The 144179-nt window shown below is 43.4% G+C and overlaps 1 protein-coding gene across 1 annotated transcript; it reads right to left on the reverse strand.

Moving 5' to 3' along the window:
* Nucleotides 1-6185: 6185 nt before the first annotated feature.
* On the reverse strand, nt 6186-85412 carry PTH1R (parathyroid hormone 1 receptor). Its single transcript, XM_087947295.1, has 14 exons — nt 84943-85412; nt 48392-48497; nt 33945-34055; nt 29923-30041; nt 28041-28135; nt 26417-26603; nt 25785-25962; nt 18718-18778; nt 16958-17024; nt 14854-14948; nt 12671-12852; nt 12491-12504; nt 11746-11787; nt 6186-9781 (listed from the first exon to the last, which is right to left on the reverse strand). The coding sequence occupies exons 1-14, from the start codon at nt 85015-85017 to the stop codon at nt 9419-9421; spliced, it is 1695 nt and encodes a 564-aa protein (XP_087803421.1). The 5' UTR covers nt 85018-85412; the 3' UTR covers nt 6186-9418.
* Nucleotides 85413-144179: the final 58767 nt, after the last annotated feature.

The raw sequence follows: 144179 nt of genomic DNA on the forward strand, positions 1-144179 counted from the left end.
TTTGGAGCCCAGAAAAGCATCTTTCGAACCAGGGACAGCACCAGGAATTTAGAAGTTTGAATTCTCTCTGCAATGAGGAGTTGTTGTTGTTTTTTTTTAAATCAGAAATGAAGAATGTCCTCAGGGATTGTAGGAATATTTTATTTAGTAATAAAGAAGGTTAGCCGAATGATTAATTTTTATTCTCTTTGATTGGATTAAGCTTTAACCCATCACCAAGGATGCGTAATAGCTTAGGAAATAATTGGGTTTCCTAGGGGAACATTGATTAAATTAGGAAACATTTATTTGGTTTACACACACGCATATATAATATCATATATCATGATATATCATATATACATACATATATATTTCCTCAAACTGTAAACTAGAAAGGTTTAGTTAGATTTAATGGCTTTGAGGTTAGCAGAAGTTGCTCTCAAAGGAGCTGAGAGCTCAACCCTAGCTTTGCAGAGATTCAATTCAATATAAAATTCATTGTTAATTGAATAAAAACTCCTGAACTCTATTCATACATATGAACCAATCTTTCTCCGTCTCTATCTCTCTGTATGTGTGTGTGTTTTTATCATCTATCTCTCTATCATGTCTATCAATCATCTATCATCTCTCTGCCACTTATCTAGATGTATCTATCTATGCATTCATCTCCCTTTCTCCCTCCATCATCATCCATCCATCCATCCATCCCTCCATCCCTTAGAGCAGTGATCCCCAACCTTTTTGACGCCGCGGCCCGGTACCGGCATCAGCTGGGCGCCGTGGCCCGGTATCGGCATCAACTGGGCGCCACCATCTTTTGGCGAAAAAGTGCTTCGGTGACCTCACGGAAGCACTTTTCATCAAAAGATGGCGCGCCAGCGCCAGTGAGCTTTTTGGGTAGAAATGGCTTTCTGCCGGAAGCTCACGAGCGCTAAGCGCCGCCATCTTTTTGATGAAAAGTGCTTCGGTGAGCTCTACCCGGAAAAGCTCACCGGAAGCACTTTTACCAAAAAGATGGCGGCGCCCAGCAACTCAGCGACCCGGTAAGACTTGTTCCGCGGACCGGTGCCGGTCCATGGACCGCGGTTGGGGACCCCTGCCTTAGAGAATTACTGTTCTCTCTCTCTCTCTCTCTCCATCCATCCCCTCTCTCTTTATCTATCTATCTATCTATCTATCTATCTATCTATCTATCTATCTATCTATCATCTATCAATAATCTATCTCTCTATATGCAATCTATCTTTCTATCTGTCTGTCTATTATTAAGGTGACCAACTTTTTGAGAAGGAGAACACAAATAAATTGAAGAGAAAAAAAACAAAGCCACTTGCGCGTGGCGCACTCTCTCAAAACAATTCTCCTGTGTGGACCGCGTGCGAATCATCATCGCGTCTCGCCGCACTGTGCCGAGCCTTGACGAATTGCCATGTCAAATGCAAATACGTCACATCACACGCAACGGATCGGATCGGCATCGATCAAATACGAAGATTTACAGATTAGTCTTCAAATATCGAAAAGGAGGACACTTTTCGAGAGAGGACAGAACTTACAAAAGGAGGACTGTCCTCCCTAAAGGAGGATGGTTGGTCACCTTATTATCCCCCTCCTCTCTCCATCCATTCAACTATCCATCTATCTATAATCTATGTATCTATCTGAAGTAACATTCCATTCACCAGTTTGTAATTAGCATCCATACCTTGCAAACCTGATTCCTTAAACTACAAAAATTCCTGCAATTCCTGGGGCCTAGGACGCACCATGCTAATTTAGGCCTTATTTACAGTTTGGCTAAGCCACTATAGATTGGGGTTATGGATGACTAATTGGATGATGGCACTGATCAGGGGGTTAGACTAGATGATCTCAGGTGTTTCTTCAGTTCAGATGTCCTGTGATTCTTCCATAGACTAGATTAACAATAACAATCTTCTAAACTTTAGCCTTTTTATTCAAATTGTGGCCACTTTAGGATATGTAGACTTCAGATCCCAGAATTCCCTAGCCAACCCCTGTACAGACTGGGGAATTCTGGGAATTGAAGTCCATATATCTTAAAGGGGCAGGCCCACGTTTGAGAAACCCTGCTTTAAATGTTATGGGAAGTTTTGACAAACAGGCTGACAATAAATAAAAAAAAGATAAAATAAAAAGGCTCTGCAATTGTCAAGCGAAGTGTCTGATTGTTAAATTAACGATTCAATGAGCCAGGATTCCATTTCAAGGAATTACTGGAAAGTAATTAAGTACAAGTTGTTAATGGGGGTGCTCCAGAATCCAGATGGCAGGGGGACCCTGATTTTTGCAACCACTTGAAATTTGCCCAATCAGCAAATTTTTTCCACTGCCGCAATTTCTTGCTCAGAATTTGCAGTTGTCCATCCTTCCACTGGGTTAAAGTAAACATAAAAAATGAAATAAACCTTCACTTCCATCTAGAAATTATATCCTGCCATCTTTGTGAGCTTTGCAGTACAGTTGGTTGGTCCTCAACGAATGACAATTGAAATTGTCATAAATACAAATTGCAATTACTCCTCCCTCCCTCCCTCCCTTCCTTCCTCCCAACCTTTATTTTCTTCTTCCTTCCCTCCTCGCCCCTTCCTTTCCTTTCTTCCTTTTTCCTCCCTCTCTTCTGCCCTCACACCCTCCCTCCCTCCCTCCCTTCCTACCTTCTGCCTCCCCCTTCTCTTTTCTTCTTTCCTCTCTCCTTTCTCTCCCTCACACTCTTCCTTCCTCCCACTCTCCCTCTCTCCCTTCTTCCCTTCCTTCCATCCCCTTAACTTCCTTCAATTCATCCTTCCATCCATCCATCCTTCTCCCTCCCTCCTTCCCGCCTCCCTCATTTTCTATTTTTCCCTCCTCCTCATTTCCTTCCTTCCTTTTTCGCTTTCAATACCTTTTTCGTTTCCTTCCTTCCTTCCCACCTTCTGGCCTCCCTCCCTTTCTCTTTTCTTCTTCCTCTCTCCCTCCCTCCCTCCCTCCCTCTCTCACACTCTTCCTTCCTTCCCTTCTATCCACCCTAACTTCCTTCCATCCATCTTTCCATCCATCTATCCTTCTCCCTCCCTCCCTCCCTCCTTCCTTCCTTCTTTCCTCCCTCCCTCTCTTCCTTTCTTCCTCCCTCCCTTCTCTTTTTTCCAAATGATCTTTCATTTCATCATTCACATTATACCCTTCCGGTTCTCCCATTATTAACCAATTCTAATCTTTTAATGTTCACTGGAAAATGTCTGGATGCCGCCTCTCGAGGGGACACCTGGTGGTCTCTCTTCCATTCCTTTCCTCCTTCACTCCTTGAGACCAAGTTCAATTAGCTGCTACTGGGTTCCTAACTCGTCTATCCTTTTTGGACCCTGATCCATACCTATGGCAGCTGCAACCATGAACGAAGAGCAAACTTAGAGAGGACTCCTGAGAATTAAGCTGAGGGAACCAGCTGCCAGAATCAAAAGTTTATTAATAAGAATAACCGTGTTGAGAGACACTACAGAAACAATTTTGTTCATTCTTGGATCTCTTCATATTGCAAACAATTCTTGTGCATTCGCTCAGCCCTTCCCAGCTCTGGTTTTCATTGCAAATCATGAACCGTAAAATTGAAAAAAAAATGTTCTTTTCTTTCAGTCTCTTGTTTTGGATTTACAGCTGTCCACGCAAGTTTTACAATAGTAATAATAATAAAAATTATTATTAAAAAACATCCTTTTCCTCGATGGAATGTCATGCTGGCTCTACCATCATGTGTTTTTCATTTTCCTGGGTAACATGGAATGCATAGAATGACTACAAGTTACTAAAAATGTGATTTATTTTCCTAGATTATTGTTTCCTGCAAGAAAGAAAGAAAGAAAGAAAGAAAGAAAGAAAGAAAGAAAGAAAGAAAGAAAGAAAGAAAGAAAGAAAGAAAGAAAGAAAGAAAGAAAATCCTTGATCTGTATAGAAAATATCATCATTGCAGATTCCACCATGAAATACCTGTTGGACATTTGAGGAAAATATAGAGGTGGAAAAGGCCATACCAACAGGTTCTGGCCCAGAAACTAGGAGACGGTGAGTTCTAGTTGTACCTTGGTCATGAAATCAGCTGGGTGATTTTGTCCCAATCATTGTCCCTCAGTTCTCACATTGGTTGTTGTTGTCAGGGAGAATAGGAGGAGAAAGGGTGTATTACCCGTGTCCACTGCCTCGAGCGAGTTATAAAGCAATAAACTAGTTTATTACTTTATGTAAAAAAATAAAAATCTAATGCAAATAAACAAACAAATAAAACGGGAAACTTTTTTGGGGGGCAATCCATAAACAAATGTCACCTGGAAAAGTGCTGGAATGCGCAGGGATTGAGCAATGACATAATTGCAATCAGAGCGTCTCATCCCACATTCCGTGTTTCGAACGTCACTTTACAACTTGGGGAAGAAATTTTGGGCATCTGGCTTTTCAAAACGACAATTGGATTAAAAGTTGGTGGGGCGCTGGCAGCTGCCTGCCAAGCGTTGCTTGCTGTGTATGCGCATGCGCATTTGTGTGTGTGTGTGTGTGTGTGTGTCTATGTGTGTACACAATGTGGGTGCAAGCTGAAGCCAAAGTTTTCTTGCTTGGAAAAATCTGGAACAAAATCTCAGATGAGGCTTCTCACCCTTGGCCAACCTGGATTTCTGTGACACATAGCTGGAGATTTTATCCGTTCCTTTCCGTGTTTGGGAGACCCAAGTTATCAAAAATCAAGCTTATGCAGCTAGTCCTCAACTTATGACCGCTTCCTTCAAGAAAACAACCGGGCTCAGCACCAAGGAGCCCACAGTCATCCTCCTCCTCCTCTCCACAAACTCTACTCCCTTCTAGCACTGATGATGTTCCCTAGTTGGGTAATGAAACGGCTGCAAGAAAACCACCCAGCACAGAGAGCACCAACCAGGACCCTAATCCTCCTCCTCCTCTTTTCCTCAATCTGCACTCCCTTCTAGCACTGATGATGTTCCCTAGTTGGGTCATGAGATGTCTGCAAGAAAAGAACCAAATTCAGAGAGCACCAAGGACCCCACCGTCGTCCTCTTCCTCCTCCTCCTCCTCCTCCTCCAATTCCTCCTCCTCCTCCTTCTCTTTCCCCCTCCTTTCCTCCCTCCCTCTGTCCCTCCCTCCCTCTCCTCCTCATGTTTCTCATCTTCCTCCCTCCCTCTCTCCTCCTCCGCCTCCTTCTCTTCCTCCTCCTCCCTGTATCCCTCTCCTCCTCCTCCTCCTCTACTCTTTCTCCTCTTCCTTCTCTTTCTCCTTCTCCCTCCCCATAACTCTCCCTCCCTTCTAGCACTGATGATGTTACCAACATGGGTAAAGAAATGTCTGCAAGAAAACCACCAAGCTTAGAGAGCACCCAGGACCCCGCAGTCCTCCTCCTCCTCCTCCTCCTTCTGGCTGGAAACATTTAGAAACAGAAATGTGGGGTCCCTGGTGGTCTCTGGGATTGGTGGCTCTCCTGCAGACGTTTCATGACCCAACTAGGGAGCATCATCAGGGCTAGAAGAAGAAGGAGGTTCTAGGTTCTAGCATTGATGGTGATGATGTTGGGTGAGAAAATGTCTGTAGGAAAACCACCAAGTTTTCCAATAGCACCGTGGACCTCAGAGTCCCCCCCCCCCCACTCCCTGCAACCACCTCCCCTTCTATCCCTGATGCTGGACCACACAATAATTGTCTCCCTCCTTTTCCTGTCCCAATTTTTACCATCTAACCATGTTAGAAGGAGAGAGAATGTTACGGGCACTCCTTTGTTTTACAACAGCTCGTTCAGTGACCATTCAAAATTGCAATGCCCCCCCTCTCCCCCCCCAAAAGGGGATGTATGACCATTTTCCACATGTCTGTTGCATCATCTCCATGGTCAAATTTTGGACCACCGGCTCGCATTTATGACCGTTGTCGTAGCCTCAGGGCCCTGTGATTTCCCTCTTGCGACGTTCCAACAAGCAAGAACCAACGGAGAAAACCAGATTCATTCAGCAATCGCGCTGCAAACTTAATTGCATCGTTTCACTTAACAACACGTGGGAAAAAGGTCATAAAATAGGGCAAAAACTCGCTTAACAACCTTCTTGCTTAGCCATGGATGTTTTGGGCTCAATTGTGGTCATAAGTCGACCTGTCCTTGCGACCCATGGAAACACAGAAGCAATAAAAACCAGAGGGATGCTGGCATTAGTTAGAGAGTTCAGCTTTTATTTGGTTTTAAACGGGCAAGTTCCCAGTCCTTATGGCTGCGACCATATAGGGTACAGATTTTGGAAGGCAGGGTTGGTAAAATTTTACGATTTAAGTTCATTCTGGGTGGTCGAGAGTGTAAGCACCCAGTCACCCTCTTCACAAAATTCACCGAAGCAGCATAAATTACACGAAACACGGTGGAATAAATTATTAGACAATATAACATCCATTGTGCAAATTCGAAGGGCAGGATCCAGCTTGTTATGTTTATTATTTTTTAATCCCCCCCTTCAATCTTCTTAATTTCCAGAACAATTTAAAAAAAAAAATTCTGCCAATGTCCACTTATTATTGCAAAGGGTGGATTTGATCAGAGTTCCTTCTCTAGGGCGAGAAGGGAGTCGAAATGATTTATGCAACTGGTGCCATGAAGACCTTGGGTTCATTTTTCTGGGTACCCCACCCTTTGCAGGTGCCGGAAGATGGGAAGGGGGTTGGACTGGATGACCTGCAAGGTCCCTTCCAACTTTGTTAATCTGTAACAATGGGTTCCGATCCAAGCCAGCCAGTCCTTGATCGAAGCAGCAACGATAGGTCAATCTGGCTTCCTGCAAGGAATTCTGGGTGTTGTAGTTTTTAACAAGGGGGCATTTATTTAGAAAAAAAGGGAATTTTGCAGCCAGACAGGTGCTCATGCAATTAACTCAGTATTTGCAGAGGATAAATTTTCTAAATCGTTTGTGCAATGGCCTTAATGATAATAATTAAAAACTGGGGAACAGGAAACAAAATGACATTATCAGTCCTAGCTCAATTGGGATGAAATGCTTTGTAGACCTTGACTTAACAACCGTTCAGGCTGAAGTTACACCAGCGCTCAAAAAAGTGACTTACAAACGTTCCTCACACTTACAACGGCGGCAGCTTTCCTGCGGCCACCCGATCAGAATTCAGCTACGCTCAGAGCAACCGGCGTATAAAGGGGGTCCTCGACTTAAAACCAGAACGGAGCCCAACATTTCTATTGTTAAGCGAGGCGTTTGTTCAGGGAGGGGTTTTTTTTTTAGCCTGATTTTTATGACTTCCTTGCCACTGTTGTTAAGTGAATCACTGCACTAGTTAAGCAAGGAACCTGGTTGTTAAGTGAATCTCTGGCTTTCCTGTAGACTTCCCTGATCAGAAGGTCGCAAAAGGGGATCACATGACTCCACACACACCCCCGGGCACATCGTCATAAATACGAGTCAGTTGCCAAACACCTGAATTTTGATCATGTAACCACAGGGGATGCTGCAGTGGCTCTGTGTGGTCACTAAACGAACCGTTGTAAGTCGAGGACTACCTGTGTTTACAGCGGTTACAGCGCCACGAGAGTCACGTGATTTCCCCTTGCAATTTTCCCAACGGGCTTCGGACAGTCGATCGGGGAAGCCAGATTTGCTTAACGTCAGTGTCATCCATTTAACGACTGTGTGGTTCACTTAACAACCGTGAGTGGTTCGCTTAACAACCACAGCAAAGAGTTGTAAAATTGGATGCACCTCTCTTAACGGCTGCTTTTGCTGAGCAATGGAAATTCTGGCCCCCACAACTGTGGTCGTAAGGCAAGGATTCCCTGTCTTATAGTTCCTTCTTCCTAAATTGTGGGATTTGGGTAAAGGGGTTGGGGGAAATAAACCCTGATTCTCAGTCTGTTAATTGAACGGCAGTTCCTGGTGGGATTAAGATCCGTTGGCAAGAGAGAGAGGTTTCCACTAGGATTAGCTTGACATTTGTCATCTTAATACAACATTGCCTCCGTGTGCAGCCTTAAAAGCAAAACTGTCCACTTATTTTTGGCTCCGTCGTGGCCGGGATCTTTGGAAAACAGAGCAACCTCCTGTTTCTGGGCTCCGTGTGATCCAGCCCCACTGTCACAGAGGCCGGGGAAGACATCTCTTCGGCGTTGCTCGCTCATGTGCAAATCCACATATATGCCACCACGTTTAGCGTCCAAGCCTCTGTCCCTCTGGGGGGGGACCCAAGGTCTCACACACATACACACACCCGGAAAGGATCTGGTGTTTTGGCCGCAAACGGCACTGAATGGGAGAGGTAGAAAAACACCATGTTTGGGAGGTGAGGAAAACAGCCCTCGTTGGACAGGGGTCAATCCCCGTTTCTCTATCCAAATCCCTCTTGTCCCTTCTTTCCATGGGGTCACAACTCTTCAAAAATCTGCTTGTCTGATCCTCAGCGGGTTGCTCTCGGTCCTGAGTAGTGTTCCGGAGCTCGTCATCCTGATGCTGGCATGAAGGACCCTAACTCAGAGCTCCGTTGCCTGCATTCTGGCCCTCCTCTCCTCCCCACCTCATTCTATATCCAGCCTTTGTTTCCCCTCTTATTGTTAATCAATGGTCTGTCTCCGGAGACAGAGACAATATTATCTCCTTGTTTTCGCTTTTTGACTGACTCACTGCTTAATTCGGTATTGATCTAATCGCAATTTCTCCTTCCACAAAGAGTGCTGGACAATCTCCTGGTGCCTTCGTTTGAGAGGGTGGGAGAGAGGATGAGTGACCAGGAATAAGACCCCCTCCCCCGGGACAATATGATTTTCTCGTGCGGCGAGACATAAAGCAGAAAGGTAACAGGACGAGTAGGAAAATAATTTCAATTTTCTTTCGATTGAAAGACCTTTTCTTGGGTTCGTTTTCCCTTGGTCACTTAAAACATGAATTTAAGTACATCTTTGGAAGGAGGGGGTGGTAAAAGTTCTGTCTGGGTACAAAAAAACATGCATTCAGTTTGGTTGGGGTATTTCCTCACCCCCTCCCACTAAACCAAATTTTAAAAAGCAAATCAACCCCGTGAGAAAGCTTTGTTCTGAACCGATCCTGTCTGGATCAATCAACGGGCACGATCCCTTTGGTTCCCCTAAGGGAGAAAAGCTCTGAATGCCCTAGGACCTCTGGCCCCCTTTCCCCTGTGCTCCCCAAAGATAACGGGGTTCACTCTTGCCTTCTAGGGAAGGAGAACGCGGAGTCTCTGCTGGGTCGCCAAAAAGTGTTGCCGTCTTTCACTCCGGCCAGATGCCGTTTCTCGTAGCAAAGAATTCAGGTGGAGAGTCAACCTCCCCCTCCCCAAATTGATTCCCTGTGATGGGGAATCAATTGACTGGAAGTTGCTTGCCACCCTCAGTGCCTTCAGGGACCCCTAAGCGGGGCTTTCTAACCATCATCTCCTTTTGTTACATCACAGTTTCTTCTTCTTTTTCCAACAAGGCAGCTGGCCTGAAGCCGTTGTAGAGTCCGGAGCTGTTGAGGTATTCCTCCTCTTTGCTGTAGTGCTCGGGCCCCGAAGACGCCAACGAGTTCTCCGAAATGGACCCATTCCGGATGTAGCCTGGCAAATTCCGGTGTCCATTGAGGGCGCCCGAGGCCGGTTTCCCGTTGAGAGGGAGTGGTGTGCCCCCTTTGGCGGTGACATTTGTGACACTGGTGTGGGATACCATAGGTCCATAGCTGTAGGTGGTGCTCCCACTCCGGGCCTTTCTACGGAAGTCCAGTGCTAAAGTCCATCGGCTCCATGACTTCTTGATCTCGGATTGGACCTACGGAGGGGGACAAAGGGTGGGGGTGGGACAGGACAAAAGGGCGGTTATTATGGGATGGGACGGGTGGAAAGTTCCCTTCCCTTCCTTTCCTTCCCTTTCCTTCCCTCATGTCTTTCCTTCCCTTTATTTCCTTCCCTTTCCTTCCCTCCTGTGTTTCCTTCCCCTTTCCTTCCCTTCCCTCCTGTCTTCCCTTCCCCTCCTTCCCTCCTGTCTTCCCTTCCCCTCCTTCCCTTCATTTCCTTCCCTTCCCTCCTCTTCCCTTCCCCTTTTCTTCCCTTCCTTCCCTTCCCTTCCCTCCTGTCTTTCCTTCCCCTTTTCTTCACTTCCTTCCCTTCCCTTCCTCCTGTCTTTCCTTCCCCTTTCCTTCCTTCCTTCCCTTCCCTTCCCTCCTGTCTTTCCTTTCCTTTCTTCCCTTCCCTTCCTTTCCCTTCCCTTCCCTCCTCTTTCCTTTCCCTTCCCTCCTCTTTCCTTTCCTTTCTTCCCTTCCCTTCCTTTCCCTTCCCTCCTCTTTCCTTTCCCTTCCCTCCTCTTTCCTTTTCTTTCTTCCTTCCCTTCCTTTCCCTTCCCTCCTCTTTCCTTTCCCTTCCCTCCTCTTTCCTTTCCTTTCTTCCCTTCCCTTCCTTTCCCTTCCTTTCCCTCATGTCTTTCCTTTCCTTTCTTCCCTTCCTTCCTTTCCCTTCCCTCCTCTTTCCTTTCCTTCCCTCCTCTTTCCTTTCCTTTCTTCCTTCCCTTCCTTTCCCTTCCTTCCCTCATGTCTTTCCTTTCCTTTCTTCCCTTCCCTTCCTTTCCCTTCCCTTCCCTCCTCTTTCCTTTCCTTCCCTCCTCTTTCCTTTCCTTTCTTCCCTTCCCTTCCTTTCCCTTCCCTCCTCTTTCCTTTCCTTTCTTCCTTCCCTTCCTTTCCCTTCCCTTCCCTCCTCTTTCCTTTCCCTTCCCTCCTCTTTCCTTTCCTTTCTTCCCTTCCCCTTCCTTTCCCTTCCCTCCTCTTTCCTTTCCCTTCCCTCCTCTTTCCTTTCCTTTCTTCCCTTCCCTTCCTTTCCCTTCCCTCCTCTTTCCTTTCCCTTCCTCCTCTTTCCTTTCCTTTCTTCCCTTCCCTTCCTTTCCCTTCCTTTCCCTCATGTCTTTCCTTTCCTTTCTTCCCTTCCCTTCCTTTCCTTCCCTCCTCTTTCCTTTCCCTTCCTCCTCTTTCCTTTCCTTTCTTCCTTCCCTTCCTTTCCCTTCCCTTCCCTCATGTCTTTCCTTTCCTTTCTTCCCTTCCCTTCCTTTCCCTTCCTTCCCTCCTCTTTCCTTTCCCTTCCCTCCTCTTTCCTTTCCTTTCTTCCCTTCCTTCCTTTCCTTCCCTTCCCTCCTCTTTCCTTTCCCTTCCCTCCTCTTTCCTTTCCTTTCTTCCCTTCCCTTCCTTTCCCTTCCTCCTCTTTCCTTTCCTTTCTTCCCTTCCTTCCCTCCTCTTTCCTTTCCCTTCCCTCCTCTTTCCTTTCCTTTCTTCCCTTCCCTTCCTTTCCCTTCCCTCCTCTTTCCTTTCCTTTCTTCCCTTCCCTTCCCTTCCCTTCCCTCCTCTTTCCTTTCCCTTCCCTCCTCTTTCCTTTCCTTTCTTCCCTTCCCTTCCTTCCCTTCCCTCCTCTTTCCTTTCCTTTCTTCCCTTCCTTCCTTTCCTTCCCTCCTCTTTCCTTTCCTTCCCTCCTCTTTCCTTTCCTTTCTTCCTTCCCTTCCTTTCCCTTCCTTTCCCTCATGTCTTTCCTTTCCTTTCTTCCCTTCCTTTCCCTTCCCTCATGTCTTTCCTTTCCTTTCTTCCCTTCCTTTCCCTTCCCTCATGTCTTTCCTTTCCTTTCTTCCCTTCCTTTCCCTTCCCTCATGTCTTTCCTTTCCTTTCTTCCCTTCCTTTCCTTTCCCTTCCCTTTCTTTTCCTCCCTCCCCTCTCCTCCTGCCACTCTGAACCAAGAATTTGTGCAGATGGGGACACTCACCTCCCCATTACAAAAGCAGTAGATAATTGCAATGAAAAATCCCTAAGAAGAAGGAAAAAAAAGGAGTAAAATTGATTTCTTTGATTGATTTCATGAATAGTTTTCAGGCTACAGTTTGGAGGCCTCTTATGGCTGACCCAATCCACAACGGGCTGGGTGACTTAATATAGAGATAGTCCTTGACTTACAACGGTTCATTTATTGACTCCTCAGTTACAACATCACTCAAAAAAGGGACATATGACTGTGTTTCACACATTGCAGCATCCTCATGGTCAAATGATCATGAATTCAGATGTTTGGCAACTGACTCGTACTTATGACAGTCGCACTGTCTCCTGGGTTATGTGATCCCCTTTTGCGACCTTCTGACGAGCAAAGCCTAATTGGAGAAGCCAGATTCGCTTAACAACTGTATGGCTAACTTGATGACTGCAGTGATTCACTTAACAACTGTGGCCAGAAAGGTCATAAAATGGGGCAAAACCTTTTCCAGGGGAATTATGGGATGCTGCTAAGATTGAGCAGATGGTCCACAACAGTGAAAGTGCATAAAATCTGATTTGACTTCAGAGAGGGATAATAGTTAATAATGGACATTAAAATTTAAGAATTAATTTAATATTAAATTCAATAAAAGCTATGATAATTAGGTTTAAATTTTTAACTTTCTATTTGATATTGTTAATAATTGAATTCTCCATAACTCTTGTGAAGCGTCTATTCTAGCTTGCAAAGGTCCAACCCGAAGCCTCTCAGCTGGGTGGGGATTATGGGAGTTGAAGTCCAAGCCATGGACAGACCCCATGGCTGGAAAAATCACTTCGTTGCATTTTCACCCCTTTCCTAAACCCTAAACTGAAGAACTAAATCCTAAACTGAAGAACTAAATCCCTTCTGAAGAACTAAATCCCTTCTGAAGAACTAAATCCCTTCTGAAGACGGGACAGAGATTGGGCGAACCTGGAACGAGAGTTAAACAGCATTTCATAGTGCATCTGAATTTGCCAGGGGATTCCGGAAATCTCCGTGTACGGCATAGCCATAAAGACGATATAATGGACCCCGAATAATGGCATGAGGACCAGGGTGGATTTCAACAGTTTCCTGCAGAGAAGGAGACGAAGAGGAAAGATGATAAATAATAATAGATAGAGGAGAATCTTTGTAGCTCAGGGTTGAATTGAGGGGGTCCTTGGTGTTCTCTGAGCTGGGTGGTTTCCTTGCAGACGTCTCATGACCGAACTAGGTAACATCATCCATGCTAGAAGGGAGTGGGGTTTGCAGAGAAGAGGAAGGGGAGGACGAGGAGAGGAAAAAGAAAAGGAGGAGAAGGAGTTCCGGTTTGCTTGGCAACATCATGTTTCACTTAATGACTACAGAAACCCAGGTGTTTCACTGGTGTCAAATCAGCTGGTTTAACAAGGGAAATTCCATCTCCAACGGCAGTCATAACTCAAGGACCGCTCGTAAAGTCCCTTGTTCGCTCGCTCGCCCTCCTCTGCAAGAGAAGACCTGGAAACCCCAAACGGTGCAGGACGTGGCACATCGTCCCCACCAGGGTGAGGCTGGCAGAGGAAAAAAAAGAAAGAAAGAAAAGGATGAGTTTTTCAAACTGGCACAGCTTATTTTCGAAGTTCAGGGAGGTGGGGAGGAGAAGAAAGCGGGGGGGGAGAATGTGAATTTGGAAAGCAAGTATTTTAATTCAAAGCAGGCGAGGAGACCAGCGGGGATGCTTGGCCCGGCTTTGCAAAACCTCAAAGTTTCGTTCTCAGCCTATCATTTCCTCCGAGATTTATTTCACCCTCTTGGAGGGTTGCTACGAATGTCGGTTTGGAAGCGGCTGGGAGGTTGCAGGGGTGTTTTTCCAGCCGGGACATCAAGACAGCCGATGCCAGAGGAGGGGAGGGCCCCCCCACAGCCCCCACGGGCCCTGGTGCCCCCTTTGCTAATTGCCTCCAGATTCGGCGAGACTTGGCTGAATGTGTCTCTTCCGCCCCCTTCTCCGCCTTGTTTGCAGCCAGAAGGAGGCTTCCTCTGGGGCACAGCTGGCGAAGGGGGCCAGATGTGGTTGTCTGCATGCAGGGTTTCACTTCTTTGGGTCATGGGGCTGATAGGCAGCTGTTGCACGGGTCTCCTTCATCTTTTCCTTCCCCTTCTTTCCTTCCTCCTCTCTCCTTCCCCTTTCTTTCTCTTCCTTCCTTTCACCTTCGTCTCTTCCTTTTCACTTTCCTTCTTTCTAACCCTTCCTTCCTTCTCCATCTTTCTCCTTCCCATTCCCCTTCCCTCCCTTCCTTTCCCTTATTCCCATGTTCCTTTACCTTCCCCTTCCTCCCTATCTCACTTCCTCTCCCCTATTCCCATCCCTTTTCCTTTCCTTTCATCACCTTTTACGTTCTGTTTCTTTCACCCACCCTCTTTCTTTTCCTTTCCTTTCCTTTCCTCCTTTTCTGTTCCTTTCCTCCCCACTCTTTCCTTTCCTCTCTTTTTCCTTTCCTTTTCCTTTCCTTTCATCTCCTTTTACATTCCATTCCTTTCCACCCTCCCTCTTTCTTTTCCTTCCCTTTCCTTCTTTCCTTTCCTTTCCTTTCCTTTCATCTCCTTTTCCTTTCCTTTCATCTCCTTTTACGTTCTGTTTCTTTTCCTTTCCTTTCCTCTCCTTTCCTCCTTTTCTGTTCCTTTCCTCCCCCTCTTTCCTTTCCTCTCTTTTTCCTTTCCTTTTCCTTTCCTTTCATCTCCTTTTACATTCCATTCCTTTCCACCCTCCCTCTTTCTTTTCCTTCCCTTTCCTTCTTTCCTTTCCTCTCCTCTCCTCCTTTTCTGTTCCTTTCCTCCCTCCCTCTTTCCTTTCCTCTCCTTTTCCTTCTTTCTTTTCCTTCCCTTTCCTTCTTTCCTTTCCTTTCCTTTCATCTCCTTTCCTCCTTTTCTGTTCCTTTCCTCCCTCCCTCTTTCCTTTCCTTTCCTTCTCCTGGCATTGGATAACGGGACCCTCAGTTTTCTATGGGCTCTTCCTGAAACTAAATTCTCCTCTCTTTTCCCTGTTTCGTTACTCCACTCTGGCTGGGAGGAATTCCCCCCATGGAGAGAGAGGAATAATTCTCCCCTTACCGATATTGTTGTCTGGTATCACATCTCCCAGCGTTTGTTTCTCGGAGTTTGGTTGCAAGGACCCTGATGATTTTGATAAACAGGATAAAATTTGCCTGAAAGACAAAAGGAAGGAAGGGAAAGAGAAGGGGACAAAGGGAAGGGAGAAGAAATGGAAGGGAAAACAGAAGGAAAGGGAGGAGGAAGAGAAGGAGGAGGAAAGAAAGGAGAAAGAGAAGAAGATGAACAAGAAAGAGGAGGGGAAGTGGATGTAGGGGAGAAAGAGATGGAGAAAGAAAGGAAGGAGAAGGAAGAGAAAGAAGAAGGAGAAGGAGAAGAAGGAGGGGAAAGGATGAAGGAGCAAGGAGAAGAAAGAGAAGGAGAAAGAAAAAGGAAGAAGAGGAAAAAGGAGGAAAGGAGAAAAGGAAGGGGAAGAAGGAGAAGAGAAGGAGGAGAAAAGGAAAAAGAATGGAGAAAGACAAAGAGAAGGAGAAGAAGGACAAGAAAGAGGAGGAGGAGGAGGAGAGAGAAGGAAGAAAAAGGGGAGTAAGTAAGAAAAAAGAGAGGGAAGGAAAGGGAGGGAGGAACAAGAAGGGAAGGAGCGATAATTTAATACCAATAAAAGTGCCCCTTTGGGCAATTAGCATCTCTAAAACCTACACCACATTTTTAAATATATATATTTAAAATTACACACCTACTTCCTTTCCATGATTCCCCCTCTCCCATTGCAGCGGGGGAGGGGGATAGAAACTGCACTCAAATCAAACCCACCCAGGAGGGGTTAATTTTGTGTGTGTGTGTGTGGGGGCATCGGACACAAAAGCCTTCAGGGCGCTGCAGGGTGTTGCAAAAACCAAGGGCATCGCTCCGCTCGCTCCCTAACCTGGTTTGAGGTCTAACCGCAGGCTATTCCAGTTATCCTGCCCCCATCCCCCAGCCCTGTTTGCTGGACCACCCAGACATCCTGGAGGGATGAGAATGGAAGAAGCTGGCCGGAGACTACTGGTCAAGCGCCAGCCCTGAAAAAAAATCTTTCCATTTACGGTCCACTGACCACAAAACAATGGTTTGCCCAGCGTGGACGTTGGGTTTGTTTTGCTGGAAAATAAATTCTCCAGGCCGGGAAGCCCGGCTCAGTTTTCCACCAATGTTGTCTTCCCCACGTCCGAAGGAAGCCGAGAATGGCTTTGATTTGACGTCTGCAGACCCCCCCCCCCAGGGATTGGGGTGGCTTCATTCATGCCACGGGGTTGTGTGTCTGTGTGTCTCTCTGTGTGTGTGTGTCAGTTAATTGTGCCTTGCAGTCTGGGGATGATAGATCTCTCTCAATAGCTGCGATTTCTCACCCATTGTACGAATTTTGCTGGAGGTTTCCGAAATAAAGTGGATAATTCTACTTGAACGGGATGGTATAGAGGGAGTCCTCGACATACAACCATTTGTTTAGCGACTGAAGCGGCCGTTTTTCACACTTACGGCCGTTACAATATCCCCAGAGTCACGTGATCAAAATTTGGGATGCTTGGCAACTGACTCATATTTATGACCGTCTTTCTGATGATCAACATCAAGGGGAACGGCCAGATTCATTTAACGACCATGATACTCACTTTTAAACTCAGCAGTGATTCGCTTTATGACTGCGGCAAGCAAGGTGGCAAAATGGGGCTAAAAACTCACTGAACAAGAGCTTGGCTTAGCAACAGAAATGTTTGGATCAAATGCGGGCGTAAGTTGAAGACTACCTGTAAAAGGCCTCCTGCCTTGAGGGTTGGAGTAGATGACCTCTCGGATCCCTTCCAGCCCTAGGATTTTCTGTTCTGCCTGAGGTATTCTAGGAATTGGAATCTCCCCCTCTCAAAGCATGGCTGGTTGGGGGATTCTGGGAGTTGGAGTCCTCCCCTCTTAAAGCATGTAGGCTGGGGGATTCTGGGAGTTGGAGTCCACCCATCTTAAAACATTCTGAGGTTGAGAAATTCTGATTTAAATGACAGGCAAGGTCTGTAAAAACTAGACGCGGCTTTCCCTGTACAACCCTGTCTGCCATCTTGACTTTTTTGAACCCCGCCTGTTGATTTCTCCCCTTTTCCCCTTCCCAGACTCCTCCTTGGCTCCAACTCACCAACACGGCCGTGAGGATAGGCACCTGGACAAACCACTTGTAATACTTGGCGCTTAAATCCCAGCATCTGTCAAGAAAAGAGGACAGACATCCTGACAAAACCGCTTCATGCATCTGATTTTGTTGTAAAGTAGGTAGCTTTCGGCTCTAGGAACTGTTTTCAAGAACTTCTATAATCTTCCTATATCAAAAGACTTGTGGAAATCATCCCCACACATGGCCAGGAAAGCAAATTTGTGAGAGGTTGAGCCTCCAAGGTAAAGGAGTAGTCTACCTTTAAAAATAACCAGGGAGTGGGGATAAATAAAGAGTCAGGTTTGTCTATTTCAGGAAGTACAGATCTAAACAGGTTGGCTTTTAAGAATGTTTTACAAATCTGGCAACTTTAAGATGTGTGGATTTCAACTCCCAGAATTCTTGGAGTTGAAGTCTGGCTGGGAATTCTGGAAGTTGAAGTCCACACATCTTAAAGTTGCCAGGTTTGAAAAAAAAACAAAACACTAGCTTTTGTTCATTCCACTGGTATTAAAACATTCTCTTGGCTGTATTTTTTTTTTTTAGCATGGGTTGCTAAATTTGATATATATATATATATATGAATTTATATAAAGGAGGTAATAAATGGCCCAGCTGGGTTCATGAGGAATAAAAATGTTGTGGTTATTGTGGCTATTAGCAAAACAAATCATATGGCACTCTGGGATTAAAAATATCCTTCAGCGCCAATTATTATTTTTTCCAATCAGACAGGCAGTGTGTGCCTGTCACACACACACACACTTATTTCAGCAAAGGAGAAAAACATATTTAAAATAGGATCAGAGGGGAACCAAGTTTACAACTCTTTAGAGATGCAAGTCTATTAGTTTGATATATATACATATAGATATACATATAGATGTATAGATATCTATACACGGAGTATGTATGTGTGTGTGTGTGTGTGTGTGTGTGTGTGTGTGTGTATAATATATGAATAAAATAATTTGGCAAATATCTAACCATCTATCAAAAGGGTCACAACCATCTATCACAAGGGTCTTCAAACTTGGCAAGTTTAAGACTTGTGGACTTCAACTCCCAGAATTCCTGAGCTAACACGACTGGAGGAGGAATTCTGGGAGCTGAAGTCTACAAGTCTTAAAGCGGTCAAGTTTGAAGACCCCTGAATATTTTCTATCCTTCATCCTTCCATTCATCCATCCAGTCATCTCTATTACCGGTTTGTCTGCATCTATTATCTCTCTATCTCTTATCTTCTATCTTTATTGTATCTATATATTTATCTAGCAATCATTTGTCTATCTATCTATCATCTATCTATCTATCTATCTATCTATCTATCTATCTATCTATCATCTATCTATCTATCTATCTATCTATCTATCTATCTATCTATCTATCATCTATCTACCCATCCATTCATCTTACCTACCTATCATTTCTATCACATCCATCCATCCATGTCTGTCTATCTGTCTGTCTGTCCATCCGTCCATCCTTCCATCCATCGATCTATCAATCATCCATCTATCTTTTACCTCCATCTATCTTTGTCAAATTATTTCTGTTCCATGTTTATAGTGTCTCATGTTTTTTTTTATTGACTTCTGATTTTGTGCAGAAATAAAAAATAAAACGTTTACCACAGGATTCAAAGTCAGATAAGCTTTGAAAGAAAGAAAGAAAGAAAGAAAGAAAGAAAGAAAGAAAGAAAGAAAGAAAGAAAGAAATTCACATGGAACAAACTCGGGACTCACTCGGTGTCTGCTAATGTCGCTCGAAGCATTACCCAGATTGCGACAAACACAGCCGGAAGGCCTGAAAGATGGAAAGTGAAATGCATGGATAAGTTTCAGAATCAGATCGATATTTCATATTTGTCTACAGCAACCTCCCTGGTGTGTGTGTGTGTGTGCGTGTGTGTGTGTGTGAAGTGGGGTGGGGTCGTGTTGTTGTATGGTTAGCATTTTACTTGAGGTACAATTGACTGGGTTCAAATTACAGGTACTCCTGGACTTACGACCACAATTGAACGCAAAATGTCCATTGCTCAGTGTGACGACTGTTGAGTTTTGCCCCATTTTACAACCTTTCTCCCCACAGTTGTTAAGTGAATCACTACAGTTGTTAAATTAGCCACACGGTTGTTAAGTGAATGTGGCTCCCCCATTGGGGGGGGGAGTTTGCAAAAGGGGACGTGGCCACGGCCATAAATATATGAGGATCAGCGGCCGAGGCGTCTGAATTTTGATCACGTGACTTGTGGGGGTGTGGCAACGGTCGTAAGTGTGAAAAATGGTCACGACTCCTCTTGTTCAGCGCCGTCATCACTTAAAACAGTCACTAAATGAACTGTTGTAAGCCAAGGACTACTATTTCAGACACCTGATGTGAAGGCCCAGCTCTTTGCCAGGGGTCCATGATGGTAGAACGGTGGCAGGAAAGAGGAGGAGGCGGAAGGGGTGATGCCGGCGTTTTTTAGGATAGCTGAAGGGTCAGGATGAGGGCAGCCCCTCCAGGAGAAGGTGGACATGGCTATCTATGTGGTCACTCAGCGATAGGTCATCAGTCAATCAATCAGGGTGAACCGTTAACTCTCTTGAGATGTCCGAAACACAAGCGGAGCTTCCTCCCTCCCTTTCCCTTTTTTCCTTCTTTCTTTTCTTCCTTCCTTCTCCTCATTCCCATCTCTTTCCTTCCTTCCTCCCTCCCTCCTCCTTTTCCTCTGCTCTTCTCTCCTTTTTCTGTCCTTCCTTCCTTCCTTCCCCTTTTTACTTCTTCTTCCCCCTTTCCTCTGCCCTTCTTTCCTTTTTTTCTTTCCGTCTCCCTTCCTTCCCTCCCCTTTTTCCTTCTCTCCTTCCCCTTTTATCTGTACTTCTCTCCTTTTTCTTCTTCCTTCCTCTTTCCCTTCCTCCCCTCCCCCTTTTCCTTCTTTCCTTCCTTCCCCTTTTCCTGTGTCCTTCTCTCCTTTTTCTTTCCTTCTTCCCTTCCTTCCCCTTTTCTTCCCTTCCTTCCTTCCTCTCTTCCTCTCCTTCCTTTCTCCCTCCCTCCGCCCACCCATCTCTTTCTTTCCCGCCTTTCTCATAGGAAAATTCCCCTGGGTTATTTCCAGTTTAGGCTGCTGCTGTTGTCCACAGCATCTCGGCCACCTCCCCTGCCTCCGTCCATCCCTCAATTCAGATTAGAGCAAGTACAGCCTCTTTTATTTATGTTTAATAAATAAACATCGGCAAACAACAACCAGCCAAAATTGGCCAAAATGGATTTTTTTTTAAAGCAGGGAGAAAGACTGCACTAGAGGCAAAAGATTAAATAAGCAAAAAGCTTATTACTAAGAGCCTCGGTGGCGCAGTGGTCAGAGTGCAGTACTGCAGGCTATTTCTGTTGGCTGCCCGCTGCCTGCAATTTGGCAGTTCGAATCTCATCAGGTTAAAGGTTGACTCGGCCTCCCATCCTCCCGAGGTGGGTAAAAGGAAGACCCAGATTGTTGGGGACAAGAGGCTGGCTCTGTAAACCGCTTAGAAAGAGCTGGAAAGCACTATAAAGCGGTGTATAAGTTTAAACGCTATTGCTGTTGCTAGTGCGATTTTTTTTTTTTTTAAAAAAGGATTTTCTAAGTATTTGCAGCTCCATAAGAAAAAGGTAGAATTTTACAGACTCCATTTGGAAATTATTTGCGGGTTATTAGCAATAGACAATCCCAAAATAAGCGGCCTTCTGTTTAACCCTTTTTGGTGCATAGCGATAGAACAATAAATGTGGAAAGTACGTCACCAGGTGATGACCATTGGGTGAATAGAGACCATATAGCCAAACATTCTTCTGGAAGACTAGATAGCAAAACATTTAATTTGCAAATCTATTCTCTGGCTGGATTTAATCCAGTTTAAGAAGCCAAATCTTCTTTTTTCTCACATTTTTTTCCAGCCTTTTTTACCTTCTGATTTGGCTGCCGAAGCTAGACAATATGGCACCTATCTCTGTGATAAACCTTTATCTGCATGGACAGAGGGATTTTTTTTAGCTCCTGCGGGCCAACTTCCCAAGCCTTTGGCAGAGAGAAATAAATAAAATAAAAACCTCCACAGACTCATTTATTTTATTATCACATAAAGTAATGTAATTTACAGCCTGTGTCTACTTTTTGAAAGTCATGTTGCAAGCTGGACTGTAACAAGCAGCAGCTTATGAGATAATAAAAGAAAATTGGTTAATTTTTTGAGGGAGAGAATGTCTTTTCCCTTTTTTCTTTATGGTAGATGAGTCTGTTAACGCAGATCAGACCTTCCAGGTCCAGAGCCAATGTTTCAAGGAATATTTCCCCCTTCCAAAGTAAAAAAAAAATCTGCTTTTTCTTCGCAAAAGTTTCTCTTTTTGTTTGGCCCTGCATTTTTTTTTTAAAAAGAACTCCTTTGGCAAGCTGTGGCATAATCTGAATTTTGGTTTTATGAGCTCCTATGGGATGGATTTGGGGGGGGGACATTTTTGGAGGAACAACAAGCCGTCAATCAAAGAAAATGACAGAAAGGTGACACCTGACACCTGATCTGTTGCATTGCATGAAATTTCTGAACTTCGATGCTGGAATCGTTGCAGGTGTTTCTTAAACCTGCTGGATTCATATTGCAACATGCCTGCGACTCTAAAAACCAAAATGCCACAAGCGACAACTGCAATAACACCGCACAACCTCGAATTATTGCCAGGAAATTAACAGCTTTGATTTACGGGCAGTCCTCAACTTACGACCGCGATCGAGGTATTTGGGGTTCCCTTTGTAAATTATTTTGGTTGTTGAGTTGAGTCGAGGATCAACACTCAACCGATAAAGACTGAGATATTATTCATTCGGGGGAAATAACAATACAGATAGCCCTCGACTTACAACGGTTCATTTAGTGACCGAAGTTACAGCGGCACTGAAAAAAGGGACCCAGGACCGCTTTTCACACTTAACGACCGTTCCATCATCCCCATGGTCATGTGATCAAAATTCAGATGCTTGGCAATTGACTCGTATTTATGACGGTCGCCGTGTCCCGGGGGGTCACATGTGATCCCCTTTTGCGAACAAAGCCAATGGGGGAAGCAGGGTTTGCTTAACGACTGGGTTACTTACTTAACAACTGCAGGGGTTCACTTAACAATGGTGGCAAGTAAGGTCGTTCATTGGGGGGGGGGAAATTCACTTAACAACTGTTCTCACTTGGCAAAGGAAATTTTGGGTCAAATATGGTCGTAGGTTGAGGACTGCCTGCAATGATGATTATTTCCTGCGATGATATTTTTAAAAAAAATCTTGGTGGTGGATACGACAGTACAGGTAGTCCTTGACTTACAGCTGTTCATTTAGTGACCGTTCAAAGTTATAACGGCCCTGAAAAAGGGGACTTAGGTCTATTTTTTGCACTGATGAGTGGTGCAATATCTCCATGATCACATGACCAAATTCAGACAATTGGCAACTGACTCATATTTATGACGGGTGCAGCTTCCCAGAGTTACATGATCCCCTTTTGCGACCGTCTGATCAGCAAAGCCATCGTGGAAGCCAGATTCACTTAACAACCGTGTGAGTAGCTGCAGTGATTCTCTTAACAATTGTGGCAAGAAAAGTCATAAAACGGGGCAAAACTCGCTTAACAAAGGTCTCGCTTAACAACGGAAATGTTGGCTCAGTTGGAGTCATAAGTTGAAGTCTACCTGTATCTACAGACAGCAGAAGAGAAGAGAAAGAACCGGAGAAAGTCACAAAAGGAAGCAAAGGTAGGATCAATGGTGATAGCGCCTTGGATGCCGTCCCAAAATATTGGGAGCATCCCTTGAACACTATCTGCATTGACAAATTTCCCCGTCGGTCAGTTGCAAAAGGCAGTTTGACTCGGAACAGCTGACACCCTGTGGCAATCCATCAAACAGTCATATCTGCTTATCATCACGTCCTTGGCCAGGGCTCGAGAGGTGGACTGAAAGGCCAAATCCAGTCTGAACACCTGGCTGGCTGTGCAACCAGCCTTAATAACAACATCTGGATGGATGGAGCACTGTTGGCATTGACAATTTCATCACCAGCCAATTGCAAAAGGCAGCTTGACTAGGAACAGCTTAAATCCTGCGGCGAGACCTTTAACGCCATCACACAACCCCATCTGGATCTCCCGGGTCCATGGGAAGGACTCCAGAGGTGGACCTAAAGGCCAAATCCAGTCTCAACATCTGGCTGGTCCTGTGACCAACCCTATAATAATATTACGTACTAAGATGTTTCTAAGAGAATGGTGGAGGGTCAGCCTGAACTCGGGGCCTCCTAGAATTGCAAGGTCAACCTGGTGGCCCACTCAGGAAGGCCCTAATTCCAAAGGCTCAGCCAATGAGAATGGCCCTCACGGATTAGGTCAGGGGTCTCCAACCTTGGCCACTTTAAGACTTGTTGACTTCAACTCCCAGAGGTCTGGAACTCTGGGAGTTGAAGTCCACAAGTCTTAAAGTGGCCAAGGTTGGAGACCCCTGGATAAGGTAGTTCCATGGTTCTCTTGTTAAACTTTTCATGGATTTGAGAGTGACGGTATCACAAACTCTCTAAAATGTCCCTCTCTCACACACCCCTCCATGCTTCTACAAAATGTCCACCTTCCCCTTGGTCAGCTCAAGCTATTTTGGAGATCTTAAATGTTTCTTTCCTTGACGCCTGCAAGCAAAAAAACAGACCTTGGTTAATGATCTGCCCACCACTGCATCCCACATCCTGTTTTCAGCTAAAATTGCAGCTTTCCGTTCTCGTGTCCAGACAAATGTGCTCAGGGTAAACTCGAAGACCTGACCTTGATGTCAGGGCAGAAGAAGAGAGAGAAGAAGAAGAAGAAGAAGAAGAAGAAGAAGAAGAAGAAGAAGAAGAAGAAGAAGAAGAAGAAGAAGAAGAAGAAGAAGAAGAAGAAGAAGAAGAAGAAGAAGAAGAAGAAGAAGAAGAAGAAGAAGAAGAAGAAGAAGAAGAAGAAGAAGAAGAAGAAGAAGAAGAAGAAGAAGAAGAAGAAGAAGAAGAGGAGGAGGAGGAGGAGGAGGAGGAGGAGGAGGAGGAGGGAGGAGGAGGAGGAGGAGGAGGAGGAGAAGGAGAAGGAGAAGAAGAAGAAGAAGAAGAAGAAGAAGAAGAAGAAGAAGAAGAAGAAGAAGAAGAAGAAGAAGAAGAAGAAGAAGAAGAAGAAGAAGAAGAAGAAGAAGAAGAAGAAGAAGAAAGTTTGATGGAAACATTTCTCCTGTCTAGGGAGTTGAGGAGGTTCCACAGACATGTTCTGAGGGACTTGGGAGTCCTTTGTGGGACCTTCAAAATGTCCTCCTGACCTTCTCCTGTAGAATACCTTGTTGAAAGATTTAAGATAGAGGAACTCAAGGTCAGGTCTGGGAGCTCCAAAGCCACGTAAACCATGAAGTCAGATCTTTCCAGGTCAAATAGACTAAGATCATTTCCACCCAAGTGGCTTCTGGAGCCTTCTGAGCCACATTGGAGGGATGTTGAAGGTATTTTGGACAACGCTAGCTGAACAACTCTAAGGGGAACCCATTTATCCCTAGTGCAAAAGTAAAAAGTCTAGAAAAAAAAGGGTGATTGGTTTATCTGGATGCATATTTTTCAAGAAAGTGGAGAAGAACAGGAGCAGGCCGATCTTTAGAAAAAGTTGACTTTTGACATGCCATCTGTAGCTCCCCAAGAAATAGGATAACTCTGAAATTTGCCCTCTAGATAAAAAGCCAACCTCTGACCAGTAGCCACCAGTCTTCAGTTGAAGAAACATCTAACTAGCCATGTCCCTCTAGATGATATATGCTAAACTAGAAGATAATATTTATAGTTTGGGGTTGAACTGTGGGGTCCTTGCTGCTCTCTGAGTTTGTTGATTTTTTTTTGCAGATGACCCAACTAAGTAACATCTTCAGTGTAGAAGGCAGTGGGGTTTACAGAGAGGAGGAGGAAGAGGAAGAGGACTGTGGGGTCCTTGGGGCTCTCTGAGCAGGGTGGTTTTCTTGCAGATGCTTCATGACCCAACCAGGTAACATGAACAGTGCTGAAAGCTAGAACCTCCACTCATTAGCACTGATAGAATTACCTAGTTGGGTCGTGAAATGTCTGCAGGAAAACAACCAAGCCCAGAGATCCTCAAGGACCCCGTGGTTCCACGATCAACTATGACCAACAATGTGGAAGCTGATGGAAGAGAGATCTTCATCACCTGTGCATCACTTTAAACATCTCTGGGAATTCATACCTCAAGTCATGAAGATAGCTCAAGTCACTAGGAGCTCATTCTCCCTCCTTCTAAATTCCACAAAAATGTTCAGGAGAAATTCAGGAACTATTTGATTCAACTTCAAAGTCAATATTTGTCAATAACGTCTAAAGACCTTTAATGGGTTGATTAGGTCCATCTAGTTGGTGTTGACTCTTATCCAGCACATGGGTGGATCTTCTCCAGAAGGAAGGATCTTATTTAAATCATGATTTAATCCAGGGGTCTCCAACCTTGGCCACTTTAAGACTTGTAGACTTCAATTCCCAGAATTCCTCACCCAGCAGAGCTATATCACAATTTCCATAAACCCCACCCTTCCACCAACATCTATAGGGGTTTCCAAGTGGATGTTCTAGTCATCGCATTTTGGAACCATCTTTCTAGCTCACCTTTATCTCTCCTTCTTTATTTTTACCCCAAAACACCAAAGGATGAGCAGTGGGAGGTGTTTGTAGACCTCTCATGGCCAAGAGGCCAACTTCTGGAAGCTCATTGAGATCCTTCAGTCTCTGGAGGAAGCCTTGTGAGAAAGACCAACTCACCCCAACCGAACATCGTGAATCCGCAGAGGTATTTCTTCTCCGAGAAGAAGGCCATGAATATGAGGCTGTGAAGGTAGAGGCCTTCCACCAAGATCCAGTAGTAACTGGTGGCCAGGAAGTAGAGGAAGAGAGTCACGACTAATTTGCAGCCCACCTGGGCAGAGTAAGGAGAGGAGTACTAAGAGAAAGAGAGAGGGAGAGAAATAGAAAAAGACAGAGAGAGGAAGGGAGAGAAGGGGGGATTAATTGACAATATTGATAAGTCCTCCTGTGGGCATCATAGACGGACCAGATTTGACGTTTGACAGGCTGTTTAAACTAGGAGTTGGTGAGTTCTAGTCCCGCAGCTGGGTGACTTTGGGCCAATCACCAGAAACTAGTGAGTTCTAGTCTCGCCTTAGGCATGAAAGCCGGCTGGGTGACTTTGGACCAGTCCCTCTCTTAGTCTCAGCCCAACCTTGCAAGGTTATTGCTAGGGGGAAAATGGGAGCGGGAGGAAGGCCTAATAGGCAAGCTCACAAGTTATTGATAAAGTAATAAAAGCAGAATAAAAATATCAAATCAATCAAGGAAGTCTTCCGTCCTTCCTTTACTGGGACATGAAGGATGTTTGACAAGTGGGAGATGCTAACCAGGGTCGAGTTATCGATTGGGGTAGCTTCCATCATGGATCTGAATTCCTCCTCCTTGATTATCTCCATCTCCTCCATGGCAGAGCCGGAATACAGGATACCATCCTTCATAAAGATGCTGATCGCCCGGAGAATGAAGGAGACAAATAAATGCATGTGGATGTAGTTCCGGGTACAGTGCAAACGTCTGGAACAAGACAAAAATGCGAAACTTCAGGACTCTGATAAATCTTTGCAAGGGATTCGTTTGCAGGCTGACACACAGACACACACAGACACACAGACACATACACACACACACACACTGGGAGTGGGGATTCGAACCAGTGACTTGAATTTGGCGGAAGCAGACTCAAACACAAGCCAGTCTAAGTTACTTGACGGCAAGAGGGGTATTTTCTAAATTTAATCAGTAAATAAAGAATAAATTAGCCATAAAAATTAAAATTAACCACGGGTAAGTCCTTGGAACACGGTGGTTCGTTTAACGACCGTTTGATGCTACAACGGCTCTGGAAAAAAAGGGGACTTAGGACCATTTTTCACACTTACGACTGTTTCAGGATCCCCATGGTCACGTGACGTATGGCAACAGACTCCTATTTATGACGGTCGCAGTGTCCTGGGGGAGGGGCTTGGTAGTCATGTGACCCCTTTTTGTAACGTTCTGACTAGCAAAGTGAATGGGCTAACTTAACACCTGCAGGGATTCACGTAACTACGGTGGCAAGAAACTGCTTAACAGAAACTTTAGGCTCAGTTGTGATTGTTAAGTCAAGGGCTACTTGTATATAAGGAATTCTTTTCCGTGAAAAAAATAAAAAATAAAACAAAATAATGAAATGAAATAAAAATACAGTACGAAAATAAAATAAAATAAAATAAAAATATAATGGAATAAGAGGGTAGGGTAGGATATAGGTAGGACAGAACAGAATAGAGTAGAGTAGAATAGATTAGAATAGAAAAATAGCATAACAAAACAAAACATAGAAGAAAGAAGAAAAGAAAAGAAAAGAAAAGAAAAGAAAAGAAAAGAAAGGACAAAATTCACTTGTTTTATGAGATGGCAGCTTATATAAAGTTAGAAACCTAAAGAAATAAATAAGATATAGGACACGGTGCATGAACAGACTGGAAAAAAGCAAAAAAATGAGGATTTTCTATGCTGCATTTGCTACAATCACCCTTTCATTACATGAAATACAAAATAATGGCTTAAGAGCCCCATAGAACCAATGTAAAACCATTTAAGGCAGCTAAAAAGTTGTTTAAAAGCCAATGTTGGCCTGTATGTGGGTCAAATAAGTCAAGATGGCAAGGAGCTTTTCAAGAAAAGATTGGACATTCATTTGATTGAGATGGTTTAAGATCCCCTGCCTTGGGCAAAGGGTTGGACTAGATGACCTCCAAGTCCCTTCCAGCCTTTAGGGTTCTAGGAATCTATGGTTGTAAATACAGTGCAATGGAAGCCTTGCCTCTTTGCTTGGACATGTGACGGGATGGATGGACCTTCGCAAGGGCTGGGGAATTGGCATTGCTGTAGCTGCCATTTTGACTTTTTTGACCTCCTTAGCAAACCTCACAGAAAAAAGGGGGTCTACTAGCCATGGCGCCAACTTACCGGAAATATGCTAAGATCATAACCGCGATTGTCAGCGATCCCAGCGAGATGGAATAACCAACGGTATAAATCAGATAAAGTCGATGAAAGACGTCCTGCAACACACAGAAGGGATGTGCAGAGATGCGTTTGTCAACCTAAGATGGGTGGACTTCAGTTCCCAGAATTCCCCAGCCAGCATTGAATGAAGCCGGCTGGCTGGCTTTGGGCCAATCACCAGGAGACGGTGAGTTCTAGTCCCGCCTTAGGCACGAAAGGTAACTGGGAGACTTTGAGCCAATCACCAGGAGACGGGGAGTTCTAGTCCCGCCTTAGGCATGAAAGGCAGCTGGGTGACTTTGGGCCAATCACCAGGAGACCGTGAGTTCTAGTCCTGCCTTAGACATGAAAGCTGGCTGGGTGACTTTGAGCCAATCACCAGGAGACGGGGAGTTCTAGTCCCACTTTAAACACGAAAAGCAGCTGGGTGATTTTGGGCCAATCACCAGGAGATGGTGAGTTCTAGTCCCGCCTTAGGCACGAAAGGTAACTGGGAGACTTTGGGCCAATCACCAGGAGACGGGGAGTTCTAGTCCCACTTTAAACACGAAAGGCAGCTGGGTGACTAGGTGTTACATGTTTGACGTTTGTAATCTTCCTAGCTGTTTCCCACAAGTCAATGGGGGAAGAAGATTTGCTTAATGACACCTGATTGATTTAACAACTGCAGGTTTGACTCACTTAACAACTACCTCACTTAGCAATTCACATTCCGGTCCCAGTTGCGGTTGTAAGTCTAGGACTGCCTGTAATTGAATGCATTATGCATAGATACCATTCCAACAGACCAAGGATGCCTTACAAAATGTAATTGAGGAACTGTTTTTATTAACTGGCACGCTAAACCCTGGGGGTAGGGGTTAATAAACCAATAATGGAAGTTAATGAGGTGCTCCGAAGCCATAATCAACACTTAATCATGGCCAGAGGGGACAGCATTAAGTGTCTTGTTTTGTTCACACTTTTGTATTGCGTGAAGGTTTGAAGCTACTTTGGGGCTATGCTGAATCAGGACCAGTTCTGCACCTAGATCTGAGCCAGTTTGTTGTAATGGTTTAGAAACCAGGAGACCGGGAATTCTAGTCCCGGCTTAGGCACGAAAGCCAACCGGGAGACTTTGGGCCAATCACCAGGAGACAGTGAGGTCTAGTCCCGCCTTAGGCACAAAAGGCAACTGGGAGACTTTGGGCCAATCACCAGGAGACAGGGAATTCTAGTCCCGCCTTAGGCACGAAAGCCAACCGGGAGACTTTGGGCCAATCACCAGGAGACTGGGAGTTATAGTCCCGCCTTAGGCATGAAAGGTAACTGGGAGACTTTGGGCCAATTACCAGGAGACGGGGAGTTCTAGTCCTGTCTTAGGCATGAGAGATGGGATAATTAAATAAATGTAATTAATTAATTTAGATTATAAATACGTAATAGAATAACAGAGTCGGAAGGGACCTTGAAGGTCTTCTAGTCCACCCCCCCACTCCCCTGGCCAAGCAGGAGATCTTGAACCATTTCAGATGAACAATTGTCCAATCTCGTCCTGAAAAGTCTCCATCATTGTGAGTGACGGAGCACCCGCAATTTCTGGAGGCCAGTTCGCAAACGAATCCGTAAAGATTCTTAATAAATAATTGAAGAATAAAGGAAGAAAGATTGCAAGTAAATAATCGATGAATAAACAGACATTATTACAAAGAAATAATTTATGAATAAATAAAGGTTGTAAGCAAGTAATTTATGAGTAAATAAAGATTGTACTTAGACTGTTTATATGTAAATAAATAAAGATTATAAATAAATGGATGGATGAAATTCAGACCTTCTCCTTCTCACCCGGGTCGCCACTCACGTTTTGAGGGGTTGCAAGGTCGAGGAATTTGGCACACTCGGTGTAGTTCGCCCAGGTGAGATTTTGGTTGGGCACCAATGCCCAGCTGCCATTTAAGTCACACTGCCGGTGGGCATAACCTGGCGGAAAGGCAGAGACAACATGAAACAGGGAAGAAATTGCCTTTGGTTATCTCTTAGTAGCCCCAAAGTTGTGCCTTGGTTGGACCCACACAAAGGGGGCAGGCATAGGGGTTTCAGTGGGTCAGGAGGTGGTTGAAGAGCCTGTTTGAGGCCTATAAACCACGATGTTTATAGGCCTCAATCTCTCAATGTAGAGATTGATAAGAGAAGCTTCTGTTTTTCCACTTTATTCTCTGGAAGGTTTAGAATTTCTTCCAGGTTTCTCTTGGAATTATTTCGGCTGATTTTAAGGGGTTTGGAAGCGTGGCTGGACGGATTTCCCCAGGCAGCTTGGGGAATTCTGGGAATTAAAGTCCAGGCCTCTTGGCTGAGACCGGGAAACATTGGCACTACAGGTTGTCCTGTGGAACAGCTTGCCACTTTAAATTTAAAGAACAGGGATTCTGGATGGGAGGGCCTGTGTTACGCCTCTGATCCTGGGACCTAATTTCATTGAATTTAAAGCAAATTATCCTTCTTCGCGTTGAAAGGTTTTTGAGATATTTTCTGCAAAGGATTGAAAGGGGAGACAGCAAGGATCAGCACGGAAACGTTAACAATATGAACTGCTCTCTGCAACAGCTTCTCCATTATTCACCTGCCAAATGTTGAGCCCCCCCCCCCACAACCCCTAGATTGTAACTTTATTTTTCCAACACCTTTTTGCTGATGTGGGTGTGAGGCATGTGTCATTTAGATAAAGAGAGAGGGGGGGGAGATGATAGATAAATTGATAAATAGATCGATAGATTTGATAGTTAACAGGGTAGATGATAGACAGGTGATAGATACAGACAGACAGATAGGCAGACAGTCAGGTAGATAGTAAGAGAGAAAAGATTATAGGTAAATAGATAAATAGAATGATAGATTAACAGCTAACAGGGTTAATAGATGATAAATGAGATAGATAGATAGATAGATAGATAGATAGATAGATAGATAGATAGATAGATAGATAGATAGATAGATAGATAGATGAGAGAGAGAAGAGATTATAGATAAATGGATAAATAGAATGATAGATTAACAGCTAACAGGGTTGATAATAGATGATAAATGATAGACAGATGAGAAAGAGAAAGGAGATTATAGATAAATGGATAAATAGATCGATAGATTTGATAGTTAACAGGGTAGATGATAGACAGGTGATAGATACAGACAGACAGATAGGCAGACAGTCAGGTAGATAGTAAGAGAGAAAAGATTATAGGTAAATAGATAAATAGAATGATAGATTAACAGCTAACAGGGTTAATAGATGATAAATGAGATAGATAGATAGATAGATAGATAGATAGATAGATAGATAGATAGATAGATAGATGAGAGAGAGAAGAGATTATAGATAAATGGATAAATAGAATGATAGATTAACAGCTAACAGGGTTGATAATAGATGATAAATGATAGACAGATGAGAAAGAGAAAGGAGATTATAGATAAATGGATAAATAGATCGATAGATTTGATAGTTAACAGGGTAGATGATAGACAGGTGATAGATACAGACAAACAGATAGGCAGACAGTCAGGTAGATAGTAAGAGAAAAGATTATAGGTAAATAGATAAATAGAATGATAGATTAACAGCTAACAGGGTTAATAGATGATAAATGAGATAGATAGATAGATAGATAGATAGATAGATAGATAGATAGATAGATAGATAGATGAGAGAGAGAAGAGATTATAGATAAATGGATAAATAGAATGATAGATTAACAGCTAACAGGGTTGATAATAGATGATAAATGATAGACAGATGAGAAAGAGAAAGGAGATTATAGATAAATGGATAAATAGATCGATAGATTTGATAGTTAACAGGGTAGATGATAGACAGGTGATAGATACAGACAGACAGATAGGCAGACAGTCAGGTAGATAGTAAGAGAGAAAAGATTATAGGTAAATAGATAAATAGAATGATAGATTAACAGCTAACAGGGTTAATAGATGATAAATGAGATAGATAGATAGATAGATAGATAGATAGATAGATAGATAGATAGATAGATGAGAGAGAGAAGAGATTATAGATAAATGGATAAATAGAATGATAGATTAACAGCTAACAGGGTTGATAATAGATGATAAATGATAGACAGATGAGAAAGAGAAAGGAGATTATAGATAAATGGATAAATAGATCGATAGATTTGATAGTTAACAGGGTAGATGATAGACAGGTGATAGATACAGACAAACAGATAGGCAGACAGTCAGGTAGATAGTAAGAGAGAAAAGATTATAGGTAAATAGATAAATAGAATGATAGATTAACAGCTAACAGGGTTAATAGATGATAAATGAGATAGATAGATAGATAGATAGATAGATAGATAGATAGATAGATAGATAGATGAGAGAGAGAAGAGATTATAGATAAATGGATAAATAGAATGATAGATTAACAGCTAACAGGGTTGATAATAGATGATAAATGATAGACAGATGAGAAAGAGAAAGGAGATTATAGATAAATGGATAAATAGATCGATAGATTTGATAGTTAACAGGGTAGATGATAGACAGGTGATAGATACAGACAGACAGATAGGCAGACAGTCAGGTAGATAGTAAGAGAGAAAAGATTATAGGTAAATAGATAAATAGAATGATAGATTAACAGCTAACAGGGTTAATAGATGATAAATGAGATAGATAGATAGATAGATAGATAGATAGATAGATAGATAGATAGATAGATAGATGAGAGAGAGAAGAGATTATAGATAAATGGATAAATAGAATGATAGATTAACAGCTAACAGGGTTGATAATAGATGATAAATGATAGACAGATGAGAAAGAGAAAGGAGATTATAGATAAATGGATAAATAGATCGATAGATTTGATAGTTAACAGGGTAGATGATAGACAGGTGATAGATACAGACAGACAGATAGGCAGACAGTCAGGTAGATAGTAAGAGAGAAAGATTATAGGTAAATAGATAAATAGAATGATAGATTAACAGCTAACAGGGTTAATAGATGATAAATGAGATAGATAGATAGATAGATAGATAGATAGATAGATAGATAGATAGATAGATAGATAGATAGATAGATGAGAGAGAGAAGAGATTATAGATAAATGGATAAATAGAATGATAGATTAACAGCTAACAGGGTTGATAATAGATGATAAATGATAGACAGATGAGAAAGAGAAAGGAGATTATAGATAAATGGATAAATAGATGATAGATTTGATAGTTAACAGGGTAGATGATAGACAGGTGATAGATACAGACAGACAGATAGGCAGACAGTCAGGTAGATAGTAAGAGAGAAAAGATTATAGGTAAATAGATAAATAGAATGATAGATTAACAGCTAACAGGGTTAATAGATGATAAATGAGATAGATAGATAGATAGATAGATAGATAGATAGATAGATAGATAGAGAAGAGATTATAGATAAATGGATAAATAGAATGATAGATTAACAGCTAACAGGGTTGATAATAGATGATAAATGATAGACAGATGAGAAAGAGAAAGGAGATTATAGATAAATGGATAAATAGAGTGATAGATTGATAGCTAACAGGGTAGGTGATAGACAGATAGAAAGACGGATAGACAGGCAGGCAGGTAAGTAGATAGTAGAGAGAGAGAGAGAAATTATAGATTAATGGATAGACAGATGAGAAAGAGAGAGAAAAGAGATTATAGATAAATGGATAAATAGAGTGATAGATTGACAACTAACAGGGTTAATAGATGATAAATGAGATAGATAGATAGATAGATAGATAGATAGATAGATAGATAGATAGATAGATAGATAGATAGGGGAGGGAGAGAGAGGGAGAGAGGCAGACAAACAGACAGACAGACTCACCCTCGTGGTTGAAGTCATAGATGTAATCTGGGCAGGGAATGGAGATCACTTTTCCTGGGGCTGCCTCGGGCCAACAGATGAGGTTGTCCCATTCGGGGACACAAAATCCATCTGGGAAACAGACAAGGAAGTGGTAGAAGCTCAGGTCACTGCACCTCTTGTTGGGTGGAAAGCCAGCCACACATTCGGCAACCATTCAAAGTAACAGCGGCAGTGAAAAAAGTGACCTATGACCATTTTTCACACTTACAACCATCGCAGGGTCCATCCAAAATGATCAAAATTGGGACAGTTGAGTTGGCAACTGGCTCATATTTATGGCAGTTGCAGTGTCCTGGGGTCACGTGACTCCCTTTTTTGCGACCTTCCCAGCTGGCTTCCAACAACCATAGTCAGTGGGGGAAGCCGAATTCGCTTAACGGCACATGATTCACTTAAGGACTGCAATGATTTCCTTAACAACTTTATTAAATTAGGGGCAACGATACATATAGAGAAATATTCAACACAACTGTGTAACTCCATAACACTTTCTTTTTCTTCCTGGGAAAATATTTCTCTCCTTGGCATATTAGAACAGATAACTGTGGTTTGTTTGTCTGCCTTTATCAAAGCTAAAATTATGCCATAAATTCTGGGAGTCCTTCCTCCATTTCTTCTTCCTTCCTACCTACCTACCTTCTTCCTCTTATTTATTTTTGTCTCCTTCCCTCCTTCCTTTTTCTTCCTTCCTTCAATTATTCTTTCCTTCCTTTCCTCTATCCCTTCCTCCTTCCTTCCCTCCCTCCTCTATCCCTTCCTCCTGCCTTCCCTCCCTCTTTTCCTTCCTCCTTCCTTCCTCTTTCTTTTTCTTCTGTACTTCTTTCCCTCTCCCTTATTTCCATCCATCCTTCCCTCCTCCTTTCATCCTTCCTTCCTTCCTTCCTTTTTCTTCTGTCCTTCCTTCCTTCCTTCCTTCCTTCCTTCCTTCCTTCCTTCCTTCCTTCCTTCCTTCCTTCCTCCCTCCCTCCTTCCCTCCCTCTCTCCCTCTTTTTTCCTCCTTTCTTCCCTGTTTTTCTTTTCCTTCTTTCTTTCTTTCTTTCTTTTGCTTTTCTTTCTTTCTTTCTCTTTTCTTTCTCTCGTGCTTGACTCAGCATCTGCTCCATGTGGGAAGCCCACGACAACCATCTGCATCTTGGCAAGGAAAGAGACGCCAGCCCAGCCAGCCTCCAAGGTGTTTGCATCGCAGGATAGCATATAAATCACCCCTAGGTTAGGCTGGCACTCTGAACAGGGCAGAGGCGACCGCAGCGGGCTGGATCTGGTGGGCCCTTGTGGCGATTCTATTACGGGAAGGACTGGCCATGCTTGGAAGGAAACAGGAGGCAGAAACCTCAAGAGGACCAGAAAAAGACAGGGGGGAGGGAGGGAGGGGAGGGAAAGGAGAATAACAGAGGAGAGGAGAAGGGAGGGAGGGAGGAAAGGAGGAAGGAAGATGAAGGACGGAGAGGGAGAGAAAAGAAGAGGAAGGAGAGAGGAAAGCAAGATAAAAGAAAAGGAAGGAAAGAAAGAAACAGAAGTAAATAAGAGAGAAAGAAAGAGAAAAGAAGAGAGACAGAATAAGGAAGGAAGGAGAGAGGAAGAAAGGAAAGGAAGCAAAAGAGGGAGAGGAGGGAGGAAGAAGAATGGAAGGAATGGTGAGAAGAAGGAAGAGTAAAACATGTAAGAAAGAATAAAGGAGCAAGCAAGCAGGAAAGAAAGAATTAATAATAATGAAAGAAAGAAAGAAAGAAAGAAAAGAAGGAAAGAAAGAAAGAAGGAAAGAAAGAAAAAGAAAGAAAGAAAGAAAAAGAAAGAAAGAAAGAAAGAAAGAAAGAAAGAAAGAAAGAAAGAAAGAAAGAAAGAAAGAAAGAAAGAAAGAAAGAACACATTTCTAAGACCTGGTAAAGTTGCGCTTCAACATCCTTCTGTAGCCAGAACACAGGGAGCTTCCTGCCTCCAATGTCAGATCTTCCCCTACGAAGATCCATCACCCCACAAGCCCAGGCAGGACTTGCCTGCCTAAATCAAGATTTGGTCCAAAGATGAAGGGAGGACCAAGGAGTCGCCATGTCTGAGATTTGTAGGTTCTCAGGCTTGCAAGGCTGAGGTGCTTCTTCTCCCTACAAGTCCAGGAGCCACCAACATGGAGGGATGGACCTCAGGCAGCAAGGAAGGGCCAACAGACCAAGGCGTAAGCCAGCTGCCATCTTAGGCCCTCCAGATTGACGTCCACATGTTGTCCCTTAAAGCAGAAACAGCTGGAACCCCTGGCAGGGCCAGCATGGCACTGCCCGTCTCTTGCTGCTCCAAAGATCACATCTGGAGAAGGCATCAGGGCTTCTCCTTCCAACCGCCAGGCGATGCCAGGCCCGAGAAATGGGTGGACCTCAGCCCCCCAACTAAATATGATTCAACTAGGAAGGTCAATAAATTAAACCCAGCTAATACGATTAAGGGAAAGACTCCCTTGTGAAGGCGAGTAGGACTTCACAAGCACGTCTCTGTCATTTTCTTGGCCAGGATGTCCAACGTGGTTTGAGATGGCCTCCTTCCAGGATGCGAGATTTCGACTAAAAATTTCCAGGTGATGCAGACTGGAATTCTCCTTCCAGTGCACGTCAACCAAGGGCCCCTTTCAAGTTGGCCAAATCTGTCGGTTGGACTACCTTGAGAAATCAGGGAGAAACCAGGAGGAACTGGGAGAGATTTGGGATAATAATAACAATAATAATTCAGGAAAATAAGGAAGTTCCTTTCATGTTGGAGGTCTTCTATTAAGTCAAAGAGGGGTGGACAATGGTGGAGGGCTCTAGATGAGCGTCTCTCAACCTTGGCCACTTGAAGACTTTTGTACCTCAACTACCAGAATTCCCAAGCCAACCTTCATCTCAACGTCCATCATTCCAGCCCATCTGGAGAGAATCTGGCCCTGCATCTCTGGGGGATTCTGGGAGTTGAGGTGCACAGGTCTTAAAGGTGCCAAGGTTGAGAAACAGTGTTCTAGATATTCCTTTTTCAACTTAGAACTATGTGTTGGACCTAGAATGTCCACCATTCCAGCATGTCTGGAGAGATGTTGGATGTTCATCTCAGCATGCTTGGCTGGGGGATTCTGGGAGCTGAGGCCTTCAAGTGGCTATGGTTGAAAAAACTGTTCTAGATACTCCTTCTATGGCTTGGTATCAAGTGTTGGATCTAGAACGTCCATAACTCCACACCAGTTGGAGCCAAGCTTGATTAGGTCAGCATGCTTGGCTGGGAGATTCTGGGTGTTGAAGTACACACTCTTTAAAGTGGCCAAGATTGAGAACCACTGTTCTAGATGTTCCTTCTACAGCTTAGAACTCTTCAGACCCAGAATGTCCACCATTCCAGCCCATCTGGAGTAAAGCTGGACCTTCATCTCAGCATGGCTTGCTAGGGATTCTGGGAGTTGAGATCCACGCATCTTAAAATGGCCAAGATTGAGAACCATTGTTCTAGATATCCCTTCTACAGCTTGGAAACATTGTTACATCTAGAATGTCCAACCAATCCACCCCATCTGGTGAGAAGCTGCCCCTACATCTCAGCTTGGCTGGCTGGGAATTGTGGGAGTTGAAGTCTCCACATCTTACAGTGTCCAAGAATGAGAAACCCTGTTCTAGGTATTCCTTTTACGGAATGGGTTGTACCTAGAACGTCAACCATTACAGCCTTTCTGGAACAAAGCTGGTCTTGCATCTTTTTTGAAGTCGGGAAAATAGCCACCAGCTCAAGAGATGCTGAGACTTGGAGACAGGAAAATTCTTTCAGCCACGTCAAAGCATGAATTGTGCGTGTGTTTTTTGGACACCCTCCACACCATGAGGTCTTGCAAATACACACCCGTGTGTTTCGATTGAACCTATCCGATTTTGACAGGGCCGTTTGGTCCAGCAAATAAAAGCATTATTTATTAGATGGGTGAAGAAGGAGGAGGAAAAAGAGAGAAAGAGGCGAAGACCATTTGGAGTTAAACAGGGAGATCAACGTTGCAACCATCAGCTGATGCGTTGGCTTATATACACAATGATGGGAGCGCACACTAATTTCCCCACAATGGAAGAATGGATGGTGATGGGGCTGGCAGAGATCCTCAAACTGATTGCGCTAATTAAAGAAAAGAATTTATCTAGCTTTTTTTTTTCCATTTGGAAACCACTTCTGGATTTTGTACTTGAGCCTAAAAAAAATGGGAGTCTAATTTTAGGTGTTGAGGATAAGAGTGATGTTATAGTTATAGAAATGGCTGGAGACATTTAGAAACAGAAATGTGGGGTCCCTGGTGGTCTCTGGGATTGGTGGTTTTCCTGCAGACGTTTCATGACCCAACTAGGGGACATCATCAGGGCTAGAAGGAAGAGGGGAGGTTTTAGGTTCTAGCATTGATGATGTTACCTAGTTGGGTGATGAAAGGTCTACAAGAAAACTACCAAGTTCAGAGAGCACCAAAGACCCCACAATCCTACCTCCCCTCCTCCTCATCACAAACCCCATTCACCTCGAACACTGATGATATTACCTAGCTGGGTCATGAAACGTCTGCAAGAAAGCCTCCGGGCTCAGAGAACACCAAGGACCTCCCCCACAACTTCTCTCTCTTTTAGAAATGGCCGTAGAAGAAGAAGGCTGGGAGTTTGCACAGCGGAGAAAAAACTGAGCCGGAACATTTCCTGTTCTTGGTGCAATCATTAACAAGAGCTTTAATGCATCATCTTGCAAAACTACCCCAAAGAATTCACCCCAAGTTGCTTGTTTTGCCTTCAGAATTCTTATACAAACATTATTATTTTCTTTTTTTTAAAAAATAAAAATGCCGTCATAAACATGCCGAAATGGACTGGAACAAATTTAAATGCAGGAAGGCTGACAAATTGAGAAGAACACAACCGGTTCCAGATGGGAGACGCCGAGTGCGACCCATTAAAAGGCATTTTGAAACAATTACGCATTTCTCTTCGTGGATTCTGGGTGGGAAGGAAAAGTGGGAACTGGCTCTCTCGGGACCTCAGAGGTCATCCAGCCCAACCCCCTGCATGCTGCAGGATTTGTCACCCCCCAGAATGAGATAGCTGGTTGCTGTTATTGGTAATTTTCCACAGACAATCCCTCGCTTAACAGCCATTCAAAGTCACGACGGACCTACCTGTGGATAGAAGTAGTCCTTGACTTACAACCATTCATTTAGTGACCGTTTGAATTTACACAGGCATTGAAAAAAGTGACTTACGACCATTTTTTGGACTTATGACCATTGCAGCATCCCCAGGGTCTTGTGATCAAAATTTGGATGCTCGGCAATAGACTCGTACTTATGACGGTCACAATGTCCCGGAGTCATGTGATTCTTCTTCCGACAAACAACGTCAATGGGGGAGCTGGATTCACTTAAGGACCCTGTTCCTCACTTAACAACTGCAGTGATTCACTTAACAACCATGGCAAGAAAAGTCGTAAAACGGGGCAAAATGGGCTTAATAACTCTCTCACTTAGTAACAGAACTTTTGGGCTGAATTGTGGTCGTAAGTCGAGGATTACCTATATCTATGGACCAGATTCAAAATCATGACGGTCATTGGCAGCGTCCTGCAACCACACGGTCTCATTTTACAACGGTTTTGCCCAAATCCCACATTTATTTCTGATTTTCAGCAGAACCAGTCTACGGCAAACCATGGGTTAACCTTAATGACCACTTTGTTTACTTAACGACTGTTGCAAAAATGGTTGTAAAATCAGGGTGGTCACATGATTCGATCTGCTTTATGAGTTATGACCGTGATGGGCAGCCTCCATTATGGTCGTAACTTGAGGATGACCTGTACATTCCATGATGAAAGGCAAGGCGGATTCCTGGTGTGAGAATGGTCACTAAACGGATGGTCATAAGTGGAGGACCACCTGCACCTTGGGCTTTACAAGTAGTCCTCGACTTACAACCATTTGTTTGGCAACCATCATAACACCACTAAAAAATGACTTATGATCAGTCCTCACACTTATGACCATCGCTACAACCCCTCCATCATATGATCAAAATTTCGGCACCTGGCAACCAGTTACAATGGTTGAAGCATCCCGGGGTCGTATGATCATCATTTGTGACCTTCTGGGCAAATTCGATTCATTTAACAACCATGTGATTCCCTTAATAACCAGGGCCAAAAGGCCGTAAAATCGGCTGGGACTCACTTAAGAACAGGAAGGTCATAAAACTGAGTGCAACTCACTGAACAACGGCCTTGCTTAGCAACAGAAATACTTTTCCCTGCTGCGGTCGTAAGTCGAGGACGCCCTGCATTATAGAAAAATTTAGTGTCTCTTTGGTGTCTCTCCCTTGAAAACCCCTTTCCTCCTCCCCATTTTTCCACCCAAGACGCTGTGTGGCCTCCACACAATAAATGCACAAAATTCTCCAGGTTTTTAATTACAGAAAAGCTGTAATTTTTCTGTTCAAATTTTTTTCTTTTCACGCTGCCAAAATAAACAGTTTTCATCATCTGCCTGGCCTTTAAAATTTTGCATCTCTTTTTCTCTTGCATCCCGATCTGCTTTTTATATAAAAGGAAATCGTTATATAAGAAGTTACAGGCCGTCCTCGACTTACAATGGTTCATTTAGTGACTGTTCAAAGTTATAACAGTACTGCAAAAAGTGACTTTAGGACCGCTTTTCACACTTACGACCATTGCAGTCATCGCCGTGGTCACAGGATCAAAATTTGGACGCTCAGCAACTGACTCATATTTAAGACGGATGATGGCTGAATGATCTCCCTTTTGCAAGCGAAGTCAATAGGGAAGCCAGATTCACTTAACAACCAGGTGACTAATTTATCAACTGCAGTGATTCACTTAACCACAGTGGCATAAAATGCCGTATTTTTGGGAGCAGAATGCACTTCACAAATGTCTCATTTTAGCAACAGAGATTTTGGTTTTCAGTTGTGGTCATAACTTGAGGACCACCTGTACCAAATCTTATCGGGTGCCACAGAATCTGCATAAGGGAAAGGCAGGGATTGAAATGGGAGCTTTGATCCGCAAAGGGAGCATTCAACCCTTGCAGGGAGTGGGATAAATACTTGGATGGGGCACCACCAGGAGATCCCAGGGTGAGGGCACCTAGTGAATTTCCACGGTTGAGGATGGATTTGAAGAAGAAGAAAGAGCTTTGAAAGAATATCTGAAGGACAGTGAAGAAGATGCACCAAAGCTTGTATATCAGGAAGGTTTACTGAGTACTGTTGACTTTGGATCAAGCACCAGGTGACAGGGAGTTCTAGTCCCACCTTAACCATGAAAAACAGGCTGGGTGACTTAGAATCCTAGAATAACAGATTTGGAAGGGACCTTGGAGGTCATCTAGTCCAACCCCCTGCTCGAGCAGGAGAGTCTATTCCAAATATTAGCCTCTACTTAGGATTGAACTCATAGCTTCCTGATTTGGGGCTGATCACCAGGAGAAAGGGAGTTCTAGTTCTACCTTAGGTATGAAAGTCAGCTGAGCTGGATGATTTTGGGCCAGTCTTCCTGAGCCCAGCCCACCTCGCAGGGTGGTTGTTGTGGGGAAAACAGGAGAAGGAAGGCTGATGATATATGTCTGCAAACTCGTAGTTATTCTTAAAAACTATAAAGGCGGATTAAAAATAATAATAATTGCAATAGCAGTCAATAGACGTCTAATTTAACCCATATAATCATTGCAATTCGCATATCAACGAGGCTTCCACCATTCAGACAATGAGCTGAGATAGTCACTGCCAGGGACCTCTCAGTCCTCCTCCTCCTCCTCTTTTCCTCAAACCGCACCTCCTTTAGCACTGATGATGTTACATAGTTGGGTCATGAAATGTCTGCGAGAAGATCACCAAGTTTAGAGAGCACCAGGGATCCCACAGTCCTCCTCTTCCTCCTCCTCCATAAACTTAGCATTTTCCAACTTCGGCAATTTGTTTTTGGGTCTACAGACTTCAACTCCCATAGTTCCACAGCTGGCCTATATATATATATATATATATAGCCACAGCTGAGAATTCTGGGAGTTGAAGTCCACTCGCCTTCAATTGGCCACGGTTGGGCAACCCTCCTCTAATCTATTCTGGCTACCCAACGATCTCTAACTTGGAATCATAGGGTTGGAAGGGACTCTGGAGGTCATCTAGTCCAGCCCTCACCCAGATGGGCTTGTTTGGCTGCAGAAAATGACACCGATCCCCTCAAGCATCTCCCTTCGCTTGAATTAGGACCAGTTGTAGTTCATTTTTTTAAAAAAAGAAACAGGCCCCCTTGAAACCACTTCTGTCGCATTCTTGAGCGGTGTCTTTATTTCCTCCTAATTAATTCTGACTTCATTCCCAGCATCTCGTTAGCTCACGCTAATTAATTCCAGACCCAGCAGGCGTGACTGCGCCCTGCTCGTTGGCCACATTTGCTCAGAAAAAACCTTTGCCTCGCGCGAAACTTTCTCTAACTTTACTTCGGCTAGATCAAAACACAGAGAGGGCCGGCAACCAATCAGCAGCCTCAGTCCTTCCCTGACGGCCCAATTGGAATGCAGGGAGCATCTCCTGCCCCCCCCCCGGAAGATTTCAAGGAAGCCCCGCCCATGAATTTTGATTGGATACATGTTAAAACAAAATCTCATTTTTCTTCCTCGACTTATGACCACAATGGAGAGCAGAATTTCCATCATTAAGCAAGTCGGTTCTTAAGTGAGTGGTGACTTTTCTGCCACGGTTGTTAAGCAAATCACTTCAGTTGTTAAGTGAGTCATGGTGGAAAGGTGGTAAAATGAAGATTACATGACCCGGGTGCTGCAATTAGTATAAATTCATCCATGCTGGTTGCCAAGCAACCAAATTTTGGTCATGTGACTGTGGGAATGACATGGCAGTCATAAGTGTGAGGACTGATCATAAGTCGCTTTTTTCAATGGCATTATCATTTTGAATGGTCATTGAGCAAATGGCTGTATGTCAAGGACTGCTTGTATACAGGTAGTCCTTGACTTACCACAATTGAGCCAAAATTTCCATTGCTAAGTGAGACAATTGTTAAGTGAGTCTTGCCCCATTTTACAACCTTTCTTGCCATGGTTGTTAAAAGTTCCCCGTTGAGTTTGCTCACCAGAAGTTCACAAAAGGGGATCACGTGACCCCGGGACATTGCAACCATCATAAATATGAGTCAGTTGCATTTATATATAGGCAGTCCTCGACTTACAATAGTTCATTTAGTGACCGCTGAAACTTACAATGACACTGAATAAGTGACTTATGACCATTTGTCTATCTATCTGTCTGTCTGTCTGTCCATCCATCCATCCATCTATTTATATCTATTGGTCATAAGTGTAAAAAATTATCATGTCACTTTTTCAGTGCCTTTTTTATATATATAAATTATACACATATATATATATATATATATAGTTTTTTTTATATATATATATATAGTTTTATATATATATATATATATATATATATATATATATATATATATATATATATATATATATATATATATATATATATATATATATATATATATATATATATATATATATTCAGGTCTTTTCCCATGTAAAATTAAGAGTATCTTAATCTTAATCTTACATGGGAAAAGACCTTAACACACCTAGACATACATACATATATATATAGAGAGAGAGGATTGGTCTTGTTCCTCCATCCACCACAAGTTTTCAGCTGTTCCGCAGCATCTCCAAGGATGATGATAGCAAGGAAGCAGATGATAGGACCAAAATGTCCCCAGAGGTCAAAAGAGTCAAGATGGCGTCCTCAATTGAGCAGCCCAAGCTTATCTCCTTTTTATTGGAATCACACCTTTATTTAAAAGGGGTGGACTTTACTTGCAAGGACTTTTACCAAAAAAACAAAAAAAAACCCTTCCCCCGCAGCCTTTCCCTGTGGGACATTTTTCTGCAAAGTTTGCAGGATGGAACTAAACAAACCACGATTGCTAGAGAATGATGTCTTTGGCTAATAGCACACATTTATCCATTGTAAAAGTAGACTTTCCTAATGTCTGTTTTTATTTTCTCTGGGAGGAGGATCTCTGGATCAAACAAAGAATTTTGAGTCAGTTCAATTTGTTGACAACTGCACCATTTTCTTCAAACTGTTTTATTCCAGAACAAAGTTTTGTTTTTCCAGTCTGACCTGCTTCCCTTGATGGTTTTGTACTGTATTATATTATACTGTGTTGCACAGTGTTGCACTGTATTGTGCTGTACTGTGTTGTACTGTTGTATTGTGCTGTGCTGTCCTATCCAATCCTATATTGCGTTGTATTATATTGTACTGTATTTTATTTATGTTATATTGTGTTGTATTTTGTATTGCACTATGCTGTATTGTATCGAATTGTGTTGTGTTCTGTTTTACTGTACTGTATTGTGTAATGTTGTCTTGTAATGTATTGTTTATATATTATTATACTATATTATTATACCATACTGTATTATGCTATGCTGCTATACTATATTATACTATACTATATTACACTACATTGTGTGCTGTTATGTTGTTATATATTATTATATTATATATTATTATATAGTATATTAGATTATATATTGTACTATACTAATACTACACTACACTATACCCTACTCCAGTGGTTGCCAACCAGTGGGCCAAGGACCACTGGTGGTCTGCGAGAAAATTTCGGTGGTCCACAGAAAAATATCCCCCCCAAAGCAATTAATCCAGACTGCGTGGGAACACAAGGCTTGCGTCGCTTGCATTGCGAACAACATGAGGTAGTGAGGGGAGGGGGGAAAGGGCGGAGGAAGGGAACTTGCCCCACTCACCCCACGCGCCTGGCCTGGCCACCGGGCTGCTTCTTTCCGCTTCTTTCTTCTTCTGCTTTTGGCTGCACGCAAGGAAAGCAGCAAAAGTCTTTCTTTCTCTCCCCCAAACTCCGCCAGAAATGAGTCTTTGGGACCCTGCAAGGCCTCCTGCTCCAAGAGGCTGAGCCGGCAAAGACTCATTTCTGGCGGAGTTTGGGAGAGAAAGAAAGACTTTTGCTGCTTCTGCTGCTTTCCTTGCATGAAGCCAAAAGTCTCTCTCTCTCTTTCCCCGATAATGGAGCTGGAGATGGTATCCTGCGATCCCAAATAAAGAACAATCGATCGGTAGGAAAACGGGGTGGGGAATTTTCCTGCAGACTTTTGGGGGGATTTTCCGAGGGTGTCTGGTCCGCAGGATTTTAAATTATGAGTTTGGTGGTCCCTGAGGTCCAAAAGGTTGGCAACCCCTGCTCTACTCTACTCTACTATCCTCTTAAGAGTAGCAACAGCTGGAAAAAAAACAACAACCCTTGCATATGAAGTTTGCAGGCCAATAAATTGATTTAACGAGAAATCCCCAGGGTTTTCCTACAGATTGGGTGAGGGGGGAGGTTCAAGAGCGTGGGAAAAGCAAAATTTCACGTGGTTTGAACCCACCATGTTTGTTTTTTCAGGGATGTTCGCCTGGCAAGAGAGAAACCCCAAACTTCCAAGAGGCGTTAAAGGGGGAAAAATTCTTGCTTAAAATATGTCCTATTGTTCGAAGCAAGAACAGCTGCAGAATGCAGCCGGTCCGAGGGCGTCTCGCACACGCATCGCCCCCCCCCTCCCCCACATGCTCGCCTGCCCTGCACACTCACTAATCCAGCTCTGCCTCTCGATCTTTGTCGACTAGACTCATCTGGCACCAATTAAGCAGCTCCCAAAATAGAAAATAAAATAAAACTTAAAACAGCCTCTTGGCTCGGGAGGGGACAAGGTCGGGGGGAGGGTCAGGGGAAAGTGGTGGGGGCCGAGATGGAGAAAAACTTGCTTCATAGCATTGCAGGCCAGACTGATGGGGCGGACAAGGTTCCTCCGCGACTGCCTCGTTCCAGGTAGTCCTTGACTTACGGCAGTTTGGTGAGTGACCACTCATAGTTACGACGCCACCAAACAAAGGGACTTACGACCGGGGTGGGATTCAAATTTTTTAACAACCGATTCTGTGGGAGTGGCTTAGGTGGTGGGCGTGGCTTGGTGGTCATGTGACTTGGTAGACGTGGCTTGGTGGTCGTGTGACTGTCTGGGCGTGGCCAACTCAATATCACTCACATCGAGGCACGCATCTCCTCGCCTGGCCTCTCGTGACTGTGGGGATGCTGCAACAGTCGTAAGTGTGAAAAATGGTCATGTCGCTTTTTTCAGTGCCATTGTAACTTTGAGTGGTCCCTCCACACAAGCAAAGTACCAGCAAAGGATGGGAAAAAACTCCAGAGAAGTTCCTGAGATAGGAAGTCTAGTCCTGCCAAGAATGCAATAAAGGTTAACGGAGAGGCAGTTTCTGTAAGCAACACCAGAATGTTTCCTTCCTGCCTTCCTTACAGGATTAGCCCAGTAATTTCTTCTAACAACCGGTTCTCCGAACTGCTTAGAATGTGAACAACCGATTCTAGCGAATAGGTGCGAACTGGTAGAATCCCTTCCCGGCTTACAACCTTTGTTTTTCACACTGCAGCATCCCTGAGGTTGGGCCATCAAAATTCGGATGATTGGCAACTGACTCGCCTTTATGACGGTGTTGCCGCATCCCGGGTGGAGGTGGGTTTGTGTGTCATGTGATCCCCTTCTGACTGACAGAACCAACGGGGGGACTGACTGAACGACAGCAGTGATCCGCTTAACAACAAAGGTTGCAAAATGAGACACACAGCTCGCTGGACAACTGGCTTTCCAGCCGCAGTTGTTAAGTGAATGCGGCTCTCTCCCCCTGGGGGTTGTCGGAAGGCCGCAAAAGGGGATTGCTTCACCCCGAAACACCACGACCGTCATAAAAACGAGTCAGTTGCCGAGCGTCTGTATCCTGACCTCTTGAGCAGAGGGAGGAGCCTGTGGTGGCCACAAGGGTGAAGAACAGGCACGTCCCCTTGATCAGAGCCGTTGTAACTTCGAAGGGTCACTAAACGGAGGAAGGTCGTAAGTCGAGGACGGCCTGTATTCTTCCAAGGGATAGGAATGGAGGTAGAGAAGTGAGAGGGCTGAAAAGGCGGCTGTTCCGCTCAGAGGCCCAGGAAGGAACGGAGGGGATTATTATTATTTGGATTATTTGAAGAGCCGCTGCCTGGAAGATGCCAGCTGGCCTGTGGGAGACCCGTCAGCCTCTGCATTCACACAACCCAGGAGGATCCCTCCTATAAACCTGAGAAGGTGACTCTCTCTGGTTGGTTGGTTTGCAGGGGAAGGTTGGGAGTGGAGGATGCACGCCGGCATCTGCCGGTTCTGGAGTTGTCCCAGGGGAAGGAAGGAAAAAGAAAGAAAAAGAGACTGGGGAAAGGCAGGGAGGAAGGAGGGAGGGAGGGAGGGAGGGAAGGATTACAGATGGAATAAGAAGGAAAGGAAAGAGGGAGGGAGGGAAGGAGGGAGGGATGGAGAAAGAAAGAGGGGAAGAAAGAAAGAGGGGGAGGGACAGAGGGATGGAGAAAGGGAGGAGAAAGAAGGAGGGAAGGAAGGGAGGTGGAATAACAAAGAAAGGAAAGGAGGGAGGGAGGGAAGGAAGGAGGGAGGGGAGGGAAGGAGGGAGGAAGGAGGGAAGGAAGGAAGGAGAGAGGGAGGGAGGGAAGGCAGGAGGGAGGGAGGGAGGGAAGGAAGAAGGAAGGAAGGTAGGAGGGAAGGAAGGAAGGAGGGAGGGAGGCGAGGGAGGGAAGGAAGGAAGGAAGGAAAGAAGGAAGGAGGGAAGGAAGGAGGGAAAGAGGGAAGGAAGGAGGGAGGGAGGGAAGGAGGGAAGGAAGGAAGGGAAGGAAGGAAGGTAGGAGGGAAGGAAGGAAGGAAAAAGGGAGGGAGCGAGGGAGGGAGCGAGGGAAGGAAGGAAGGAGGGAAAGAGGGAAGGAAGGAAGGAGGGAGAGAAGGAAGGAAGGAAGGAAGGAAGGAAGGAAGGTAGGAGGGAAGGAGGGAGGGGGAAGGAAGGAAGGAGGGAAGGAAAGAGGGAGGGAGGGAGGAAGGAAGGAAAGAGGGAAGGAGGGAGGGAAGGAAGGAGGGAAAACAGTGCACTCGTGATGTTCCTTAGTGGAGTCTGGAAACATCTGCAAGAAAACCACCAAACTCAGAAAGCGCTAAGGGCCCCACAATCCTTCCTCCTCCTTGCCAACTATTTTCCAACGTTGGCAGTTTTTTGGGGTCTACAGACTTCAACTCCCATCGTTCCACATCCTGCATAGTCATGGCTGAGAATTCTGGGAGCTGAAGTCCGCTCGCCTTCAATTGGCCCAAGTTGGGCAACCCTGCTCTCTAACCTATTCCAGCTAATCACCCAAATCACAGATACATTCGCGTTTTTTTCTATGCCCAAAAAAAGTTTGTTTTGGAAGGGAGGTGCAACCAGGCGGCCACTCACCTGGCACGTGGGGCCCCTTCGCTTGCACGTGTCTTTCACACTTGGCCTTGGCTTTCAACAGGAGCAAGATCTGCTCCTCCTTCGTTAGGACGTCATCAGGATCCACCTGTGGAGGGGAAAAACCAGAGCATGAGATCCCGACGGCAGAGCGATTTCCGGCTGCGTGCTTTCTATGGTGGTTGTGGAGCCTTTTCCCGAGTGTAGAAAATACGCTATCCCTCCCTCCTTTCTTTCCTCCTTCTCCCTTCGCCTTCCTTCCATTATATTCCTTCCTTCTTCCTCCCTTCTTTCCTTCCTCCCTCTCCTCCTTCCTCCCTCCTTCCTTTCTTCCTCACTTCCTCCTTCCAGCCTCCCTCCCTCCTTCCTTCCTACTTCCTTTCCTTCCTCCCTCATTCCCTTCTTCCTCCCTTCCTTTCCTCCCTCTCTTCCTTCCTCCCTGCTTCCTTCTTCCCTTTCTCCTTCCATCCTTCCTTCCTCCTTCCTTCTTTCTTCCTCCCTCTTCTTCCTCCCGTCTTTCTTCCTCCCTTCTTTCTTCCTTCTTCCCTTTCTCCTTCAATCCTCCTTTCTTCCTTCTTTCCTCCCTACTTCTTTCCTTCATCCCTTCCTCCTTCCTTCTATCTTCCTCCCTCCCTCCTTCTTCCTCCCTCCTTTCTCCCTCCCTCCTTCCTTCCTCTCTTCTTCCTTCCTTCCTTCTTCCCCCCTTCTTTCTTCTTTACTCTTTCTTTCTTTCATTCATTCGTTCTTTCTTTCTCAGCTTGGCTGTCCACTGGATAATTTTTAAAAAAAAACACACAAGAGGTTCTACAAAACCTTTTTAAAAAGCCTGTCTTCACTTGAAGTTTGCTCTTGGTGACCTGCTGTGGCTCCAATGGCTTGAATTAAAATCACCATTCATTACCTCTTAACGTTTTGCCAAAACATTTTCCATAGCTTTTATGTGAAAACTATTTGATGTCTACGCAGGGCAATTTTAAGAATCTGAAGAGGTGCTGGAAGACAATGGTTTTCACTGTAGTCATGATTTATTAGACATGAATAATGCTACTTTCCATAATGTTAGCAGGAACCTCTATGTCTATTAAAATAATTTAAACTTCCAACTAATTGTCTTCATATAGAATTCTCAATTCTTTACACTGAGTGCAAAACTGTAAGAGACAGACCTATTTAATGATGTTTTCTCCACCTAATTCTTGCCAATTTTCTTTTTGCTCTCTCCCTCTCGGATCCATCCATCCATCCATCCCTTTTTCTCTCTCTATATTTCTCCCTCTTTCCTTCCCTCCATTCATCCATATTTCTCTGTCATCCATATCTCTGTCTCTCTCTAATTTATCTCTACATTCCTTATTAATATCTATCCATCCATTGTCAATCTATCTCTTCATTCATCATCCACCCATTCATCCATCCCATATTTTTCTTTCTCTGTCTTTCTGCCCTCCCCCCACATCTATCTGTCTAGTTTTCCATAGAAAAATGACCCAGATGGCTTCAAACCCAGATTATAAAATCCCAACCACATCCATAAAGAAATTGTTAAAAGGAAACAGCAAAAATAGACGAACAATGCAAAAAAAAAAATACTCCCTAAAGTTTAAGTCAAATTATCTGTTACATGACTAAGCTTCATGCTTATTCCGTTTCATGCTACGCAATCCCACCGCTGAGGCTGCTATAATGAGCTTTTTTCAATAGGTAGATAAAACAGCAATCTGTTTTTCAGGAAAAGAGGCCAAGAGTTATCCATTTAATGCCAGTTTTCTTGTGTTTTATAAAGACTCCAGAGCTATTATTTCTTTATTATTTCTTTATTATTTATTCATCCAGTTTATAAGGCTGCCTCCCCCTAATAAATGACCTTGTCATTATTGCTGTATGAAAAAAAAAACCCATAAAAGCAATAAATGTGTCAAGCATGGTCACTTAAAAAAAAGAAAGAAAGATTTGATCCACAATGAAGCTTCTCAATATCTCACTGGTCCCCTGAGACCCCCGCAGGCCAAAGGACAAAGTTGGACCCCCTTGCAGAAGCATGGACTTCAATCCCCAGAATTCCCCAATCAGCATTACTGAATCTATCACTGGTTCTTCTATAACTGGCTTGGTACAGCAACCAAACAGGACAGGTAAAGGCTCCAAGCGGTAGCTAGGATTGCAGAAAGAACAAGGGCAACCAGGATGCCTCTCGCACGGAGGACCTGCATATTGTAGGGACCCCTCCCCCACGCCATCCCTCGGCTGAACACCGAATCCCAACAGCCCTGTCTAATACGTATATTTACCCATGTTGCAGGCCTGTAGTATTCTCGTTAATCTTTTTTATTATCTTCTTTACTATCTCCTCTTGTTGGTGTTATTATTGTTATTGTTGTAATTTTGTTGCTTTGTTGCATGAACACTGAGAGTTCCTGCATTGGACGCAAATTCCTTGTGTGCTTAATCACATTGGCCAAATAAAATATTTCTCCCCTCCCCTGTTCTCTGTTCTCTGTTCTCTTTTCTGTTCCTGCTCCAGTTTCTTCTCTATTCTTTATTCTGTTCTGCTGTGTCCTATTCTGTCTCTTTCTTCTCTTCTCTTCTCTTCTCTTCTCTTCTCTTCTCTTCTCTTCTCTTCTTCTCTTTTCTTTTCTTCTCTTCTCTTCCCTTCCCTTCCCTTCCCGTCCTATTTCTCTGTTCTATTCTGTTCTCTTCTCTTCTCATTTTTATTCTGTTCTGTTCCATTCCATTCCATTCCATTCTCTTCTCTATTCTATTCTATTCTCTTCTTTTCTCTATTCTATTCTGTTCTATTCTAATCTAATTCTACCCTATTCTATTCTATTCTATTCTATTCTATTCTAATCTAATTATACCCTATTCTATTCTTCTATTCTATTCTATTCTGTTCTGTTCTGTTCTGTTCTGTTCTGTTCTGTTCTGTTCCGTTCCGTTCCGTTCCGTTCCGTTCCATTCCATTCCATCCCATTCTGTATTTTCTGTTCTATTCTATTCTATTCTATTCTATTCTATTCTATTCTATTCTATTCTATTCTATTCTCTATTCTATTCTCTATCCTATTCTATTCTACTATTCTATATTCTATTCTATTCCGTTCCATTCCATTCCATCCCATTCTGTATTTCTCTTCTCTTCTCTTCTCTTCTCTTCTCTTCTCTTCTCTTCTCTTCTCTTCTCTTCTCTTCTCTTCTCTTCTCTTCTCTTCTCTTCCTTCCCTTCCCTTCCATTCCATTCCATTCCATTCCATCCCATTCTGTATATTCTATTCTATTCTATTCTATTCTATTCTATTCTATTCTATTCTATTCTATTCTATTCTATTCTATTCTATTCTATTCTATTCTATTCTTATTCCTTATTCTGTTCTATGCTGTTCTATTCTACTATTCTATATTCTATTCTATTCCGTTCCATTCCATTCCATCCCATTCTGTATTTTCTCTTCTCTTCTCTCTTCTCTTCTCTTCTCTTCTCTTCTCTTCTCTTCTCTTCTCTTCTCTTCCATTCCATTCCATCCCATTCTGTATATTCTATTCTATTCTATTCTATTCTATTCTATTCTATTCTATTCTATTCTATTCTATTCTATTCTATTCTATTCTATTCTATTCTATTCTTATTCCTTATTCTGTTCTATTCTGTTCTATGCTGTTCTATTCTGTTCTATTCTATTCCATTGCATTCCATTCCATTCCATCCCATCCCATCCCATCCCATCCCATTCCATATTTCCTATTCTATTCTATTCTATTCTATTCTATTCTATTCTATTCTATTCTATTCTATTCCATTCCATTCCATTCCATTCCATATCCCATTCCATCCCATATTTTCTATTCTATTCTATTCTATTCTATTCTATTCTATTCTATTCTATTCTATTCTATTCCATTCCATTCCATTCCATTCCATTCCATTGTCCACTGGCAATTTTTTTTTTCACGTCGTACGCCGAGGATCGCTCGTGGCACCACTTTTCCCTGGATTTCTTCAGGGTAGCTGCGGCAAGATTAAAGCAGGTTTTTCCTTCTGCTCGCCAAACTCAAAAAGCTATTTTGTAAGTCTGCTAGATCATTATCCCCTGATTTCTCCTCTATGATTCACAAAGGCTTTTTCTTTTCTTTTTTCTGGCCAGGAAGCGTCGCATTTCCCTGCAGCCAGCTACATTAATTAGAGGAAGGGCAGAGGAGCTGTCACCTTGCCCCATTGGCGGCTGCTAATGAAGCAGTAACTTATGATAATTAGGGAGAAAAGTCCCCTTTGTCTTCTGGGGATCCAACTTTGCGGTATGGAGAAGAGTGTCATGGGTCAACTCATGACGTGCTTTGGAGAAGGAAAAAGCTTGATTATACCAGAATTTCGGGGTGTGCAAGGACCAGGCCCTGATTCTATAGCAGGGGTCTCCAACCTTAGCAACTTTAAGACTTATGGACTTCAACTCCCAGAATTCCTCAGCCAGCAAAGCTGAAGTCCACAAGTCTTCAAGTTGCTAAGGTTGGAGACCCCTGCGGGTCTATAGGACTGCTTGTCCGTCAACCCTTAAGAGCAAGAAGGCAGGGAGCGTGCTGCGAAAGGCCAGATCTAGCGGTCTAGTGGTTAAGGCACTGGGCTAGAAACCAGGAGACGGTGAGTTCTAGTCCCACCTTAGACATAAAAGCCAGCTGGGTGACTTAGGGCCAATCACTAGGGTACAGTGAGTTCTAGCCCTGTTTTAGCCACGAAACCCAGCTAGGTCACTTATTGTCAATCACCAGGAGACCGAGAGTTCTAGTCCTGCTTTAAGCTGGGTGACTTTGGGTCAATCACCAAGAGACGATGAATTCTAGTACCGCCTCAGGCACGAAAGGTGGCTGGGTGATTCCCATCTTAAATTTGCCAAGACTGAGAAACACTGGTCTATAGGAAGGAAGCCTCCAGAATCTTCTTCTTCCCTGCTCTCCTGGAAAGACGGCGATGTTAGAAAAAATGAGACTTACACACACACACACACACACACAATCCTTGCAATATCCCCACAGCTACCTATCATTCTGCCTTTCACGTGGCATCACCCTTGTCCCAGCAAAATCCCCAGATGAATAACAACCCCTTGGGGACCCACAACAACCGCACTCTGCAATTCTGACAACGACGCCCCTGCAACCCAGGTGCCTGGATCTCAAACATCGCCCTCCACCCTTACAAATGAGGCTGCCGACAAAGATTGACAGATCAGGCTTGCAAAAAAAAACGGGGGAGGCAGCGGGGGAAGGTGCCGTTTTGAATTAATCAGGAGCTGAGCTCAGCCTCAGGGAAGCTCTGCTTGCTCCTTGGGCAAAACTCAACCGTTTTGGCGGAACGAACGTCTGGATTTCTGATTTTGCACCTTTTGCAAAACGGCATTTGGAGTTTTCCAATTCCACTCCCCACCTCTGACCTCTTCATCCTTGCTGCTCTCCCTGGTGCATCGTTGCTTTAAACGTGAGCTTGAAGTTCTGATCTTCTAATTTATATAACAGAAACACACCGAGGGGAGAAGGGGAAAAAACTCCCACGGCAAACCAGGTTTTTGACCCAACGTATTTCAAAATGGGATCACTTACAGGACACACCCAAAATCCAGGACTTGTGATTCCCACGGGATTGAAATTTGCCAAATTTGTGGGCCATTGTGCTGTCACAGACCATCATCTCTAAGGTTCCCAGCCGGCTTCCCCTAAGGAAAGTCATTGGGGAAGCCAGCAGGAAGTCGGAAGTCTCTTCCGCTTTTGCCAATATGTGTGGATTTCAACTCCCAGAGGGCTCCTATGGGTTTGGCCAGGTTCGGGAGAACCCGTAGCTGATTCAGAGAACCTCCAAATCCCACCCCTGGCTGGCCACGCCCACCCCTCCCTTCCCAGGAGCCCCCATGTGACCCATTTTGGAGGCGAGGTAAGTGCAGGGCCCGCGTGGAAGGCTCAAGGAGGGCCAAAAACAGGCCTCCCAGAGGCCCTGGAAGGCTGGAAACAGGCCCGTTTTTGGCCTCCGGAAGGCCTCCAGAGCCCGGGGGAGGCTGTTTTCGCTTCCCAGAGGCTTGAGGAAAGCCTCGGGAGCCCGGGAGGATGAAAACGCTCCCCACTGTGATGCAGGAGGCCGACTATGCCACGCCCACCATGGCCACGCCTGTCCAACAACCAGGCAGAGAATCGGTTGTTGAGATTTTTGAAGCCCACGCCTGCCCACCAGGATGTTTGGAGTTCAATATCTGGATGGAGAATTCTGGGAATTGAAGTCCACTCATCTAAACGTCGACGAGGTTGAAAAATTCTCTTCTACATCCTGTTCCAGGCCTCTTTCTTTTCCTCTTCTTTCTGGAAGCTTTTCTGGTACAATGTTCACGCCAAGTAATGCTCTAGTTCCCGGGTAAACCCTGCTACTGTTTTACTATTATAACCCAGTATGTCCCAGCTGGCTGACAAAGATGTATTTATTTTAACGTCTTTCCAGCCTTAACTTTTACAGGAAATCAGCGGCTGCAAAACCACAGATGATGGTTCTCTCTCTCTCTCTCTCTCTTTTTTTTGTCTCGTTACAAAAATAATACCTCTTCATTTCTTTTTTTAATGTTAGAAGAGCAGACGCTTGAATGATCTCCAAGTTTCTCAGCAAAATGCAATTCAAATCTTTGCAGAAAAAATGTTTGTGTTTGCTTAGGGCGAGTCATGCCAAATATTCTTTTAGTCAAACAATTCAATTTCTGGGTAAAGTCTTCAGATTTTTTTTGCGTGATTTAACGGAGGAATGAATCAACGGGTTACCATGTTTATTCTGGGTTTTTTTTCCCCTTCCCCTGCCTGCATGACGCATGCTAGCTATACTAAAACTAACCTCGGATTCTAGGACCCAGCCAATAATTGTGGCTAAATCACGGCGGGGAATTGAAGTCAATCCCGATTGAGGATGAAGGATTGCAACATAATGTTTGCCGGGGGGAAAAAGGGATGAGTTTTGTTACTTTGCTGTAAACAGGGGTTAAAAACTGGTGAAGTTTTGGCTCGAAAGGTAGGAAATTTAGTTATTCCCTCTCCGGTGTGCCTGTCTGATTCATCCCAGCCTTTTACCGTTCTTTCAGTCCATGGAAAACATCTTATTTTTGTGTGTCTTTGTGTAACTCTGAAAGATGATTTCGGATTGGCCTAATTGGCTGCACTCAGCTGGAGTTTTAGCAAAGAAACAGCCACTGATAGAGAGTCCTCATCTTATGACTAATGGCTAAATAACTATTCAAAGTTACGAAGGGCCTTAGAAGGGCTCGTAATGCACTGCTAGCCACTGTAGTGGACTTAAAACTATGTGTTTAGGGATTGTATGAGCTCATAATTTATGTCGCTAAGCAGGACATGGGTTCAGTGAGTTTTGCCCCATTTTACGGCTTTTCATTTTACGGCCACCATTGTTAAGTGAATCCCTGCAGTTGTTAAATTAGCAACACGGTTCTTCCATGAATCTACCTTTCCCCACGGACTTCGCTCCTCAGAAGGTCACAAAAGGGGAATCGCGTAACTCTGGGACACTGCGACCGTCATAAATACGAGTCAGCTGCCAAGCGTCTGAATGTAAATCACGTGGCCGTGGGGATGCTGCAATGGTCATAAGTGTGAAACCTGGTCATCGGTCACTTTTTTTCAGTGCCCTTGTGACTTCAAATGATCACTAAGTGAATGGCTGTAAACCTGTAATGCGATCAGAGTCACAAGTGAGAAAAGGGGGATTTTTAAAAAGCATTTCCTGTGCTGTTTTGGGGAACCGAAACGAATTCGGTAAATTCGAAACCGAATTCACAACAGCACTGAAAAATACATAACTTGGGACTGTTTTCACCCTTACGACTGTGGCAGCAATCCCCATGGTCACATGACTAAAATTCAGACACTTGGCAACTGACTTGTATTTACGACGGTTGCAGTGTCCCGGGATCATATAATCCCCTTTTGGCAAATTTTGGACTCAGTCGATTGCAAAAAGCAGGTTTACTCGCGGAACCAGGTGACATCCAGTGACAAAATCTCAAACGACCACACCTGTCTAGTCCTTGGGAAGATCTCGAGAGGTGGACCAGATTGCCAAACTCGTCTGAACATCTGGATGGTTTTTGCGACCAGCCCTAATAATAGGAGCTAAAACGGTTCTTGAAATGAATCGTGGGAACATCTGTCAAAATTGTCACATGCCAGGAATGATAAATTGGTGGGAACGCCAAGTTGAAAAAGTTGTCGATGACAGAAGTCCACACACACAAAATGGTGCTCTCTGAACCTGGCTGTTTTTCTGCAGGCGTCTCATTACCGAACTAGATAACATCATCAGTCTAGCACTGACTGAGCGAACCCCAGTCGCTTCTAGCCCTGACGATGTTATTTAGGATGGTAATGAAAATGTCTGCAAGAGAGCAACTGAACTCGGGCGCCAAGGGGCCCACAGCCCTTCTCCTCCCCTTCTCCTCCAGTCCATAGACTCCTCTCTTCTCCTGATGAGATTACCTAGTGTGGTAATGAAACATCTGCAAGAAAAGAAGCGATTTCAGAGAGCACCGAGGATCACACAGTCGTCGTCCTCCTCCTCTCTTGTAGCACTGATGATGTTACTTAGTTGGGTCATGAAACGTCTGCAAGAAAACTACCCAGCTCAGAGAGCACTAAGGACTCATAGTCGTTGTCCTCCTCCTCCTCCTCCTCCTCCTCCTCCTCCTCCTCCTCCTCCACCTCCTCCTCCTCCTCCTCCTCCTCCTCCTCCTCCTCCTCCTCCTCCCATTCTCCGTGTCAGTGTTAGCTTGTTAGCTACATAAAACACAATGGAAAAAGAAAGGCGTGTATATAAAATAAATGAGAAGCTAAATGCCAGGGGCGTTTGATTGCCTGGGTTTTCTTTCGTTGCCCTGCGCTGGAAAACGGAGCTGGAAAGCAGGTGAGTGGGGTGGGGAGGGGAGGGGGATTTTGCAGTATCCTTCCCCTGCCACGCCCACCAAGCCACGCCCACCAAGCCACGCCCACCAAGCCACACCATGCCCACAGAACCAACCATAAAACATTTTGAATCCCACCACTGATCCAGATCAACCCTGATCTGATTTGGATCCCCAGCTGAATTTGATCCATTACCTTGATCTGATTCAGTGGCTCCAACAGAGCCAGGCCTGCGGTGTTTATGGCTGCCCACAATTTGATTCAAGGGGTTAAATTCAGATTAATTCGGTGCTCAGAAGTCCATTCGCTCATCCTTGCAATAACAGTTTCAACAGAAATTTTTATCTTGCTTGTTTAAATTATTGTTTTATCCATTCACTACATTGTCATTAACAGAGAGGTGACAGATTAATAATCTGCAAATAGTATTACTTCTTTAAAAATTGGGGGTACGGACGGGCAGAGGGCCGTTATATTACACACACACACACACATGTATGAGTATATGTGTGTGTGTGTGTATGTACAAGAGGGGATCGCCTGATTCCTGTGACTGTCACAAATACGAGTCAGTGGCCAAGCGTCACATGACCACGTGTGTGTGTGTGTGTGTGTGTGTGTGTGTGTGTGTGTGTATGTGTGTTGCAACGGTCATGAGTGTGCAAAATGGTCCTAAATCCCTTTTTGTCAGTGCCATTGTGTCTTGGGACGGTCAGTAAGTTTATTTCCACACAAGGATTTAGGTGCCGCAATGAATCCGTGTGCATCTGCAACGCTTCGGCCTGCTGCTTGTTATGCTTGCAGCCGTTCCCAACACAAATCACAAAAAGGAATGCCACACATCGAAATTGACAACAGCCCTCCACCTCCCCAGTGGAGGAACAACATCACAAAAGGCAAAATCTGGGCACGTGTCCCAAAGATCTTCTCGGGCCCTGAGAAATTCTCTTGAAAAGCAAATCTGGAGCCACTTAGGTTGGTCTCACTATATCCCCACAAACACATGCGCACGCAACGGCACGCATGGGTCCTTGTTGTAGTGACGTCTGGGAACAAAGGTGCTGTTACGTTTCAACCTAGGGACTCCTGGCCTCTCTGCAGGGGCTCCTCGACTTACAACAGTTCGTTTAGTGACTGCAAAGGCAACGGAAAAAAAGGGAACGATGAGTGTTTTCCACACTTACAACCGTCACAGAATCCATGTGATCATGGAATCAAAATTCAGATGCTTGACAACTGACTCGCATTTATGACGGTCGCAGTGTCCCAGGGTCACGTGATCCCCTTTTGTGACCGCCTGGCAAGCAGTGGAGAGCCGGATTCATTTAACAACAGCAGTGATTCACTTAACAACTGGCAAAAAGACGTGGTTTCTTTCTTTCTTTCCTTCCCTCCCTCCCGCCTTCCTTTTTCCCCTTTCTTTTTCTTTCCTTCCTTCTCTCCCTCCTTCCTTCCTTTCTCCCCTCCCACCTCCCTTCCTCATTCTTCTTTCTTTCTCTCTTTTCTTTCTTTCCTTCCTTCCCTTCCTCTCCTTCCTTCCTTTTTCCCCTTTCTTTCATTTTCTTTCCTTCCATCCTTCTCTCCCTCCTTCCTTCCTTTCTCCCTCCCACTTCCCTCCCTCCCTCCCTCCTTCCTTCCTTCCTTCCTTCCTTCCTTCCTTCCTCCCTCCCTCCCTCCCTCCCTCCCTCTCTCTCTCTCTCCTCTCTCTCTCTCTCTCTCTCCTTCTCTCCTTCTCCTCCCTCCCTCTCTCTCATATTTAAATTTACTTAGCAACGTGTGACCAACTAACAACTGCAGGGATTCACTTAAGGGATTCACAACCGTCTGGCTATCTTAACTCCTGCAGCGATTCACTTAATAACTGTGGAAAGAAAGGTCGTAAAAATGGGAGCAAACCTCACTTCACCACTGCCTCGCTTAGCAATGGAAATTGTTGCGCTCCTAAATCGAGGACTACCTGTACCATGAGACAAGACAAAACAAAAGCCATGAAATGAAATAAATCTGTTTTACTTCTTCAGTGGCACCAGCAAGGAGTCCGGGAGGAATTTAAGAAGCTCCCGTGGCTGTTTGGATTCTTACAAGGTGGCGTTATATTTCCATTTTTGGGCTGGAAGCAAACGAAGCCCCGGCCCCAGAGCCACACAGCTGTTTGAAGGACAATGGCTTTCAGTCACCCTCCCCAGCGGGAATTGAACCCGTGACCTCCGGGTAAGCATTCCTGAGATCTGGCCGTCTGGCTTGACGGCTGCCTCCATTGTCCCTCCCAGCCAGCCCAATCTGGGCTCATTAGAACAGCCTTCAGCCGGTTGTCACCTGCAGATTCCAGGTAGACTCTCTCTCTCTCTCTCTCTCTCTCTCTCTCTCTCTCTCTCTCTCTCTCTCTCTCTCTCTCGTGGTTGCATGTCCAGGTCTGTCTGTCTGTCTGTCTGTCTGTCTGTCTATCTATCTATCTATCTATCTATCTATCTATCTATCTATCTATCTATTTATCATCTATCTATCTATCTATCTATCTATCTATCTATCTATCTATCTATCTATCTATCTATCTATCCACTTCCTGTCTTTTTAAATCACAGAAAAGAATCTTGAGATCTAGATTTTTGTCTACCACGTTTTATTGAAATTGTGACAGCTATGAGATACGGAGGAATAAATTATTCTGAGTTATTAAGCTGGGAAAAAATAAAAGTTTAAGCAACCCCATCATATCGCCAGAAAAGCTACAGGAGATTAGAGGGATAGGTTATTCGCCAATTGCTGTAATAAAATCCAATTATACCCTTTCTGGCATAATATGGAATTTGCATATAATTGAGATTTTCATTAACCACGTTTTTTGGCTTTTTCTGCAGATGAAAGCATTTTGGGGAGGAAAAATGATTGTCAGGTTATTTGTTTAACTTGCTAATACCTTCTCCTGTTTTGTGTGGGCATATAAAGTAGATAAATCTCAGCTACAGGAAAATATGTTTTTTTCACACTCTGGACCAATAGGATGGCAACAACGAAAAAAAGAAATAAATTAAAATAATCCACCTAGTTGTATAATTTTGGGGTTATTTTTTCACACTCCAGTGCCAAAAATGATGGCAACATCAGAAAAAGAAATTAAAACTAAATACTGTATATGGCAGTTCATTTAGTGATTTTTTAAAATAGTAGAAAGAGGGGTCACTGTTCCCTCCCTCCCTTTCTTTCTTTCTTTCTTTCTTTCTTTCTTTCTTTCTTTCTTTCTTTCTTTCTTTCTTTCTTTCTTTCTTTCTTTCTTTCTTCTCCCTCCCTTCTTCCTTTCTCCCTCCCTCCCTTTCTTTCTTTCTCTTTCTTATTTTCCTTCCTTCCTTTTTTCTTTCTTTTTCTCTCTTTCTTCTCCCTCCCTCCCTCCCTCATTCCCTCCCTTCTTTCTCTTTTCCTTCCTTCCTTCCTTTCTTTTTCTTCTTCTCCTTCTTTTCTCTCCCTCCTTCTCTCCCTTCCTCCTTGACATAGCCATTCATTTAGTGACCATTCAAAGATACAATGGCACTGAAGAAAGTGACTTATGGCCATTTTTCACACTTATGACCGTTGCACCCTCCCCATGGTCACGTCATCAAAATTCTGACGCTTAGCAACTGATTCATACTTATGACGGTCGCAGTGTCCCTGGGGTCATGTGATCCACTTTTGCCACCTTCTGCCAAGCAAAGTCAATGGGGAAAGCCAAATTCACTTAATGACCGTGTTACTCACTTAACAACAGCAGTGATTCACTTAACGACTGTGGCAAGAAAGGTCGTAGAATGGGGCAAAACACACTGAACAACTTCAGTGTGAGGATTGCCTCTGTTTGTATGACAGTCTGATCAGGCACATTTGTGGGGGTTTTAACTGATGGGGTGAAATTCCTATAATAATTTAAAAATCCATTATTTTTTACCCTTAGTAAAAGGAGGCGTAATTAACTCTTCGCTGGGGTTCAGCCTCGTTCTGAGACCAGAGAATTCTGAAATCCAACCAGTTGCTTTAACTCAGTTTCTCCTTTGAAAAATTTAAAAGTTGCACGGCGTTACGAGTATTTTGCAGGCAGCTGTCCTAATATGTGGTCCTCATTTTACGACCATGCTTGTCCCCAGAATTTCTGTTCCTATCCTAGGCAAGGGAGTTGTTGTGAGTCAAGCTGAATTTCACGCCTGTTTTCCCCCCGGTTGTTAAGAGAATCACTGCAGTCGTTAAGTGACTCACACACAGCTGCGAAGCCAAACCTCCCCAGTGTTGGAGAATTTTTATTCTACTGGCGATCCCTGACTTACGACCAATTTGTTTAGCCGCCATTTGAAGTTATGACCGTGATGGAAAAAAACCCACTTAAGACTGGTCCCCTCGCCCTTACGACCGTTGCAGAATCCCCGCTGAGTTGAGGCTGATTTTAGAAACTTCTTTACCAGAGTGGTTAAGAAAATCGTCGCATTGCTGGCTGGGGGATTCTGGGAGTTGAAGTCCTCCCCCTCTTAAAGCTGCCAAGCGGGTGAAACCCTGGATTCAGATCCAGCCTCAGGAGAGGAGGAAGTCGCTTGAGAAAGCCAAAAACACCAAAAGACACCAGGAAGTCTTGAGATATATTCTTGCAACAGCCCAAAAGGGAAATCCAGCCCTTCCTGGCCACGGAGGGAAGTGGAACGCACAAAGGCCACAACTGGCAAATTGTTTCCAGGTAACAAAACTTTGGAGCCAAGAAGAGGCTTTCTCAGCCCCAAGGTCCAACACACGCAACCACACCACACAAAAGACACTCACACACACACACACACACATTGGGAGGAGACTCTCAGGCAGTTTGTATTTTCACACAACTCTCTGGACTCATCACTGCCTGACACACCGCCAACAAAAACCACTTTGCACAATCTCCTGTGTGAATTTTAATAGTAGTTTTTTGTTTTTTTAATTGTGGTTGTAATTGCAGGCACAGGTGGTTCTCGGCATACAAGCAAATATGGGGGCAGGCTTTTGGTTGTTAAAGAAGCGGGTTGTTGTTATGTGAATCTTGTCATATTGTCTTCCCAGAATTTCTCCAAAGGAAATTAAAAGAAGCAAACTCATTATAGATTCCTCTTTCTTAAACATCGGAAACTTAGGAAGCGTGGACTTAAATCCCCAGAATTCTCCAACCAGCATCTCTAACCAGTAAGGTTGAAAAACCAGTTTTGAAGAGTTAGGGCGAGGGAAAAGAAGGAAGGAAGATGAGGGAGCTGGTGGGAGGGAAGGAAAGAAGGAAGATGAAAGAAGGAAGAAAGGAAAGGAAAGGGAAGTAGTATTACAGATGGAAGGAAAGAATGGATGAAGGAAGGAATGATAAAGGAGGAAAGGAAGGAAGGAGGAAGATGACTGAAGGAGGGAAGGAAGGAAGGAAAAAGAAGGGATGGAGTAGAATGGGATCGAATCAAATTGAAATGAAAAGAAAGAGGCTGAAAGAAGAAGGAGAGAGGGATGAATGAATGATGAATGAACGCAGGCAGACAGGCAGGAAGGAAGGGGAGGGAGGAAGGGAGAGAGAGGGGGGGCAAGGAAGGAAGGAAAAGGGGAAGGAGAAAGGAAAAGGGGAAGGGACTTCACTTCCCAGAATTCTCCTGCCAGCAGCTGCAATTCTGAGAGTTAAAATCCACCCATCTTAAACCATTCTGGGAGTCCCAGTTGCCAACTCTGAAAAAACCCTGCACACCTTTGATTTCTGCAATTTTCCAAGTGCCAAAAAACAACAACAACCCACCACCACTCCATTTTGTAATTCACCTCCTACTTGAGCCTCCCAAATCCTTGTGTGCTGCATCCCTGTTTAAAATTCACCCGGCACCTTCTGGCCAGAAGCGTTTTAAAACTCAGGCCTCCTTGAAAAAAAATAAAAATAAATTCTTGCTGCAAATAAATTAATGGCTTCACCTCTCTCACCTCCCACTTTCCCCAGATCCGGCTCATTCTTCACCGTTTTTCCATTTTGGCTTTCATTAAAGGAAAATAAAAATAAAAACAAAAACCGGTTCTTTAGGGTGAAAAAAACACTTCCCATTTCAAGGGGTTCCCCTCCACTCTGTTTGAAATGGGAAGAAGGGAATTGCTCCTCGACTTACGACCACAACTGAAGGCAAAAATTTCCTTCGCTGAGCGTGACCTTGGTTAAGTGAGTTTTGCCCTATTTTGCGAACTTCCTGGTCCCCGTTGTTAAGTGAACCACCGCCGTGTACTTATTCCCCTCCGAGGTTTGGCGTGAACTTGACATCTGATCATTTTGACGAACGCAAAGGCCGAGGAGATGATCCTAAGAGGAGAATCACCTGCAATAGGTTTTTTTGTGGAAGACGAGAACTTGGGATTGTCTCTTGTGACCCCCAGGGTAGTTTAAATTGGATCCTGATGAAAAACCCACATCTCTGTCAGAATCGGCAGAGGAAATTAACAAAAAAAAAAAAGGATTTCACCGTTCCAGGCGCTTTTCGTCCTTGGCCTGACAACGTCGGAGGAGAACAAGAGAGAATTTGGGGTCAGGCAAGTGGAGGAAAATAACGCCAGAAGAATATTTACGACGTTGCTTTCTGGTTGGGGTGTCTCCATAACAGGGCATCAGAAACAGAGTCAAATGGCATTGAGGTAGATTCAACTCTCGTATCCAGAGAAGTCCTCGACTTATGACGTGCAATGGAGCCCAAAAATTTCCACTTCTAAACGAGACTTAGGTTGCTAAGTGAGTTTCGCCACCACCCCCCTTCTGCGACCTCTCTTCCCACGGTTACCTGCAGTTGCTAAGTGAGTCATACGATTGCGTTAAGTGAATCTGGCTCCCTGCTCGTTAGAAGGTCGCAAAAGGGGATCGCGTAACTCCAGGACACGGAGACCCCATCATAGGAAGGAGTCAGTTGCCAAGCGCCTGCCTTTTGATGGCGTGAGATGGAGAGGCTGCAATGGTCGTAAGTGTGGAAAACAGCCGTAATTCACTTTTCCCACTGCCGTTGTAACTTCGAAGGGTCACTAAATGAATGGTTATAAGTGGAGGACAACATGTGCTTACCCTGGCTTTCCCAAACAGCAAAAGGTTCTTTTATTACCCCTTTGGGAAATTCTAACGATGTTCGTGCAACAGATGTTTTTTTCTGGGCTGGTGCAACGCGAGAGAGGAAAACACACATGCACATCTATTAATTTCACATGCGTGTACGTGAGCACATAAATATCCCCTACGAAACCATTGAAACCATATGTGCCCCTCTGGCTACCCAAGGCCTAATTTAAAAGTCATTTTTGCTAATCTTCAGAATTTGTAGGTGCCTGGAAGTTGTTTTTTAAAGAAAATATCAGACAGCCATCTATCTGAAACGGTCTATAGCAGAGGTGGGTGTCCAGCCGGTTCTGACCGGTTCTGGAGAACCAGGAAATCTTGAGTAGTTTGGAGATCTGGCAAATGCCACCTCTGACTGGCCCTGTCCCCCTCTATTCTCTGCTTCCCACTGAGTCCCAGCTGATCGGCTGGGTCTCCTTTGGTTGCCCTGCACAGGAGAACGGAGCTGGAAAGCAGGTTGGTGGGGTGGGGAGGGAAGGGGGATTTTGCAGGATATCCTTCCCCAGCCGTGCCCACCAAACCATGCAACACTCACAGAAGTGGTAGTAAAAAAAAAATTGAATCTCACCACTGGTATATATAGGGGCTCCTCAGTGGTGGGATTCAAAATCGTTTACCACCCGGTTCTCTAGGCGTGGCTGGTGGACGTGGCAGGGAAGGAGACTGTAAAATCTCCAGTCAGAGGTGGGATTTGCCGGATCTCCGAACTATTCAAAATTTCCGCTTCCGGTTCTCCAGAACTGGTCAGAACCTGCTGAAGACCCACCTCTGGGTCTCCTTCTTGAGTTGGATTAGATGACCTTTAAAGTCCCTTCCAATTCTGCCATTCTATGATTCTGTAAGGGTCTCCTGCTCAAGGAGGGGGTTGGACTGGATCACCTCCAAGGTCCCTTCCAACCCTGTCATTCTGTTAAGGGACTCCTGCTTGACCAGGGGGTTGGACTAGATAACCTCCAAGGTCCCTTCCAACCCTGTCATTCTGTTAAGGGACTCCTGCTCGAGCAGGGGGCTGGACTAGATGACCTCCGAGGCTCCCTTCCAGCCCTATTCTGATGGAACCGCCGGGGAACAGCAGCCCCGCGCCAAGAGCAGACACAGATTCTCAAGACCAGGTGGCTGGGGGAGGAGGAGTGGGGATGGTAGTAGCCAGAAGATCCATGTCGAAGTGCACCTGCACCCCCATCCTGGGTTGCCCCCTCCTCCCATTCCTTAAGGGGCGAAGGCAGGGGTGGGATTCAATTTTTTAACAACCAGTGCTGTGGGCGTGGCTTGGTGGTCATGTGACTTGGTGGACGTGGCTTGGTGGTCATGTGACTGGCTGGGCGTGGCCAACTCACTATCACTCACATCGAGGCACGCATCTCCTCGTCTGGCGTCTCATGACTCTGGGGATGCTGCAACAGCCGTAAGTGTGAAAAATGGTCATAAGTCACATTTTTCAGTGCCATTGTAACTTTGAATGGTCCCTCCACACAAGCAAAGTACCAGCAAAGGAGGGGGAAAAAACTCCAGAGACGTTCCTGAGACAGGAAGTCCAAGAATGTAATAAGGGTTAATGGAGAGGCAGTTTCTATAAGCAACACCAGAATGTTTCCTTCCTGCCTTCCTTACAGGATTAGGCCAGTAATTTCTTCTAATAATGAACTGCTTAGAATGTTAACAACCGGTTCTAGCAAATAGGTGCAAACTGGTAGAATCCCACCCCTGGGTGAAGCGTTTTGCTCTGGCCGGGCAGAAAAAGCTGACCCATTTTGTGGGTCCAGAGTGGGGGAGGGGGCGTCCTTTGGGGGTGGCACCCGACCCACCAGGTGTGCCTCGATGTCTTCTCCTCTGGGTGTGTGCATGACACCGAAGAGAGTAGGGGAATCTAGCGCAGGCAGGCAGCCCTCCAGCCAACTCTGGGTGAGGGAGGAAGTCCAGCCGAGGAGATTTCCCAGAAGGCATAGCAGGGAGCGAAGGATCTCTGGTCTCGAACCAGGTGTGACCTCTGGAAGGCCCCGCGAGATCACCTTGAAGGCCTCCGGAGGTTGTCATCTCCTGGATACTGTCCGTCACAGAGGGAGGACAGTCTGGATCAGGGTTTCTCAAGCTTGGCCACTTTAAGATGAGCGAACTTCAACGCCCAGAATTCTCCTGGCAGCAGGGTCACTTCTGGGAGTTGAAGTCCACGCATGACTGAGGCATTCTGGGAATTGAAGTCCACACAAGCTAACTGGGGAATTCTGAGTGATGAAATCCATGAATGACTAAGGAATTCTGGCTGTGAAGTCCCTGCATGCTGGCTGGGAATTCTGGGAGTTGAAGTCCCTACATGCTGGCTGGGAATTCTGGGAGTTGAAGTCCCTGCATGCTGGCTGGGAATTCTGGGAGTTGAAGTCCCTGCAAGCTGGCTGGGAATTCTGGGAGTTGAAGTCCCTGCAAGCTGGCTGGGAATTCTGGGAGTTGAAGTCCCTGCATGCTGGCTGGGAATTCTGGGAGTTGAAGTCCCTGAAAGCTGGCTGGGAATTCTGGATGTTGAAATCCATGCATGCTGGCTGGGAATTCTGGGAGTTGAAGTCCATGCATGACTGAGGCATTCTGGGAATTGAAATCCACTCAAGCTAACTGGGGAATTCTGGGTGATGAAATCCATGCATGGCTGAGGCATTCTGGGAATTGAAGTCCACTCAAGCTAACTGGGGAATTCTGGGTGTTGAAATCCATGCATGCTGGCTGGGAATTCTGGGAATTGAAGTCCACACTTCCTATTGCACCTCCCTCTATAAAGTTATATCATACTTCTTTCCTTTTCATATTCCACCATTTTTTAATCAGCACCCAATAAATCACCTATTCGTTTCCCCTCATTATCAGCCAAAGACTCATAAGTGATTTCCAGTCTTTGACAAAAGGCCTTATAGTTAGTCCTCAACGTACGACCACAATCAGGGCCAACATTTCCATGGCTAAGCAAGACGGCTCTTAAGCGAGTCAGGCCTGATTTCACAACCTTATTTGAACACGGTTGTTAAGTGAATCCCTGCAGTCGTTAAATGAATCAAGCAGCCCTGAAGCCAATCCGGCTGCCCCATTTGTCTTCGCGCGTCGGAAGGTCGCAAAAGGGGATCGCGGGACGCTGCAACTGTCATAAATTCGAATCAGTTGCCAAGTGTCTGAATTTCTGCCACTATGTGACCAGGGGGATAAATGCAAAGAGCCATTAAGCGTGCAAAATGGCCACGTCCCTTTTTTCGGTGCTGTTGTAACTTCACTCAGCGAACCGTTGTAAGTCGAGGACTGCCTCAAACTGCAAGGACATTGCAACAGTCATTAAGTGCAAGGATGTCGTAACAGTCATTAAGTGAAAGGCCCAACCTTAAGTCCCCCCCCTTTCCCCCCCCAGTGCGATTGCCACTTTGAACCGTCACTAAACGAACGGTCATAAAGTCGAGGACCACTGAATATCTCCAGCACTGTCCTCGGGACCTGCCCAGGAATTCTTCCCCACGGCTTGCACACCTTGCAGGACCCCCCACACACACACACACAAAACCTGCACAGCGGCCCATCCTTGCCAAGAACATGGGCGCATTCTTGACGTGCCCGCGTTGCTCTGGCTGTTCCCTGGCGCTTTCCTCCCGTTCGGAGGGGAGAAAACCGTTCCAGCCATCAGAAGATTTATTTGTTCTGGCGGCGAGACAGACCAGGTTGTGAAGGCCTGGAGTGATTCGAATTCCGTCAACTTTCCGCCCGGGGTCAGGTTTCGGAGTTATGTCGCTGGAGGACGTCTGCTGTTGCCACATTCCTCCATGCTCCAAGTCTGTGCCAGAGTAATTTATTTTGGAATCGAGCTAAAATGCTCCCAGAGACGCCCATACAGGTAGTCCTCGACTTACAACCGTTCGTTTAGTGATCGTGGAGAGGGGAAAAAAGGGATTTACGACCTGTCCTCATACTTACGACCAGTCCTCGCACTTATGACCACGGCAACATCCTCACAGTTGCAGGAACTAAATTCGGGGGCAACCATTGTGGCTATCCTGAAAGTCATGTGATCAAGCTACCCAGCCGGCTCCCGGTCAAGTGAAGTCAATGGGAGGAGCCGGATTCGCTTAACGACCGTGTGATTCACTTAACAATGGCAGGGATTCGCTTAACCCATCGTGGCAAAAAAACCAAAAAAACAAACAAACAAAAAAGGTAGCAAACATTGGATGAGGCTCACTTCGCACCAACTCGCTTAGCAACAGGAATTATTATGCTCCCAAATGCAGTTGTAAGTCGAGGACAACCTGTATTTATGAAAAAATGGAGCAATTTACCATTTTGTGTTTTTCCGGTTTGCAATTTTGACTTTAAGCAATAGAAAGATAGAAAACTGACAACAGGAAAAAAAGACTTGAGTGGTCATGAAATCTTCCCTCTGAGTTTATTTATGTATTTATTCATTTTTGTTTCTTTTCCATTCATTTATCTATTATTATTAAGTACTATTATATTTTATTTATTTTTATTTCACTTTTTTTAAAAAAACTTTAAATTTCTGCCACAGGATGAGCGTTCTTACATTTTACTTATTTTTATGTCACTTTTTTTTTTACGTTTTAAATTTGCAAATCAGAATGGTTCTTTTTACATTTTATTCATCTTAATTTCAATTTTTCAAGAGGTTTTTTTTTAAAAAAAAAACAAACAAACTCAGGAATTGTCAAAAATTCACCTAGGCTTTTTAAAGCAAGAAATGGCTGAGAATGGGGCACTTTCTGCTACCCCAAACTAGATTCTCCCCGCAAAGACGTCCAAGCATTAAATTTCCCAGATGTAAAACTCTTGGATCAAAGCCACTTTTGTGGTGTCACAGCAACGAAAAGATTTATATATCGGCTGCCTGTTAGGCTCTGCTGGGGAGAAATACTTTAACTATCCTTGTTCTCACGGCTTGACCTGATCAGAAACCACGATAAATCGAGAGAGGAGATCTACTCAATCGAATAAGCAAAATGTACTTGATCCTCGACTTACGACCACAATCAGCAGCAGAAATTCTATTCCTAAGCGAGCTGACCGTTCACCGGGACTGTTTATACCAGGGGTCTCCAACCTTGCCCCACTTTAAGACTTGTAGACTTCAATTCCCAGAATTCCTCAGCCAGCAAAACTTATACAATCTTTTTTTTTGAAAGTAGTTAAGTAAAGCACCACAGTTGTTAATGCTGGCTGAGGGATTCTGGGAGTTGAAGTCCTCCCCTCTTAGTTGTCAAGGTTAAAAAAGGTTGTTTTAGATGGACTATACAAAGTTGGTAAGCATTCTGTGCTGGGAATTATGGCACAGAGGAAGTCCCCAAATGGCCTTGGGTCTCTGAGATTTTGTGGAGGCAAGCTGTTTTAACAAATCAAATTAATAATCAGAATAAATTAGAATAATAAAACAATAAATGATAAATTGAATTGGAATGAAATAAATAATATTATGAAATAAAATAATAAAAACACGGTGAAATGAAATGAGATGAAATAAACCGTAAAATAAAATAAGGAAAGAGGATAATAAAATAACAATAAAATGAAATGAAGAAAATTAAAAAAAATCAGAAAACAGAAAGGAAAGGAAATAAATCATAAAGTAAACAAAAAATTAAGATAAGTTAAAACCAAATAAAGGAAAATAATAAAATATAAAATAAATAAAAATATAAAAACCAAAATAAAATAAATAGCAACGCCATGCCATGCAGTGAAATAAAATGAAATAGAAGTGCAATGCGATGCATTAAAATGAAATAAAAATTAAAGGCAGGCTAGCCAGGATGGCTACATTATACTGATGTAACTTCTTTTTAGAGCTGATTCTGCTGATCTGCTGATTTTTTAATCTCTTCTTATCGCTTCTTGCTTTGCAAAGTGCTGATTCAGCCTCTGGGCTAAAAGATACCGTTGCTCCTTGGTGTCTTGAACCCTGGTTACCTGCCCCTCTTTCTCCCTTACCTGGTGCCACCTGTACCTTGAACCTGCCTCGGAGAGACGGACAGGTGTTTTAAAAAGACAGCCAGAATGAGCCGCTCATTTTCCAATTGATCGAAGAAATTCAACCTTCCTTCCTCCTTTCTCGAAGCTCTCTAAGAAAAGGCGTTGCCTACACCCTAAAGATTCCCTTTCCATAAGGCTGGGCTCAAGGATCCAAACGACAAAGAAGGAGGACCTGCTGGGGCCCTAGAGGGCATCTAGACTGCAGAGCCGAGACCTGTTTCAGGTAGTTCCCGACTTCCAACCATTTGTTTAGTGACCATTTGAAGTTATGACGCCACTGAAAAAAGGGACTTAGGACCGTTTTTCACAGTTACGATCTTTCCAGCATCTCCATTGTCATGCGATCAAAATTCTGCCGCTTGGCAACTGACTCGTATTTATGACGTTTGCAGTGTTCCTGGGGTCCCGTGATCCCCTTTTGTGACCTTCTGAAAAGGAAAGTCCATGGGGAAGTTGGATTCACTTAACAACTTTGTGACTAACTTAATGACTGCAGTGATTCAAAACAGGCCAGTACGAGGGATACTGGACTGCACTGGTTTGGTTACGCCGCTCCCAGTTTGCATCTATGGTGCAGTCCATGAACCTCCAGAAAGTAGTTGATTTATGGATTTTGCAGTGAAAACCCCAACGTTTCATACAAAAACAAGAACAGGAAGGGAAGGGAAGGAGGGAGGGAGGGAGGGAGGGAGGGAGGGAGAGAGGGAGATTTTACAACCATTCATTTAATGACCACTGTATTCAATTCGTAGTTAATTGTGGTCATAAGATCTACCTACCTACCTACCTACCTATCTATCTACCTATATCATCTCTTTCTATTTATCTATCCATATATCTCTGTCTATCATTTCTGCCTTTCTCTATTTATCCATCTATATCATTTCTCTCTCTCTCTCTATCATCTATCATTCTCTATCATCTCTCTATTTATCCATCTAGCATTCTCTCTCTATTTATCTAACCATCTATCTCTATCTGTCTATCATCTCTCTCTCTGTATCATCTATCTATCTATCTATCTATCTATCTATCTATCTATCTATCTATCTATCTATCTTTATCATCTCTTTCTATTTATCTATCCATATATCTCTGTCTATCATTTCTGCCTTTCTCTATTTATCCATCTATATCATTTCTCTCTCTCTATCATCTATCATTCTCTATCATCTCTCTATTTATCCATCTAGCATTCTCTCTCTATTTATCTAACCATCTATCTCTATCTGTCTATCATCTCTCTCTCTGTATCATCTCTGTATCATCTATCTATCTATCTATCTATCTATCTATCTATCTATCTATCTATCTATCTATCTCTATCTATCTATCTATCTATCTATCTATCTATCTATCTATCTATCTATCTATCTATCTATCTATCTATCTATCTATCATCTACCTCTATCTATCTATGGTCTCCCTCCCTTCCTCCCTAAAGACCTCATCTTCAGATAATCCTTAACATGAACATAATTGAACCCAAAATTTCTGTTGCTAAGCAAGGAAGTTGTTAAGTGAATTTGTCCTCATTTTACGACCATTCTTGCCAGTCATTAAGTGAATCCCTGCAGTTGTGAAATTAGTAACACAGTTGTTAAGCAAATCAAACTTCCCCTTTATGGCTTGTGAGGAGTTCTCAAAAGGGGATCATGTAACCCTGGGACAATGCGACCGTCATAAATACGAATCAGTTTCCATGCATTTGTCCACGTGACCGTGGGGAATACTCTAATGCTGGTTATAAGTGCGGGGAAATGGCCCTAAGTCACTTTTTTTCCGGACCATTGTAACTTTGAACGGTCACTAAACGTGACTGTTGCAAGTCGAGGAGTACCTGCATTTTAAAAAAAAAACCATGCATTTGGTTCATGGTTTCACCGAATCCGACCTCCACAGTCCTGGGAAACCGGTTTTTGGGAGAATCTGGACCGTTGCATATCTGGAGCGCATTATGCGGGCCTCAGGCACAGATCTGTGTGAACTAACAACACCGGAGTTTGATGCCGGGTCATTTGTTTTGTCAACACAACCAGCCGGCATGTGATGTGATGTCAGGGGGGCAGGAAGAGAGGAGTATCTGGTGGTGGCAGCAGCTTGAGCTGCACTCTCAGCCCCAGGGGGGCCTTTGTGTCCCTGGCGCTGAGCCTCTGGTTGTGGAATGAGAGTGCAAATGTGGAACTCCCTCCCTCCCTCCCTCCCTTCCTTCCTTCCTTCCTTCCTTCCTTCCTTCCTTCCTTCCTTCCTTCCTTCCTTCCTTCCTTCCTTCCAGTTTTCTCTCCTCCCCTTTCCTTAGTTCCTCTTTCATGTTCATTCCTCCCACCGTCCTTCTCTCCTCCATCTCATTCCTCCCTCCCTCCCTCTTTTTTTCCTTCCTCCTTTCCTCCTTCACTCCTCCCTCTTGTTTCTCTCTTCCTCCCTCTTTCACTTCCTTTTCTTTTTCTTTCCTTGTTCCTTCTCTTCTCCCTCTCTTCTTTCCTCTCTCCCTCCCACTATCCATACTTCCTTCCTTTCACTTTCTTTCCACCCTCCTTTCCCTCCCACTCTCCTTCCTTCCTTCCTTCTCCTTCCATCTCTCCTTCCTTTCTTCTCCCTCCCTCCTCCCTCTTCTTCCTCCCTCTCTCACTCCTCCCTTCCTTTCTCTCTTCCTTTCTTCTTCTTCCCTCCCTCCTTCCTTCCTTCTTCTTTTTCTTTCATGTTTTCTTTCTTCCTTTCCTCTCTCCCTCCCACCTTCCTTCCTTCCTTCTTTTTTTTTCTTCCTTTCTTTCTCCTCCCTCCTTCCTTCGCTCACTTTCTCCCTTCCTCCTTCTTTCCCTCCCTCCCTATTTATTTATTTATTTATTTATTTATGACACCCTTATTATTTTTATAAATAAATAACTCAAAGTAGCAGACATACCTACTACCCCTTCTCCCTGCTGTTTTAGCTATATCAACAACCCTGTGAGATAGGTTGCGCTGAGACAGAAGCATTGGCCCAAAGTCACCCACCTAGCTTTCGTGCCTAAGGCGGGACTAGAACTCACCGTCATCCGGTGGTTAAAAGGAGCAGGGCTTCACCCGCAACCCTGTGCCTGCTCTCCTGTCTCTGCAACACCCCTGCAAGGCGTGACGGCTTTGTTATCTTTTTATACCCCAAAAAATCAGCTGTGATTTTTCAAGGGGTTTGATTAGCTGGAAGACAGCAAGACCCCAGACAAGACCACACATCACAACACAGAAACACACACACACACAAACACACAGATCACAGCCGTACAGCAGCCCTGTTGGTTAGCCGCAACGGATGGTTATTTACAGTAGGGAAATCTTTGTTAATCCCTAAACAAGGCAGAAGAAAAATCTCTTATGTTCTGTAAATATAAGGTGGCTGCAACTCTTGTGCACAAGAGCAACAATATTTGGAGGTGTGCAATTGCACGGAACTGAGATTCACACGCTTGTCCCTTGCGCTGATGCTGGTCTAACCCAGGATCCAACCATGGCGAGTTACTGGATCAACATTTGGGCAAACAGGAAAATAAGAGAATCTGCCACCCGGCAAAGATCCTTAGTCTCTTATAGGAGGCCGGTCAAAAAAAAAAGGCAAAATGGCGGCTGCAATCGTGCCATCCAATCTTTGTGGCAACCATTTTGACTTTTCTGACCCGATGCTTCCTCCTGGCTGCCCTCAGATCAGTTCTTGGCTCTGCGATAAGGACACCCTTTTATTCTGCAAATTTTCTGCAGATCAGAGATCGGGGATCCAAGTTCCAACGATTCGAGCGGCTAAGTTTCTAACTGCGGGGATTTCCCTAGGAAACTATAAAGTTTCCTAAAATCTTGGAAAGAAGACATTATTTTTCCTCTGTTTCTTTAATTCTACTGTATTCTTATTGTGCTCAATCCTACTTTACATAGATACATACATACATACATACATACATACATACATATATATATATACATATATATATGTAAAAGTCTATATATATAAAATATATATATATAAAAGTCTGACTCACAGACGGACACAATACAGAAGCCTGATGATGGCAGATGGGATTCTGCTGAAACGTTGCTACAACTTTAAAAGAACTACAATGACGTGGGAAAATACCCGAACCAAGCCGAACACCATACATGTAAGTACCGCAAAACTTAAGAAAACATATATATATATATATATATATATATATATATATATATATATATATATATATATATATATATATATAGTATATGTATATATTATATGATATTTGTATTCATCTGTCTGTCTGTCTATCATCTATCTATCTATCTATATCTATCATCTATCTGTCTATTTTATCTATTTCTCTACCTATCTATTTTCTCTCTCTCTCTCTCTCCCCATATCTATCTATCTATCTATCTATCTATCTATCTATCTATCTATCTATCTATCATCTATCTATCATCTATCTGTCTGTCTTCTGTCTATATCTATCATCTATATCTGTTTGTCTGTCTGTCTGTCTGTCTGTCTGTCTACCTATCTTTCTTTCATACTTCTAAATGTTTTCTACTGTATTTTATGCAATTCTTTTCTTTTCTTTTTTTCTCGGTTTTTAAAAAGTTTTATACGTTTAGGTTTTATAGGGTCTACGTTCTATAGAGCCACTTTTTCTCAACTTTTTTTTTTTAAATTCACAGTCTTTGATTTTTCTTTTCTTAGAAAAGGTTATTTGACTTGATGAGATCAGACATTTTGTGAAGCCTCCCCCTCCACATTCTGAGGATAGGATGAAGGGGAATGTGATGGAGAAAAACAGCAATCAGGAGTTTTATACCGTCATTTTGCTCTATTTTATTCACTTTTCTCCCCCGTTCTCTGTTCTTGTGAACATTTACGTGATTGTCTTGATTATATATGATAATTTTTTCCTGAGTTAAAAAATTGGATCCTTTATCTAGCGTCACAGATCACACGAAGATGCAGGCAATCCCCGACTTACTACCGCCCAAATTTCCATTGCTAAGGAAGACAGTTTGTTAAGTGAGCCACACAGTCGTTAAGTGAATCCGGCTTCCCCCATTGACTTTGCTCACAAAAGGGGATCACGTGACCCCGGGAACAATGCGATCGTCATAAATATGAGTCAGTGGCCAAGCGTTTGAATTTTTAATCACGTGACCGCGGGGAACGCTGCAATGGTCATAAGTGTGAAAAACGGTGAGAACTTCCTTTTTTCCAGTGCCTTTGTAACTTTGAATGGTCACTAAACAAACGGTCGTAAGTTGAGCACTACCTGAAGGATTTCAAGAAGGGACAGGCATCTCCATTCATTTTCCTGCACGATGGGTGACTATACAGGCAGTTCTTGATTTACGACCGTTTGCTTAACAATGGTTTAAAAGTTAAAATAGCCTTGGAAAATGTAACGATCGTGAGCATGATGACATCGCACATCCCACAATCAGAGAGCCACAATGTGGATACATCTACAATGTGTTTGTAGCATCTCTCAGTCGGAATAAACCTTCCTCAAAAGCTTCTGACAAAAGCAAAAAATGAATGGGGGGAGTTGGACTCACTTAATGACCACATGATTCACTTAACAACCACACGATTCGCTTGACAGCCATGTGATTCGCTTAACAATGATGCAATTCACTTAAACAATCATTGAATTACATGATTGTTAAGTGAATCGCATTGTTGTTACGCGAATTAACAGTCACCGGGATTCATATAACAGTTGCCTTGTTTTATGACTTCACACGGTCACGAACCCTAATGCAAGGATGGTTGTAAATCGAGGACCAGCTGTGTAAATTAAATAACAAAACCCCTCTCTTTCGTTTCCACAACAGCCTCCAAAATTTTGTTTTTAGCGTCTTTTGTCTGAAATATGAATTTCCCAGCGTGGCAGCTATCCAATTGGTACAGCCAGGGATGGCACAGAAATTTCCACAAAGTTCAACAAATGTAGCAATGCACAACCATGTTTGGTACACTTTGCAAAATCTTACACACAGATACAGAGTTAGTACCCTTGTCTTTGCTCTACACTTCTGGCCATTTTTTTCCCTCTGCCAACATCGCTGAAAACAGGGGGATGTCTTGTCTCTGGAAATTGACTTTTAGCTAGGATTATTATTATTGTTGTTGTTTTTTAAAGAAAGCAGCAAAGTCCCATCAACAACTCTGATACAAGCAGACAATCTTGAATTCTCAGCAGAAAATTCCTCTGGTTATTTAAGCCATTCCGCTCTTATTTGCTGGACTAGCAGATGCAAAATTTGCATCATTGCCTCTGGTTCGGATGCTAAGTGGCTGCGTTCACACAACACTTAAACTCAGGTTGATCAGAATTCCTAGGGCAAGAAAGAAAAATTTCTAATTGTTCCCATTCCCTAAAGATGATCTTCCATGTTTGTTTGTTTTTCTTGCAAAAATATAAAGAAGCAGAAAAGTTACGGGTGGCCTTTGACTTACAACAGTTCACTGAGTGACTATTCAAAATTACAACGGCATTGAAAAAAAAATGACATATTTTCACACTTATGACTGTTGCAACATTCCCATGGCCACCTCCAATCAAAATTCAGATGCTTGGCAATTCTCTCATAGTTATGTGGGTAATTATGATCCCCTTTTAAGACCTTCTGATGAGGAAAATCAATGAGAAGCCAGATTCCCTTAACGACCGGGTTACTAACTTAACAAACTGCAGAGATTCCCTTCATAATCCAGACAAGAAAAGTCATAAAATGAGGCAAAACTCAGTTAACAAATGTTTCACTTAACAACAGAAATTTTAGGCTCAATTGTGGTCGTAAGTCAAGGACCACCTTTAATAAAAATAAAGTAAAATAATAAAATGGAATAATAAAGTAGAATAGAATATAACAGAATATACTGAATAGAGAATACAGAATAGAACAGAACAGAATAAGGAATAGAATAGAAAATATGGAATGGAATGGAATGGAATAGAATAAAAGAGAAGAGAAGAGAAAATAGAATAGAATGGAAGAAAAGAAGATAATAGAAGGTAATAGAATAGAAGACAATAGAAGATGACAGAATATAATAGAAAATATGGAATGGAATAGAAGAAAAGAGAAACAGAAGGTAAAAGAGAAGAGAAAAGAAATTGATGAGAAGAGAATACAGAATAGAATAAAGATTAGAGAACAGAACAGAATAAGAAACAGAACAGAACAGAATAAGGAATAGAATAGAATAGAAAATATGGAATGGAATGGAAGAGGAGAAATAAAAGAATATAATAGAAAATAGAATAGAATAGAAATAGATGAGAATAGAAAATAGAAGAGAAGAGAAAATAGAAGAGAAGAGAAGAGAAGAGAAGATAGAAGAAAAAATAGAATAGAACAGAACAGAACAGAACAAAACAGAGAGACAGAATAATAAAAAGTGAGGAAGGGGTGCAAACAGGAGATCCTGCCTGAAAACCCTAAACTGGCAAATTCAATTCTGGATATTAAGCCTAAAAAAAAAAAAAAAAAGTACAGAGAAGCAACAGAAAAGATTACATGGCTCCTTCTTGACCTCACTTTGCAGGGAGAGGGAGAGATAAAAAGAGTCAGATCTTGTTCTATGGATTTCTAGGGAGACAGACATGCACTGAACTTTGCAAAAATCTCTCTTGAATCGGAGGAGAAAATATTTTAAAAGCCGGACAGGGACAAAGGAAGGAAACCGTTCGATTTCTATTTATTGAGTTAACTGGAGTGCCAGGAGAGAAAAAATCAGTGATTAACACGGACAAGAAATCCATAGGTTCCTGATACTTCCCCCAAGAAGGAGGACATCTTCCCTGGATATTCTTCTTTTGAAGCCCTGATCATCAAAGAAAGGAAAATAGCAATTCATCCCCAGTAGAAAGGTGGCGTTTAACCCCTGAAGACTTTTAGACTAGTCCTCGTCTTACAACTATTAGTGACCATTTGGAAGTTACAAGGTCACTAAAAAAAAAAGAGACTTAAGACGGTCATTTATATTTAGGATCATTGTGATTCGTTTCTCTCTCCGTGGGCATGAATACATCCGAAGTAGACCGCGTTGTTTCTCTGCGTCATGTAATATGGTATATATGGATATAATGCATACTTTTGGATTTATTTATTTATTTATTTATTCTGTTATAGTTAAGTAGAGAATATTGGAGTGGTGTGTCTTTGAGAACTGTATACAATGATATTTTATTTTAATGCATGCCCATTAGTGGACATTCAAAGTGACAATAAAGCTATTTTCTTCCCTTCCCTTCTCTTATTCTGTTCCTATCCTATCCTATCCTATCCTATCCTATCCTATCCTATCCTATCCTATCCTATTCCATTCCATTCCATTCCATTCCATTCCATATTCTATTCTATTCTATTCTATTCTATTCTATTCTATTCTATTCTATTCTATTCTATTCTATTCTTATTCCTTATTCCTTATTCCTTATTCCTTATTCTATTCTATTCTATTCTATTCTATTCTATTCTATTCCCTATTCCCTATTCCCTATTCCCTATTCCCTATTCTATTCTATTCTATTCTATTCTATTCTATTCTATTCTATTCTATTCTTATCCTCTACTCTATTCTATTCTATATCTATTCCATTCCATTCCATTCCATTCTGTATCTTCTCTTCTCTTCTCTTCTCTTCTCTTCTCTTCTCTTCTCTTCTCTTCTCTTCTCTTCTCTTCCTTCTTTTCTCCGTCCTTCTTTTTTCTCTTCTCTTCTATTTTATTCTATATTATGATTCTGTGATCCAAATTCAGACCGTTTGGCAACTGGCTCGCATTTATGACGGTCGCAGTGTCCGGGGGGTCACATGATCCCCTTTTGCATCCTTCTGACAAGGGAAGTCCACGGGGGAAGCCGGGTTCACTTAAAAACAGGATCACTTACTTAACAACAGCAGGGATTTGCTTAACGACGGTGGCAAGAAAGGTCATAAAATGAGGCACAACTCACTTTACAAATGTCTTGCTGGTTAGGATTTTGACAACCTTGATTGTCTGGTTAGGAGGTTCTTGTGTCGAAAGGATGGAAATTTTGTCAAAGCTTTAAGGGGCCTGGAGATTCTGATCAGAAAAGCTGAAAAACCCGCCAGTGGGTGTACACAATTATTTCCTATAAGTTTAGCATTTTATCCAGTGCAGGCGTATTCCTGTTATGTCACTACAAAAAACATACGCAGGGAGTCCTCGACTTATGACTATAAATTGAGCCCCAAATTTCTGTGGCTCAAGCAAGACAGCTGTCTGGGCCTATTGGACGATCTTCTTTGCCAGAGTTGTTAACTGAATTGTTGTGATTGTTAATTAATTAGTCAGGTGGTCGTTAAGTGAATCCGGCTTCTCCATTGAGTTTGCTTGTCAGAAGCCCGCCAAAGGGGATCACGTAATTCTGACCGTCATAAATATGAGGCAGCTGCCAAACATCCGAATTTTGATGAAGTGATCACGGGGATGTTATAACGGTCGTAAGTGTGAAAAACAGTCGTAAGTCGTTTTTTTTCAATGCCACTGTAACTTCAAATGGCCACTAAATGGCCACTAAAAGGACTCGCTGTGTGTGTTTTTCCCCCGCAAGATTAGACGTCTCCCATTTTTCAGACTTGGCTTTTGAAGAGCTTTCTCCGGCAAAGCACCGAAATTGGGAGTTAATGGAAGAGAGGGATTTTGGCTAAAAAAATAAAATTAATTTTGGGTTGGTTGGCCTAATCTTGGATGCTTCCCGACTCTCAGGAGATGCCTCCATCCATTGATGAGGTTTCCTGTCTCTTGGGCTTCCAAAGTGGGAAATAAGGGTGATGAAGATCTGTTTCCTCCTTGCTTATGTACACTTTGCACATCGTTTGCACATTTCTGAGAAACAGTTACTAAATTCCTACTCCAAAGCCTGCTCAAATGTTCACTTCATCTCAATGAGAAAGGTGTGCCTGTAGCATGGAATTTGGCAGCCTAAAGTAGTTTTAAACTAGAGATGGAAGAATGGAAGAATCAACATATAAAAATACATGAGAAGATGATAGAGATGGATAGATAAATAGATAGATATTGGGAATGTGTGTGTGTGTGTGTGAGAGAGAGAGAGAGAGAGAGAGAGAGATGATAAATAGGTGAGAGAAAGCCAAGATAGATAGATAGATAGATAGATAGATAGATAGATAGATAGATAGATAGATAGATAGATAGATAGATAGATAGATATATGGATGGATAGACACAGTGTAAAGATAGATGCTTAATTAAGTAGATGAATAGATTAGAAATGATAGATAGATAGAAAGGTAGATAGATAGAAGATAGATAGATGCTTACTTAAATAGATGAATAGATTAGAGATGATAGATAGATAGAGAGTGATATGAATAGAGAGAGATACAGTGTAAAGATAGATGCTTACTTAAGTAGATGAATAGATTAGAAATGATAGATAGATAGAAAGGTAGATGGATGGATGGACGGATACATAGATAGACAGATGATAAATAGATGAGCGAAAGAGAGCTGAGATAGATAGATAGACAAATAGATGCTACAGTTCAAATCTGAACTGGTGGTGCTTGACAAACAGGGTCTACAATCTATCAAAATTGGCAAAAAGATTGTTTTGAAACATCCATTTATGTTATTGCTTTATTTTATTTATTTTTTCTTTTATTACTATTTTTTTATTCACCACACTGAAAAAAACTCTTTTCCCTTACAGACAAACTCTGGGTGATGTGCAAAAAATTTTTTTTTGGGGTGGGAAAAAGACTCTAACTCTGTCCAGAAAGCAGGTTATTTTTCTCATTTCTCTTAGAAATGTTTTCGAAGCCTCTCAGAAAATACCAAGGAAAGTATAAAATAAAATAAAGCATTATCTGGGCCATTCCCTGAAGTCAACCAAAATGCAGATTAAAAACAAGACCCAGGAAGGAAAGTTTCACTCCCATCTCCACCAAGGTCAAGAAAATAAACTCCCCGCAAAATAAATGAGTATTTTATTGTAAAATAAAGCTGTGTCAGTGCCATTCCATTAACTCAATCAAAATATAAATCAAAAAACATGGTGAAGACTCAGCAGGGAAGGTTTTGCTCAGCGAGATCAAGAAAATACCTGTCTGTAAAATAAGTGGCTATTTTACTGTAAAATACAAGCAGACTTACAACAGTTCGTTTAGTCACCGTTCAAAGTTACAACAGTTCCAAACAAGAGTGACTCATGACCGTTTTTCACACTTAGGGACCGTCGCAGCATCTCCGTGATCACATGATCCAAATTCAGATACATGGCGACTCATATTTATGACGGTCACAGTGTCCCGGGGGCCATGCAATCCCCTTTTGCAACCTCCCAATGAGCAAAGGCACCGGGGAAGCCAGGTTCACTTAACGACCGTGTTACTGACTTAACAATGGCAGGGATTTGCTTCACAACCCTGGCAAGGAAAGTAGTAAAACGGCGGGGTGGGTGGGGAACGGGGACTCATTTAGCAAGTGTCTCACTTAGCAACATAAATGTTGGGCTCCGTTGAGCTCGTAAGTCGAAGAGTGCCTTCAAAGCTCTATCGATGCCATTCCATTAACTCAACCAAAAAAAAAACAAATTTCAAATGTTCTTCAGGATAGTTTGAATACCTGCCTGCTGTGGTCAGACAAAAAGAACACCAGGAAAATAAAGATTTTGCCCGTATCTCCATGGAGGTTGGTTGGTAAAGTAACCAAGATGGACTTTATTGACCTTAGACTCAAAGTCCTAAATCAAGAAGACAACTCAGCTAGGGCTTTCGGGTTGATGTTTGGTGTTTGTTCTTATTTTTGGGTCCCACTAATTGGCCAAACTGCAGGATCTATTTGGTCTCCGCAGACAATCAATCAGAATAGAATTGGAAGGGATGTCTGTCTAGTATGTTCTTGAAAACCTCCAGCGATGGAGCACCTGCAACTTCTGAACTCAGTTAATTATTCTCATGATCAGGAAATTCCTCCTTAGTTCCAGGTTAGTTTCCATCCGTCACTTCTTGTTCACCCTTTGGAAAATAAGTTGACCCCCTCTTCTTTGGGGCAGCCCCACAAATATTGAAAGACGGCTATCATGTCTTCTCAAGTCCTCTTCCTCAAGACCTCAATTCCTATTAATATTTTTTTTTTCTGTTCTGGATTCCCAGCAGATTGAAAAGCCCAAGAGGTTGTACACTTGTTCAACACACATAGAGTCCTAATATTGTCACTCCTACAATGGTCTATCTTAGAGGTCAAGGAGAAGATATCTCCAAAGTCTTGGACTGCCTATGTGGGTGCTCCATCACTGGAGGTTTTAAAGAAGAAACTGGACAGCCATTTGTCTCTAATGGTACAGCGTCTCCTGCTTGAACAGGGGGTTGGACTAGAAGACCTCCAAGGTCCCTTCCAACTCTGTTCTGCTGTTATTCTGTCCTCAAGAGCATGCAGAACAGCACTGAAAGCCATGTTCCTCAACCGTGGCAACTTGGAGATGTATGGAGTTCAACTCCCCGAATTCCCAGGCTGGGGAATTCTGCGATTTGAAGTCCACACTTTCAAGTTGTCAAAGTTGATCAGAAAGAAACAGAGGTGCACTTCTTTCCAACTTATCCAACCAATTTTAACTCCTCCTAGAAACACGAAGTATCTTCACAGCCTGTTATTCCAACCAGTGACACAAACCCACCTCTCAATTTGAATATTTTTGACCTAGAAATGTTGGGGGTCTCCAGAAGACCACCAGACTGGAAAAGACTCGGCAAAGCCAGCCAAAATGAGGCAGAGAGCATTTTCACATGCGTTATGCATTGTTGCTAAACACATTGACCCAACTATGGGATTTGTGAATTTAGTGAATTCAAGATGACTCTTTTCTGAGAATTATAAGGTACACTTGAGTGGTTTAGTCAACTGAAGGACGATACGGACATCCAACCACATAAACCTCATCCTTGGAGAAACTTCTGCTCTGCAGCCAGCTCTGTATTTAGGTGATCTTATAATTATTTTCCAAGACAACAAATAGTTTGTTTCAATAAAGAATCCGAAGAACTCAGTTACCTACACGAATCTGAGGAAATTGGTTTTCTACAAACCAGGTTCTCTGAGAACATCTGGCTTCCTTTAGCCACCTGATGCTAAATTCCTTTAATCAGGTTAATCCTGGAAGACAGAAGCCATATCACATTTTATTCCTGCTCTTACAGCTTTCCCTAAAACGTGTACATGATTAAGGTTGCGTCTTTCACAAAAGGCACGCAGGGTTTTGCAATGTGGTTGGGAAGACAGACTTATTGGAGGGAACGTTACGGATGCAAAAATGTAGAAATTTGGGGCTTTTCAATATTTCGTTCTTTTCTGCCCAGACCCCAATCCGTAAATATGACATTTTAGGAGGCCATCCACTTGCAATTGGCGATGGCTTTAGTTGACTTTCAGAATATATTCTCGATTATTTCTGATTTTAGAACAGTCATGAGCTTATCAGAGAACAATCAGAGCTAATTGAGAGGTGCTGTCCAAATCCTATTGTGACTTTGAAAACTCAATAAAAGTTCCTTTTTAAAAAATTTCTTTTATGATTCTTCTCCAGCAAGGAAGAAGGGTAGTAAAAATGCACACATACACAAGCATACCATGCATGCGTATACACGCACACAGAAACACGCATAATGGGTTTGTGACAAAGTCAGCCAAACAGTAATACACAATCTTTTAAATTACGTTGGACCCTTCAGACACCAGGATGGAAAAATATGGTATATTGCAGAAATTAAAGTGGCAGATTGCAACCTGTTCTTGAAGTCTAAAGGTAAATAAAAAAGAAAGAAAGAAAGAAAGAAAGAAAGAAAGAAAGAAAGAGAAAGAAAGAAAGAAAGAAAGAAAGAAAGAAAGAAAGAAAGAAAGAAAGAAAGAAAAGAAAGAAAGAAAGAAAGAAAGAAAGAAAGAAAGAAAGAAAGAAAAAGAAAGAAAGAAAGAAAGAAAGAAAAAGGGAGGGAGGAATGGAGGGAGGGAGGAAGGAAGGAAGAAATAAAAGGGGAAGAAAGGAATAGATTTAAGTAGGTAGGTAAGAAAAAAGGAAGGAAGGAAGGAATAGGTGGAAAACTAGCAAAAAATAATTTATAATTTCTTAGCAAAACTGCAGTAGTGACAGAACATTGGCTAATACCAACCAGCCCCAACAAAAATTTATTTGATAGCATTTTAAAAATCTGTACATAATCTTGATACAGCCACATTTTTTTTTACTCCAGGATCAATTTTGCACCAAGTACGTTTTGCCTATTCCTGGATTAGATTATTATAATCCCTCCAATAAATTGAAGAAATAAGTATACCGAACCGTTTAATTCACCCACACTCGAACTCCCAATAAACTAACCAAGTTTAAGCCCATCGTGCAAGTCACGGGACGACGGCTCCCGGGTTGATTCCACGCGAGGGCTAAACCCGGCCCGAGATACACATTAAAGACCCTTCCTCACAATAATGAACCAAAAATAAAAAAATAAAACCAGACAAGGCAACAAGACACGGAGAGAGGATTCGCTGTCTGACTTACCAGCGCAAAGATGGACGTTAAAGCGGAGCAGCAAACAAGGAATCTCAGACCGTGATAGATCAAGTGGGATCCCATAGCCAAGGGGGGTTCTGGAAATATCCAAGGATCGCAAGAGGAGGGAGGGAGTCGATCCTGTAATCCAGTGGATCCTTCTTGCACTTCTTTGCTGTCAAAGTTGGATTAGCCCAAAGAGAAAGTCTGTCCAAGTTCACACGACCTAAAGTCCAGAGAGTTTAAAAATCTGCAACTGATGAGGTCGGGGGAGCTGAATTAGAGGATTAGAAGGTATTCCCGGGAGGGGGCGATCCCGAAGATCGCAAGGAGCATCAGATCCTGCTGGTGGCTTCTCTTGGGGCCGCGCATCTGCCTCGGAGCCGAGAAATGAAATCCATGTGTCAAATCTCCCAATGGGTTTCCTCCCGCCCCCTTCTGTTCTCCTCTCTCTCTCTCTCCCTCTTTCTTTTTTTAATGAGGCAAGGGGAGAGTTCAGATAATTTATTTGTCAAGCCCCGGGGAAGGTGGGGAAAAGCGAAAGGAGGGGCCGGGAAGAGAAGGTGGGGAGAAAGCCCTGGAAAACCACTGAATTTATTTTTAGCTGCAGAAAGTTGGGCAATTCAATTAAGAAAGGGGGAAGGAGGGAGCGAAGGAGGGAGAGAATCCTTCTTGGACGATTTGCACCAAACAAGGAAGGAAGGAAAGGGGGGAGAGAATAGAAAGAAAAGGAGGAAGAAAGGAGGAAGAAGAAGGAAGGAAAAAAAGGAACGGAGAGAGGAAAGGAAGGGAAGGAAGAAGGGAAGGGAAGAAGGGAAGGAGAAAGATAGGAAGAAAGAAAAGAAAGGAAGAAAGGAGAGGGAGAGAAGAAGAGAAGAGAAGGAGAGAAGGAGGAAGGAAGAGGGAAGGAGAGGAAGAAAAGAAGCAAAAAAGCAGGGAGGAAGGGAAGAAAACGGCTGGGTTTTCCCAAGAACTCCTAGCGTCTCCAAACTGAACACCTTCAACCCCCGAGCTGGAAATAGCTTTCCGAAAGGCCGAGAGAGGTTCGCCGCAAGTCCCCCGCGACCCACAACCCCCACACACTCACACGTCCCCTCTTCACACCCTCTGCTTGGCGGAAGGCGAGTAGTCCGGCGTGGCCAGCGGAGCGTCCTGGGACAGCGCGTGGCGCCCAATCGCTCCCAGTCCAAAATTCCTGCCTGCCTGCCTTCTTTCTTTCTCTCCCTCCTTTCCTTCCTTCCTTCCTTCCTTCCTTCCTTCCTTCTTTCTTTCTTTCTTTCTTTCTTTCTTTCTTTCTTTCTTTCTTTCTTTCTTTCTTTCTTTCTTTCTTTCGTGCCTCCTTTCGTTCCTCCTTCCTTTCTTCCCTCCTTCCCTCCTTTCTCTCCCTCCGGCCGCTTCCGAGCCCGGCTCAGAGGGAAGAGAAGCGGCGACCTGGCCGCTTAGCCTGCCCTAAGGCGCCGGGGAAGAGGAGAAGGAGACGGCAGCCGGGAGGAAAACAACGCCGGAGTCGACCGATTCGCTCCGCCAAGCCCTTCCGCCGCTCGCTCGCCTGTCTCGCCAGCATCGCCTGCCGGGCCGAAGGCCGGGAGGAACCGGGGAAAAGTGGCCGGGGGCAGCCGGGTCTCCCCGGCCTCGCTGCTGCTCTTCCAGCCGCTGCGGAAGCCTCCCAGGTCGGCCCAGAAAAGCAGATTTTATCCTCTTTCTTTTTCTTTTCCCCTCAAAGGGAGGGAGGGAAAAAGAGGCGAGGCGCTCTCCGTCCGCTCCGTCCGTCCCCCGGTCGCATCTTTGGAGCCTCCCGCTGGCCTCCGCCGCTTGGCCGGAGCTCAATCGCCGCCTTTAAGCCCCGCGTTGCCCGCGCGGAAACCCGCCAGGAGGGCTGGAAGAGGCAGACTCGGGGCTCCGCCGCGCCGCCGCGGAAAGTGCCCCGCTCTTGTAGACCCGCTGCTTGATTTTGAGCCGCTCCGCAGACTTCGCGCGTGAAATTGACTTAACTCTGTAGCTCAAGCTGAAATCCGCTGGCTCTGGAGACCCCCGGACCTTCCTACTGACCCCCTGTAGGCTCTGGAATTCCGCAGACCAGCTGGTGTCCTTGAAATCGACCAGTTCTGCAGACCAGCTGATATTGACCACTCTCTTAGATTCTGTCTTTGAAATTGACTATTTTTGCAGACCTGGAGCTGAAATTGACTGAATTCTGAAGCAAAGCCCTTCAAATTGACCAGCCCTGCAGACCTGGCTCTGTTAGATCCAGTGCCTGCTAACCTACAGCTCTGCTAACCTACAGCTTGATATGGACCCCCTCTGTAGACTCCTGTGAAATTGACTAATTCTACAGCTTGTGGGGAGGGGAAGGCTGAAATTGAATGATGACCCGCAGGCCCAAACTTCATACTGACCCTCCTTGTAAACACCGTGTCTGAAATTGACAGGTTCTGCGGATTCAGTGCCTGAAATTGACTAATTCTGCAGACCTGGCACTTGAAATTGACCAGATCAGCAAAACAGGAACTGATATTGACCAGACTTTCTGTCTGAAATTGACTAATTTTGCAACCTGGGGCTGAGATCGATCCAAGACTTGATACGGAGCTACACCGTAGACATCATTTCTGAAATTGACTAGGTGTGTTTCCCGGGTGTTGAAATGGAGTGGATTTACAGACATAACATTTGAAATTGACCAACTCTGACTTGATCTCCAGTGCCTGCACTGAAATTGGCTGGCTCTACAGACGTGCAGTTTGACGCCAAAGCCCTCTGTAGACGCCATGTCTGAAATGAATTACTTCTGCAAATCCAGTGCTGAAACTGACTGGTTCTACAAATCTAGAGGATTTGAAATTGACCCATTCTCCAGACTCTGCACCTGAAATTGACTAGTTCTGTAGACCTGGAGCTTAAAATCGACCCCTTCTACAGACACTGTGCCTAAAATTGACTAATTCTGCAGGCCCAGCACTGCAATTAATTGGATCTGCAGATCTGGCACTGAAAATTAAAACCAGCTTTGCAAACACAATGTTGACATTGACCAGACCTGCAGCGTGATATTGATTGCTGTACAGGCTCCATGTCGGAAACTCACAAATTCTGCAAATGAGATGCCTGAAATTGACCCTCTTTGCAAACATAGTGCTTGAAATTGACCAATTCTGCAGACTTCATACCTGAAATTGACCAGCTCTGCAGGCCAAACCCTTGTAACTGACCAGCTTTCTAAACCTGGTGCCTGAAAATGACTAAATTTTCCAGCTGAAATGGAAAAACTCTGCAGGTCTGGTGCTTCTATTGCTGAACCTCTTCCCCAAATAATAATAATTAAGCCCAATTGTCATTTTAATTCTTGGCACTCTGGCCAGGTCCCAGCCTTGCTAGAGTGACCGATGGCCTGATATCAGTTTTCTAAATCCACTTTTCAATCCAATTAACCTGTTTCTAAGATGGAAAAACGGTGCAGGAGATGTCAATATACCCCAGCAACTTTGGGTAGCAAAGAATCGACAGGCAATCAGCAGGTGTTTCGAAGAAGTGAATATTTAGAATTTAAAAAGTCGTCTGGTGTTTTAAAGACTGATTCGGAACGCTCAAAGCTCCTGCCTCGAACAGCCCAATTTGTGAGATTCATTCTCTTATATTTCTTATATTTTTAATCTTCTCAGACTTTTTCTCCTGGCAGATAAATCAAGAGAAAAGCACCACCTTGGGAATAACACCTGCACGCCAGAAAAGCCGACATCAATTATTGAAATGCAGAAAGGCAAATACTGATTAAAAATATGATTTTACCCCTCACATTCTCTGCTCTTGATTCTAAATGCTGGCAAAGAGAAGATTGAAAAGGGTTTTATCTAATTCAAGTTAGAATTATTATTAATGAGTAAATTCCCAATGCTTTCCAGCAAGAATGCATAGAATACATTTTTGGAAAATGGAGGTTTTGCTAACAGTTGAGAATTTAATTTTCAGGGATAATATGGAACATTTAGATGGAGTTTTTCACCCTGGGCAACTAGAACATATGTGAACTCTTTTGATGGGTGGAATTGCAAATATTTTTTGGAAAGCAACATTTAAGGCCTCAATTATCTGTGGCATTTTGATAACAACTTAGTAAATTTATACACGCACCCACTCAATCCCCCAAACTGGGGGTCTTTCTGAGGGTAAATTGAACATTTTTATTTCCTTATTTTTATGTTTCAGGGAAAGAGGTTTAGCATTAGTCCATTGAATGTTACATATTCACACCAGACACAATTTCTTCTCCTTAACACCCTCAAATTCAGCCAAACAAACCAGCATCTAGTAAATTAATTGATTAGTTAATTTTAGAGAATTTATATGGTGGTCCCCTCACTTTCAGTGACTGTAGGCGGCTTACAAAAAAATAAAAATGATACAGGTTATTCTCCACTTACAACAGTTCGTTTAGTGACCAAAGTTACGACGACACAGAAAAAAAAGATTTATGGCTCTTTTACACACAACCATTGCGGCATTTCCCCATGATCACATGATCAAAATTCAGGTGAATTGACTCATACTTATGATGGTTGCAGTGTCCCAGAATCACATCATCCCCTTTTGCGACCATCTGACCGTCAGAATGGGGAAGCCAAATTTATTTAACAAACGTGTGACTAGCTGAACAACTGAAGGGATTCACTTAACAACAGTGGCAAGAAAGGTCGTAAATTGTGGTCGTAAGATCGAAGACTACCTGTATATAACCATAAATCCCGCACAAAATCTGAAAGAAGAACCTGAGAATGTCTGACCAAGAATGTTGGTTTGTTGGTAGGCCACAGGATGTCAGATCTTTGACCTCTTCCAGAAATAGATTTGTTCCTTTCTTCACCTTTCATCTGCCCACGGAGAAAAATTGCCAGTCATCAGATCTTGGAAAAATTAACTATTTACCAAGCTGTTGTGGTTATGCAACGCGGTGTGTGTTATGGCTGCATTTGACAAAGCAACCTTTGCTTTCGAATGCCAGGCAGGTGGACTTCCCTCTCAGAATCTCTAAGAACAAAGCCTTCAATAATATTTTATTACTTAATAAAATTATGACCTTACTTAAGAAGGTCCACTTAACCAGCATCCGAGCGAGCTACTAACCTGGTTTCCTTTCGTCCAAATGTAGGGTTAACCGACATTAATACAGGTTCTTACCTAGCCTTCAAATTAAACACAGGCAGTCCTCGACTTACAACCACTGTTCAAAGTTACAACCACATCGAAGGAAGTGATTTATGATGGGTCCTCGCATTTATGACCGTTGTAGCATCCATGTGGTCATGTGATCAATATTTGGTTGCTTGGCAACCGGCAACAGACGCAGCATCCCGGAATCACAGTTTTTGTTTTCCTTTTAATTAACGTATTGTTCTTAATTACTATTTTTGTACTTTACTATAGGTAGTCCTTGATTTACAACAGTTCATTTAGTGACTGTTCAAAGTTATAACGGCACTGAAAAAAAAATCAGTGTATGCCTGTGTTTTCACAGTTATGACCAGTGCAGCATTTCTCAGGGTCACGTGATTAAAATTTGAGTGTTTAGCAACTGTCTCGTATTTATGACGGTTGCAATGTCCCCAGGTCATGTGACTCCCTTTTATGGCATTCTGACGAGCAATGGGGGAAGCCGGATTCGCTTAACGACCGTGTTACTAACTTAACAATTGCAGTGATTTGGTTAACAGTGGCAGGTAAAGTCGTAAAATGGGGCAAAATCCCTTTAACAGTTGTCTTGCTTAGCAATGGAAATGTTGGGCTCAATTGTGGTCATAAGTCAAGGACTATCTCTAATTTTGATTTTATTTTTAATTTTTGTCTATGATGGACATGTGTTTATACCCGCGAAAATTCAAACTCAGCTACTGAGGATTGATTCAAATGGGCTTTTGCAGAAAAAGGCAGTTCAATGCTTTTCATATATATATATGCTTAGCATTGGAAATTAGCCCTGCTTAGCATTAGCCCTGCTTAGCATTGAAATTTTGGGCTCCATTGTGGTCATAAGTCAAGGTTGCCTCCTGTATTTGTTTTTAAATTTTATAAAATTTAAAAACAAATACAGGAGGCAACCCTTTGACTTATGACCACAATGGAGCCCAAAATTTCCAATGCTAAGCAGGGCAGTTGTTAAGTGAGTTTTTCCCCATTTAATAACCTTTTGTGCCACTGTTGTTAAGTGAATCATTGCAGTCGTTAATTTACTCACACGGTCGTTAAGTGAATCTGGCTTCCTTCTTGACCTTGCTTGTCAGAAGGTCGCATTAGGGGAATCTGTCATAAATACGAGTCAATTTTTCAAGTGCCTGGATTTTGATCATGTGACCATAGGGATGTCTGCAGTGGCCATAAGTGTGAAAACGTTTATAAGTCACTTTTTCCATCGCTTTTGCAACTTTGAACAGTCACCAAGCAAACTGTTGTGAGTGGAGGACTTTCTGTACAATGCATATATATATATAAAAATTCTGGTTGGGTAAAGGCCGTTGTGGGGAAGGAAGGGTTGTTGTTAGCCAACAAGGGTCGCAAATGTTTGACTCAAGTCATAAAATTCAGCCCCCCCACCCAAATTCTCTGTATCTCTGAGGTGACCCAGGCCATTCGGGACCCTTGAAATCTCGAATTTATGGGAAATTATAACCCTTTGCCGTGATTAGGAAGGAATCTGGAGATTTGATGCGGAGCTGGCAACATTGACGTCAATAGGACTTCTCTGGAGCAAGCGGTTTGGATGCGTTTTCTAGGGAGGTCTCTCGTCTGAAACAGCCCACGATCCTTAAGTACATATTTATTTAGGTTACCCTGGCCTGAAATAGATGCATTTGTGGTTGTTTCAAGGAACGCCTCTCCAGCTCCCAGCTGCCAGAATGAGGGAGATTGCCAGTTGTGGAAGAGGAGCGTATTTATGTTAAAGGCAAGAAAAGGAAGGAAGGGAGGGAGGGAGGGAGGGAGGGAGGGAGGGAGGGAGGAAGGAAGAAAGGAAGGAAGGAAGGAAGAAAGGAAGGAAGGAGAAAAGGAGGGAGGGAAAGAAGAAGCGAGAAGAAAGAAAGGGAGGAAGGAGAAGGGGAAAAAGGAAAAGATGAGAGGAAGGGAGGAATGAAAGAAAGAAAAAGGGAAGGAAGAAAGAGGGAAGGAAGAAGGAAGAAGAAGGAAAGGAAGACAGGAAAGAAAGAAAAGGAAGGAGGGAGAAAGAAAGGGAGGAAGGAGAAAAGGAGGGTGGGAAGGAAGAAGCGAGAAAGGAAAGGAAAGAAGGAAGGAGAAGAAAAAGATGAGAGGGAGGAAAGAAAGAAAGAAAAAAGGGAAAGAAGGAAGGAAGAGGGAAGGAAGAAGTGGGAAGAAGAAAAGGATGGAAGGGAAAAGGAGGAAAGGGAAAGGATGACAGGAAGAGAGGAAGGAAATAAAGAAAAAGAAGCAAAGGAAGGATGAGGGAAAGAAGTGAGAAGAAGCAAAGGGAAGGAAGGAGAAGGAAAGGAAGGAAGGAAGAAAAAGAAGGAAACGAAGGAAACGAAGGGAGGAAAGGAGAAAGGAAGCTTTACAAAATCTTCCCTCCCTCTCTCCCTCCTTCCTTCCTTCCTTTCTCCACCCCACCCCTCCCTTCCCTTTTCTCCTTCTCTCTTTCTTTCCCGCAGTCTCACTAACTCTCCTTCGTTTTATCTCCTCCTCCACTCCTGATAGAGAAGGGAGGTCAGTTACAGCCGCTGAATAAAATCATTTAGTCGCACAGAGTGTCCCGCCTGAATTGGCACTCGGGACAACCTGAGAAGTTCTCCCTCCCCACGCCCAGGTAAAGCCCTTATCAGCTTCCCACCAGGAAGTTTGCTTTTTCTTTCTTTGGCTTCCGATTTGGCAACGTCTCTCTGTTGGTGCAGAGTAACCCAATAACCAAGTGGGAAGGGACCTTGGAGGTCATCTAGTCCAACCCCTTGCTCAAGAGGGAGACTCTATTTACCATTTCAGACAAACAGCTGTCCAGTCTCTTCTTGAAAATCTCCCTTGTTGAAGCATTCACAACTTCTGGTGGCAAGCAGTTCCACTGGCTAATTGTCCTCACTGTTAAGAAATCCCTCCTTATTTCTAGGTTGTTTCTCTCCTTGATTAGTTTCCACCCGTTGCTTCTTGTCCCGCCTTCAGGGGTTTTGGGGAATAATTTGACCCCTCTTCTTCTTTGGGGCAGCTGCTTAAATACAGGTAGTCCTCAACTTAGGACTGCCATTGACCCCCAAAATTTATGCCGCGAACCAAGACCTTTATTGAGTTTTGTCCCATTTTACGACCTTCCTTGCCACCGTTGTTAAGTGAATCACGCAGTTGTTCAGTTAGTCACACGGTTGTTAAGCGAATCTGGCTTCCCCTCGCCAGAAGGTCGCAAACCTTGTACGACTGCACCACAGACACAAGCCAACCAGGGTTTCCTCTGCAAACCACCCGGATCTGGGATCTGAAATCTCCTGGGTCTTTTCACGGGTTAGAGTTGAACGTTGTCAAAAGAGACTGGACTGCCCTCTATCAGAAACGGGGTAAGGTGTCCTGCTTGGGCAGGGGGTTGGACTAGATGACCTACAAGCTCCCTTCCAATTCTGATGATCTGGACCCTGAGTAAATGAAAAAGAGTGGAAATTCCAGCACTGGTGGAATTCCACATTGTGTTAGAATAGGGGAAAGGTAGGATACAAGCGAATCCTTGACTTACAACCTTTCGTTTAGTGACCATTCAGCAAAGCTACAGTGGCACTGAAATAAGGAACTTAAGACTGTTCGGACACTTATCACCATTGGGTCATGCCCAGGGTCATTGGGTCAACATTTGGCAACTGGCTCGTATTTATGACAGTCACAGTGTCTCCCGGGGTCACGTGATCCCCTTTTGCGACCTTCTGACGAGCAAAGTCCATGGGCAATCCGGATTCACTTAATGACTGCAGTGATTCACTTAACAACAGTGGCAAGAAAAGTCTTAAATTAAGTTGACTAGGGGATTCTGGGAGTGGAAGTCCTCCTCTTAAAGCATCCTGGCTGGGGATTCTGGGAGTGGAAGTCCTGCCCTCTTAAAGAATGGCTGGCTGGGGGATTCTGGGAGTGGAAGTCCTCCTCTTAAAGCATCCTGGCTGGGGGATTCTGGGAGTGGAAGTCCTGCCCTCTTAAAGCATCCTGGCTGGGGGATTCTGGGAGTGGAAGTCCTGCCCTCTTAAAGAATGGCTGGCTGGGGGATTCTGGGAGTGGAAGTCCTGCCCTCTGAAAGCATGCTGGCTGGGGATTCTGGGAGTGGAAGTCCTGCCCTCTGAAAGCATCCTGGCTGGGGGATTCTGGGAGTGGAAGTCCTGCCCTCTGAAAGCATGCTGGCTGGGGGATTCTGGGAGTGGAAGTCCTCCCTCCCGGCTGGGGGATTCTGGGGAGTGGAAGTCCTGCCCTCTTAAAGCATCCCGGCTGGGGGATTCTGGGAGCTGGAGTCCTACCCTCTTAAAGCATGCTGAAAAATCTACCTAAACTGAAAAATAATCCCCCACCCCATTCCCTGAGGCCATGGACAAAAATAACCACCACCCTGAGCTCCAGTGAGGGTGTTCGAAAGGCCACGTCCGTCGATCATCAGGTGCGTTTTCTCGAAATCTGCTGTCAAACGATGATTATTCTGCTTTCTTTCGTCCTCCGGAAAGGTGAGAGACGAAACGATCGAAATGAAATGTCACGGCTCATCAGAGGCCTGACGGTTCTCTCTTCTTCGCTTGACGGTAAACCTTTTTCCTGGCTAAGCAAAAAATACACTTCGCAGCTGAATCTGGGTGTTGATTATATTTAACGACGCGTGGAGCAGATCGTGCATCCATCCGAGAACCAAAGGCGAAGGAGGAGAAACCTTTGGTTTGCGTTGGAAAATCCACCAAAATTAAAATCTGATATTGCAAAAAGGGGTTGGGTTTCGGGGGTTTTTCGCTGCAGGAGGCAGCAGGTCTCCTTCTGGGACCCCTCCGTTGGATCCTGCCTCTCCTGTGATTTACAAGTATTCCTCCACTTACGACCACAATTGAGCCCGCAATTTCTGTTGCTAAGCGAGACCGTTGTTAACCGTGGATCACCGCAGTTGTTGAATGAGTAACACAGTCATTAAATGAATCGGGCTTCCCCGTTGACTTTTCTCTTCAGAAGATCGCAAAAGGGGGGCCCTGCAGCCGTCACAAATACGAGTCAGTTGCCAAGCGTCTGAATACTATAAACATGAAACAAAAACATACATCCTTTACATACTGTACAGTTGAATTGAAAAAGGGAGGGAGGGAGGAAAGTGGTGAGGAAGAGATACAGGCTGAAAGGGGGAAGGGAGGGAGGAAGAAAGGGAGGGAGGAAGGAAAGGAGGGAGGGAAGGAAGGAAGGAAGGAAAGGAAGAGAAGGAAGGAGGGAGGGAAGGGCGGGAGGGAAGAAGGAAAGTGGTGAGAGAGAGGTACATATAGAAAGAGGGGAGGAAAGGAGGAAAGAAGGAAGGAAGAAAAGAAGGAAGGAAGGAAAGAAGGAAGGAAAGAAAGGAAAGGAAGGAAGGAGGGAGGGGAGGGCGGGGGGAAGAAGGAAAGTAGTGTGAGAGAGGTACATATAGAAAGAGGAGAGGAAAGGAGGAAAGAAGGAAGGAAGGAAGGAAAGAAGGAAGGAAGGAAGGAAGGAAAGAAGGAAGGAAGGAACGAAGGAAAGAAGGAAGGAAAGAAAGGAAAGGAAGGAAGGAGGGGAGGGTGGGAGGAAAGAAAGAAAGTGGTGTGAGAGAGGTACATATAGAAAGAGGGGAGGAAAGAAGGAAGGAAGGAAAGAAGGAAGGAAGGAAAGAAGGAAGGAAGGAAAGAAGGAAAGAAGAAAGGAAGGAAGGAAGAAAGAAAAGAAGGAAGAAAGGAAAGAAAGGAAGGGATGGAAGGAGGGAGGGGAGGGCGGGAGGGAAGAAGGAAAGTGGTGAGAGAGAGGTACATATAGAAAGAGGGGAGGAAAGAAGGAAGGGAAGAAGGAAGGAAGAAGGAAGGAAGGAAAGAAGAAAGGAAGGAAGGAAGGGCATGTGTTTAGGGCAATTGCAGCATCTCGGGTCGTGTGATTACCATCTGTCACCTTCCCAGCTGACCACATGATTCACTTAATGACTTAGCCAAAAAGGTCCTAAAATGCGGTGTGACTTACCTAACAGCCATCTTGCTTAGCACTGGAAATTCGGACCCCGCCCCCATTGTGGTCCTAAACTGAGGGACATCCTGTTTTCACACCATTGTTCTGAATGCAGGGACGTAAATTGTGTTGGGTGAATCTCGCCCAGAAGCCACATTGAACATCCTTTGCGCAATATAGGCAGTCAGTCCTATAATCATTCGTTTATAATCATTATAATCATTCGTTTAGTGACCATTCAAAGTTATAGCACTGAAAATAGTAATTTATGGCTGTTTTTCACACTTACGACCGTTGCAGCATCCCCTCCCATGGTCACGTGATCAAAATTCGGGCGCTTGGCAACTGACTCATATTTACGACGGTTGCAGCATCCTGGGGTCACGTGATCCCCTTTTGCGATCCCCTTCTGATGAGCAAAATCAATTGGTTAAACAAGATTCACTTAATGACCGGGCGACTCACTTAACAACAGTGGCCAGAAAGGTCATCAAACGGGGTGGGGTGGGAGGAAATCACTTAATAACTGTCTGACAGAAATGTTGGGCTCAGCTGGGGTTGTAAGTCGAGGATTGCCTGTGAATTCAAGCACCTCAGTGATATCATTCGCACCCGATTCAGCCACAGATGGAGCTGTCAAAATCTGGGCAGAAAAATGAAGATTTTTGAGGGAGGTTCAAAATGTGGGCGGGAGGGGTCGCTCCTTAAAGGAGGAGGGGGAAAAAAACAGATTTTCTTCCAGAAGGTTTTATTTTATTGATTGATTGATTTGATTTGTCAATCGCTTACAAGGTAATAGATATAAGTATAAACATGAGTAAGAATACAGGAAATAGGTACGAATCAATGGGGACAAGAGGACAGGGACGGTAGGCACAACAGTGCACTTATGCACGCCCCTTACAGACCCCTTAGGAATGGGGTGAGGTCAATAGTGGTTAGTTTGAGGTTAAAGGAGTGGGGGGCTAGAGGATGTAACAACAGAGTCAGGTAGGGCGTTCCAGGCATTGACCGCTCTGTTGCCGAAGTCTTACTTTCTGCAATCGAGTTTGGAGCGGTTTACATTGAGTTTGTATCTGTTGTGTGCTCTTGTATTGTTGTGGTTGAAGCTGAAGTATTCGTTGACTGGTAGGACATTGCAGCAGATAATTTTGTGTGCTTTCCCAAATGTTTGCCTATTCTGCAAAATCTCAACCGTCCCCCATGAAAAGAGACCAAAAAAATTTGGGTCTCAACCCTCTCTGGAAATTCAACCCCCTTCCAAGGCACGCCTGGTGTGTCTTTGATCACTGCCTGAGAGAAACCATCAATTGTGGCTTCTGTTAAGAAAAAAACATTGGGAGGGTAGAAGGATTGGAACATTTGGCAAGGATTAAAGCGGCCTGAAATGCAGGGAGTCCTCGACTTAACAACCGTTCCTTTAGCGACCGTTCAAAATTACAACTGCACTGAAAAAGGGGATTTATGACCATTTTTCACTCTTATGAATGCTGCAGAATCTCTCCAGACCCTGAATGTTGGAATAAACCTAATTTAGCCAACCAGGAGTCTCTGCAGGAAAGATTAGAGGCTGATGAAGGAGCCACCATTTGCAAGTAAGAAATGGATGGATGGATGGATGGATGGACAGATATAGAGGGATAAATGAACAGATGGATAGATGGATGAATGGATGTGTACATGCATGGATGGATAAATAGATGAATGGACAGATGGGTAGAGGGAGTGGAGAGAGAGATGGGATAGCTGGATAGATTGGATAGATCAATGGATGGATGGATGGATGGATGAGCGATATAGAAAGAGATGGATATAACCAGATGTAGATGATAGATGGATCAAAGATATGAGTGGATAGACAGACGGACAGACAGAGATAGACATATAGGTAGGTGATAGATGATAGACAGATAGATAGACAGATAGATGATAGATTAGATATAGATTAGATTGGGTAGATTGGATGGATAGACAGATAGCTATATAGATGGAGATAGATGTAGGTGATAGATGGATAGATGACATGGGTGGATAGGACAGACAGACAGATGTAGACAGACAAAGACAAACAGATGAGAAATATAGATTAGGCAGACTGGATGGATGGATGGATAGATATAGATATATAGATGGAATAGATATACTGGTAGATGGAGATAGATGATAGATAGATAGATAGATAGATAGATAGATAGATAGATAGATAGATAGATAGATAGATAGATAGATAGATAGATGATAGATAGATAGATAGATAGATAGATAGATAGATAGATAGATAGATGATAGATAGATAGATAGATAGATAGATAGATAGATAGATAGATAGATGATAGATAGATAGATAGATGGATGGATGGAGGGAGGGAGGGAGGGAGGGAGGGAGGGAGGGAGAGCGAGAGAGAGAGAGAGAGAGACAGACAGACAGGCAGACTTTGGAGAGGCCTGCTCTAATTCAACCTTCTCTTTCACAAGTTGCCTTCCAAGCCCATTGAGATAAAGTCAACCGATGTTGCAAGGAGGCCCAAAGTCCTGGATCAGGGATATACTGCGGGAGGGAGATAGACACAACCTTCGGCCTCTGTGTGTGTGTGTGGTTTTTTTTTTTTTCCAAGAAAGGGTGTGATTTATGGCCGAAAGGAGAAAGTTAAACCGATTAATATTTCCCCTTTGGTTCAAAATCAACCTCCAGGGTCAATGAATCCAGGCTGAGGAGGACCCACTAACTGGCAAAGAGTGGGGAAAGAAAAGCAGAGAGGCTTGGAAAAGTGAATTTTGGGAGCTGCATCCCCATGACCAAACCACAGGCGGTTCTCGACTTACAACGGTTCATTTTGTGACCGTTCCAAGTTACAACAGTACTGACAAAAAAAATATGACTTAGGACCGTTTTTCACATTGGTGACCGTTGCAGCATTCCCTAGGGTCACGTGGTCAGAATTCAGACGCTTGGCAACTGACTCATACTTACGACGGCCACAGTGTCCCAGTCTGGGTCACGTGATCCCCTTTTGCGACCTTCTGTGGAGCGCAAAGTCAAGGGGGAAACCTGGACTCGCTTAACAACCGTGTGACTCATTTAATAACTGTAGAAATCCAGTGCTCAATTGTGGTCGTGGGTTTTTGAAAAAAAAAGTAGTTTCATTTTGAATTATTTTGGAATAAATTAGCTGGGAAGGGGTTAAATGCTAGACTCCATATTCTTCCTTCTGCTGCAGCTGCTTTTCATTAAAAAGAAGGTTTTAAAAAAAATATAGTCAGGAAAAGTGGTGAAGAAGAAATTGTTGTGTAATGTGTAATTTGGCCTCTATGCAGCAAGCCGGAACAGTGATATTTTCTTCTTCTTCTTCTTCTTCTTTAAATACATTGTTGAAAAAAAAGAAGAAAAAAAAGGAATGTGTTAAGTCATTAACTGAAATGACTTCAAAATTTGGACCCAGATTGGAAAATGTCTAATTTTATCCTGGATTCTCAAAGCTTGCTGTAACTTGGATACCGGTAGCAAACTCCATATAAATTACGGCTAGTTTCAACTTATAGCAGTTCATTTAGTGACCAAAGTTAATGGCACTGAAAAAAGTGACTTAGATGCAGTCCTCACACTTACGACCGTTTCAGCATCCCCATGGACGCGTGATCAGAATTTGGATGCTTGGCAAATGGTTCACATTTATGACGGTTGCAGTGATCCCCCCTTTGCGACCTTCGGACAACCAGAGTCAATGGGGAAGCTGAGTTATCTTAAGAACCGTGTGTGACTGACTTCACAACCGAAGTGGTTCGCTTAAAAATGGTGCCAACAAAGGTTGTAAAACGGGGCAAAACTCACTCACAACTGCCTTGCCTAGCAGTGGAAATTTTGAGCTCGAATATGGTCGGAAGAAGACCAGCCTGTTATGTATTTGATGAGCCGATGTTGTTATTTAGTCTATACAATTCTTCTGTTCCTCGTTGTGGGTTGTGTGTGTGTGTGTGTGTGTGTGTGTGTGTGTATGTGTAGGAATATTGCACGTGGATAAGGAAAAATTAAAGTGGTAGTAATACCATGAAGAGGTCAAGTCAGGAATTCTTCCTTGCATCACAACCATCCTGTACCCAAATCCATGTTGTAGGTGGCGTCTCAAGCAACTTGATAGGAAGAGCAGTTAAGCAATGGACAGTCTGCCAAAACTATGTGTGATTGTTGTGTATGTGTGTTTCCACCTCATTGAAACAGGGGTTGGATTCCTCTGGTTTGGGATAGGTTTATGGAGTGCTGCTGTGTGGATAGGGGTTGGACTACATGGTCTTAAAGATCCCTGCCAAGTTAACCAGAAAGTCTCAGGTTTAGCCCTTGATCACCTCAACAGTTATCCCAAGGTCAACCAGAAGATGTAAGGCTCAATCCTTGAGAATGTCAAGGATCCCACCCAAGTCAACCAGATTCAGTCCTTGATGACCTCCAAAAATCTTTCTAAATCAACCAGAAGGTCTCAGATCTGGTCTTTGATGACCTCAAACATCCTTCCAGTCAACCAGAAGCCTCAGATTTGGCCCTTGATTATCTTGAAGATCCAAATCAAATTCAATCCTTGATGACCTCAACAACCAGTTTTAATTAATCCTTGATGACCTTAAAGGTCACAGATTCAAGGCTTGGTAACTTCAAAGATCCTTCCCATCAACCGGAAGATCTTAGATTCGGTCTTTGATGACCTCAAAGATCCTTCCAGTCAAGCAGAAAGTCTCAGATTTTATCCTTGATGACATTGAAGATCCAAATCAACCAGACGATCTCAGATTCAATCTTTGATGACCTCAACAACCAGATTTAGTCCTTGACAACCTCAGAGGCCCTTCCCATCAACCAGAAGGCCTCAGATTTGGTCTTTGATGACCTTGGAGATCCAAGTCAACCAGAAGGACTCAACTTTAATCCTTGATGACTTCAAGGATCCACATCATCCAGAAGGTCTCAGGTTTAGTCCTTGATGACCTGAAAGATTCTTCCCAAATAACTGAGAAGTTCTCAACTTCAATCCTTGATGACCTTAAGTCAACCATGTCTCAGATTCAGACCCTGATGATCTCTAAGCTTCAAATAAACCAGAAGATTCAATCCTCAGTGACCTCAAAGCTTCCTCTTAAGTCAACCAGGTCTCAGGTCCAATCCTTGGCCTCTCCAGGTAGACATAAAAACCCTCACTCAAGATGCTACCAACACTGTAACACAGTTCAATTCTGGCATTGTGTTAAACCACGATGTGATTTGGTTTAGCTCAATTGCATGAAGTCGATCTTGGTAATTACAGCTTAGTGTCATGGCTGAATCAGCTCATGAGGGCAGTTTTGTCCACAAACCCTGATTAGAATCAATGCTAACAACTACCAAGGCCAGTGGCCTAAACTCTCTACAGGTAGTCCTTGACTTAGAACCACAATGGAGCCTGAAATTGCTAAGCGAGTCAGTTATTAAGTGAATTTTGCCCCATTTTACGACCTTTCTTGCCCCAGTTGTTAAGTGAATCACTGCAGTTGTTAAGTGAGCACACTGTTGTTAAGTGAATCTGGCTTCTCCTATTGACTTTGCTTGTCAGAACGTCGCCAAAGGGGATCACATGACTCAGGGACACTGCGACCGTCGTAAGTATGAGGCAGTTGCCAAGCATCCAAATTTTGATCACGTGACCATGGGGGGGGGGGGTTTGTGTGCTGCAACTGTTGTAAGTGTGAAAAACAGTCATAAGTCACTTTTTTCAGTGTCATCGTAACTTTGAACAGTCAGTAAGCGAACTGCCGTTGTGTGTTTTGTGCTAATTCTCCTAAGATTTTCTTGTAGCACAACAATTGAATAAACTTAGAAATCATATATATGTGTGTGTGTGTGTGTCATTAAGAGGAATAAAGCACAGGCCTCCTGCTCTGTAGATAGAATCGGATGGAACGATTATTGGACTTTTTTTTTTTAAAAAAAAAAACAGGTCTCTGCCTGATTAATAATTGTTTAAGATAACAGGAGGGAAGCGTGAACTGACCATAAGTCAAGGCGGAAACCGAGAGACCAGATTTGCTGACTGCGCAGGAGAATAACAAGGTAGAAGGTGAAGCAAAGACTCTTTAAAACAGATTGTACAGGGTATCCTCAACTTACGACCACCATGGAGCCTGGAGTTACGGTCGACTGTCGAGGCAATTGCAAGGCAAGGCACCATAGGATCGCACTCAAAGTGGCGATCGGTTTTGACAATGGCGGTTAAGTGAACGCAGCTGTCATTAAGCAAACACTATGGTTGTTAAACAAAGATTGTGGTCATTAAGCAAATATAAAGGTTTTTGGGGGGCTGAAGGCTGGAACTAAATGCTGGAAACATCTGCAAGAAAAGCACCAAGCTCAGAGTGTACCAAGGACCCCACAGTCCTCCTCCTCCTCTTCCTCCTCCTCTACAAACCCCACTCTCTTCTAACACTGATGGTGTTACCTAGTTGGGTCATGAAACGTCTGCAAGAAAACAGCCATGCTCAGAGAGCACCAAGGACCTCACAGTCCTCCTCCTCCTCTTCCTCCTCCTCTCCACAAACTCCACCTCCTTCTAGCACTGATGATGTTCCCTAGTTGGGTCATGAGATGTCTGCAAGAAAACTACCCAGCTCAGAGAGCACCAAGGACCCCACAGTCGTCCTTCTCCTCTTCTTTCTTTCTTTCTTTCTTTCTTTCTTCTTTCTTCTTTCTTTCTTTCTTTCTTTCTTTCTTTCTTTCTTTCTTTCTTTCTTTCTTTCTTTCTTTCTTTCTTTCTTTCTTTCTTTCTTTCTTTCTTTCTTTCCTTCCTTCCTTCCTTCCTTCCTTCCTTCCTTCCTTCTTTCTTTCTTTCTTTCTTTCTTTCTCTCCTCTCCTTCTCTTTCTCTCCCTCTTTCTCTCTCTCTCCTCCTCCTCAAACCCCACCTCCCTCCTAGCACTGATGATGTTTCCCAGTTGGGTCATGAAACGTCTTCAAGAAAACCACAAGCTCAGAGACCACCCATGACCCCACTGTCCTCCTTCTGCTCCTCTTCCTCCTTTTCCTCCTCTTCCTCCTCTCCTCATACCCCACTCCCTCCTAGCACTGATGATGTTCCCTAGTTGGGTCATAAAACGTCTGCAAGGAAACCCATTGAGCTCAGAGGACCCCACAGCCCAGCCCTGAGCTACAAAGCGTCTCTTCTATCCAGAGCAAGCCTTGTGGACAACTCCTGGGAGTTCACAAGGGCCCTTCACAACTGTGTGAAGACAACAAGCCTTTTTATTGCCGTGTTGGGCAGGAATGTCCCTTTTTAAGCTAACGGGAACATCTATTTTAGTGATTACAGGCCACGCTTTCTGCCAGTTTGACACCAGGCCATTAACACGTAGAGGAGGCCTGCAAGCTGCAATCTCCAAATTTGAACCGCTGTTCTGCTGTACCCCAAAATTAGAAGGGGTGAATTTAGAAGAGCCTTCCTCCCTTTCGGTTGTAATTAGCAAGCCAGTTTCTTCCCAGTCTCGCTGTTCTGAAAGCCGAGTTTGTTCTTTCCAGCTCTCATTTGCAGTTTAAATAAAACCAGTTTGTTTTCCCAGGACAGAAAGCTATAATCATGGTGTCATAAACACACAGGGTATAAAAAGAAGAAGGAGAAGGAGAAAAAACAGAGGGGAAAGGGATAAAATTAGAATATTGCTAAACAGTCATTTTTTATTTTTTATTTTGCCCAGCTGGTTGTGTGGTTTACAGTTAAAATAGAGAGAGGATTATACCAAGTTAGCCTTTCGGTCCTTCTTAAGATGACCCGCAGTGAAAATGGCTTATGCAGCTAGTCCTCAACTTACGATTTAGTGACCGTTCAAAGTTACAACCGCATTGAAAAAGGAGAGTTATGACTGCACTTGCAATCATTGTTGCATCCCCGTGGTCCCAAAGTCAAAATTCAGATGCTTGGTAACTGACTCGTAGTTATGATGGATTGCACAGTCCCCGGGGGGGTCATGTAATCCCCTTTAGCGACCGCCTGATGGGCAAAGTCAAATAAGGAAGCCAAATTCACTGCACAACTGTGTGGCTAACCTCACAACTCCAGTGATTTGCTTAACAGCAGAGCAGGAAATGTTGTAAAATGGGGCAAAACTCACTTAACAACTCTCTGGTTAGTGACAGAAATTTAGGGCTCCGTCATAGTTGTAAGTTGAGGATTACCTATATATTATGATCTCTATTTTGTTTTTTAAAGTTTTTCTTCCACTTCTCAGTCATTTGTTTAAAGGATTAATCGATTCCTAGTTTTCCAAAGTGACAGGTCCATTTATCTTCCTGGATCTCTGCTCCTTTGAAAATCCCAGAGGCAAATCTTCAGCAAAATCTATCCATGAATCAGACGAAAGGCAAATGTTTCATCTGCCTCATTCACCTTGAAAAATCTACTTTTTGAAGTCCAAGTGATTCAGCCACCTAGAGTTATCCCTAAGATGGCTGGCTGATAAAAATTGATTTTTTTAAGAGCTTAGGGATTTTTTAGAAAGAAGAAATGAAAGGAAGGAAGGAAGAGAGGGAGGAAGGGAGGGAAAATAAGTAAGTAATTAAGGAAGGAAGGGTGAGGGAAGTAAGAAAGTAAAAGGAAGGAAAGTAAGAAAGAAGGACGGAAAGAAAAAGGGAGAGAGAGAGGAAGGAAGGAAGGAAGGAAGACAGGAAGAAAGGAAGTGAAAGGAAGAAAGGAAAGAAGGAAGAAAGAGGAAGGAAAAAGCAAATAAAATGAAGGAAGGAAAAATGAAGGAAGGAAGGAGAGACAGGAAGGAAGGAAGATAGGAAGAAAGGAAGTGAAAGGAAGATAGGAAGGAAGGAAAGAAGGAAAGAAAGAAAGAGGAAGGAAGGAAGTGAAAGGAAGGAAAGAAAAAGAGAGGAAGGAAGGTAGGAAGGAAGATAGGAAGAAAGGAAGTGAAAGGAAGATAGGAAGGAAGGAGGGGAAGAAGGAAGGAAGGAAGGAAGGAAGGAAGGAAGGAAGGAAGGAAGGAAGAAAGAAAGAAAGAAAGAAAGAAAGAAAGAAAGAAAGAAAGAAAGAAAGAAAGAAAGAAAGAGGAGAGGAGAGAGAAGGACCCATTTTTATATCTGAACACAGAGGGGCATATTTTCTGATGTTCTAGAGGAATATTGGTCAACCTTGGCAACTTGGAGATGGGAGTTGAAGTCCTTCTATGTTAAAACATGTTGGCAGGGGAATTCTGAGAAACGAGTTTCACACTTCTTCCAGTAGCCAAGGTTGAGAAAGGCTGCCTTGTACTTTCTTCCTGGAACTTGAGAATTTCACACATTTACGAAAGAAATCTCAACCTCCGATCGACATAAATCACAGCGCGCATACTGTTATCTGTTTCAAAGGGCAGGTTATGATGATAATAATTATTATTATTTAATCTAGCCACCCACTCCAATGGACTCTGGGCTGCTTATATAATATTATTAATGATTAAAACAACGCAAAGCACAAAACCAGACAGCACGGACTTAAAACAATTGTACGTAGCGCTCCTGTATTTTAAGTTCTTTCATTTAAACGCGAAATGACAAACTATGTTCCGCGCACGAAAAGGTACCGAAATTGGTACCCAAAAGTCTGTTGATGGTTTCCTTGCAAAAAAGATGCTTAAAACATTTAAACTTATCTATCGGTTAATAAAAGGGGGAATTCCTGGGATTGATTGAGTACCAGATAAATGCACCTAAAAAGCTGCGGCTGCATTAAAACTTGCAACGTTGCAACCGCAGCAATAAAAACACACTTAGCCTACAAAATGGATCTCATGCAGACATTGATTCTTGGTGTTGCAAAACGATGGGAAAAATGCTCCCCTGGACCTCCAAGGAGAGTTTAGCACAGGATAGATCTCCATCTATCGGGGATCCAGTGACCAGGCAGGTTGCATTTCCCAGGAAAAAGAAAGAGGAGGGAATCAGGTTTCTAGTCCTTATGATTAGGGTGATTTTATACATATACATATACATATACATATAAACATATACATATATATATTCTTAAGTTTTTGCGGGTACTTACATGTATGGTATTCAGCTTTGTTCAGGTATTTTCCCACTTTGTTCAGGTATTTCCCTCATTATAGTTGTGCTTTTAAAGTTGTAGCGACATTTCAGCAGAATCTCATCTGCCATCATCAGGCTTCTGTATTGTGTTCGTCTGTGAGTCAGACTTTCACAGCCGTTTCTGTTTTAAATTTGGGGCTAGCCTACTGCTATGCCAGAATGGTTTTTTCTTCATCCTGACTGGTTGGGAGTCTTGGTCTGTCTTGGATGAACACAATACAGAAGCCTGATGATGACACATACATATATATTTGTTTTCGTAGATTTTCACAGGTACAGGTATGCAGGTCTTGGCGTGTTCGGGTCTTTAATCTTACACGGGAAAAGACCCGAACATGCCAAGACCTGCATATATATGTGTGTGTGTATGTGTGTGTGTGTGATTAGAGATGGTTTGATGTAGTAGTTAAGGGGCTGGCCGATCACCAGGAGACGGTGAGTTCTAGTCCTGGCTTAGACAATGAAAGCCAACTGGGTATTTTTGGTCCAATCACCAGGCAGCTGTGAGTTCTAGTCCCACCTAATCATAAAAATCAGCTGGTAGCTTTGGGCCAATCACCAGGAGACGGTGAGTTCTAGTCCCACCCTAAGCACAAAAGTCGGTTGATTGACTTTGGTCTTGTGTGGGGTAAACAGGAGGAAGAGGAAGGAGTATTGGGTATGTTTCCCACCTGGGGTAATTAATTATGGTGGCATAAAAATATCATAATAATTGTAACGATGGACTAAGATGCGCCTAGAACCACTATAAAGTATGAAAATTCAAAGAAGAAAAACTGCAAGAAAAGGGGGAGAAATGTTGAAATACAATATGCCTTTAAGATATGAATTTTAAGATGTTCCTTCACTTACAACAGTCCATTTAGTGACCATCTGAAGTTACAAACAGCACCGAAGAAAGTGACTTATGACCTTTTTTCACACTTACGACCATTGCAGCATCCCCAGGGTCACGTCATGATCCAAATTCGGACCCTTGGCAACTGACTCATATTTATGACTACTGCAGTGATTCATTTAACAACAGAGGCAGAAAAGGCCACAAAGAAGGGCAAAACTCATTTAATAAAGGTCCCACTTAGCAGCAGAAATTTTGGGCTCAATTATGGTGGTAAGTCGAGGAACACCTATATATCTTTCAAAATTGGAGCTGCACAAAGTTTGTTTGATGAAAGGGGAGGGCTGTAGAAACCAAAGGAGGAAAGAAAGAAAAAAGATATTGACCAGTTTTCATCAACCTTGGCAGCTTGAACAGGGGAGGACCTCAACTCCCAGAATTCCTCACCCAGCAATGTTGCCAAGGAAATTCTGGGAGTTGAAGTCCACCTCTCTTAAAGCATGGCTGGCTGGGGGATTCTGGGAATTGGAGTCCTCTCCTCTTAATGCATGGCTGGCTGGGGGATTCTGGGAATTGGAGTCCTCTCCTCTTAATGCATGGCTGGCTGGGGGATTCTGGGAATTGGAGTCCTCCCTCTTAAAGCATCCTGGATGGGGGATTCTGGGAGTAGAAGTCCTGCCCTCTGAAAGCATGCTGACTGGGGGATTCTGGGAGTTGAAGTCAACCCCTCTTAAAGCATCCTGGCTGGGGATTCTGGGAATTGAAGTCCATCCCTCTTAATGCATGGCTGGCTGGGGGATTCTGGGAATTGGAGTCCTCCTCTTAAAGCATCCTGGTTGGGGGATTCTGGGAATTGAAGTCCTCCCCTCTTAAAGCATCCTGGTTGGGGGATTCTGGGAATTGAAGTCCTCCCCTCTGAAAGCATGCTGACTGGGGGATTCTGGGAGTAGAAGTCCTGCCCTCTGAAAGCATGCTGACTGGGGGATTCTGGGAGTTGAAGTCAACCCCTCTTAAAGCATCCTGGCTGGGGGATTCTGGGAATTGGAGTCCTCCCTCTTAAAGCATCCTGCCTGGGGATTCTGGGAGTAGAAGTCCTGCCCTCTGAAAGCATGCTGACTGGGGGATTCTGGGAGTTGAAGTCAACTCCTCTTAAAGCATCCTGGCTGGGGGATTCTGGGAATTGAAGTCCACCCTCTTAATGCATGGCTGGCTGGGGATTCTGGGAATTGAAGTCCTCCCTCTTAAAGCATCCTGGTTGGGGGATTCTGGGAATTGAAGTCCTCCCTCTGAAAGCATGCTGACTGGGGGATTCTGGGAGTAGAAGTCCTGCCCTCTGAAAGCATGCTGACTGGGGATTCTGGGAGTTGAAGTCAACCCCTCTTAAAGCATCCTGGCTGGGGATTCTGGGAATTGAAGTCCACCCCTCTTTATGCATGGCTGGCTGGGGGATTCTGGGAATTGGAGTCCTCCCTCTTAAAGCATCCTGGTTGGGGGATTCTGGGAATTGGAGTCCTCCTCTTAAAGCATCCTGGTTGGGGGATTCTGGGAATTGAAGTCCTCCCCTCTTAAAGCATCCTGGCTGGGGGATTCTGGGAGTAGAAGTCCTGCCCTCTGAAAGCATGCTGACTGGGGGATTCTGGGAGTTGAAGTCAACCCCTTTTAAAGCATCCTGGCTGGGGGATTCTGGGAATTGAAGTCCACCTCTTAATGCATGGCTGGCTGGGGATTCTGGGAATTGGAGTCCTCCCCTCTTAAAGCATCCTGGTTGGGGGATTCTGGGAATTGAAGTCCTCCCCTCCTAAAGCATCCTGGTTGGGGGATTCTGGGAATTGGAGTCCTCCCCTCTTAAAGCATCCTGGCTGGGGATTCTGGGAGTTGAATTTCACCCCTCTTAAAGCATCCTGGCTGGGGATTCTGGGAATTGAAGTCCACCCCTCTTAATGCATGGGTGGCTGGGGGATTCTGGGAATTGGAGTCCTCCCTCTTAAAGCATCCTGGTTGGGGGATTCTGGGAATTGGAGTCCTCCCCTCTTAAAGCATCCTGGTTGGGGGATTCTGGGAATTGAAGTCCTCCCCTCTGAAACATCCTAGTTGGGGGATTCTGGGAGTAGAAGTCCTGCCCTCTGAAAGCATGCTGACTGGGGGATTCTGGGAGTTGAAGTCCACCCCTCTTAAAGCATCCTGGCTGGGGATTCTGGGAATTGAAGTCCACCCCTCTTAATGCATGGGTGGCTGGGGGATTCTGGGAATTGGAGTCCTCCCCTCTTAAAGCATCCTGGTTGGGGGATTCTGGGAATTGAAGTCCTCCCTCCTAAAGCATCCTGGTTGGGGGATTCTGGGAATTGAAGTCCTCCCCTCTGAAAGCATCCTGGTTGGGGGATTCTGGGAGTAGAAGTCCTGCCCTCTGAAAGCATGCTGACTGGGGGATTCTGGGAGTTGAAGTCAACCCCTCTTAAAGCATCCTGGCTGGGGGATTCTGGGAATTGAAGTCCACCCCTCTTAAAGCATCCTGGCTGGGGATTCTGGGAATTGAAGTCCACCCCTCTGAAAGCATGCTGGCTGGGGGATTCTGGGAGTTGAAGTCAACCCCTCTTAAAGCATCCTGGCTGGGGGATTCTGGGAATTGAAGTCCACCCCTCTTAAAGCATCCTGGCTGGGGATTCTGGGAGTTGAAGTCAACCCCTCTTAAAGCATCCTGGCTGGGGGATTCTGGGAATTGGAGTCCTCCCCTCTTAATGCATGGCTGGCTGGGGGATTCTGGGAATTGGAGTCCTCCTCTTAAAGCATGCTGGCTGGGGGATTGTGGGAATTGAAGTCCTCCCCTCTTAAAGCATCCTGGCTGGGGTATTCTGGGAATTGAAGTCAACCCCTCTTAAAGCATGCTGGTTGGGGGATTCTGGGAGTTGGAGTCCAGTCCTCTTAAAGCATCCTGGCTGGGGGATTCTGGGAATTGGAGTCCTCCCCTCTTAAAGCATCCTGGCTGGGGATTCTGGGAATTGAAGTCCTCCCTCTTAAAGCATGCTGGCTGGGGGATTCTGGGAGCTGAAGTCCTCCCCTCTTAAAGCATCCTGGCTGGGGATTCTGGGAATAGGAGTCCTCCCCTCTTAAAGCATGCTGGCTGGGGGATTCTGGGAGTTGAAGTCCACCCTTCTTAAAGCATCCTGGTTGGGGGATTCTGGGAATTGGAGTCCTCCCCTCTTAAAGCATCCTGGCTGGGGGATTCTGGGAGTTGAAGTCCTCCCCTCTTAAAGCATGCTGGCTGGGGGATTCTGGGAGTGGGAGTCCTCCCCTCTTAAAGCATCCTGGTTGGAGGATTCTGGGATTTGAAGTCCTCCCCTCTTAAAGCATGGCTGACTGGGGAATTCTGGGAATAGGAGTCCTCCCCTCTTAAAGCATCCTGGGGGATTCTGGGAATTTGAGTCCTCCCCTCTTAAAGCATCCTGGCTGGGGTATTCTGGAAATTGGGATCCTGCCCTCTTAAAACATCCTGGCTGGGGGATTCTGGGAGTTGACGTTCTCCCCTCTTCAAGATTCCAAAATAGAGACACACTGATACAGACACTTCCAATATTCCTCAGATCAGTTTTCACAAATGTAGGTCAACCTTCCTCTCTAAAGTTATATCCTCATATTGCTCTTTATTCTATAAACCTAAGAATTGCTGTAAAATTGGCAAATAATTCCCAATAAATCAATTCCGCCCCCTAATTTTCTTTACAGCCTCTCTGTTAATCATCAGAATCCGGATTCAACATTGATGGATGGTGTCAGATTACTCTTGCAGTGGTGTAGTTCATAATTATTAATTGTAAATAATATCGGTGTTCATCTCACCTGCCTACCTTCCTTTAATACAGGCCACTTTTCTAAATGCAGTGCAGGTAGTCCTCGACTTACAACAGTTCATTTAGTGACCGTTCAAAGTTACAAAAGGGACTTACAACCATTTTTCACACTTACAACTGTTGCAGGATCTCTATAGTCATATGATCCAAATTCAGATGTTTGGCAATTGCCTCATATTTATGACGGTTGCAGTGTCCCAGGGACATGGGACCCCCTTTTGCAACCATCTGACAACAAAATTGATATGGAAACCAGATTCCCTTAACAATTGCACTGATTCATTTAATGACTATGGCAAGAAAGATTGTAAAATGGGGCAGAATTCACTGGACAACTGTTTTGCTTAGGAACAGAGGTTTTGGGCTGAATTGTGTTCATAAGTCGAGGACAACCTGTAAACATCATGTCTAGTTATCAAGGATGCCTGAATTTCCCCATTTCTATTTTTGGGAGGGGAATACACCAATTTAAGATGGTTTATTATGACTTTTATTTTTATTTTTCTTCCAAAAAGAAATGCTATTATACTATAAGGTAGGCACCTGGGTGTATGATACTTCTCAAGGCCCAATTTTCATTTCATTTTTATTTGCACAGAAGAACTTTTTTTTTTTCGATAAAAATTTGCTCTTAATATAAAGCCTGTTTATACAGAAGTTCTATTTCTGTCTGAAATTTTCCTGGTATACATTTCTAATTGGTTAGCAAATGAGGAAACACGGAAAATTGTGTGTAATAACAACAACATTTCAGGTCTTTTGTAAGCAAGAAATGACAGAGATTTTTATTTATTTAAGAACTGTGGAAATTTACAGTCTCAAGCTATTTTAAAAATCTGGCTCAGTGTTCCTTAACCTTGAAAATCGAAGACTTCTGGACCTTAACTCCCAGAATTCCCCAGCTAGCCTTTTGCTAGACGTTTTCTCAGGGTCTAGAAATTGGATACAAGCAGCCATTGACTTAGAATCATTTCTCCAAAATTACGACTGGCCTGAGAAAAGTGAGTGGTCCTTGCACTTATGACCATTGCAGCATCTCCGTGGTCATGTGATGAAAATTCGGAAGCTTGGCAACTGGCTCGTATTTATGACGGTTGCAGTCTCCCAGGGTCACGTGATTCCCTTTTGAGACATTCCCACCAGCTTCCGACAAGCAGAGTCAACGAGGAAAGCTGGATTCATTTAATGACCACATGGATCGTTCAACTGCAGTGATTCGCTTAACAACCATGGCAAAAAAGATCATAAAATCAGTCGTAGCTCACTTCACTACCGCCTTGCTTAGTGACGGAGGTTCAGGTCCCAGTTGTGCTTGTAAGTTGAGGACTACCTTTTATCTCCAGAACAGGTTTAATCACTGTGATGGCTGAATGCCAATCTTCTCTCTTACAAATTCTTTTTTAAGCCAAAAATGGAAAAGAGATGGCAAAATAACTTTCCCTAGCTCAATTCAGCCTCTGACTAAATTCATTAAATTTCTGGATGACCCATAGGAGAGAGAGAGAGAGAGAAGGAAGGAGGGAGGGAGAGAGAGAAAGAGAGAGAGAGAGAGTGAAAGAAAAAGAGAGTGAAAGAAAGATATAGGGAGAAAGCAAAAGATAGAAACAAAGAAAGAGGAAGAGAAAGAGAGAGAGAGAAAGAGGCAGAGAGAGAGAGAGACAGAGGAAGAGAAAAAAGGAAAGAGATGAAGAGAGAGACAGGAGAAAGAAAGAGAGACGAAGTGGAACAGAGAGGAAAAGAGAGAATCACAGAAAGGGAGAGAGAGAGAGAAAGAAAAGAGATAGCAAGAGAGAGAGAAAGAAAGAGAGGAAGCAAAAGAAAGAGAGATAAAGGAAGGGACAATGAGAAAGAGAGAGAAGTAGCTAGAGAGAGAGAGAGAGAAAGAAAAGAGAGAGCAAGAGAGGCAGAGACAAAAGAGACAGACACAAAAAGAGAAAAAGAAAAGAGAATGAGAAAGAGAGAGGAAGCAAAAGAGATAAAGAAAGGGAAAGGGAGAAGCAGATAGAGACAGAAAGAAAAGAGAGAGGGAAAGAAAAGAGAGAGAATGAGAAAAGAGAGAGAGAGAGAAAGAGAGAGAGAAAGAAAGGAGGAAACAGAAGAAAGAGAGATAAAGGAAGGGACAATGAGAAAGAGAGAGAAGTAGCGAAAGAGAGAGAGAGAGAGAGAAGAGAAGAGAAGAGAAGAGAGATGGAAATGAGACAGAGAAAGAGAGAGAGAGAAAGTTGCTTCCAAATTCCCACCAATATTGTCTGAAACAGATTGCTGACTTTTTAATTTATTATTCCAAAATGCAGGCCAACACAAACGTTTCCTTCCTTTCAAGCGAGCTGAAAATCTGTAATATACCTCAGAATCCGATGCCGCTCGGACCACATCAATGAACGGCCCGAAAAATTACGCAAAGCTCCATCAAAAACCCACCATAATAAAATAAAAAGAGCAGCCCGCTTTGGCATTGCCATGGTGAATGACCTGGCAGGGAAGGAAATGGGAGCGCTGGATTTTCCCCTGGATGGATTCCAGACCGGCCTCCGCAGGTGAGCCATTCACAAAAAAGGATCTTCTTTTTTTCCCGAAAAGCATTTTAATTCCTGGATGGCCATTTATAAAACCCTGGCAGAGTCCAAGGACGCCACACCCGACTTGGAAGCAACAGGTTGTGGTTTGGGTCAGATATTTTAATTGGAATGGGATCCCACACGGAGCCTCTACCATTTAGCAAGTTGAAGACAGGAGGACTTCCATTCCCAGAATTCCATGCCGGCGGGGGGATTCTGGGAGTTGAAATCCATTGATGCTGGCTGGGGATTCTGGGAGTTGAAGTCCATTGATGCTGGCTGGGGGATTGTGGGAGTAGAAGTCCATTGATGCTGGCTGGGGGATTGTGGGAGTTGAAGTCCATTGATGCTGGCTGGGGATTGTGGGAGTTGAAGTCCATTGATGCTGGCTGGGGGATTCTGGGAGTTGAAGTCCATTGATGCTGGCTGGGGATTGTGGGAGTTGAAGTCCATTGATGCTGGCTGGGGGATTCTGGGAGTTGAAGTCCATTGATGCTGGCTGGGGATTCTGGGAGTTGAAGTCCATTGATGCTGGCTGGGGGATTGTGGGAGTAGAAGTCCATTGATGCTGGCTGGGGGATTGTGGGAGTTGAAGTCCATTGATGCTGGCTGGGGGGATTCTGGGAGTTGAAGTCCATTGATGCTGGCTGGGGGATTCTGGGAGTTGAGGGCCGAAATGCTGCCTGGGGAATTCATTCCTTCATTTAGGGACCATTCAAAGTTACAATGGCGCTGAAAAGAGTGATGCATAACCGTTTTTCACACTTCTAGCATCCTTATGGCCACATGATCAAAATTCAGACGTTTGACAACTGACTCATACTTATGATGGTTGCAGTGCCTCAGGGTTACATGACCCCTTTTAGTGAACTTCTGAACTGCCGCCCTGCTTAACAACAAAAATGCAGATCCCAATAGGGGTCGTAAAATGAGAACTACCCCGTGTGCCAGGAAATCAGAAACCACCGAAACTCAAAACTAATTTGAAAAGGAATTTTTCCCCTCCCCGCTGAATCTGAACTACTGAAACTCAGAACCAGAGATCTGGAATTGCTCGATTCCAATTTCCAACTATCCTTTAAAAAAAAAAATTTTTTTTTTTTGCATCAATCTGTAGCAGGCTATTATTATTGTTGTTGTGGTTGTGGTTGTGGTTGTTGTTGTTATAGTTTTGAAGAGGAAAAGGTGATCCAGACATCCGATCTCCCTCGTTCTGGGATTTCCAGATTTGTGGTGATCTCCTTGTGGTCCCCTTTCCTTTTCCATCCGAGATGCCAAAAAGGGGCCCAATTTTAGCAATGCTTAAAGAGGGGGGATCCCTGCCTCCCAAAAAGGGTTTTGGGGCTGAATGCAAAATGAAATCCCACAAAAGGCAATGGCTTTGCAGGGACCGAACTCTACAGGGGTGGGGTCGGGGAAACATTTTAACCCAGAATACATGAATTCAGGAATGGGACAAACTCTTCTGCATTTCGGGTGACGCCCGGTGGAAAAACGGGGGGGGGCGGGGGCAGGCTTCTAAATTGCAACCAGAGGTCGTTCTCCAGGGTTATTTTGACTGGGAAGTTTTGTCTGACACAGTTTTTTTTGGACCTCAATGATTCTCCCATAAATTGGGCTTATTTCTGGCACGGCCAGATGGTCTGGCTGCCTCCGTCAAAGGAACTGTCTGGCTTGGCGATCTGGGGGTGTGGTGGTGCCAAATCCTGCCGCGAAATTTTCTCTTCTCCGCTGCGACATTATTTAATTAAGTGGGGCCGCTTTGATTTTATGACCTTTCCGGGGCCAGAAGCATGGCGGACTTCGCTGCGGCTGTTAAGTGAGTCATGCGGTTGTTAAGCAAACCCAGCTGGGAAGGTCACCCAAGGGAGATCCTGTGATCCCACAGGACCCTGCAACTGTCATAAAGCCGTTCTGTTTCCCAGGGAAGGGATTTAGATCAAGCAAGGGTCGTAAATGCGAAGATCACAAATCCCTTTTTTTCTGTGCTGTCATCATTTCAAACCGGTCGCTAAACCGAACAGTTGTAAGTCAAGCACAATGGGGATGGTTACTCTTGGTAGTGGTCAGCTCTCATTTAGCGACGGTTCAAAGTTACAATGGACCTGAAAAAAAAGGGACTTGTGACTGTTTTTCACACTTACGACCGTTGCAGCCATCCCCAGGGTCATGTGGTCAAAATTCATATGCTTGGCAGCTGACTTGTATTTACGACGGTTGCAGTGTCACAGGGTCACGTGATTCTCCTTTTGCAGCCTTCTGACTAGCAAAGTCAATGGAGAAGCCGGATTCACTTAACAACCGTGTGACTAACTTAACGACTGCAGCGATTCCCTTAACAACAGTGGTAAGAAAGGTCGTAAAATGGGGTAAAACTCACTTAACAGATGTCTCACTTAGAAATGGAAATTTTGGGCTTAGTTGCGGTCGTAAGTCGAGGACTCCCTGCATAGAATCATAGGGCTGGGAGGGACCTAAGAGGTCTTCTAGTCCACCAATCCAACCCCCTGCTCAAGGCAGTAAACCTTGTGCCATCCTGGTTATTTCGATCAACTTGCTGTGAGCCTCCACTGTGGTCGTTAAGCAAATCACGCACGATTTTACGACTTTTACTGCCACGCTTGCAAAACAAATCACAGCAGCTATTAAGTGAATCATGCGGTCATTAAAGCGAATCCAATTTCCATGTGACTGGGGAGATGTGCGACGGTTGTAAATGCGAGGAGCGGTTGCAAGCCCCCCCCCACTTTTTTTCCAGCACCGTTGCAACTTCAAACTCTCACTAAACCGACAGTCATAAACCTGAGGACCCCTTGCAAGCCCCCTTTTCTTCCCATGCCGTTCTTTCAAACGGCCGCTAAGGTGGCCGTCGTAAATCGAGGACTCCGTGGACAGCTGCTATTCCGATCGTTGAAGGGGGAAACAGTTGGAAGGAGTTTGCCTTCCCTGAATTTGCAAAAATACCCCAAAGCATCCCCTGTTCCTCTCGAAGTCGGTTTTCCACACAAGCACAATTAAAATGATTTTTTAAAAAATAAATAAAATAAAATTAATTTAAAAAAATTAAAATCGATTTTCACAGGTATCTGCTTTCTATTACGGGAACACGACCTCCCCCCCGCACTTCTTGTGAAGTGGTACAGTCCAAGCTGGGCTTAACCACTTCTTTTGATCTGCAGGGGGCGGTTGGGGGGGGGGGTGGAGACACCAAGATGGCCCCAGCCTTGCAATCCAATCCCCCCCCCCATCAATTTAACCCACAAGGGTGAATTATTCGTTCAGCCAAAGTTTCCAAAATAGAACACAGTCCAGAATAAAGAAAAAATAATAAAAAGGGGGAGGGGAGGGATAGAAGGCAAGAAAAACGCATTTGGAAGCAGAAAAATCAGGCCAAGGGATCCTAGTCTATAATTATCCTCAAAGTGCTGAAATATCTCGGGGATATTTTGAAAAAAAGCCTCAAATACACACTGTTCCCCCCTCCCCCGCCTCCAAAACGTCTAAAGGTTATAAAAATATAAAAGATGAAGCAGGAGGAAAAAAACAGCAAATGGCCAGTTTGGGTGTGTTTAGTTTTCCTCTTTCCTGACCCCCCACCATTCGGTATTCATTGTGGACTAGAAACCTTGACGAAACGCTGTGAATTAAAAACCTGGAGGCTTTAAACGGAGACCTGTTTTTTTGTGACCTTCCCGGCTTCTGACAAGCCAAGTCAATGGGGGAAGCCAGGTTGGCTGAATAACCATATGATATGCTTAACAACTTCATAAAATCAAAGGCAATTCACTTAACAACTACATTACTTAGTTGGGACTGATGATGTTCCCTAGTTGGGTCATGAGACGTCTGCAAGAAAACCACCATGCTCAGAGAGCACCAATGATCCCACAGTCATTTTCCTCCTCCTCCTCCTCCTCCTCCTCCTCCTCCGTTCTACAAACCACATTCCCTTCTAGCACTGATTATGTTTGCTAGTTGGGTCATGAGACGTCTGCAAGGAAACCACCCAGCTCAGAGAGCACCAAGGACCCCACAGTCATTTTCCTCTTCCTCCTCCTCCTCCTCCTCCCTCCTCTCCTCTTGGATGACCTATACAGAATTATTATTTGTTAAAATTTTGCCCAGTATTGTGTTATGTCTCTGCTGGTGAAGTTTCTCTCAATGCAGGCGTATTTTCCTTACACAGAAAAAGGGGCTAATTCCTCCCCTGATGATATGCAGAGATTATGCTTGATGGGATTCCAATTAATTTGAGACTTCCTGCCACATTTTTCTCCCATTGTCTGATCTATTTTTAAAGAATTCTTTGCAAGGGCCTTGGTCTTGCAGTCCTTGGCAGACTCGATATCCGAAGGGTAATTTACATCTGGTGTGGAAGCCACAATTTTTTGTTGTCTCGGCTGGTTTATGGGTGACACGAGGCAGCTTGCTGTTCATTTCAAATACGTGGCTGGTGGAGAATTTTCCAGGTTGCTGTTGGACAGGTCAGGTTGACACTCTAGGCTTTACTCTATGGTTTTGGATTTTTGAGGTTGGAGGAGGAATTGGACAACCTGTGGCCTGTTGGGCCATCCTTGCAGAGATATTTTCTTCCCTAAAGAGAAAAACAGAATCCTAGACGGGTAAAAATGCAGGGTGAGTGGGAATCACTTTTGACTTCCTGCTGGCTTTCCCATTGACTTTCTGTGTAGGATGTTGGCCGGGAATTTTGGAAAGCTTCCTTCCTTCCTTCCTTCCTTCCTTCCTTCCTTCCTTCCTTCCTTCCTTCCTTCCTTCCCTCCCTCCTTTTGAGAATACAATATGCCTATGGAGATGGATTGGGGAAGATTTCTAGAAGGAAACCAACGCCAAGGAACTATAATCTGGTTATCCATATATTAGCCAGAAGTCCAGCCTGACTTGATGGCACCCACAAGATATGCAATGAAGCCATGAAAAGTCATTTATGGGATCAAGAAATCTTAGGACACAATTTGTTTATGGAGAAGGATAGAAGGAAATCAAGGAAAATAAGACCCAGGAACTGGTTGTCCATACTTGACCAGAATTCCAACAAGCAACACCATCATGAAAAGTCACTTAGGAAGATGTTTACAGAGACGGATACGAGAAGAAATTAAGGAAGATAAGAAGAAGGAACTGTGATCTGGTTGTTCATATGTTAGTCAGAAGTCCAACTGGACTTGATGTCACCCACAAGCTGTGCAATGAAAGATGACCTATTGAATCAAGAAACTTTAAGACACAGGATGTTTATGGAGATGGACACGAGAAAATCTCTGGAAGGAAGAGAAGGAAAATAACCACCAAGAAGAGAAGGTCCAACCACCAAGGAAGTGGTTGACCAACATTTGACCAGAAGTTCAGCCTGACTTAATGATATCTACGAGATGTGCAACACAATCATGAAAAGTTACTTATGAGACCAAGAAATTTTAGGACACAAGATGTTTATAGCTATGGATAAGAGAAGATCTCCAGAAGGAAATTAAAGAAGATAAGACCAAGGAACTCTGATTTGGTTGTCCATATGTTAGTCAGAAGTCCAGCCTGGCTTGATAACATCCACAAGGAATCAAACGGTCATTAAAAGTCACTTATGAGACCAACAAAGTTTGTGACACAGGATGTTTATAGAGATGAATATGGGAAGATCTCCAGAAGGAAACCAGAGAAGATAAGACCGGGGGAACTCTGATCTTTATCCCAGCTATTTAGAAGCTGGAGGAAAGGAATGCAGAGAACTTTGTTTTTCTGCCCCATAAAAGTCAGATCCCCGAAGAAGAGGTCGTGGCCTTCACCGTTGACCGATTTCAGAGCTTCCAGGTTAGGATTAACTTGGCCAGATGAACTTCAGGAAGAATGGAGTGGTGAACCAAGAGGCAGAGGGAATTGGCCCTGAAAGTCCACGCCGGATGTGTGGTCACCCCCTACGGGCTAATTCTTGACCATTTGGTGAGGAGGGAAGTTAACCATTGCAAAAGACCTCGGCTGAGTGCTTCCCCTCCTGGCGAAAGTCCAGAGGTTGTAGAGAAGGACAATATGAGAAGGCCATGCACACTCAGCAGGACGTTGGGTGAACTGGCGGTCAAGCATCTCTGAGGCCCAGGGCTTTCTTCCCTGGTTGTTGTCATTTTTTCAGGGGGACAGATCTGCAATTGTAGGTTGGGTGGAAGCCACACCAAGGAGTTGGGTTGAGGAACAGGAGAAGGAGGGACGTACAGGTCCATTTTGGGTAGGTATCCACTTTTCCTAGTGTTGGGTGCAATTCAACCGATGTAACAGAAAGTGTTGGAAGGCCTTGTTGGTCTTCTGCTCAAGAAACTTCGTACTGTTGTCCCCAATTCGGGTCTGAGCCTGGTGCCGAAGCCAACGACGGACGCCAGACACGAGGTGCAGTTTTTCTGATTGCTTTTTATTGGAGTACTCCAAGGAAAAAGGCTCCTAGTCAAAATGCCAAGAACCTAGAAAAAAAGGATTGAGCAAGTTTTATACATTTTTCACTAAAGGAAAATTGAATTGTGATTGTAGGTTGAGGATTAACCTTAGGGCGTTAAGTAACGGGTGTAAGGTTTTTAAAAAGAAATAATTCGCAAAGGCCAGGATAAAACATCTGGTTGCGATCCATGGCAGCAAGTTGTTTCCAATGTGAAAGAAAAACAAAGATGTATTCTCTGAGGGAGTTCTCCACTTACAACCGTTCATTTAGTGATTTTTTCAAAGTTACAAGAAGACTGAAGAAAGTGACTTATGACTGGTACAGCCACTTACGACCATCGCATCGTCCCTAGGTCGTGTGATCAAAATTCAGGCGCTTGTCTACTGGCATGTATTTAGAAATCACTCAGTCATAATCATAATATCAGGGAGTCAAAAACAGAACCATAAAATTAAATAAATCATATGTGCATAGAGTCATAGAAAATACTTGCAGAATCATAGAATCATAAAATTATAGAATCAGAAACAAAGAATCACAGAATCATGGAATCACAGAGTCAGAATCATGGAATCATAGAATCACAAAGTTATAGACTCATAAAGTTGTAGAGTCATTCTATGATTCGTAAAGAGTTATATAATCATAATATTCATAGAGTGATAAAATTATAGTCATAGACTCAGAAATAGGCTCACAGAATCATAGAATAAAATCACAAATCAGAATCACAGAATAATTAAGTTATTCTCTGCACTCAGCGAATCATAGTGAGAATCATGGAATCGCAGAATCATAAAATCATAAAATTGAAGAATCATAGAGTCAGATCATAAAATTATATAGACTTATAGGGCTGGAAGGGCCTAGTCCAAGCCCCCTGCCCAAAGTGATCCACTCCAAAATTCGCACTTCCTGTACCTTTTTGATGTAAGGTTTTTATGGGAGGGAGAACTACCACAAAGGTCTGAATTTGGGCCCTTAAGGCACGGACTTGCCCCCTTAATGCCCCCTGCTGTTTCAGGTAATGCTGGCCCTCTATGGCCTCTGACTCCCTAAAAACCGAATATTATCCTTTGTGAAACCGATCTGCAAGATTTATATCCTCCCCCAAGGCTGCAATTTGTCTAACAACTACTTCATGGAAGTCCGCTGACAATTGCAGGGAAAAAAGTGCTTGAGAAACTTTTCCCTTCATTACATGGAACAGCTAATCACAAAATCCTCATTTAAACCTCCCAGTTGGGTTGGATAATGCGGTTCGCTCGTCATTATCCAAAACAAGCAAAAACAAAAAAACAAAAACCACCACATTTTTACCCAATTTGGAGTAATTTATCCAGGTTTGGTAATTGCTGTACCAGGGCATTGTGTCTGCTTGAGATCTCTGATATTTTCGAGCAAATTGTAATATTGTTTTTCTTAACAGATTTGAAATTGAGCCCTGTAGGGGTTAGTCCTCGACATATGGCCATAATTGGGACCAGACTTTCCATTGCTAAGCCAGACGGTTGTTAAATGAGAGTTTTGCCCCACTTTATGACCTTTCTTGCCACTGTTGGTAAGCAAATCATTGCAGTTGTTAAGTGAGTCCCATGGTTGTAAAGTGAATCTGGATTCCCCATTGACTTTGCTCCTCGGAAGGTTGCAAAAGGGGATCATGTGACCTTGGGACATTGTAACCGTCATAAATGTGAGTCAGTGGCCAAGTGTATGGATATTGATCACATGACCTTGGGGATTGATCACATGACCTTCTGCAACGGTCATTAAGTGTGAAAAATGGTCATGTTCCCCATTTCAGTGCTGTTGCAACTGTGAACAGTTGCTAAACAATTGATCGTAACTCAAGGACGTGTTACAGGCATTTAGTCAACAAACCAGGATTCTGAAGGTCCGAAACGGATCGAAGGGTGAAGAGGAGATTGTCTCAGCTACAAAATAAAGAACTAAAAGAAGAAGGAAAAACAGATCATGCCACACAAGGTGGCACTGCAACGTTGTCAGATGAAGTTTCAGCCTTACGGCCAGAGGCTAAAAATAGCCAGATGCCAGGAGATAAGCCGTAAATTGAATTTCCGTGCCTCCAGAATAGAAGGAGCAAAACTTCCTTGCATTCCCAAGCTAGTTTGCTTTGAAGAGGGGTGGACTTCAATGCCTAAAATCCCCCAGCCAGCCATGCTTTGAGAGGGGAGGACTCCAACTCCCAGAATCCCCCAGCCGGCATGCTTTGAGAGGGGAGGACTCCAACTCCCAGAATTCTCTAGGTGATCCACGCTGGCTGGGGAATTCTGGGAGTTGAAGTCCTCCCCTCATAAAGACCCCAAGTTTGATAAACACCGTTTTAGGCATCTTATTCAGAGAAAGGTCCGCACTCTTGGTCAAGCTCAGGGCCTTAGGTCCCCCAAGATCTGTCCTCTTTCCTTTGATGAGAGACCCTCCAACTCTAAAGCCCCCCACCCCAAAAACTTTAGCGTGGCTAGAAGAGCGCATTTGGCTTTTTTTCTGAAATTTCCCCGAAAAGCGGACTTCGAGTTCTGTTTCTGTTCTGCCGCCGGAGTTTCTCTTTAAGCCTCTCTTTATTTACAAGCAGTCCTCGACTTGCAAGAGTTCATTTAGTGACCGTTCGTGGTTACAAGGGCACTGAGAAAAGGGACTGATGACTGCTTTTCACATTTACGACGGTCACAGCCTCCCCTCCCCGTTTTGATCTTGGTCACAAGATCCAAATTCGGACACTCAGCTATTGACTCGCATTTACGACGGTCGCAATGTCTTGGGGGAGGTCACATGATCCCCTTTGGTGATCTTCTGAACAGCAAAATCAACAGGGAACCCAGATTCACTTAATGACCCTGTGACTCATTTAACAGCTGCAATGATTTTGCTTAACCGCAGCAAAACGGTCGTAAAATGATGCAAAACACACTGAACAAGTGTTTCTCTTAGCGATGGAAACGTTGAGCTCAATTGTGTCCGTAGGTCAAAGAGGGTGCCTTCCTTCCTTCCTTCCTTCCTTCCTTCCTTCCTTCCTTCCTTCCTTCCTTCCTTCCTTCCTTTCCTTCCTTCCTTCCTTCCTTCCTTTAAATTTAGTTCTCTTCCTTTTATTTGTTTATTTTTTCTACTTGCTTTGGCTTTTCAGTTGTTTTCCCACTGAGGGCTCAGCAGAACCGTGAATTTATGTTTATAAATAGCTTCATCTGGCTGCAATCAGGGATCCATCCTGACCTCAGCTGGGCCTTGAAGCAATTAGGCTGCCATGGTTGGGGAGTGTCCGAGAGTTTGCCCTGGTTCCCCCTCCTCCTTTGCTTTTCTCCTCCTCCCTTTCTTCCTTCTCTTGGTTCTCTTCTCTCCCTCCCCTTTCTTTCTCTCTTTCTTACTTCTCTTTTCTTCCCATTCTCCCTCCCTCCTTCTTCCCTCCATCCCTCCTTCTCTCCTTCCTTCCTTCTCTTTTCTTCTCTCCCTCCCCTTTCTCTCTTTCTTACTTTTACCTCTTCTTCCCATTCTCCATCCCTCTGCTTCCTTCCTTCTTCCTCTTTTCCCTTTTCTCTTTATTTCCGTCCTTTTCTTCCTTCCTTCTTTTCTCTCTCTTTCTCTTTCTGCCCTTTTCCTCCCTCCTTCTCTCCTTTCCCTCCATCTCCTCCTCCTCCCTTCCCTTCCCTTTTCTCCTTCCCTTCCCCTTTCTCTTTCTTAGTTCCTTCTTTTCCCATTGTTTCTCTCTCCTTCCTTGTTTCTGTCTCTCTTCTTTCCCTCCACCCCCCCACTCCGCCCCCACGCAATGTGGCACAATCTCCCTGCATGCCAGATTTTTGGAAAGGAAACGCCAAGCTGCACATTCTTCGCCTGCAGATCTCGAGTCTTCAATCCAAAACAGCCGGTTGAAAAGAAAAAACATTACAAAACAGCCCAGAAAGGGGCGTGGCTTGTTTGTTTCTCGTGTCTGTTATTACAGAAACCTTACTTACTGTGTGTGCAAGCTTGGAGCGCGATGCCTCCGATGTGTATTATTCTTTGGCGTTTTGTTTCACAGCTGTCCCTCAGAGTTGGCTTCGCGCAACGCCACACGGACAACCAGCGCCGGCTCTGAGAAAGGGCACAAAAGCTACAAATACAGATATCAGCAGACGACAGAATTGGAGGATCAGATACTAGACGTCTCTTTCCGCTGATCCACCTTGGTGCAAAGCTAAGGTACAGGCAGCCCTCTAGTTATGACCGCAGTAGAGCCCAAAAGGTATGCTGCTAAGAGAGACAGCTGTTAAGTGACATTTGCACCATTTTATGACGTTTCTGGCCACGTTGTTAATCACCACAGTTGTTGAGTCACCGCAGTTGTTGAATTAGGACACAGTTGTTAAGTAAAACTGGCTTCCACCTTAACTTTGCTCAAGTCCCGACAGGTCATTTAGAATGGAGTGGGATGGAATAGAATAGAATGGAATGGAATGGAATAGAATAGAATAGAATAGAATAGAATAGAATAGAATAGAATAGAATAGAATAGAATAGAATAGAATAGAATAGAATAGAATAGAATAGAAATGGAATGGAATAGAATAAGGAATAAGAATGGAATGGAATGGAATAGAATAGAATAGAATAGAAATGGAATGGAGTAGAATAAGGAATAAGAATGGAATGGAATGGAATAGAATAGAATAGAATAGAATAGAAATGGAATGGAATAGAATAAGGAATAAGAATGGAATGGAATAGAATAGAATAGAATGGAATGGAATGGAATGGAATGGAATGGAATGGAATGGAATGGAATGGAATAGAATAGAATAGAATAGAATAGAATAGAATAGAATAGAATAGAATAGAATAGAATAGAATAGAATAGAATAGAATAGAATAGAATAGAAATGGAATGGAATAGAATAAGGAATAAGAATGGAATGGAATGGAATAGAATAGAATAGAATAGAATAGAATAGAATGGAATGAAGAAGAGGAATGGAATGAAATGGAATAGAATAGAATAAGGAATAAGAATGGAATGGAATGGAATAGAATAGAATAGAATAGAATAGAATAGAATAGAATAGAATAGAATAGAATAGAATAGAATAGAATGAAGAAGAGGAATGGAATGGAATGGAATGGAATGGAATAGAATAGAATAGAATAGAATAGAATAGAATAGAATAGAATAGAATAGAATAGAATAGAATAGAATAGAATGAAGAAGAGGAATGGAATGGAATGGAATGGAATAGAATAAGGAATAAGAATGGAATGGAATGGAATGGAATGGAATGGAATGGAATGCAGAACGGAATGGAATAGAATGGAATGGAATGGAATAGAATAGAATACAATAGAAATTAGAATAGAATAGAATAGAATAGAATAGAATAGGATAGGATAGGATAGGATAGGATAGGATAGGATAGAATAGAATAAGGTATAAGAATAGAATGGAATGGAATGGAATGGAATAGAATAGAATAGAATAGAATAGAATAGAATGAAGAAGAGGAATGGAATGGAATGGAATAGAATAGAATAGAATAAGGAATAAGAATAGAATGGAATGGAATGGAATGGAATGGAATAGAATAGAATAGAATAGAATAGAATAGAATAGAATAGAATAGAATAGAATAGAATAGAATGAAGAAGAGGAATGGAATGAAATGGAATAGAATAGAATAAGGAATAAGAATGGAATGGAATGGAATGGAATGGAATAGAATAGAATAGAATGAAGAAGAGGAATGGAATGGAATGGAATAGAATAGAATAAGGAATAAGAATGGAATGGAATGGAATGAAATGGAATAGAATGCAGAACGGAATGGAATAGAATGGAATGGAATGGAACAGAATAGAATACAATAGAAATTAGAATAGAATAGAATAGAATAGAATAGAATAAGGAATAGGATAGGATAGGATAGGATAGAATAGAATAAGGTATAAGAATAGAATGGAATGGAATGGAATGGAATGGAATAGAATAGAATAGAATAGAATAGAATAGAATAGAATAGAATAGAATAGAATAGAATAGAATAGAATAGAATAGAATGAAGAAGAGGAATGGAATGGAATGGAATAGAATAGAATAAGGAATAAGAATGGAATGGAATGCAATGGAATAGAATAGAATAGAATAGAATAGAATAGAATAGAATAGAATAGAATAGAATAGAATAGAATAGAATAGAATAGAATAGAATAGAAGAGTTATTGGAATGAAAAATAGAATAGAAATTAGAATAGAATTTAAATGGAATAGAATGGGATAGAACAGAACTTGGAAGGGACCTTGGAGGTCTTCTAGTCCAGCCCCAAACCCTACACCACTAAATGGTCACCACCAAATGATTATCCAGCCTCTTCTTAAAATCTTCCAGTGGCGGAACCTTCACGACTTCTGGAGGCAAACAGTTCCACTGATGGATTGTCAGGAAATTTCTCCTTAGTTCTAAGTTGCTTCTCTCCTTGATGAGTTTCCATCCGTTGTTGCTTCTTCTCCTGCCTTCCAGGGCTTTGGAGCAGTGGTTGCCAACCAGTGGGCCAGGGACCACTGGTGGTAAATGAGAAAATGTTGGTGGTCCGCAGAGAAATGTCACCCCCAAAGCACACACCCCCAAGGCAATTAATCCAAGCTGTGTGGGAACACAAGGCTTGCGTCCGCTTGCATTGCGAACAACACGAGGTGGTGAGGGGAGGGGAAAGGCGGAGGAGGGAACTTGCCCCACTCACCACATGCGCCTGGCCTGGCCACCGGGCTGCTTCTTTCCGCTTCTTTCTTCTTCTGCTTTTGGCTGCACGCAAGGAAAGCAGCCAAAGTCTTTCTTTCTCTCCCCAAACTCCGCCAGAAATGAGTCTTTGGGACCCTGCAAGGCCTCCTGCTCCAGAGGCTGTGCCGGCAAAGACTCATTTCTGGCGAGATGAGGAGAAAAAAAGACTTCTGCTGCTTTCCTTGCATGAAACCTAAAGTCTCTCTCTCTCTCTCCCGAGAATGGAGCTGGAGACAGTATCCTGCGATCCCAAATAAAGAATGATAGACCGGTAGGAAAACAGGGTGGGGAATTTTCCTGCAGACTTTTGGGGGGATTTTCCCAGGGTCTCTGGTCTGCGGGATTTAAAATGATGAGTTTGGTGGTCCCTGAAGTCCAAAAGGTTGGCAGACCCCTGGGCTGGAGAATAGCTTGATTCCATTGTCTCTGGGGCAGCCCCTCAGATATCGGAATGCTGCTATCATGTCCCCCCTATTTAGTGACTATTCGAAGTTATAATGGCACTGAAAAAAGTTACTTATGACCCCTTTTCACACTTATGACCATTGCAGCATCCCCATAGTCACATGATCAAAATTCAGAGGCTTGGAAACTGACTCCTATTTATGATGGTTGCAGTGTCCCTGGGGGTCACGTGATGCCCTTTTGCGACCTTCTGACAAGCCAAGTCTAATTGGGGAAGCCGGATTCACTTAATGACCATATGACTACTATAACAATAAGCCTGTCTAGTTAACAAACACAAAATCAAAGCTTTATATATATATATATATATATATATATATGTGTGTGTGTGTATGAATATATTTATACACACACACACACACACACACACACACACACATACAGTATATATGCAAGCTCAAAACACAGAAGCAATTTCAGAACAGAAACAAGGTTAGATATAAGAATCCATTTAGCCATCTCTGCTTCTCTTCGCTGTAGAGAGTTATTGTTTACAGAAATGGCTTGTACACACTGTTATATAAAAGCAAAAAGTTGTGGTTGTAATGTTATTATCTTCTACTGTGCTAAAGAGAATGGGAAGTTGGTGTCTTTTTTCTTTCCTTTTCTCTCTTCACACTATATTTCTTTTCTTCTCTCTCCCTCTCTTCTCAGTTTTCTTTTTTCTTTTTTGTATTTTGTATTTTGAAAAACCAATAAAAATCATTTTTAAAAACTGCTGCTAATTTAACAACTGTGGTGATTCACTTAACAGCTGTGGCCAGAAAGTTCGTAAAATGGAGCAAAACCCCCCCACTTAACGGCTATCTTGCTCAGCGACAGAAATGTTGGGCTCAGTTATGGTCGTAATTCTAGGAATACCTGTAGACTAAATAAAAAATATTTACTGAAAGCTAGGATTGTATTGCTGCAGTCTGAGATAGTACAAAGGCTATTCACGATTTCTCATCTCAACCTAAATTGACCCAAAATATCCTTTTTTTTTAAAGCGAGAAACGCCCAGCTGTGAAATTTCTGCCACCTACGGTTTTCAAAAGCATGTTTATTTTCTGATGTCAGAATTTTTGTTCTTTTTAACAAAAAAAGGCCCTGTTTTGCCTTCAATGTTGTTAAGACCCCCTGGGCATCTGCAATTGGCGGGGGGGGAAGGGGGAGGGAAAGGACCACAGACCCATTTTTGGATGCGAACGTTTGTTCCATCTGGAAATTGCAAATGAGATGCTCCTTTCCGCTTTCAGAAAAACTGAGAACAGGGTGGTTTATATTCCTAATAAAGGGGAAACATATAAAGGGGGGACATATTTTTAAAGAAATCAACGTGATCGGAATGATCAAAACAAATGTTCTTTCCTGAGCTACTATAACATTCCGTTGTGCTTTAATTAGGCTGGCTTATGGTTTAATTAGTGCCTCCCTCCCGCCCCCCCCACTGAATGCAGCGGTAAATTATATATATATATTCAAATCCAGCATGCCAACCAGAGCTGGATGGTTTCCTTTGGTTCTCCTTTTTTTTAATGAAACAAAAAAGAGTTTGAAAACTTATTATTTACTCATTTTATTATTCTGTTAATTTTATTTAGTGATTAATAGTTATTTCAAATAAACTATTCTTTTAATAAATTTGTTTATTTATTATTTATTATGCATGATCTTGCTAGGGCACCAGTCCTTCTTCTCATTGTAGTAGAGAGATTCCTCGACTTACCAACCACTTGTTTAGTGACCAAACTTACAACAGCATTGAAAAAAGTGACTTGTAACTAGTTTTCACACTTGGGACCGTTGAAGGATTCGCACAATAAAAATTCAGATGCTTGGCAACTGACTCGTACTTATGATGGTTGCAGTGTCCTGGGGTCACGTATTTCGACCTCCTGACAAGCAAAGTCGACGCGAAAGCCAGATTCATTTAACGATTATTCTCCAAATTCTCCAAAGCAACTGAAGGCAGGACAAGAAATAATGGATGGAAACCAACCAAGGAGAGAAGCAACCTGGAATTAAGGAGACAAGGAGTGGAACTGCTTGCCACAAGAAATTGTGGGTGCTTCATATCACTGGAGGTTTTGAAGAAGAGTCTGGACAGTCACTTACCTGAAATAGTATATAGGTTCTCCTGCTTGGGCAGGGCCAGAGGCTAGACTAGAAAATCTCCAAGCTTCCAGCTTCTATTCAATTCTATGCTATATTACTAACGTAACAACTGCAGGGATTCACTTAACAACTGTGGCGAGAGATTGTAAAATGGGGCAAAACTGACTTAACAAATATCTCGCTGAGCAACAAATTTTGGTGGTAAGTCGAGGGCGACCTGAATTTCAAAAATATTATAGAACGTTATAATTGTAAACAGATAATCAATAATCAATGATTACCATTAGTAATAATAATAACGTTATGTAATATTCATACAGGTCTGGGAATTCTGGGAGTCCAAGTCCATTCATGCTGGCTGGAGAATTCTGGGACTTGAAGTCCATTCATGCTGACTGGAGAATTCTGGGACTTGAAGTCCATTCATGCTGACTGGAGAATTCTGGGACTTGAAGTCCATTCATGCTGGCTGGAGAATTCTGGGACTTGAAGTCCATTCATGCTGGCTGGAGAATTCTGGGAGTCCAAGTCCATTCATGCTGGCTGGAGAATTCTGGGACTTGAAGTCCATTCATGCTGGCTGGAGAATTCTGGGACTTGAAGTCTATTCATGCAGACCTGGGAATTCTGGGAGTCAAAGTCCACCCTTATGAAAGCTGCCAAGTTTGAAAAGCACTGTCTTTCAGGGGCTTAAATGCAATTTTGCAACCTGCCCGCCGTTTCCCAAGGATAAATATTTGCATTTTTCTGGACCGTGACGTCCTATTTCTTTTTTTTTTTAAAAAAAGTTATTTCCTGCAATCTCATTAAAAACGGACTCTGCCTTCATTAAGGGTTTTATCTCTGCTCTCTGTAGCTCTTTATGCATCCAAAAGGCTCTGGGTGTGAATGGCGGCCTTGATTCCAGAATAATCTGGAAGCTAAATAAACAGTTGCGCCTTTGCCCAGCAGTGCCACCGATCTAATTAAACCTTGGCAGGGCGAACACTATGCGCTCTTCATTAGCCGCTGGTTTTATATTTTTATAAAACAACCCCGGACGATTGAAAGCTTCTATTTATGAGCGGCGTTTGCAATGAGGTCAAAATTCTCCACAGCCACTAAATGTGGCTTTACGCTATGTTTCTCAGCGCCTGGCCAAGAAAGTCAATGGGCGGGGTGGCGTTTTCTGAAATAAATTCCTCTTTCTGAAGATGCCTATCAGAGGGTCTCTCCCAGGGGTTTGTTTTGGCGTTTAAATGTAGTTTTCCAGCAACAATTGCTCTCCCTCGCTCCCCCAGGAGGGGAGTGTGCAGCTGTTTTACTTGACTGTTGGGCAATTGGATAACCAAACCTTGGAGAGATTTTCAGATTATTCTATTCTATTTTTTCAATTTATCCAGGTAGATGAAGAGTAGATTTTCTTTAAGATCTCCAATTTTATTTGAAGACAGTAGGAACTGAACGGAGTATTTATTACAAACTTGTATTACATTATCACCTTCCTTCCCTTCCTCTCTCTCCCCCTGTTCCCTCCTTTTACTTCCTTACTCCCACTTCCTTCCTTCTCTCCCTGCCCTTCCTTCTTCCTTGTTCCACCTTCCCTACCCCCTTCCTTCCCTTCCCCTCCCTTCCTCCCTTCCCTTTTCACCCTTTCCTTCGTTCCCCTCCCTTCCCTTTGCTTCCAACTTGCAGGTAAGTGACCACTGCAGGGTGACAGAGGGAGCAAGGCAGTGGTGGGATTCAATTTTTTTTTACTACCAGTTCTGTGGGTGTGGCTTGGTGGGTGTGGCATGGCTGGTGGGCGTGGCAGTGAAGGGATACTGCAAAATCCCCATTCCTTCCCCACTCCAGAGGAAGGTTACTGCAAAATCCCCATTCCCTCCCCACCCCACTAGCCTGCTTTCCAGCTCTTTTCTCCTATGCATGGCAACCAAAGAAGACCCAGCCAATCAGCTGGGACTCAGGAGGCGGGGAATAGATGGGGGCAGGGCCAGTCAGAGGTGGTATCTGCCGGTTCTCCAAACTACTCAAAATTTCCACTACCGGTTCTCCAGAATGGTTTAGAACCTGCTGAATACAACATCTAGAGCAAGGTATTGCTAGACTGCCTGGGAAACTGTCATTGAAAGTGAAGATCAAGTGATTACAACAGCAGCAGGCAATTGCCCTGAACCAGCTACAATTTTTCTAAATTCATTAGTTCAGGAGTCTTGGGTCCTGGATCTTGAGAACATTCTCTAAGTTGGTTCATTTGAAGTACATTGGTTCAAATCATTTTGCTGTATGATCATGGGTGGGATTCTACTAGTTTGCACCTATTCTCTAGAACTGGTTGTTAACATTCTAAGCAGTTCGGAGAACCGGTTGTTAGAAGGAATTCCTGGCCTAATCCTGTAAGGAAGGCAGGAAGGAAACATTCTGGTGTTGCTTACAGAAACTGCCTCTCCATTAACCCTTATTACATTCTTGGCAGGACTAGACTTCCTGTCTCAGGAACTTCTCTGGAGTTTTTTTCCCTCCTTTGCTGGTACTTTGCTTGTGTGGAGTGACCACTCAAAGTTACAATGGCACTGAAAAAAGTGACTTATGGCCATTTTTCACACTTACGACTGTTGCAGCATCCCCACAGTCATGAGAGGCCAGGCGAGAAGATGCATACCTCGATGTGAGTGACAGTGAGTTGGCCACACCCAGCCAATAACATGACCACCAAGCCACGTCCACCCAGTCACATGACCACCAAGCCATGCCCAACAACTTAGCCATGCCCAGAGAACCAGTTGTTAAAAAAATTGAATCCCACCCCTGTGTATGATGCACCATTTCCCCCAGTTAAATCTCGTGAGAACAAGAGTTTTAAAAGTATCTAGATATAAACATTCCTACTAAAAACTATATTATGTACAAATTATAATGTAAGGCATGCATGATATAAAAATCATTTTTCATTGCTTTCCTTTCCCTCGGCTGCGATTCTATTTGGATGAAAAGTGATTTTTCACCACTTTAAATATATAAACGCAGTGGCCCCCTTGGAATGAAACGTGGCATTGAGGCTATTTTAAATAGCCAATTCCTTAACCTGCTCAGTCTGAAAGGCACCAGGTTATAAATCGCTAAATGTAAATAACGACACCGTGATCTCAGCTTGGAAAAAAGGAGAGGCTGCCAACTTTAAAAATTGATGTTACTCCCCAATGATCAGTTTTGAGATTCTGGACCTTGAACCTTTCAAGGAACTGAAGAAAACTTCAAATCCAGTCCTTGTACTGAGTCGTTTTTTTGTTTTTTTTTCCAATATCTGCCTGGAAGCTTCAAAATTTGATTTTTAAATCAAATAGAAAGCTGCTTGTCCTTCTTTCCAGGAAAAATATAATAATTTCTTTTTAAAAAAATAAAAAATCTATTGAATAATAGGAATTATCCTTGGTGAGGTTCAAGATGGAAAGCTTCAGCACGGGGTTGGACTAGATGACCTCCAAGGTCCCTTCCAATTCTGTTATTCTTATAGAATAGAATAGAATACTTTATTGGCCAAGTGTGACTTTAAATCAAAGCTTGGTTGGACAAACCAGAGCTTGCTCCAAATAAAAGTGAAAAGGAACTCAACTCATGTAGGTCATCTATTTTGGCCTCTTTGTAGTGATGTCCTCATACCTTGTTTTCATTTTGTTCCAAGCAGGCCAAAGATATTTGATTGAGTTTTAGCCTTCTTCTCACACTGATCCTTCCCACAAACCACAATTGATGATCACAAGCTGGCTGGATGAATAGGCTGGGGAGAAATGACCCAAAATTAGCCAAGGGACCTCCATGAATCTTTCATGTTCCTCCTCTCAACTAAAGAGAAGAGAAAAAGATTAAATGAACCAGTTGCTCTCTTGGAATCGAAGGCTTTTAATGGTGAAAGGGATCTAAGAGAGCAGTTAGTATAATCGTTCTCAAAATTGGAACCTTGAAGAGGTGTGGAGGTTGATTCCCAGAATTCCCCAGTCAACATGGTTTCATTTGGGGAGACTCCAATTCCCAGAATCCCCCAGACTGCATGTTTTAAGGTGGGTGGACTTCAATGGACTTCAGCTTCCAAAACTCCCTGACCAGCATGCTCAAACTTCAACTCCCAGAACTGGTCTTGCTGGCTAGGTAATTCTGGCAGTTGAAGTCCACATAACTTAAAGCATGCCGGCTGGGGAATTCTGGGAACTGAAGTCTATACATGCTAGCTGGCGAATTTTGAGAGCTGAAGTCCACTTTTCTTAAAGCATAAATAAAAAATATAAAAATAAAATAATTAAAAAAAAAAAAAGAATAAATAAATGATAATATAAAACTAAAATAAAAATAAAGAATTTAATGTAAATAAAAATAAACAAATAAAAAACAATAAAGTAAATTATCTATCTATCATCCATCTGTATGTATGTATGTATATGTATATGTATATGTACATGTACATATACATATACATACACACACACACACACACACACACACACACACACACACACACACACACACATATATAAAAGCAAAATACCACTCACACATCATCACAAAATCTCCTGAACCGCAAAGCCTACAAATTTGAAATTAGGCCCAGATGTTCCTCTTGGCTTCTAGGTGCTCACTAAGAAAGGATTTTTCGAAATGACCACCAGAGCATTAGTATTTCAGTAGTATTTCTTCTATAGCAATTAACACGCTCTGATGCTAAGGAGTTCTATTCCCCCTCCCCACCTGAAAAGAAATCTGTTCCAACTGCCGGTTGCCTCACATTCTATTACCTTAGCAACTCCACAGCCATTTGCACCACTCAGGTGACCCGAGGATACAGACAAACCTCCAAGTTGCCTCAAACTAGAAGAGGAAGCTACTTTGCCATCAAAGGTTGTAGTATTTTTGATACACCATCCAGTCAGAGCTGAAGAAGCTCCTCGGATGAGAAGCAAAACATCTTCAACGAAAAACCAGAAAGTCCAGTTGTCTCTGAAAAAAAACATATTTGGAGCAACAGTTGGAGGATTGTATTTTATATCACTTTTGCTGAATAGATAGATAGGGAGAGAGAGAGAGAGAGAGAGAGAGAGAGAGAGAGAGAGAGAGAGAGAGAGAGAGAGAGAGAGAGAGAGAGAGAGAGGGAGAGGGAGAGAGAGAGAGAGAGATGGGTATTCAGCAGGTTCTGACCAGTTCTGGAGAACCAGTAGTAGAAATTTTGAGTAGTTCAGAGAACCGGCAAATCCCACCTCTGACTTGAGATTTTACAGTATCCTTCCCCTGCCACGCCCACCAAGCCACACCCACAGAACCCGTAGTAAAAAAGTTTGAATCCCACCACTGGATGGATGGATGGATAGATAGATAGATAGATGATGGATAGATGGAAAGGAATGGAAAGGAGAAAGGAAGGGAAAGGAGGAAAGAAGGAAAAGAAAGGAAGGGAAAGGAGGAAAGGAGGAAGAGAAGGGAAAGGAAAGGAAACCCTTATGTGCTTCAGTCACCAACCACCACTGTGCCAAGAGTTAGTGAACCGAATTTCTCCTGCATAGCCTGATCACATGGATTTGTTGTGAAGCACAGGTATACAGCTAGTAATATTAAAATATATGAAATAAAAATAAAATAATAAAGTAAAAAATAGATAAAAATAATAACGTAAATAATAAAAATAAATAAAAATAATGTAAATAATAAATAATAATAATAATGTACAAAAATCGAATTAAATATAAAATAAAATTATGAAATAAAATTAAAAATATCTCCACCCAGGCTGAGCCCTAAACCAGCTCTGACCCTTTCTCAGTGGGAGTTGAACTCCAGGTAAGGGAGGCCAGGTGGAACTATTAAACAGGCAGAAAAACCTCACCACACCAGCTCTCCAGTCCGTAGGAGGTGAGAAGCTTACGAGGACCGAAATAGCCTCATTTTTGTGTGTATGTGTTGTTGTTTTTTAACCTTCTCCCACGGATCCAGCTGTGCAAACATCTGGGAGTCCTTGGGGAGGTTCGGGCAAGTGAAAAAAAACTGGGGGTTTGGGGGGGGGGGACAAGGCAAAGCACTTCCTTTCAGGTAAACCCCCCCCCCATCATCTGCCCATTGTGGCTTTTTAAACCCAAATACCAATTTCTCAAAATAAAACCTCCGTGGTTATTGAGAGATGCCCAATTAATCCTGGTTTGAATTTCCACCTCAGGCATGGAAAAATTACCTCCAGCCGGGAGGTTTTATTTGAAACTATCCAACATAGAAAACAAATTATTGGGTGGGTTTGGAAAGCAGAGTCCGGGGGCAGCCTGCACCTGGAGCTTTGTCTTCCACTATTCATATTCCGTATGAATAATTATTATTGGTTATTAAAAATAATCAAAAACCAAATACTACCAATAAATGTGATGGTAATATTATTGCGTAAGTATTATATACTATTATTAACATAATTATTTATAATCCTTATTTATTACATTATTATAAATTATGTTTAAATAGTAATATTAAAATTTATATATATTATATAATATAAAATATCTAATTATACCTACAGGTGGTCCTCCACAATTGAGCCCAAGATTTATGTAGTTAAGTGAGCCATTTGTTAGGTGAGTGTTGCCCAATTTTACGACCTTTTTTTGACATAGTTGTTAAGAGAATCATTGCAGTTAAGTTAGTAACATGGTCATTAAGTGAATCTGGCTTCCCCACTGACTTTACTTATCAGACGGTCCCAAAAGGGGAATCACGTGGAGACCCTGGGACATTGCGACCGTCGTAAATATGAGTCAGTTGCCAAGTGTCCGAATTTGGATCCCATAACTGTGAGGATGTTGAAATGGTCGTAAGTGTGAAAAACAGTCATAAGTCACTTTTTTTGCAAAATCCAAGTTTTTAACAGTTGTTTAAAAATTACTTTAAAAACTAATGCACCCAAATAAAAAAAACAAGCTCAAAAACACATGTTTAAAACTTAGTTTTTAGAAATGGACGCACCCAAGTTTTTTTAAATTTACATTACTACTTAAAAAGGGGTGTTACTTCTCTCCATCTTTGCATCTCCCTGTCATTTTAATAATATATAGGTAGTCCTTGACTTACAACAGTTCATTTAGTGACTGTTCAAAGTTACAACGGTTGTAAAAATGTGACTTAACTCTATTTTTCACTCTTACGTCCATTGCAGCATCCCCATTGTCACGTGATAAACAATTCAGATGCTTGGCAACTGGCTCACTCCCTTTGAGTCCCGGGGTCACGCAATCCCCTTTTGCGACCGTCTGACACAGCAAAGTCAATGGGGGAGCCAGATTCACTTAACAACCATGTGACTCACTTAACAACTGTGACAAAAAAGGTCATAAAATGGGACAAAGCTCACTTAACAAATGTCTCACTTAGCAACAGAAAGTTTGGGGTCAATTGCAGTTGTATGTTGAGGAATATCTCTATTTAATGACATATTTTTGAGCTTCGAGTTTTAAGATCACCATCCTTTGCCAGTCTCGGATGGACGATTCCAAAAGCATATTTTTCTTTTCTTTTTTCTTTTGCAATTTTGCCCTGCAAGCTACTGTGGAACTAATCTCATTAAATATATCTCCGAATAAGGAAATGCAAGATTGAGTCTCTTTGGTGAGTTAGGGGGGCATCCGGCTTCCTTTTTTTTTTTTCCCCCATTAAAAGAAGAAAATTCAATAGCTACATCCCTTTTTCATCTGAGCTAATCTGTTTATCCAGTGTTATCAGCCCGTTGGAACAGATTGATCTGGTGTCTCCCCTGGGAACTTTTTAGAAAGCAAACTTAAAAAGACAAGTTGCATTTTAATCCTGAATTATGTCCAGACGGCCAGGGGTTTGGGGGCAGCTGGGTTGAGACCTCCTAGGGCTCACTAAAAGAAATCTGGAGAGAGGGGGAGGGAGGGAAGGAGGGAGGGAGAAAAACAAAAGAGAGAATATATATATGTATGCATGTATGCATGTATGCATGTATGTATGTATGTATGTATATGTATATGTATATGTATATGTATATGTATATGTATATGTATATGTATATGTATATGTATATGTATATGTATGGCATTCAGCTTTGTTCGGGTATTTTCCCACATCATTGTAGTTGTGCTTTTAAAGTTGTAGCAACGTTTCGGCAGAATCTCATCTGCCATCATCAGGCTTCTGTATTGTGTTCGTCTGTGAGTCAGGCTTTTACAGTTGTTTCAGTTTTAAATTTGGGACTAGCCTACTGCTGTGCCAGAATGGCTTTTTCTTCATCCTGATTGGTTGGGAGTCTTGGTCTGTGTTTATTGGTCTTGGAGTTTGCTGTGTTCTGCTTGATTGGTGTTTCTAATATCTTCTGTCTGTTTTGTAGCTTTTTTTGTCTTGGTTGGCTGGCAACATTGTGTTCCTGTATCGGAGGCTTTTAGTGCAGCCTGGCTCTGAGTAAATGAACGGCTATCATTTGTTAGGAAGCTAGGTTTCATCTGGGTGCCTGGTTGGGGTGTGTTTGAGCTGGAGGTATCAGGTGAATTATGCCTCATTTTACTTCCTTACTTGTCTCAGTTCTTAAGTGAATCATTGTGGTTGGGAAGATAGCAGCCTCATCGTTAAGTGAATCTGGCTTCCCCACTGACTTTGCTTGTCAGAAGTTCCCAAAATGAAGCACGTGACCTCAAGGGCATTGCAACCGTCATAAATATGAGACAGTTGCCAAGCGTCTGAATTTTGATCCCGCAACGGTTGTAAGTGTTAAAAAAATGCTCACAAGTCCCTCTTTTCAGTGTCGTCGTAACCTTGGATGTTCACTAAACGAACTGTCGTAAATTGAGGACTACCTATAACAGAGTTGGAAGGGACCTTGGAAGTCTTCTAGACTGACCCCCTGCACCATTTAGACAAAAGGCCAATTGAAAAATGATCAGTTGGACCCATGCAAGGAAAATAAATACACAGGTAGTCCTTGAGTTGCAGCCATTTGCTTAATGACCATTTGAAGCCACAACAGTAAAATATAGGTAGTCTTTTATTTAAAACTGTTCGTTTAGGAACCGTTTGAAGTGACATCGACACTGAAAAAGGTGACTTATGACCGTTTTCACATTTACAACCACTGCAGCATCCCCAGGATGATTTAAATTCAGACGCTTGGCAAGTGACTCATATTTATGACGGTTGCAGCGTCCTGGAGTCACGTGATCCCCTTTTGCGACCTTCCCACAAGCAAAATCCGTGGGGAAAGCTGGATTCACTTAACGACCCTGTGACTTACTTAAGAACTGCAGAGATTCACTTAACAACAGTGGCAAGGAGCCTGTAAAGTGGGACAAAACTCAGTGAACAATTGTCTTGCTTAGCAACAGAAATTTTGCGTTCAGCTGTGATCGTAACCCGTGGATTAACCTGCGCTTTCGCTCTGACGGGCATCGTTCATCGCAACGCCCCTCTGTCCATCGGTCCAAAGATGCTGTACAACATTTGATATTTTTTTCCTCCCTCCACACGGGGGTTCCTTTTTCTTAAAATTTTCTTTTCTTCTTAATCCAGAAAATAACTGGATTAAATGAAATTTTTGCAGCAAGGGGCAATGGTCTCCCAATGGTCTTTATGGTCCACGAATCTTGGCCTGTCCCGACCATGTTCAGCTCGAAACCGCGGTCACTGAAACCTGGGATGTAAACATTCCATAGTGAGCCATTTATTAATACGATATCTTTTTAAAACAAAAATTAACCTGCTGTTTTAGGCTGGACGGCAGCTATTCGAGAAAGGGTTGGAAGTTGGCTTGGTCTCTGCTAAGAAGCCACCAAGCGGAGAACGTAGAATCTTAGGTCTGGAAGGGGCCTCGGAGATCCTCTAATCTGACCCCCTGCTCAAGGCAGGAGAACTTATTCTATCCTGGTCAAATGGTTGTCTGGTCTATTTTGGAAAACTCAGGCAACAGAAGGGCGCCAGGAAGCATGCTTTTTTTTAAATTTTTAATTGTTCTCATAGTCAGGACATCTCTCCTTAGTTCTAGATTGATTCTGTCCATTAGTTTCCGTTGTGTGTCTTTTTTTCCTTCCTTCCTTCCTTCCTTCCTTCCTCCCTCTCCTTCCTTCCTTCCTTCCTTCCTTCCTTCCTTCCTTCCTTCCTCCCTCCCTCCCTCCCTCCCTCCCTCCCTCCTTCCTCTCATTTAGTATTTGCTCACAGTGATGAAAAGTCACTTTGCAACCAATTCTTGCATTGTCCATTTTTACAGTTCTATAAAACAAAGGAAAGTTGAAGGAAGATCAAAGCAAAGCCATGATTTCATTTGGCATCTGTTTCACTTAACAACTGAGCTGCCAATGGATTGGTCACTAAATGAGAATTATGTCTATTTTCCAATTTCTTCTTCTTTCTCGCTTCCTCCTCCTCCTCCTCCTCCTCCTTCTTCTTACCTCTTCCTCCTCCTCCTCCACCCTTCTTCTCTCTTCCTCCTCCTCTTCCTCCTCCACCTTTTATCCTTCCTCCTCTTCCTCTTCCTGCAGTCAGAAGAAAGCCAGGTTTATTAATCCTAGTGAAAAAAATGCAAGAGAGTGACCATGTTGCTGGCGGCCACCTTGGCTATTCTGACCATTAACCAGGGTTTGTCTCAATTTCCCCTTTTGGGTGGCAAGTCGGAGCAATTTAATTCATGGGTCGATTGTGTTTCTGATTTCACAACTTTCCAGTTTGTTGTTCAATTCAAAACATCTCCAAGGCAGTTTGCAATTAGGCGTTTATAAAAATTAATTAAGAAGAGATGGTAAAGCATGCCTTGAAAAAAAAAATAGTAAACCATGAGCCGCAAACTGCCACGAAAACAAAACACGGCATTTTTTCCCCAATGAAAAACTATCTAAATTCCATGATTATTGTTTCTTAAAAACCCAGAGTTGTCAGCCAAAACAGTCAAACTCAAATATTTTCCACTGTGTTTGTCAACCAGTTTAGCCTACAGCCCTTTACAGACAGATCTAAAATAAAAACTCGGTTCATGCTTCTAGTCCTCATTGGTCCAGACTGTAGAAACCTGGCAGAGAGCAGCACTTGTGTCCGTGTGTATGTGTATGTCTGTGACTCCAAAAAAATTCACAAGACAGTTTGGTCTAGTGGTTATGCTTTGCCCCATTTTACAACCTTTCTTGCTGCAGTTGTTAAGTGAATCACGGCAGTTGTTATGTTAGGAACAGGATCATTAAACGAATCTGTCTTCCCCATTGAGTTTGCTGGTCAGAAGGTTGTGAAAGGGGATCCCGTGACCCCAGGACACTGCGACCGTCATAAATATGAGTCAATGATGCTGCAAAGGCCCTGAAAGTGTGAAAAATCATCATATCTCACTTTTTTTCAGTGCCATTGTAATTGTGAACTGACAAGTGTTTGTCAGTTGAGGCCTACCTGTAATAAAGGCGGAACGAAAATCAAATAAATTCAATGAAATATGGATAGACGTATATATTTTTTGTTCTTTTGGTTGGGTTGAGTCTTTCATCTAGAACTCAAACGTAGTCTGGACATTTTTTTTTAAAATTCAAAGCCATGTTTCTCCACATGGACAGCTATAAGCTGGGGAGGGGGACTTCAACTCCCAGAATCCCCCAGCGAGTTTGCTGGTTGAGGGATTCTGGGAGTTGAAGTCCTCCCCTCTTTAAAGCATGGCTGTCAGGGGATTCTGGGAGTTGAAGTCCTCCCTTCTGAAAGCAGGTGTCTCCAATCTTAGCAACTTTAAGGCTTGTGGACTTCAACTCCCAGAATTCCTCAGTCAGCTTGGCTGGGGAATTCTGGGGGTGGAAGACCTCCCCTCTTTAAAGCATACCGGCTGGGGGATTCTGGGAGCCCCCATTGCAGCCAAGTAGAGGCTGACGTGTCCTTTATCTACCTAGCAGGCTTGGTGAAGGTTTCCAGCCCATGGGGGTGGGGTTGGGCTAGCTGACCTCAAGGGGACCCTCTGAATTCCAGGATTCCCCAGACTAATTTTTGACCTCGGGATTATGGGATGGGGGTGATGTGGGGGGCTCTTTCCCTGTCAGGCACCCGAAGCAGGGAAAAAGAAAGGAGGACAAAGGATTGGGGTTCAAAGCTGGGCTGATGGAAATGGGGACAGCATAAAAACCCTTTGCAAAAATGACTTTTAAATTTGGATTATCTTGGCCGGACTGCTCTCCTTCCCTCCTGCTTTCCATCTGGCAGCAATCAAGAATTATGAACGCCGGCGGGAAAGCATTTTATTTTTTCACTTCCTTTTTCACCAATCACTGCATATTCTTAGAAAAAAAGTGTTTTTTTTAAAAAAAATCCAAGATAACTCTGACCGGGAAGTCCGGCTGTCCATTGCCGCTCCTGGTTTTTTTTTTTTTTTTTTTTGTTTTTCAAAAAAGGCCACAAAGAGAAGAAAAAAAATCGTGAGACTTGGAGCTGTAGAGGAGTGGCAAAAGGTCAAAAAAAAAAATCAAAATGGCGACCACAGCCGTATATGAGCACCGCATTTCTATTTTTTATATGTGGGGATTTGCTGGCCTGAATGTCGACCCCCATCTTGGGGAGGACTCCAGGGAGTCCTTGACGTACGCCCAGATTCAGGACAGAATTTCCATGCTAAGGAAAGTGGTTGCTAAGTGAGTCAGACAAATTTTTCAACCTTTGTTTTTTTTGTTAAGTGAATCACATGGTCGTTAAGTGAATCTGGCTTCCCTGTTCACTTTGCTGGGAGAACTTTATGACCACTTAACAGCCGTGTGACTATTTGAACAATTGCAGTGATTTACTTAATCACTGTGGTAAGATGGGCCATCCCATGCGGCAAAACTCACTGAGCAATTGTCTCGCTTAGCAAAAGAAATTTGCGTCTCAATTATGGCCATAAGTCAAGGATTAACTTTATAATATGAGCTCCCCTTCCCTCCCCTTCCTTTCCCTTCCCCTTCCTTTCCCTTCCCTTCCCTTCCCTTCCTTTCCCTTCCTTTCCTTCCCTTCCTTTCCTTCCTTTCCTTTCCTTTCCTTTCCTTTCCCTTCCTTTCCTTTCCTTTCCTTTCCTTTCCTTTCCCTTCCCTTCCTTTCCTTTCCTTTCCTTTCCTTTCCTTTCCTTTCCTTTCCTTTCCTTTTCCTTCCCTTCCTTTCCTTTCCTTTCCCTTCCTTTCCCTTCCCTTCCCTTCCTTCCCTTCCCTTCCTTCCTTTCCTTTCCTTTCCTTTCCTTTCCTTTCCTTTCCTTTCCTTTCCCTTCCTTTCCCTTCCCTTCCTTTCCTTTCCTTTCCTTTCCTTTCCTTTCCTTTCCCTTCCTTTCCCTTCCCTTCCTTTCCTTTCCTTTCCTTTCCTTTCCTTTCCTTTCCTTTCCTTTCCTTTCCTTTCCTTTCCTTTCCTTTCCTTTCCTTTCCTTTCCTTTCCTTTCCCTTCCTTTCCCTTCCCTTCCTTTCCTTCCCTTCCCTTCCCTTTTTTAAAGAGCCCCTGTTCCATTCTGGGATATTTCGGCAGCCTTGAATTTGCTGCCTCTAGCTAGGGAGGCTCGCTGTCTCTCAACCTTTGGGGCGACCTCCGTCCAAGCTCTTTCCCCCAGGGGTATCCAAGGAGTTCAAATGCCTTTTTAAAGCCCTCATTTGCTGCCCAGACTCCAAACACGTCCTATGAGGTCACACCTGCGCTGGGACTCTGCGGCCCAAAATACACCACCCTTTTCTATTGGCTGAAAGGTTACCCAGCCTGGAAATCCGACCCAATTGTTAGCTTCCCAGAGAAGGCAGAACAATGCTCGCCCAGTGACGTCTCAAAGAGAACGATACACTCTGTACTCCCAAAGAATCCTTACAACAGGTGGTTCTCCTCTTACAACCGTTCGTTTAGTGGCCGTCTGCAATGGCGCCAAAATTTTACGTATCTATTTATTTGGTTCTTCATCAAAATGCCCACGAGTTCCAGTTCTCCTCCTCTTCCCCCTGCCCAAACCTTTCTATACTGGTGTTCCTCGACTTAAAACCGCTCGTTTAGTGACCGTTTGGTTACAAATGGTACTGAAAAAACGGACTTATGACCCTTTTTTCGCACTTATGGCCGTCACAGCCTCCCTGTGGCCACACAATCAAAATTCAAGCAGTCTCGCATCTATGACAGCTGCAGGGTCCCCGGGGTCACGTGACCCACTTTTGCGACCTTCTGATGAATGAAGTCCATGGGGAAGCCCAGATTCACTTAATGACTGTGCAACTCACTTAACAGCTACGGCGATTCACTTAACAACGGTGGCAAGAAAGGCTGTAAAATGGGGCAGAACTCAACAACTGCCTCGCTTAGCCATGGAAATTTTGGGTTCCACTGTGGTTCGTAATTCGAGGACTCTCTGTAAAGTCCACTTTTCTGCACCGGATGGACCGCTGACTTCCTCTTTAAAGCCCCATCACTCACCACAATTCTACAATGGTTGATTAATGGTGAGCTGCTTTCGCAATCAACAGTTCTTCATCTCCGGGGTAACTTTGCTGGCTGCTGCAGATAGTTCTCAACTGACAACCGTTCACTTAGTGGCCGTTCGAAGTCACCGCGGCACTGCAAAAAGTGACAGGACCACTTTTCCACCCTTACGACTGCTGCAACACCCCCATGTGATCACGTGGTCAACATTGGGATGCTGCTGGATAAATGATTCGTATTTGTGACAGTCGCAGTGTCCTCTGTGTGTGTGTGTGTGTGTGTGTGTGTCGCGTGGTCCTCTCTTTCGACCTTCCGACAAGCAAAGCCAACCCGGAAGCCCAGATTCGCTTAACGACTGCGTGACTAAAACGTAAAAACCCCTCTTGGCTGGAAAGTTCGTAAAACGCGGCAAAATTCTCGCGTCGAGGCAGCAGAGTTTTGGGGCTCCGTTGGTGGTTGTAAGTTGGGGACTACCTCTAAACATATTGGCAAAAAAAATCAGAAAATAAAATACAAGCTGAATAGTCAAGAACTTGTTGATGACCCAAGCTCTGTAAAGGACCTTGGAATACTCACCTCTAATGATCTAAGTGCTAGAGCCCACTGCAACTACATAGCCAAAAAGGCATTAAGAGTTGTTAACCTAATC

The sequence above is a fragment of the Notechis scutatus genome, chromosome Z, assembly GCF_049901735.1.
Source record: "Notechis scutatus isolate UNSWTSFEM ecotype Mainland chromosome Z, rNotScu1.2, whole genome shotgun sequence".
Taxonomy (NCBI): Eukaryota; Metazoa; Chordata; class Lepidosauria; order Squamata; family Elapidae; genus Notechis; species Notechis scutatus.

Coding starts and splice junctions, on each gene's coding strand:
- PTH1R (XM_087947295.1), bottom strand. CDS start 85,017: ATGGGATCCCACTTGATCTATCACGGTCTGAGATTCCTTGTTTGCTGC. Junction 34,056..48,391: donor GAAGGGGCCCCACGTGCCAG/GTGAGTGGCCGC, acceptor TCTGTTTCCCAG/ATGGATTTTGTGTCCCCGAA. Junction 26,604..28,040: donor ATGATCTTAGCATATTTCCG/GTAAGTTGGCGC, acceptor GTCTTGTTCCAG/ACGTTTGCACTGTACCCGGA.